This window comes from Scleropages formosus, chromosome 20 (genome assembly GCF_900964775.1).
Source record: "Scleropages formosus chromosome 20, fSclFor1.1, whole genome shotgun sequence".
NCBI lineage: Eukaryota > Metazoa > Chordata > Actinopteri > Osteoglossiformes > Osteoglossidae > Scleropages > Scleropages formosus.
The window spans coordinates 23,703,775-23,846,430 of record NC_041825.1 but is presented as its reverse complement, the minus strand read 5'-3'; the positions used below and the strand labels follow the sequence as shown (position 1 = coordinate 23,846,430).

General features: G+C 45.3%; 8 protein-coding genes across 16 annotated transcripts in view; 4 read left to right on the top strand and 4 right to left on the bottom strand.

Moving 5' to 3' along the window:
* Positions 1-1,730, top strand: part of pdgfba (platelet-derived growth factor beta polypeptide a) — an 11,339-nt gene extending 9,609 nt beyond the window's left edge. For both annotated transcript variants that reach the window (XM_018746034.2, XM_018746036.2), the window contains one exon: positions 1-1,730. This exon is cut by the window's left edge and continues 127 nt beyond it. The gene's annotated coding sequence lies outside the window, so the exon portion shown is untranslated.
* Positions 1,731-17,862: 16,132 nt separating this feature from the next.
* On the bottom strand, positions 17,863-31,978 carry LOC108930666 (cytokine receptor common subunit beta-like). The gene is made up of 14 exons (XM_029246530.1): positions 31,868-31,978; positions 29,943-30,155; positions 29,663-29,795; positions 29,302-29,471; positions 28,779-28,930; positions 28,141-28,285; positions 27,735-27,870; positions 24,581-24,738; positions 24,116-24,246; positions 23,705-23,879; positions 22,790-22,892; positions 22,621-22,690; positions 20,986-21,089; positions 17,863-20,418 (listed from the first exon to the last, which is right to left on the bottom strand). Exons 2-14 carry the CDS (start codon positions 30,046-30,048, stop codon positions 20,034-20,036), a joined length of 1,968 nt encoding a protein of 655 aa, XP_029102363.1. The 5' UTR covers positions 30,049-30,155; positions 31,868-31,978; the 3' UTR covers positions 17,863-20,033.
* Positions 31,979-42,325: 10,347 nt separating this feature from the next.
* Positions 42,326-66,765, bottom strand: ncf4 (neutrophil cytosolic factor 4). 2 transcript variants are annotated; one of them, XM_029247080.1, is made up of 11 exons: positions 66,677-66,765; positions 66,475-66,559; positions 62,357-62,441; positions 61,738-61,891; positions 56,609-56,679; positions 56,130-56,257; positions 54,802-54,850; positions 45,640-45,738; positions 44,862-45,031; positions 44,240-44,305; positions 42,326-43,125 (listed from the first exon to the last, which is right to left on the bottom strand). In XM_029247080.1, exons 2-11 carry the CDS (start codon positions 66,510-66,512, stop codon positions 42,918-42,920), a joined length of 1,068 nt encoding a protein of 355 aa, XP_029102913.1. In that variant the 5' UTR covers positions 66,513-66,559; positions 66,677-66,765; the 3' UTR covers positions 42,326-42,917. The 2 variants fall into 2 exon arrangements, with proteins under 2 accessions (XP_029102913.1, XP_029102914.1); XM_029247081.1 differs by lacking the exons at positions 66,475-66,559; positions 66,677-66,765 and adding exons at positions 63,095-63,285; positions 64,033-64,067.
* A 3,965-nt stretch (positions 66,766-70,730) lies between these two features.
* pvalb7 (parvalbumin 7) lies at positions 70,731-76,192 on the top strand. The gene is made up of 5 exons (XM_018759802.2): positions 70,731-70,813; positions 74,547-74,614; positions 74,874-75,006; positions 75,412-75,521; positions 75,661-76,192. The coding sequence occupies exons 2-5, from the start codon at positions 74,554-74,556 to the stop codon at positions 75,684-75,686; spliced, it is 330 nt and encodes a 109-aa protein (XP_018615318.1). The 5' UTR covers positions 70,731-70,813; positions 74,547-74,553; the 3' UTR covers positions 75,687-76,192.
* baiap2l2b (BAR/IMD domain containing adaptor protein 2 like 2b) lies at positions 76,014-89,529 on the bottom strand. Its single transcript, XM_018759801.2, has 15 exons — positions 89,160-89,529; positions 88,809-88,877; positions 86,788-86,863; positions 86,227-86,313; positions 84,608-84,669; positions 84,450-84,521; positions 83,743-83,832; positions 83,470-83,601; positions 82,455-82,559; positions 82,254-82,362; positions 81,251-81,458; positions 81,076-81,141; positions 80,296-80,509; positions 77,867-77,907; positions 76,014-77,748 (listed from the first exon to the last, which is right to left on the bottom strand). The coding sequence occupies exons 2-15, from the start codon at positions 88,860-88,862 to the stop codon at positions 77,673-77,675; spliced, it is 1,392 nt and encodes a 463-aa protein (XP_018615317.1). The 5' UTR covers positions 88,863-88,877; positions 89,160-89,529; the 3' UTR covers positions 76,014-77,672.
* An 11-nt stretch (positions 89,530-89,540) lies between these two features.
* pla2g6 (phospholipase A2, group VI (cytosolic, calcium-independent)) lies at positions 89,541-104,375 on the bottom strand. Of its 2 annotated transcripts, XM_018759799.2 has the most exons (18): positions 104,324-104,375; positions 103,411-103,631; positions 102,797-103,012; positions 102,420-102,600; positions 101,028-101,215; positions 100,198-100,294; positions 99,214-99,396; positions 98,472-98,580; positions 96,841-96,957; positions 95,371-95,449; positions 94,450-94,613; positions 94,114-94,264; positions 93,849-93,985; positions 93,606-93,686; positions 93,205-93,359; positions 92,653-92,820; positions 92,331-92,404; positions 89,541-90,646 (listed from the first exon to the last, which is right to left on the bottom strand). In XM_018759799.2, the coding sequence occupies exons 2-18, from the start codon at positions 103,623-103,625 to the stop codon at positions 90,502-90,504; spliced, it is 2,460 nt and encodes an 819-aa protein (XP_018615315.2). In that variant the 5' UTR covers positions 103,626-103,631; positions 104,324-104,375; the 3' UTR covers positions 89,541-90,501. The 2 variants fall into 2 exon arrangements, with proteins under 2 accessions (XP_018615315.2, XP_018615316.2); XM_018759800.2 differs by lacking the exon at positions 93,606-93,686 and having other exon boundaries at positions 89,542-90,646.
* A 1,265-nt stretch (positions 104,376-105,640) lies between these two features.
* LOC108938841 (lysine-specific demethylase 6B-like) lies at positions 105,641-127,959 on the top strand. The gene is given in 11 exon segments (XM_029247003.1): positions 105,641-105,914; positions 106,601-106,644; positions 106,846-106,911; positions 108,676-108,742; positions 108,977-109,113; positions 109,115-110,338; positions 120,483-121,239; positions 123,134-123,386; positions 124,543-124,784; positions 125,754-125,933; positions 126,333-127,959. Coding segments are annotated over 11 exon segments (3,381 nt in total). The 5' UTR covers positions 105,641-105,845; the 3' UTR covers positions 126,675-127,959.
* An 8,730-nt stretch (positions 127,960-136,689) lies between these two features.
* On the top strand, positions 136,690-142,013 carry dnal4b (dynein, axonemal, light chain 4b). 6 transcript variants are annotated; one of them, XM_018759796.2, is made up of 4 exons: positions 136,690-136,784; positions 137,385-137,465; positions 137,562-137,645; positions 139,959-142,013. In XM_018759796.2, the coding sequence occupies exons 2-4, from the start codon at positions 137,394-137,396 to the stop codon at positions 140,121-140,123; spliced, it is 321 nt and encodes a 106-aa protein (XP_018615312.1). In that variant the 5' UTR covers positions 136,690-136,784; positions 137,385-137,393; the 3' UTR covers positions 140,124-142,013. The 6 variants fall into 6 exon arrangements, with proteins under 6 accessions (XP_018615312.1, XP_018615308.1, XP_018615311.1 ...); XM_018759792.2 differs by having other exon boundaries at positions 137,382-137,465; XM_018759795.2 differs by having other exon boundaries at positions 136,690-136,823; positions 137,382-137,465.
* Positions 142,014-142,656: the final 643 nt, after the last annotated feature.

Below are 142,656 nucleotides of genomic sequence, written 5' to 3'. Positions count from 1 at the left end.
TTTCTGTTGGTGCCATTCTTGATGAGTTAAATCTTGAAAAGGCTCGTAAAATATTGGAATTCCTCAACTTACATCATCTGTCAGATGTATAACATGCTTTCTGGAGACATATGCAATGAGAGCAGCAATTTAAAGTACTAATAATGACCAAACATACAAACAAGCCTCTCCCTGGAAGTACTGGAAATTAATACAAGATGACACGTTCTGGGAAAGGAGCAGGACTACATTTCCCACAAGCCCTCGGCACAGGGTGGCTATTGAACAGTGTTCTTGGGAATAATTCAAAAGGTTGATCAGCCTCGCAGGGCTCTATTTATTCATCATAGTCAGAGACTGACTGTCTGTAGATCATCACAGCTTTTACTGATCATATCAGCACTTCAGAGGATGAAAGAGAGACACCTGTGGTTTGACCTCTCATTTCCAGTACAGAAACACATCATTGCTTGATTCTAGCACTATGTGATTAGACCAGCCTGTGATTGGTTAATTGTGGTAAATGTGTAGTGGTTACACCACTCCCCCAAGCTTCCTAAAGAGGCCTCAGCGGGATTTCATCTTGGGGAGACCACTGTCATTTAACACCGCAGAGTAATCATGCCTTCCATCTAAAAGATGCTTGGACACCACAGAAGGCTATGTGACATAAACCGAGGGTGATGAGCAGTCACGGGTGACCAGCTACACCATGCCATTGGTCCCACAAGTGGTCAGGAGCAAGTTGGACCAAAGAGTAGTTACCCAGAGGAGGGACAAAATGCAACTGGAAACGGGTTTGAAGACAACCCTAAGGAGAAGCACTGAAGAGAAACTCAGGACTTAAATATAAGATAAAAAGATCACTGTCACATTCTCACAACTGTATACTGTATAATATTGGTGCCGTAATTTATCTATATATTATATGATATATATGTATATATAAAATATAACTATCTTAATTTAAGCTAAACACTGGAATAAACCCAGGAGAGCACAAAAGGCTGCATCCTTGGTTTTGGAATTCCAAATTTTGAAATTCCAAAGCATGTTTGCACTGGTCAAGGAAATAAACAAAAGTGAACAAAAATGTATTTATTTAACAATGCTATATCTGGTCCAATTGATAAGGAAGTCGATGGTAAATAATAATGGTGGCATTGGTGGAAGTAACTTCTGATTTTAAAGTTGACGTGAACTGTCTGAAATGGGAACAATGCAACAGTTCAACTGCAAGGCATCTGTTTATTTTTTTTATGAATCCTCTGGTGAGGTGTAAAGAAATGTTCTCCTGTGAGGCCCATGTGAAGCAAGTGGCTGTAGGAAGGCTGGTTGGACAAACTGGAGAAGGAAAAGCGCAGAGAGTCCTCCCACTAGCCAGAGCAGCCGGGCCTTGTGGGAAACGTGGGCCACGTGTAGCTGACTTTGAGGCGGCCCCTGCCGATGTCATCTCAGACTTTTCGCATGCTGGTCCCCAACATGGGAAAGTCCTGGTCCTGTCGCTGGCGGGTCTGCAAGTCCCAATGCGATATGTCATACAGCCGGTAGCCGTCCCAGGAGGACCGCAGGAGTGACTCTCCATATCTGTAGCTCCATGGCTCAATGGAAAGTGACGTTGCTCTCCTACTGTGGGCACTCATTGGGTTTCCCCACCCTCTACTTGTTGGACTCTTTCTTTGCCTTTCGTTTTCTTGTTGCTCCGAACAACAGCATCTCTAAGATGGTGGGGTAGGAAACAGCGGGTCGGGGGGGGGGGGGGGTTTGCTCAACATTTACTGGTGAACCTCGGGACTCCTTAGTGGGCAGGGCAGATACAGGGGCCAAGGCGACTGAGTCATCCCAGGAGATGGGCATGTGATGGGGCCAACAGAGTGCATATTGTGCCATTGCGAGTCCCTGGACTTTGGGTGAACTTTCAGCACCCATTGTGTGTAAATGTCACAAAATATTTTCACTGCCTATTTTTTAAATTATTTAAGATAACTGTGCATATGATTTCCTCTGCAATGAATTGTTATTAATTATTGTTGTTTGGTTATAATTATTGTAATTATAATTTTTAACTGAAAAGCAAAATAATATTAATGATAAAGATGTGTTGTACATAGTCTTTATTTCTCTTCACATACACACATTCAGCTCTTAAACCAAGGTGAAATCATGATCATTTTTCAGTCATTCGTGGATTTTTTTTAGTTTTCAATTAAAATGTTTTTTTAGGATCTCGTACTTCCACATTTCCTTGTGAAACGCAATTTCAGTGTTCTCTTACAAAGACTTCAGCATCTAAATTTAGCAAGACAGCTCACAACCGAAAATATAGCTTCTGAGAAAACCAAAAATTATTAATATTTCTAAGAAGTGGAAGAACAAAGTAAGTGAGGGAGGGTCACGTACCAGAAGGGAGCCTGCTGTTGAATCCATGTAAAAAATGCTAAATCTAAATTTCCTTCACAAATGACTCATGCTGATGGGCTGTGTTTTACATTGACTCGATTAAAATGACACCTGTTTGTTTTGGTTTACATTGTGGGAGTAGTTTTGATTTCGATTAGGACTCAGCTGATGTGAATTAGCCTGGTTGAAATAGCAGTTGGTGGCCCGTAGTGGCAGCAGTAGCAGTAGCCTCTTGGTGCGAAGACTCGGAGTGCAAAGACAAGGGAATCTACCTGTGGGAGTCCACCAGTGGAAGCCACTATGTGAAGTCCGCCATCACCATCGTGTTCTGCAAGGGATCGTGCGTCAAAGATGTCAAACATCAAAGTTGTCTACGGCAACTGAACTGTGCGACGACACCACCACCACAGACTGAGACGCTCCCGCTGCTACACTAACCTTGTTTATCCTCGTTTGTCAAACCCTCCATCCTGCTTCAATTTCTCCATGGGACTTTGGAACTGCCAGTCTGCGGCTGACTTCATACCTGCCTACACCTCCCATCTCTCACTGGACCTCCTGGCCCCAACTGAAACCTGGATCACCCCAGACAACACAGCCACACCCATAGCCCTCTCTACTAGCTATTCTTTCTCTCACACCCCTCGTCCCACCGGCAGAGGTGGAGACACAAGCGTGCTCATCTCTCCCCGGTGGGAATATCCTGTTCTCCCTCTCCACCTACATAACCCATCCTCCTTTGAATTGCATTTTGTCTCTGTCACTGCCCCAGTCATTCTAGTTGTGCTTGTTCTGTACCACCCCCCAAACCCTCCTGGCCGCTTCCTGGATGACGTTGACATCTTGTTGAGCTCTCTCTCAGGGGACAGCACTCCGCTGATTCTCCTGGGTGACTTCAATCTGCATGTCGAGGACATTCATGCAACTGGCCTTTTGGTGCTCCTACAGTCCTTTGACCTCTCCCTGTCCCAGATCCCTGCTACTCACAAAGTTGGCAATTGCCTTGACCTTATCTTTTCCTGTAACTGTGGCTGTTTTGTCCTCTCTGTTACCCCGCTCCATCTCTCCGATCATTTTTTTGTCTCCTTACAACCATGCCTCACTACTAATCCCTCTCCTTCTTCTGCACCCTTTGTTACCTCCCACTGTAACTTAAAATCTCTCTCACCTTTCTGCCTTGCCTCTACCACACTGTCCGCTTTCCCTTCTGCTGCACAATTCTCGGATCTACATATCTAGTAGATGCTTTTCTCCAAAGCAACTTCCAGTGAACTCTATGTACTGTTATCAGCCCACAGACCTTATTCACCAAGGTGACTTACACTGCTTGATACACTACTTACAATGGGTAACTCATCCATACATCAGTGGAATGCACTCTCTCCATCACTCACACGCTAGGGGTAAACCTGAACAGCATGTCTTTGGAGTGTGGGAGGAAACCCATACAGACACAGGGAGAACATGCAAACTCCACATAGACTGAGCGGAGATTGAACCCACATCCCCTCACACCATCCAGGCGCTGTGAGACAGCAGTGCTACTCACTGTGTCACCGTGCTGCATTGTCTATCAACAGACACAATGCTACTAACATTCTCCTCTCTGCCTTGTCTTTCTTTCCTTACTCTCTCTGTCCACTATCTTCTAGATCACGATGCCCCAGTACCACCCCATGGCTGACTGATGCATTACATACTAACAATACCAAACTTTGGGCTGCAGAGCGACAATGGCATAAATCCAAGATTCGCACGGATCTGGATGTCTACAAACAACTCTTAGCTACTTTTCACTCTGCTGTCTCCTCATCTAAAACAACCTTCTTCCACAACAAAATACAGTCTGTAACTAAAAAAACCACACAGACTCTTTGCAACTTTCTCATCCTTACTGTGTCCTCTGCTGCCCCCTCCTCCTTCTTCTCTCACTGCTGATGACTTTGCTTTGTTTCTCAAAGACAAAGTCAAGACAACCACAGACGAGTTCTCGACATCACTCTGCCCTGTTCGAGCTGTACTTCCATGCAGAGACATTGCCTCCAAATTCAAGCCACTCTCGGAATCCAAAATCTCCGACCTGCTGATAGCATACAGTCCCACCACCTGCTTGGTACAACCTATGCCATCTTCACTCCTACAGACCATCTCCCCACAACTCTCCACTTTCACCGATAAGATCATCAACTCCTCGTTTTTCTCTGGCTGCTTCCCATCTGCCTTCAAAACTGCTCTCATTTCACCTCTGGTAAAGAAACCCTCTCTGGATTCTAACTCAGTCTAAAACTACAAGCCAGTTTCCCTCTTCTCCTTTCTGTCTAAAACTCTAGAACGAGCAGCCTGTGATCAACTTTCTGAATTCCTCACCCAAACCATCTCCTCAATGGATATCAGTCTGGATTTAAAGTTGGTCACTCACTGAGACAGTGCTACTGGCGGTGTCTGATGCTCTCCAGTCGGCCAGAGAGGCCTCTCTCTCCTCAGTCCTCATCCTCCTCGACCTGTCTAAAATGTTTGACACTGTCAATCACCAGATTATACTCTCCACTGTTAGTCAGCTTGGGATCAAAGAAACAGCACGAAGATGGTTTGAGTCCTACCTATCTGAAAAGATCCTGTCAAGTGGTCTGACAGGGCTCCTGTTCTGTTCCTCTGCCTCTCTCAACTGGTGTCCCGCAGGGCTTGGTACTGGGTCCTCTTCTCTTCTCGATGTACACCTCCTCCATCGGTCCGGTCTTAGCCTCCCATGGATTCAACTACCACTGCTATACTGATGATACCCAGCTCTTCCTCTCCTTTCCACCTGGAGCATCAGACATTTCCGCTCGCATTGCTGCCTGCCTGTCGGACATCTCTGCTTGGATGTCTGATCACCACCTCCAACTCAACCTCTCCAAAACAGAGATCCTACACCGCCCAGCTGGCCTGTCTTCCTGTTACGATCTATCGATCAAACTGGACAACTCACTCATTTTGCCTGCCTCCTTGACTAACAGTCTGGGAGTGATGATAGATTCAAGTCTATCTTTTTCTCAGCACATTGAAGCCACAACCTGGACCTGCAGATACATCCTGCATAACATCCGCAGGATCCGTCCTTACCTCACTACTGACTCCGCCCAACTACTTGTCCAGGCCATGATGATTTCCTGTCTGGACTACTGCAACTCCCTCCTGTGTGGCCTTCCCGCTACTGCCATCAAACTTCTGCAGCTGATACAGAATGCTGCTGCCCAAGTTGTGTTTGACTTGCTGAAGCATTTGCATGTATCTCCTGTACTTGTTTCTCTGGGCTAGCTTCCTATAGCTGCCCGGATGAAATTTAAGACCCTGGTGATGGCCTACAGATGCATCAATGGAACTGCTCCCAGGTATCTAGAGGACTTCATCATTTGCTACACGCCAGCCAGACTTACACTCTTCCACATCTGCCCATTTGATGGTCCCACACACGAAAAGTAAAGTATGGAGGTTCTCGATTCTGGCTCCGTTGTGGTAGAACGACCTCCCCCTCTCACTCAAAACTGCTGAATCTTTATCCACATTTAAAAAGTGTCTTAAAATTCATCTCTTCCAGACTCACTTTGCCCATGATTTCTTAAGTTCATGTAAGGTATAACTGTTCATGTCATTTACAAAGCCACTCCTGAAATGTAGCGTAGGTGTTTATATGTATCCCAAAAAAAAAACTTCTAAGAAGGTGATTAGGAATCTGTGATATTCTTGTAAAGTTTTATGCAGCTACTTGTGCGTCATGGCGTCGGACGGGAAAGAGCGACGGACTCAAGTGCGGTGCTCTCAAGGTTTTTATTAAGCCACCGGGATGAGGTAAAAGGTCAGGGGATCGGCAAGGGTCAGGCGAGGAGCAATGTCATCCAAAGGGGCTTGCAGATTCGGAGTCAGAACAGTCAGGCAAAGGATCAAGGAACCAGGGGAACGAACACAGGAGGCTTAGTACACGAAGAAGAGAAAAGGCAGTTACTCCTGGAAGAGGTTCCACAGGGAAGAGCTTCCGGCACGCCTTTTTATCCAGTGTTCCCCTGATGAGCTGCAGGTGATGTTGATGGACCAGCAGGTGTGACAGCGTGATGAACGTCAGTACATATGGTGAAGGAGACAAACTAACTGTACTTAGCAATCACACATCTGCAGCTATGTCTCTTTCTCCTAATGTAATGCACAAATTGTGTTTTCTTTGAGATGGAGAAAAGCATCTGCTCAATGAATAAATGTTAATATAATGTAACACACAAAGAGCTCTATACACACACACACATTTTCTGAACCGCTTGTCCCATACAGGGTCCCAGGGAACCGGAGCCTACCCGGCAACACAGGGCGTAAGGGGACACACCCAGGACGGGATGCCAGTCCATCACAAGGTACCCCAAGGGGGACTCGAACCCCAGACCCACTAAAGAGCAGGACCCGGTCCAACCCACTGCACCACTGCACCACCACGCCCACCAAGCGCTCTATATTCAGATGCAATTTTCAAAGCACAGCTTCTTTGACATCGCAAGCTTTTGCCTACACACATTACTCAAGTAGAGCTAACAGTGAGATTGGAAATGCAAAGGTGACCATGACAGATGACGTGATGAAAATTTGTGTGGCTGTCAGGAGATGATGAGTGACGTGAGTCTGAAAGAGGTGTTTTTGAGACTCTTCTTGAATGCTGAAACAGATTCAGCACTTCTGGGGGGACAAAGGGACTCCATTGTACCCAAAACCAAAAACCTGTGTACTTTGAAGTTTAGATGTCTCCTAAGACCAAGTGTTGGTGGAGGAGTGCAGATCCTTTGACTCTTGTAGGCCATAACCAAAGTGCTGAATTTGATATGGGCAGCAACACGAAGCTGATGGAGAGAGATGAGGAGGGGAGATACATGGGATGCACAGGCAGGTCTGACACAACTGTCATGATATTCAGTATCAGCTGGAGAGATTTGATGGCAGAGGCCGGAAGACCAGGAGAGAGTTGCAGTAGTCCAGATGGGATTTCACCATGGCCTGGACCAGGAGCTGCGCAGAGTGTGATGCGAGATAAGGGCAGATCCCACAGATGTTATGCAGGATGTATCTGCAGGACCAGGTTATGGCTTCAGTGCATTGCACAAAATTTTAAGCTATGTTTGCTGCTGTAAGTAGCAACAACAAAAAATATGTCCGTACATTAAAATAAATTTAACGTGTGCATTTGTTCATGTGTGCACATGTCTGCTTGTGTGTATGTATGTGTGTGTAGCAAGATGTGGGTGTGGGATTTTACCAGACATGTTAGCAAAGGTAGATTTCACAAACCATTAACAGAAAAACACTGGGAGGCGACGTGGATAACGTGGACGCGACCTCCCTTGCTCTTTCACACAGGACTGTGCGGGTCCCAGGGAGGTATACATGGACCAATAGGGTAAGCAGGACTTACACATGGTGCCTCATACGATGCTCAAACCACACTGAGGTCACACAGGGGTTTGGAACGGGGGGGCCGGTTCAGTCCTGGAACAGGAGGAGCTGAAGCCAAGGAAGAAGCCCGCCGTGAACTCTAGCCCACCCCTCCGCCCATATCTACAGTAGCTGCTACATTACGCCTCTGCTGTCTTATCGCTACTGCTGCATGACTCTTTTTGTTTGCGCACTGCCACCAGGTCCACCTCCGTCTCCATTGGCCAGGCTTCAGCAAACATCAGCTATTCCACAATGTACTTAGCGACCATTAGCTTGGCATTGAGGAACACAAATCTGTCACCTGAAGGTTGTTGGACTGAGTCCCATGAGGATCCCAGCTGTAATATGCCTTAGCGAGCTACTTTTGACCGTCAAGATTCTTGCATTACACAAACAGGTAAAACTGTTAGTTGCTCTAGGTAAAATAGAAGCTATACAACAAAATGATATTAAAATAGATAAAGACAATACTGAAAAGAGAGCTGAACCTGATCCTGCTTGTTAAGAATAAGGATCAGATTTTGGATGATGATCTTGTTGTTAGAGTAATAGTAATAATAATTATTATTATTATTATTTAGCTGATGTCTTTATCCAAAGCTTCTTGCAACTATTAACTCATTTGCTGTGCATAGCCTAGCAATATTTACTGCCTTAATTCAAAGTACCTAGATTGATGTTGGTACAGAGGAAGCAGGGATTCAAACCTAGGTCTTCCAATTGCAAGACATCAGCTCTTGCCCTAACCCATTGCTTGAAAATATGAAATGAGGTGCAATGGTTTGTCAGCAACAAATTCAAGGAATCTTTTTTTTTTTTTGCTTCATCTCCAGTTCTTTATATAATAGATATAAAACAATAAATGCAAGTGAAAACTGCAAGCAACAGGTAATTACAGCGCTTGCTAAGGAATTGAATAATATGAAAAATTATTTGCATTATTTACTTCATTTTGTTGGGTTTTAGGCCTCTAGAGAACACAAGAGCAATAAAACACTCTATACGGTAGTGTCAGTGTGAACTTAGCGTAAGGGTCATCGCTCGGGGCATATCCACTGTCAGCCTTTCGCACTGATGCTTAATCCAAACGTCACACTGCCTCCAAATTCAGCACGGGTTCGAGAAGACCTTCGTAATTGGAGACAGGGTCGTCAGCCTCCTCCTGCCTCTGAAAGAAGTCACACAGGACAATTATTTGTGTCTGGGTCAAGGTGGGGTCTGTCCTTTTCAGGGAGAGGGTTTGAATGTGTATGTGGATGTGCTGTGGTGGTCAAACCAGCCACATCCCCCCCTCTCCTGAGCGGTGTGGGCAGAACACACTGTAATGTCATCTATGCCATAACATTACAATACCTTGCTGGTGGAGAGTTGGTTGGTACTTCCCAGCAATAATGTTTGCAGTATTACATCATTTACATTTATTCATTTAGCTGATGCTTTTCTCCAAGTAACTTACAATGTTAAGGTTTCAATTATGTACCCATTTATACAGCTGGGTAACTTTTACTGGAGCAATTTAGGGTAAGTACCTTGCTCAAGGGTACTACAGCCAGAGGTGAGGGAAGGCTCAAGCCTGCAACCTTTGGGTCCAAAGGCAATCACTCTAGCCACTACCCAACCAGCTGTCCTCAGTAATCTTTAACACACTTCTCATTGCATAACTATGTTTAGGCTTAATCACTTTGTAACATTGCTATACCCGCATCCAGGTTCTCCTGACTGTCAACAGAGGTCCACCTGAGACATTTCTGACATGACAGCAATTTGTCATAGCATCATGGAGGGGTTGTAAGGAACGGCGAGACAAACACTGTAAGTCACTGATCATTTTGCACTCTGCGACCTATGATACCATGAAGCTTTCTCTGGAAAGCTCTGACTCATAAATCTGCTAAAAAACATATGGACAAAACTGCTCTGTGTATCCTCAGCTTACCCAGAGCTATTTACGTCTAAGTAAACCCACACTTAGTACCTCTCCTTGGTACACAACCCACCATCCACTGCTCCACCCTTTAACCAGTCCCACATAGTCTTGCTGGTATCTTCTTTCATTAACACAAGCCTCTCTCCCTGATGCTCTCAAAGGTTTTCGGATTTCATGCCTCTCACGCTCCTTGGAATGAGGGGTTAATTTTGTGCTCAGGAAGGTAAAAGGCGCCGTATTGTACAAATAGCCAAAATACTTTGCACTCCTCGGGATGCCTCGGCACTCCATAAAGAGTCTACACAGACCTTTGGGTTCATGACCACCACATCTGTAAACTCCCACTGCTCACTTATGGGGCTGTCTCTCGGGTTGAGATGTGTGTAGCTGATCACCCGGATTGATAAACCAGATTAAGTCCCGTCACCATCCACCTCCACCTCTCCCTCTCAGGATGCGTCACCGTGTCAATATTGTGCCTCTGTCTCTGGTTGTTGCCGTCTCGCTCACAGTGTCTTCCTCTGGAGTGGCGTAAGTCAAAACCTGGGCGCACCCGTTTTAGGGGAAAGGTGTTTGTTTATGGGAGAATCCTCACTTTCACCACAATGGTGTTACCAGTGGGATTCTCTGACCACCGGGGCAAAGCGGAGTTTTCAACTTGGCCTGAGCTGAGCTGTGTGGGGTATTGTGTCTCTCACTCTGCCTTTGTCTTCTTCTCTATCTGTCCCTCTGTCTCTGTTTGACCTTCACACACACAAACACACACAGACACACACAAACACAGACACACACGCACACACACACAATGGGCACCGATCTCTATCTTTCCCCGCAGCACACAGCAGCTCTTCCTGTTATTTCGTCTCAGGCTGGATTCATCTCCCAGTGCGTGTGCAAGACAGAGGGAGAGAGTCGAGGTGTGTAAGAGAACACAGAGGTGACTGAGTTCTCCACTTTTTGGTTCCCGTGAGCAGGCTCTCCTTCCTGAGGTCCTGCATGAACCGACCGTTTTGACTGCAGCACTTGGTACTCCCATTAACAGCTTTCTGGACTCCCTCCAGAATCGAAACCTCTCTCTGCACACAGCTGCTGTTTCAGTCACAGAAGCAAAGGCTCAAAACTATAATTACACACAGCATGTTAGCAAGATGCCTCGATATATTTTCACAATAGGGACGGGACATTTATAAGTCCGTTTTTCTTCCACAGTCTCAGGAGCTTTAAATGGATCAGGACACCAGAGAGAGAAGTGTGAGGTATCTGGATACCAGGGATATATTTGTATTTTTTGGAATTGTAGGTTCATCTCTTGTGAGTCTTCAAGCCAAAGTCATAGGCGTAGCAAAGAGGGTCAAGTAAGCCTAATGTGTACCGCCTACCACTTGTGCATAATTTATGAAAATTATTGATCATTTTTTTGGTTGATGTGATGGAGATGGGGTTGCTGGTTGTTTCGTAGCTGCTCTTGTAACCTTGAGAAAGGTGCTTTGCAATTGCCAGGCCACATTGTTATAAACAAGACTCAGAGACAAGAGCGGATGATGGACCCAGGTGCTGAGTTTAATGATGGAGAGCAAAATCCTAGTCGTGGGCAAAACCAGGTCAGGATCAGAGAAGTCTTTGTAGACGTGGTTGAGATCAAGGTGAGGTACGGACAGGGTCGAAGTCGTGATGATGAAACCTGGGATCTGACGAGGCCGTGGTCTTATTATAAGCAGTGTCAAGCCGGGATTGGATTCTCAAGGGTACGATAATCCATGGTTGTGGACAAACTGGGTTGAAGCTTGGCAGGAATTCTTCAGGAAACAGCAAAACAGACGAAGCAGGGGCCGACCATCTTCACAGTAGAAAAAGCACGAAACGTGGGTAAAAGGCATTTATACTCTGATGAGGTTCTGCAGCTTCTCGGCAGTGGCTCTCTCCTATTTATACTTCATCTAGACTCTGTTCAGGTGTGCATTCCTCACCTCTGCTTGACCCATGTAAACAGGTGTATTATACACTATCCACGTCGGTTTGGACAAAAGTGTCAGATAAGACGAAAAATGTGCCTTCGACCACCTAAGATGACTTTCACATTTATTCACTTCAAGATTCCCCGTCAATGAAGAAGCAGGAGTTGTTTACTGGGTTGTGTTATGAAACCAGGCGACCTGAGCAGAGTTTGCAGAAACGAAACACAGAGCCGCATCACTGATTTCCTCAGGGTTTTTGGTTTCTTCAAGACAGGGAAGTGTTGCGTGCCCCCCACCCCCTATCCCCGGTCCCTCTGTCATGAGGAGGGCCGACAAAAAGTGCAAATTGGGCATCTCTCGACTTCTCTTTCACAAAAGCTGCGCAGACGGGCAAGCAAACACGGCAAAACAAGGAAGCAGGCACGCCGTCCGCATGTGGCGGCTTTTTTGTAGAGCCTGTTTTGAAATGGGATACCGAGGTTGTGAAAGTTTTTCCGCTCTGTTTGTTTTTTTTGCCTCCCACATCTGCTCTCTTCCACCACACGCCGGACGCCCTTGCTCCTCTGTATCAAAAGCACCAGCCCCTCCTCAGATTCCAGTGCTTCACCTTGTTCACACAACCATATCAAAGGTGTTACCAAAAAACATTCGCAAAAGCGTTGCCCGTAGTCCAATCCAGAGCCTCAGACATGGTAACTAACTAATGATAAGAAAGCACTCGAATTTGCTTTGTTGGAACTCCTCCAAATACCTTTACTCTGACAGTGGTGCCTGGGCAGGAATGAAACTCTCATGTACAATACAAGTCTAAAATGTGAGTAAGCATGGGCAAGCTGGTCAACACCGGTACTAGACGAAATGAACAGTACAGCGAAGGAAAATCAGTGCATAAGTGTCCTACATCCCTGGGACCTGTGGTAGAAGAGCTGGAACGACATGATGTCTCATTTTCTCATCAAACTCAACAAACCATATATGTTGTGACAAACCAGTTTTCTGAAAGCGTACTCAAACTTCTGGCTGCTGCTGCGTCACCTAAACAAATGGATAGTCATGGTGCCCCAGCAGTAAATGTACTGCCACAGAGACTGAAGTTTGTGTCCTGCTGTCATTGTAAACCCAGACTGTCCACCTCATTGTCCGGGACTTTTTTCCTCGCTGGACAGTGAACTATGCGATTGAACCCGCTGCCATGACTGCACCCATTTATCTCCCCTTCTGAGCAGTTGGTGCCGTGAACAGAGCCTTAAAACTTGCTGGAACCAGCCCTCCAGAACCAAAGCTGAATAGTCCTGTTGTGCAGTAAAGGAGAAAGATGGGCGTCGTCTTTCCAGCCTCCAGGTCATGTTGTTATTATGATTCTGTTACTTAGCAGATGCTCCAGAAGCAGCTTGCACAGCTCATGCAGCTGTATTTTTAGACAACTGGATGCCCATTGGAGGGATGCATTTAGATTACGCGTTAACTTACGGGACAGCGGGTACTTAGAGCTTCTACCTTTTGACTGCAAGGTTCAACCCCGCTTATTGCTGTAGTGTCCTTGCGCAAGGTGCTTGTGGCCTTTGAGCAGCAAGTCCATTGAAGCTTTGTAGCTCTGTGATGGGGTGTGAACTCCTCTCTGTGGCCTTGTCCCCTCTGCTGCAGCTGCTCCGTGGTTTCGAGGGGGTTGTCCCCATGTCTCTGTAGGTTCAGTCCCACTCCGCTTCCAATTCTCACTTCTTTCTCCTACTGTAAAGGTAAAGAGCGTGGGTCCGTTTCCTGTAAACTAAACTTTTTTTTTGTTTTTTTTTTTTCCGCAAGGTGTGTGGTTGGCAGGTTTCAGTGGGAAATCACCAGAATTTATGACTGGTCCTGTTTCATGCCCTCTTCACCACCCCACACCCTGCTGTCTCTACGGGGCTAATCGCACATAGTTGTGCGCTACCTCTGCAGTCTCTAGAAACGACTAATTCGTTGGTTCTCCATCGGTCACTTCTCCCTACCGCTGCCCGGATCCCTGACAGGCACTCTGATTCAAGGCTCATTCCCAGATCTGTTAGCAAACACCGTGCTATGATCCAAAATGCTACTTCTTCTGTGACACGATAATCAGCGATTCTACAGCTAAAAGAAGAAGAAGGCCTGGAAGTGGCAGCGCATCACGAGTCCTAGAAAGAGTCGTTGCTGCTGATCTGGAAGTCGGAAACGGATCTTGAAAACATAAAGGTTCGAGTAAGGAAACCCGTACATTGCAGCAACACAAAACAGCAAATAGCGCAGCGCTAACAATAAAGAAAACAATAAGCCCTCAGCACTGGAACATGTTACGTAAATCTCCAGGTGCTCCTGTTTACCCTTATCTAACATCATTAATGTGCTTATTTACTGCAAAAAATGAGGACATGCAGTGAAAGATGTCCACCCCCCACCATTTATTGCTTACCGCGAACAATGGCATTTTTGAGAGGCCAAGTAAGAGGTCAAGAATGTGAATATTTGGGGCCAAACTGACAGCCGCAATCCAGAGCTGCTGAAGAGGAAAAACATTCGCTTAATTTACCGCCTTTCAAGGTCACACTCAGGGCTGTAAAATACCCACCGATGGTGTTTGTGAGCGCTTATGCCGCAATCGTGTATGTGTTGGCACCTCCACGCCAAACGGACCGCAGCGGCCGCACTGCGCCGCGGCATGTGACGGCGGCGAGTGTTTTCAACCAAACAGACAGGAAGTGGTACCTAGCGACGGGATGAAAACACAGGAAGTCCGAGCTGCGTGCCTCAAATTCCAGCATTGTCTTGCCGCACTGACACACGCGGGGCTGTAGACAATGAGCGACACACATGCTGACACCAACGGACAAACAGTACAAACGCACGCGCGCGCGCGCGCACACACATGCAAAATAAACACAGGGAAAATTCCAAAACAACGGCCGTGAGAGACGGCTCAGGTCAGGTTCTTTTAAGGTTTTTTGTGTCTCTCGTGGACCTGAATATACTGGGTGCTACTGATCCCGACGTGTAATTTTCACTGAGGCACGGTGAATACGTCAGGGTTCACGAAGTCGACAGCACGATGAAGTCATCAGAATCACCCCAGGTGAAACTTGTGCTTTTTGCTTATAATTAATGTGCATTTCTGTTATTACCCCTCCTGGATCTGGACAGGACCCCTGGTGGCCCACGTGGAAGGAGGATCACTCAGATTTCACATCATGGTGATGACTTTATCAGCATCGATTTTTCAACCCAGCCAAGTCTTTAATGCTCTGTTTTTCCCGAAAGCGAGAAAAGCCGCTTTCCCTCTTTCCTCTCTCTGATTCATACATATTAGTCCTCTTCCATCTCCTGCCGTTCGCTGCCCCCCCAAATCACCCTTCCCCCCGCCACCCTGTCTTCGCTTCTCCATTAAACATGAAGAGCCCTCTCAGCCCCGGGCTCTGCAGCTCTGACGTATTACCTGGCCTCGTCCCGACCCCCTCCTGCTGATGTATGCTGTTTCCCTATTAGTTGGTGGCACCTGAGCCGGCAGAAGACGATGTCGGGAAGGTGTGGGGGTGCGGCTGTTTGTTCAGAAACCCCCCCCCAATGCCTGGCCACCTTTTCCTGCCATCCTTCCACCTGCACACTATGCCTTTGTAACGGCAAACTGCGAGCTGATGGATAAATCTATAGAACCCCATTACAAGGCTGCTGACTCCATTACTGTGGTGCGCCGCTGCCCACACATTAATAATTGCAAAAGAATCACAAAATCCTACCTAAAGCATCTATACAAAGGGATGCAGCATAAGGCAGGTATTTTATGACCACTGGTTAGCGGAAAAACACAGGCAAACACATTTAAAGGTTCAAGTGAAAAGGCCAGTTATTGAGACATTATAAGTCCGTTAAAAATGACAGCTCTTTTAGCAAAGGCTGTGGACAGGTTCTGCTCAGGCTCTGCTCAGTTTCTCCCCACCACCAATAAAACTCCCTCTTTTCCCTGCAGTTTCCAGGCCCAGTGAACTAAGACAAGAGCAGGGAGTAGTGACAAGAATATGTTGCCGGGGGGCGCCGCTGAGTGTGAACCGCTTTCTTGGCTGGCCCCTGAAAAGCTCTTGGATTCCAACCCCACCTGGGGTGAACGGGAAGCTGCTGGAGGCGTTAAACATCCCCCTCTCCGAGCCTCCAGTCAACACAGCTGTTTTGTGCACTGCCAGATGTGTAGTGCGGCCAAAGGGGTGATGGGCACATCAGAACGTGCATGGACAGACAGTACAATCAAAGGAGAGGATGTGAGGGGTAAACATACATGTCGTCCTGGCAACAGTGATATATTCTTGTAGGTGGGGACTCATCGCGGACAGCGGTTCATCAAGATGTGGGTAAGTTATTCTAAGAAAAAGGTCACGCAATGAATTGGTAACAAAGCTCAAAGGAAGTGCTGCACAGAGCACATGCAAAATAATGTAAATTTAGAGCAATATATACATCTGCACTCTCCGAAAGTCTTAATCGGCTTCCAGTGTTTCACAATCAGCCCAGTTTTTTGTGGAAATTCTCAGTTCTCTCTAACACCAGTGATGTCATCCAGGCCCGTTAAAGAGTCATGTTATCATAAGAAATGCACAGTCACACTCTTGTTGTATCTGTCCAGCACTTGAAGACACTAGCCCGTTTTCTCAACACACTTCCTCTCACTCACTTTGCACACATTAGTTTCACATAATCGGATCCTCAGAAACACACACATAAATGTACTCATTTCAAAAGTACAAAAACTGTATCAGGTTCTAACAGAAGGGGGCGTGGTGGCGCAGCAGGATTTGGCTGGTTCCCGCTATGTGGCGGGTCTGGGGTTTGAGTCCTGCTTGGGGTGCCTTGCAATGGACTGGCATCCTGTCCTGAGTGTGTCCCCTGCCCCTCCAGCCTTGCACCCTGCGCTTGTGCCGCGACCGCGCTCGGGACAAGCAGTTATTGACATTGGTTGGTTGGTTGGTTTTAGCAGAACAAACTGCAAGAGAAAAAGGCATGCTTACACCTGTCGCTCCATTTATTCATTTAGCATCAAAGCATCAAATGAACTCTGTGTAGTGTTACTATCAGCTCACACACCTTATTCACCGTGGTGACTTACACTGCTAGATACACTACTTGCAATGGGTCACTCACCCATACACCAGTGGAACACACTCTGTGTCACTCACACGTTATGGGTGGACCTGAACAGCATGTCTTTGGACTGTGGGAGGAAACCAGAGGACCCAGAGGAAACCCACACAGACTGAGCAGGGATAAAACCCACAGCCTATCACACCACCCAGGCACTGTGAGAGAGCGCTGTTACTCACTGTGCTGCCGTGCTGCACTACACACACACACACACTACCTCAAAAAATCGTCTTACATGTTTCGCAATCTTGTTTGACATTTACAGTCATTTGGACAATTGTCTCCTGCAGTGCTACTGTACAGTCATTAAAGCTGTACCAGCCTCCTGCATTTGCTTTTGTTCACATTCATTCATTTAGCTCACACGTTTCTGAGCTAACTTAGTTATTTTCCCCATTATACCGTATCACTTCAGGTTCAGCGTCTTGATCAAAGGTACTACAGCAGGAGGTGGGGTTCCAACCGGGATCATTTGCAAGGCGGCAGCGCTAAGCACTGCGCCCCCTGCTGAGTGCTCAGTGCTGCACTTAAAATCATTTTAGCAGAAAAGATAACTGGAGGTGTTTTTGAACGTGCATCAGAATGCACTGCAAACGAATGACAACACATTACATTGAGAGAGAAGGACATGGCTCGTAAGTGGACCGAAGCGCAGAGCCCCCTGCTGATTTCCGTTCATGTGACGTCATTGTTCTTGTATGGGTACATTGAAATATTCCCTGAGAAACACTGCCACCGTGTGGCGAATTTGCGCAACTGCAGCGCACTTCCATAAAGTCATGACTCCTGAGCTTTTCCCAAACCTGCGCAGCGCTCAGAACAACAAGCCGAGCAACTCAGAGCTCTAGAATACTGCTCATTTCCACATCATCATCTCTGCTAAAAATTCACATGCAAACTCGATATGATTAGGAATGAGTTTAATACACCGTGAAAAAATACAGCACTGAAACACAGCAAAAAAATCCACGCATAAGCAGTCGTTAATGACGAATATTACGTTTTAGAAATGCGGAACAATCTTACGTTTTAAGAAGCCACACCCCTCTGTGTGAAGTAGCCAATCACAGCTCAGAATGGTTTTCCTTAGGCCAATCACACATCAATCTCAGTTTAGCGGCTATACAGTATTGGCTTTCTGGACTCAGCAATAAGTGGAAAAATTCTTTCAAAATTATATTCCTATATTATCCTAGTACACATCATCATATATTTGTTTGCAAGTTGTACAGCTCTCAGTAAACAGTGAAAAACTTCAGCGTTAACAGAGAGGACTAACATGAAGAAATTATTTCTGCAGTTCCATCAATCGAGTGCTCAGGTGCTTTAGGGGAAGGAAAAAACTAAAGGTGCGCTTGGCTTCTCTTCAGCTCTGATGGTCTGTGCTGGGGAACCACCAAATGCCTTGCTCTTTGCTTAGGTACCCTTCTAATGCGTTTCAGAAATACTGTGATCAGTTTTTCCCCCAACATCAATAACCTCCAGTGCAGGGTCACAGTGGTCCAGAGCCTATCCCGGAAGCATAGGCCATTAGACAGGGTGCGACCTGGATGGGATGCTATTCCATTGCAGGACAATCACTCGCACTCATTTACAACATTCAGAATTTAGTCACTATTTCACCTGAAAAACATGTGTTTGGACTGTGGGAGGAGACCCATATGAACAGGGAGAGAACATAGAAACTCCACACAGATTGGTCCACGTTTGAAACCCTACCCAAAGCCACAGCCCAAGCTGTAAGGCACCAGTGCTACCTGTCCATGTTATCTTACTGTGAGTAAATGATGGCTGGACTGCGTGATAAGACTTGTGTGTTTCTCAAAATTTTATTTAAAGTGGTTAATTACTGACTACAGTATTCCATTTTCATAGATCAGCTCAATGATCAGTTTAGTTGCCAAGCATTACATCAGGAAGGCAGCCATTCACCAAAAAAAAAAAAGACCTCTAATAAGATAACGGTAATGAGATGCTCTATTAATACAGTATAGTATATTCTTGTCTAGATTGGAATTATGTGGAATTGACCATTACGCCAAACACTACTAAGTGAAAATGTGACTTGTGAACAGAGGTTTGAATGTTAGTGTTAAGAAGCTGAAGCGTGTTTGACGTGAGCTTTTTGTTTTGGCGCTCACTTGAGAAATGGGTGAGAGCAGGTGAAAAAAAAAAAATGTAATATTAATAATAATTTAGAAACCAAGTCCAGTGTTTTGATTATAACCATAATGTTAATTTCAGTAAAGAGTGAACCGTATTAGACAGTTAATACGAACAGTTGAATGATTCCCACGCACAAAATCGTCTGCTTTCCGTGTTTGAATATATACACCGAGTTCAATTATTTGTTAAAATAACAACAGAAATATGTGTAGATTTCTCAGCTGCACCAATCACGGCATCACACTGTGGTTAGTTGATATTGCACATGAAATGCATGGATTACATTTGGGGAATATTTTTTATTTGTAGTTTCCATGTCTATGTGTGAATATTTAGCTTGGACTCCAGAATCAGGACTGATAAAAAAACAGCAACACTGAAAAAGAACTGAAAAGCACCTTATAATGGAGCCACGAGGTACTTATAGCTGGGGGAAAAAAAAAAAAAAAAAATTAGTTTGCAATACGACTCACTGAACACACAGTCAGCATAACACGCTACGACGTGTGTCCAACAGCGCACATTATTACCTGAGCATGTACAAAAGAGACATACCTGATGAATATGTGAAAACAACAATAATTCTGTGCAGTAAATACTATTGTGGTCAGTAGCACTTCTCCAAAAAGTAGTTTTGCATCGGTTCAGCAAAACTTGCGAGTTACTTGATTACTAGCTGGTCCCTCCAAAATTACATCTCGTTCCCATTTCTTCTGTAACGATCTCTTAATGCTTGTTGAGAACAGGTCCATAGATCTGAGTCTCTATGAAAGAGCAGTTTTAGCACAAGCAGAGCGGTACAGAATAGCTGCTCTTCACTGCTCCGTAATGGTGGCTGGATCGCAAGCTTCTCTGGTCCTCCTTGAATCCCAGTCATGCTGGGAGAGACATGTGTGAGTATGGACATAGTCCACAGTGCCTTGATCCTATTGCCAGTCCAGCTTCTTCATGTGCACCGCGGTGAGAGAAGGGGACCTCAACCCACCGCTGATCTGGGAAACCACAGCAGGAAAGGCACTGGATCAGAGGAGAGGGGCCTGCGTATAGGCCAAGGAGTCGGGCTCCATCAGCCTCTGCAAGGCAGCCTCCTTGGGGTCTTCCTGAAACCACCTTCCTTTGGACACCGGCGCCTCCACGTAATCCGAAACACAGGGAAGAAGCGCCGGCTGGGCCGTGGGAACATAGGAGCTGTCTTCCACATACAGCTGTCCAAGGTCCGGAGTCACCGGCAGGGGCAAGAGAGAGGGGTGGAAGTTGAACGGGATATTCTGACCCTTGCACAGTTTGTCCTGGACTCCCCCACCGTGGTCAGTGGACACCTCCCACCCCTGCTGAGCGATGCACTTGTACGTTCCAGAGTTGTCCGCGCTGGTCAACCACATTGGTTGAAAAAGGTCCTCTACCAATCTGCGAAAAGAAAAGAGCTGGTAATCGTGTCTATGTGTAAAGTTTTTCATCTCTTGCTGAATTGTCTGCACTTCGCTTTGGAGAAAAGCCTCTGCCAATTGAATAAATGTAAATGTCAGTGTTGGCATGACCACTCACACCCACTTCTACACTTGACTTTTTATTCTACCATCCATTTGCTAAATCAAAACTTTTTATAATCGCTGTTTCTGTACAATTACGGGAGGAGATAGCATAGTGCATAACATGCGTTTGCATACTGAAGGTTAATGGTTCAAATACCAGAAGTGCCTTGCTGTTGTCCCACTGAGTGAGGTACTTAACCTAAACGCTTCCAACAAAATATCCAGCTGAATAAATATGTTAAAATATAAGCCACTTAGAGATGAAATAAAAGCTCTGGTTAAGCAGCATTGGTTATGCATATTAATAACATGAACGACTCCCACTTTGCCAGCTGAGGTCTCACTGGATTCAGTGGGTATTAAAAGGCTCACACACACACACCATAGTTTCATAGCTCCCCTGCAAAGCTTGTAGGGCCCAGACCAGCAGGGAAGCACTTACTCGGGGCAGATGCGCGACTCCCGGGCTGCTTCCAGCACCTGTACGCTGCTGATGTGGGCGTGCTCCAGCCCCTTGTGTACGGCGGGCCGTTCGGCAAGGGACACCTGCAGGAAATTAGTCAATGAACACAGGGAGTCGAACCTTTCCACCCCCATGGTCTGCCTGCTGCTGATCACTTTCTTCTGCAGACTATTTTTACAGCTCCGTTTCTTCATGATAGATGGTGCTCATTAGAAGGTTATTTACTCCAATGCTTTATCATCAGCTCGTGGCGCATATCTGGGAGGCTTCTTTGAGTGCACAGCTCCCCGCTGGGGAGGCTTCACAAAACCCGTATGGGCTGAGAAACAAAGATGAAGAAAGAGCTGAAGGGAAAAGCAAGGAGTTGAAGAAAGGATAGAAAAAAGGGTAACAGCAAACAAAACCAACTCCATGGCACGAGCATCCTGTAGATCACACACGCAGATCGACTGAAGCCGCTTGTCCCGAGCACGGTCACAGCAAGCCAGAGCCTAACCCAGCAACACAGGACAGAAGGCTGGAGGGGGAGAGGACACACCCAGGATGAGATGCCAGTCCGTCACAAGGCATCCCACGCGGGACTCGAACCCCAGACCCGCCGGAGAGCAGGACCCGGCCAAGCCCACCACGCCACCATGCCCTCTACCTGTAGATCGCAATGGGTGTTTTCAACAAGAGCACTGCATTATATTACTTAGTATTTAATAAAGTACACAACATATTATAGATTACTGGTGTTAATGATATCTTCAAATTTAATTTTCAAGTTCAAAAGCTGAGAGTCCTGCTCTAGTACTCCTGAACATGATCCTAAGTTGAAGTTCCATCCATGTACTATCCATCACTACTTTCCCAGTACAGGGTCGCCATGGTCCTGAGCCTATCCTGGAAGCATAAAGCGCATTGTAGGGTACACACTGGATGTCACATCACAGGGCAATCACACACACTCATTCACTAACACATACACACAGAGAGTGCAAAGCAGAGTCACCAGTTCACCTGAAGCACTTGTCTTTTGGCTGTGTGAGGAAACCAGAGCACGTGGAGGAAACCCACATAAAGGCAAACTCAACAAACATTGAGCCAGGTTGAAGTCCATGTCTAAGCCCACAGCCTGGGAGCTATGAGGTGCCATCACTGCCCACCAGGCCACAACAATGTCCTATAAGCTGCATGTGTAGACAGCATTGGATTGGACAGTTTATAGCACGGTGGTTAGGACTGCTGCCTTTGGACCTAAAGGTTGCAAGTTTAATCCCGCCCCACTAACATTAGCTAGCTGTATAAATGGGTAAATAATTATGACCTTAACATTGTAAGTCTTTTTGGAGAAAAGCATCAACTAAATGTAAATTTTTACAGTAACATATCCCACCGTAAGCAAAACAGATTTCTGTGAAATGAAAAGGACAGTCCGTACTGAGAAAGACAGACGAAAGCGTGAGAAAAAGGGGAAGAGAGTTACCAGAAGAGAAGTAGACAAGCAAGAGGTTCTGTGGAAAAAGAGAAGAGGAAGGAATGGTGTGATGAAGAGTAGATGGAGGAAGAGTGAGGGGAGGGCAAAAAATGGGGAAGTGGAGCGTCGGTTGGAGATTGACAGAAGGAACTTGCCTTAACCAGGCCCTCGAGAACTTTGCTCTTCAGAGGAGAGGGGATGGACAGCTTCCACACTCTAAACCTCCTGAAGCGACAGTGAAACAAACACACATTGTGAGAACGCAACTGAGAAAAGTGACCTTATAATGAAACCAAGGCATCTCCGGGTTCCCACGGCCCTCACCTTCGACACATGGGCAGGGTGTAGATCAGGATGAAGAAGAGAATGGTCGTGGACATGGCGGTAATGATACACACAAAGATGGTGATGGGGAAGGACCAGGAGGCTGTGGACACAACGTACAAACATGTTTATTAATATTTAACCGAGAGTTCTAACGTGACAGAGATTCATGCGCTTCTTGACCATCTGAGAAACCAAACCATTTTGCAGGAAACACTCTTTCATTTTTACATTTCTTAATTTAGCAGACTTTTCTCCAAAGTCATGTAGACTCAGAAAAAAGAGAAGTACGTTTCACAACACGAAGAGCTTTGGAAGTAGACATGCGATTCTCAAAAGACAATCAGTTTGTCAGTTCAATTTGTTTTTATAGAGAACTCCTCTTAGAGCAATGCAGGAGTTTACAGGAGTATTACTGTAGTAACTGCCACATTACAGCAGTAGCTGCCTATAGAATGGGCAGGAAACACAGAGGTGATCAAGACAGACAGTATGATGGAAATTTATTTATTTAGACTGGAGAACAGGAGTGGATCCTAAAGAGATTTTGAGACCATTTTTGTGGTGGAAGGGATTCAGCAGCTCCGAGGGACGGGGGGAGTTGATTCCACCACATCCGAGCCAAAAGCAAGAAAGTTGGAATTTTGACTTTGGACCACTTTTTTAGAAAGGCCTGCACTGTGTCTGGCAGAGAAAACAATTCCCCAGAGTTTGCAGTTTTCACACACCACTGAGCGGGCCCATTAATAACATGACATATCAGCAGCACTCAAACAGGGAGACTGAAGTGAGTGACTGTTTTTGGGCTTTGTCTCTGTCATGAACCCCCGCAACAACTAGCAATTTACAGCTTCTTCACCTCTTTCCCAACTGCCTGATGATGTCTCAGCATAACGAAAGGGAATGAGATGTTACCTGGCTGTGTTGTCCAACGCACAGACTCCGTCCACTCAGAAGGGCTTCCGTTGAAGATGCTAGACTGTATTATGGCCCTCACCTGGGCCTCATACTGTGTGTCGGGGCAGAGGGAAGCTTTGCTGATCGTGAAGGAGTGGATGTCTTGCGAGAAATTGTACTGCTGCATGTCCTCCTGGACAGGGAGACATTGGAAAGCAGAGCATTTCAGTCGGGGGTGGGGAATTAAATGTGGCTCAGGTCTGAATGGGCATGCACATAGTGTGCCAAATTGGCTGAAAAATTTTAAAAAATTCAATCATAAAATGTACAGACACTGCAAGGGAGACAGATATACCGTTGGACAAACAGGGTAATATATTCATATATGGAATAACTGCAGTTAGAAAAGGCAGACAGACAGTCTCTCACCAGGGCGTCGGTCCTTCCATAGCGTATCTGGAAGGAAAATGGCACAGAGCCTATTGTTGGGGGGGTCCAGCTCAGCTCCCAGTCGTCCCCTTTCTCTTTCACCTTCATGCGATTGAGTGTAGGAAGGCGAACTGTGCAGTAGGAAGGAGGGGAACACAACAGTTAGTCAGGCTTCACTCGGGATGGTACGAGAAGGCAGTGCAGCAGCGAAGGAGCTGGATGTCTTGCTGGGAGGAGGAGGGAGAAACATCCAGAAGAAGAAAGACTGCCATTCTCTCTTCAGTCACCGTGTGTGTTCTCCTCACGTTCACCATTGCTTCCTCCCACAGCCCAAAAAACATGCATTTGATAGGTATTTCTTTCTGTAAACTGCCCTTAGTGTGTGAAAGTGATGGATAGAGTCCCTTACGTTGGAGCCTTCAGCTGGGAGCATGGCTTGAATTACAAAGGAGGGGAGATGCTTACCCATCTTGTGTGCAGAGAAGTTCTTCTTGTTGTATGTGGGAGTGAGCTTCACCTCGATCTGCGTGCGAGGGGTGTCCAGGTAGAACGAGCAGCTGAACTTCAGCAGTGGATCTTCAGGGTTGTCGCTGAGCTTGGTGTTACTACAGCACCGCTGAAACCTGTGGGCAGATGGGCCAGAAGAGAGATGGTCAGTGAGGAAAAGAGGAAGGGCAACAATGGAGAGGAGAAAGGTTGACTGAGACATGGTTGGGAGGTTTCAGAAAAATCCAAGATGGTGAGAAAGGGGCGCCCACCAAAACTTGCCTATGGAACATTTACATTTATTCATTTAGCAGACACTATTCTCCAAACCAATGTATATCAAAGTAAACCAAAGTGTATTTCAACAACAAATGGAGATACATACATGTGACTCTTAATTTGTCACCTAGTTCAGCACCACTGTTTTTACATTTATTCATTTAGCTGATGCTTTTCTCCAAAGCAACAAAGAACATTAAGGTTACCATTATTAAAATTATTTATTCACGCATACAGCTGAGTAATGTTACTAGAGCAATTTTAGGGTAAGTACCTTACTCAAGGGTACTAAGGTTAGAGTTGGAAACAGAACCTGCAGCCTTTGGGTCCAAGGGTAGTAGCCCTACCCACTACACTACCAGCTCCCCCCCCATATAGACGTGTCCCCAGCTGTCCCCATTTTTGCCAGCTTACATTACATGAGTGGCTTTGTATAGAATTGATTGGGAGTATTTTTAACAGATAATGTAGTGAAAGTTTAGGGAGCAGATAAGAGATCAGAGAGAAGCAGGTTCAAAAACGATGTCTTTTGACACTCTTGAATGTTGAGAAGGACACAGCAGTTCTGAGAGAGACAAGGAGCTTATTCCACCACAGTGGAGCCAAAATTCATAATCTTTGAGCTTTTCATTGTGGACCTCTTGCGCGAACCCAAAAAGAAGCTCCCTCCTGCTCCCTATCGGAGCCCCAGGCTTCACCCATCAGCAGCTTAGCAGCCACATCCAAGAAGAACATCACCCTCCCACAACCATGATATCTGCCAAGACAGGTCAACCAGCCCACCCACAAAATGTGACTGCTATAAAGAAGGATCCACATCGCCTGCAGCCAAAAGTAGACGAGAATAGACAAACACGATGTACTCGTAACGATTTTCAGAAGCCCACAGACTGTAGGCAACTTACCACATACAAGTGTACAACTAACACGACTAGAGAACGTCAATACGCCTCATTTTCTAACGCGCTGTTCAGATCGGAGAATGAGCAACGGGACCATAAGATTTCATTAGAATTGTGAATTTGATCTGAACATTCCATAAAGTATCAGTTCAGTAGTTGGACATATCATATACAGTATGCTTAGCGTACTTTCATTTAAAGACACGCTGTGGAAAACATGTTGACGGAATCCCTGCCATCATAGGTCCTACTGGGGTTAGGCTTAAATCCTTACAGGGATACGCTGAAAAGCTCTCGTCCAACACTAACATCTCTATTTTACAAAAAATAAACATTGATATGCACAACATCCATTCTCTCCAGAGTCCTTGGCAACCTTAGTAGCAATTAATAACAGATATTGTCCTTTGCACTGACTTAGACCAGTTGATCCTAATCCTCCTTTGACTGGAATCCTGGAATTCACCCCCTTGCCAAGTTCTTCAGCTATGCCCTCTCTCAACAGGACTCTTGAGCAGGTATAGTTATAATACCAGCTTTTAAGATGTATTCAGCTGTGAAATCCAAAGAACTATAATAATAATAATAATAACAATAATAATGACACAATAGGAAGACAATGGAGCAAAACAATCTCTGACCCTCAATACAACTACGCTGGCTGTCTCACACTACGTGCAAATCAACTGCGGCCGAAGGAACCGGATACAAGAACCGACTGCCAACTGTATGCGTGTTAGTAACACTTAAACTGACGCCAGTAGTAAATTCTAGTAGTTCCATATACTCAGCGCACCGCTTTTGCGCAGCCACAAATACCAGTGACAACATTTGGCAGAGGCGATAACCCCGCTGCATACCAATCCGTACTCCCACTTCTGCTTAATTATACAAATTCTCAGACCTGCTAACCCAACCCTTTAAGCAACTTCATTTACTGTGATTATATCAAGAAATAACAACACGGCAAAGGACGGAGCAAAAAGAACGAATTTGCTCAACGATACCCATCATTTGTACTGTGCAATGCTTTTTCGACAATCTCCAGCAGTGATTAGGGGACTTTAAAAACTACCTATTCTTTAAAATGTCCCATCATAATTTCATCTGTGCTTATTGTTGTATCCAAATATCAAGTGATCATCATAGAACATAACGAACCAGGGCAGCAAGTAAATATACAAATAAATACTACAACTCAACAGGGCCTTTTACAGCTTTTATATTTAAATTTGTAAACTCATATTGGATCCAACATTGCGGGAGTGGCGGGTCTCTGCTACGTACTAAAGGAACATCCAGGCAGGGACCTTCTGCGTGTTTGGACTCAGCAGCAATGTCCCGCGGGCCAGAGAGACGCATGAATGATAGACACAACAAATAGAGCTGGCAAAGAGGTGGCCGGAGGCTCTCTACCCCTGGCGGAGCAGATACACCGCACACCCATCCATCAGCGGAGCCACAATTAACAGCGGCAGAGGGTGCAGGGGAGTCATTCTTCAACATCAGTGAGAAGTGACAAACTCAGCAGAGCTCATTTAAGAAAGGGAATTAAACATCAAGCAGAAACGAAACCCTTTAAAATGTTTACCCACAGCAAGTTTTCTAGAAACCCTGTTGGAGGCCTGTCCCACGTTATCGACACAAAGAGCCGACCGCTTATTTGCGAGGATGTCTGGAGAGTCACTTAGCCAGACCTCAAAAACAAAGACATTAAGATCCCCTCGAAGGTCATAGCGTATTTATCCGGAAACTTCCGCGTGTCGATTGTTTGAGGGCCACACAATGGCTGAGCGTCCCCTATGGAAAAGGATCCGGTCTTACACCCGGGGCCTGAGGGACAGGGTTCAAGGCCGTGAGCAACCTGGATCCACGTGCCAAGTCAGAGGGGCAACGTGATGCGAGAACACAATTGCGCACGTTCTCACACACACACAGGGCGGAAGGCTTACGGTGCGTCGTGATGTGCCCCGTACGAGAGGCTGTAGGTGACAAACTGGGCCAGCTCTCGTTTCAGCCCCCAGCTGCAGCTCACTTCTGCCTCCCCATCATACACGCACTGCAGGTCCACAGGGTCAGGGAGCTCGACTGGAAAGTTGAACAAGAAACACACACAATTTACCTCCTGATGATCACACAACCTCTGCGAGTGACAGAGTGGTGGCTTTCTGGAATTTTGGAATTTTTGCAATAAGCAGAATTTGCGGGTTAAAAAAGAAAGCAGGAACAAGCAGTGCCGAAACCAAATATGCTCTTCACATGAGTTCACACAGTGTGAGAAACCCAGACGTGAGCATTACTGCGCCTCTCTGCTGTGTACACACACACACACACACACACACACACACACACACCTACCTTCCTCAGTCTGCCATGCCACTGGGGAACCCCACTCGCTCCACAGTCCTTTTCCACTACGTGCCCTCACTCTGGCCTCGTACCAACAGCCGGGGATCAACGAGTTCATCTCAATTTTGAGCTTCCTCTCAGAAATCTCCAAGACCTGAACGAAGAAGAGGAGAAGACATCAACGTTGGCACTTGCCTTTAGAGCGACTCTCTTCAACAAACTCAGCCATCTAAACCACCCAAACTCAACCAACCATCTAAATCCGTGCCATTGCTAAAAATTTCTGAAACGGATGCAATTACAGCAATTAAATGATTTACATTCGACACAGAGACCAAATGTGCTGCCCTCACTTTTCATCCAAACTATTTTTCTAACCAGCAACTGGCGTAACAGTTAGAGACGCTATACTGAAACCGAACAACCCAGGTATTGCGAGTTGGTCGAGGAAAAAAAAAAGAAAAAAAAAAACAACCAGGCTATGTAATATAGTAAATAACTGTAAGCAATTTAGAACACAAAGTCAGCAGTTAAATCAAGAAAAGTGTCGGCAAAATGAATAAAGACCGATTTAAAGTCATTCTGGCAATTAGTTACAAGAGTCCTGACTGGAATGACAATGCGGACCACCTCGACCGCAAACCTACCGTCCACTCCTGGCTGGGCTGTCTGTAGGCTACCTGGTAGTTCAGCGTCGGATACACAGACCCTTTGGGACTGTAGGAGACATTCCAGCGTAGCAGCCAGCCCCCTCCCTCGACGGCTGTCTGCGACAGGTCACGTGGGGGCCGCACCCTCACTGCGCACACATAGACAGGGCCAAACTTAACCGCAAATCATAAAACCGCTCTGTGCAAGTCTTTATGGTCAGAAGCGTAGGCTAAGCAACTAAACAATGACGTACAGCAAGGCGGGTGGGGCAGGAGGTGGTAAAGTGGTTAGAGTAGTCATCTTGCACTTGAAGGAGTCGGGTTTGAATGCCACCTCCTGCTGCAGTGCCCTTGATCAAGGTTCTTACACTGGATTGCTCCAGTAAAAATGACCCACTTGTATAAATGGGTAAATCATTGTAAGTAGCTTCTTAGTACTCTAAGTCTAAATAAATGAAGGTAAATTTAAGCACGAAGGCTGTGGAAGGACTTCTTCCACCGTCTGATCGTGGCAACTGACCGTGCTCAGACAGGGTCAGCGTTCTGGAGAAATGCGGGAAATGGGGGACCTTGAAGAAGAAAGCATCTTCGAAGCCGATGGCAAACACGGTGGTGTTGTACTGACAGTGGACGGCACGCTGGCCTCCAGACAGCGGCTCCGGGGGGCCATAAGGGACACACGGGGACTCCCTGGAGGGAGGCACAGATGAGATGAGGTCACGCTCCGGCAAACGCCCACGATTGGCCGACAGGTCAAGAACATCAACGTTTCTGCTCAATCAGTGCCATAAGTAGATCACCGTCGTATCAGAACCACGGGTATTCTAACCAGCGTCTTTTGAAAACGGTGGCTAAGGTACCCACAGCCCCCCACCACGTACGTGTTTGTCACCAGGTTCTTGTGGTGCAGGGACAGCAGAGGGTGCGAGGCTGTCTGAGCGCCCTCCCTCCAGCTGCAGCGTATGTAGGATCTGTAGTCATTGTAGCACTGTAGCGAGTCGAGCGCCGGGGAGGCTGCGCCCAAACACGTGGGGGGGGCCCGAAAAAAAAAGACACACGTTTAGTAGTTTAAACACCTCAGTCTGAAATGACACTTCTTTGGTGTTTGTGCTCTCAGATGAGGATCCTCACTGTCATCCCAGAGTGAAGGGTACCACATACCATATTGCTTGGAGCCATTGAGCACACTGCACATCTGGGGCCCTGGGGTTGAGGCCAGGGCCAGGAGGGTGGCCACTTCCATACACAGCACGAAGTTGAGCAGCATGGTAGGGTGTCGGTAACAGGGGCTGCACAGGGCTCTGAGGAGAATGAATCTGTACAGGGAACGCAGGCGGTTGAGGGTCAGTTCAAACCCCGCTGGCGGTGGGCAGCCTGCACAGAAATAGAGGGAAAACAAACTGTGCTTCATAAATCAGTTTGGAGCCCAGGAATAACTGGTGCGAGTAACAAAACACACTGCTGAGGCCAATACTCTTACATTTTTTAATTTAGCTGCGGCTTTTCTTTGACCTACAACGTTAAGATCATCGCACAGATTTACCCATTTCTATAGCTGGGTCGTTTTTACTGTATCAATTGAAAGTAAGTACCTTGACCCATGGTATTACAGCAGGAGATAGGATTTGAACCCAGGCCCTTCGAATAAAAGCAATATAATATTATAATCACTACAATCACTAAAATACCTTGTGTTGTCTTTTAAAGCGCTCGCTGTTATGGCAACCAGGCAACAGGGGGTGTAGCAGTGAAGGAAACGAACTTATAAACTGTCCACAGTTTCCGTACATGGGCAGATTTGTCTGTATGCTGTTTTGACTCAGATGTGCATAAAACCAATTTAAAAAAAAAGAAAAAACAAACATAAAATGAAGGCTTCTAGACCGAGTCCTGGCAGGAGCCTTGTTGTTGGAGACTCGAGCGAGGTATTTAACCAGGATTTCCTCAGTAAAATATCCAGCTGTATGAAAGGGTGAACCTGTACGTAGCTTTGGGTAACACCAACACACACACACACACACACACATTTTCAGAACCGCTTGTCCCATACGGGGTCACGGGGAACCGGAGCCAACCCGGTAACACAGGGCGTAAGGCCGGAGGGGGAGGGGACACACCCAGGACGGGACGCCAGTCCATCGCAAGGCACCCCAAGCGGGACTCGAACCCCAGACCCACCGGAGAGCAGGACTGTGGTCCAACCCACTGCGCCACCGCACCCCCTCGTAACACCAACAGACCATAAAAATTTATTTGAAAATTTGATCATGTGATTAAAATATAAATTAATTAAACATGTTGCCATAGATATCACTTATCTACAAATACCCCCACAGGACCGTTCCACATGAGTCCAATTATTAATAAATATTCAGTTAAGGCCTTTGTCCAAGGCAACTTCCTCAGTAGAGTTTGTAGGACAGAAAGCAACTTTACAGGGATTTACCACTTTATATAACAGGCCAGGGTGTTCTTACTGCACCAGATCAGGGTAAATACAGCAGTTTGAAGGCAACAACACTAAACGCTACGCCATCTAACAACTGTCTTGTTTTCCACTCCCATAATTATGGGAAAATACGCATGCCATGAAACTCAGAATTTGGACAAGAGAAATGTACTGTGTGTCAAAGTACTTTTTGTTATGTGTAATTCCTATTTTTCCACAAAGAGAAGTTTTTGTCTGACTTTTTAATACATGTCCTTTGTTATATGAGCTCTGACAAACCCTGAGTTGTACTCTGGAAATAGAAACACACACACACACACACACACATAGTGGCAACAATTACAGATTCACTGCTCTTTGTTTACTGCATTTGAAGAACAATCTGTCTATGTCAATGATCCAGACACGTGGGTCTAGTAAATGAAGAAAAAAAATAGCAAAAATCATGTTCATGACTGAAACAGATCATCAGCACTGAAGTATAAAAGATCCAGTAACTTATAAGCGCCGCTTTTTCCTTTTTTTCTCTGTTCAAAGTTAGTACTGTCCAAATCATGGCACGCGCACAAACGTCCGCATTGCTGTAGAAAAGACAAAAAAAAAAAAATTACATATACGTCTTTGAACGTAAACTTACCATGAGAAGAAGAGCGTGTTGAGAGCCGTCGTGCGTGAGGGAGGACTCGAACCCTGTGAATGATGGCATGGAAATAAAAGCGAAAGGAAACGGATTGGGGTGGGGGCTTTCCTCTGGTGGGGGGTTGGAGGGGGGGGGGGGCTCTCAAATCTCAGCTGGGCCGTTCAAAACTATTATGCGCTGCAGAAATTGTAATAATTGTATTTGATTTAATAAATACCCATAAAGGACACATGATATATACATGAATATTAATCATGTATAAACAGCCTAATGCAAACATGAGTTCTATGTTAAATTACTTAATATTAATATACAAATATATTCGTTTAAGTAAACCTAAGTGTGGGTCTAGACCTCAGGCAGAAAAAAAGAATTTGGAAATATAAAGCACGGCAGCGTTCTGTGCGTGTGCGTGTGCGTGTGCGTGTGCGTGTGCCCGCCTCGCTCAGCCTTGCGCCCAATGATTCCGGGATAGGCTCCGCATCACAGCGACTCTGATCAGAACAAACGGCTAGAGAACGAGTTAGTGAGACAAAGACAAGTTTTCTTAGAAAAGACATTAAAAATACAAAAACTTCAGTTCAGGTTGAGGTGTTGACCTCAAAAGGAAACAAATGAACACAAGGAACTGAAATGAGTAGCGCTACAGCAAGTTATGCGGAGCATAAACTACACCGACCAGCTGTGCAGTAGCGCGGATTCATCTCGTGAGATCAGTCTGACTAATTAACTAATGAACGGCTTGGCCCCACCCACCTACGCAACTTCCGGTAGACAGGACTGCTACTTCCGTTGCGTGCGTCTGTTACGAAATGTTCGCACCAAAATTACACAACAAATCTGTCCTTCTGTAAATAATTTAGTATTGTGGCGCGCGGCATCGTGGGTTTGGATGGGGCGAAGAAAGACACAGAGGCAGCGTTCATTTCGAACACCGACACCAGGGAAATAATGCTCTCGGTCCGAGGACCTTGTTTTTCTCCAGACCCTACGCCTCATACTTTATTCAATACCATAAGAACAAAAATCAAACAGTACATTATTTCACATCACAAACACAAAATAACATCCAAACATTCCATCAAGACATTTCTCATCATAAACATTACAGAGCTTAACTTTACTAATACAAAGAGTGATCAGCATCAGAGTCTAAAAACAAATCCAAGTATCAACTATGACACAAAGAACCTGGGAGTTTGAAACCCTTGCCCAGTGAAATTGGTTTAGGATAAAATTCAAGATGTGTTGTACATACTTTTCTAAATAAAATTTATAATAACTTTAAAAAAAAAAAAAAATACACACATTTCAGCATTCATACACACCCACCCAGCCTTCCTATCCTATTTAAGACCCCGAGCCTTAGCTTCCAACATAGTTACAAACACGGTCACCCCATCGTTTCCCCCAGAAGTGCCCCTAGTGGTTACACACCCACAGTTCACATTTTACCCACAATGCAACTATTTACACTGAACAGGTTTCCCACCTAAACACGGTAATGGGGGGTCATTACAGTATTGATTTACATCGCTACTATAGTATTGTAACGACCGGCGTTATTGGGAGTTTGAGCGGGAAAATGGTTTTACAGTCACACGCCGCTTAATGACGGACCGCATATATGACAGTGGTCCCATATGATTATAATAGAGCTGAAAAATTCTTCTCAAACTAGTGACATAGATAGTAACCATAGTAACGTCGTAGCGCAACGTGTTACTCACGTTTTGTGGTGGTGCTGGTGTAAACAAACCTACTGTGCTGCCAGTCGTATAAGAGTATATCACGTTTATCTATTGTGTACAGTATATAATACTTGATACTGATAATAAACAGCTATGTAGTGGCCTGTGTATTTACTATATTGTAAATTTTAGAGTGTACTCTTTCTAAATGTTCTACAAAAAGTTTACTGTAAAACGGTATGCTGTGTTACGCCCGCAGCAGCGTCATAAATTTCATGTTAATTGCGTCTCTTGGCAGGGGGGCGCGGTGGTGCAGTGGGTTGGACCGGGTCCTGTGGGTCTGGGGTTCGAGTCCCGCTTGGGGTGCCTTGCAACAGACTGGCGTCCTGTCCTGGGTGTGTCCCCTCTCCCTCAGGCCTTAACCCCTGTGTTGCCGGGTAGGCTCCGGTTCCCCGTGACCCCATGTGGGACAAGCGGTTCGGAAAATGTGTGTGTGTGTGTGTGTGTGTGTGTGTGTGTGTGCGTCTCTTGGCTTCATCAAGGCTGTACCATCTAGGTTGATACATATTGTAAATAGTTGGATTGTGGGTAAAATGGAATTGTGTTCAACCGTTGTGGGAACTCATGGGGAATGCAAAGAGGTGTTGGCTAATAAAAGGTAGGAGATCTTAGGGGGTGCAAAGTGGCTGAGGAAGTTGTTTTTAATTTGCTGTGGCTTACAGTGTATGGCAACACTCTAGAAACAGGGTAGGGGACCGTCATAGAGTCTTTGTATTAGTTGGTCTTATTGAGTTTGTTTTATTTTAAATTGTTTGCATAACAGTTTTTAGGATATATTTATTGAATAAAGATTTTAATTGTTAGAAATGATAAATGGAGAAATTTATTCCTGTGAGTAAGGCAGTGTGTGGAGTCGGACACCCTTGGGTGGGTTGGTGATCCATTCTGATCAGTAAGAACAAAAAAACATAACCCTTTTTTAAGTGTTTTAAAGGTTCTGCCATATGGTCTTTATATTAGTTGATCTTACTGATTTAATCACTTTTTAAATTTTATTATTGGCATGGCAGCTTTAGGATTAATTTATTTATTGAATAAAGATTTTAATTACTGGAAATAATGAATGGAAAATTTATTCCTGTTGAGTTAGTGTGTAGAGCCAGACACCTTTGGGTTGGGCTGGTGAACCATTCTGAGCCGTGGGGGGGATTAGTGTAGGTTAGCTTACTGTGAGGGTATTGATTAATTTTTTGATCGTGTATCTGTATTATTCACCTGTTTTACAAAATTCTCAATAGGGGAGACGTGAAAAGGATAACACCAAAGAATGGTAGGTAAGAAGTATGGCAACACCCTAGGAACAGGCCAGGGGACTGCCCCTCTTGAGCATGGAGTTACTGGGTAAGTTCCTTTTTAGTTATTTTTGGTTTTCAGCCTTGCCTCTTTGCCCCATCCAAACCCAGTGCGCAGCGCTAAAGTATGTATAATAAACTAAGTTTCTTCGACTCCTCCCGAGTGCTGTCTGCCCTCAGGGAGTAAGTGCACGCGGACTGTTAAACCTGCTGACAGGGACCTTGCAAATGCCACATTGATTATGACTCATTAATATGTTTTTCTTATCGTTTCCCGTTAACGGCTCATCGTTCCGTCTGCTCTTTTTACTGTGATTTCCTCCTTTTCACTCTGAAAAACACATGGTTTCCAAATCAGTTTCAACACGACAGCGATGCTATACAAAAAAGTTTCCTGTGAGAAGAACCAAAAGAATTCATCACCTATTAGGGTTTACATGGCTCAACCACTAAAGAGAAAAAGTGAAGTTGATGACATTTTTATTCATGAGAAACACTTGCAAATTCTGTGTTCTGGTTTTGAATTTTCTCAATATAAATACTAAGTAATATTAAAACATTAAGTAAAATGATTAATTACTTAATGTGGTGTAAAAGTAAAGCTATTTTATTTAAATGTTTGGTTTGAAAGAATTTCCAGTCACAAACAGATAACTTACATTCTAGGCTTCTGGCGGCGCTATAATTTTAGGCTGATGGACATCTGAAACTCAAACACATATCATTTTAGACAAAAGTCAGATATCTATTCTACTGATGATCCCCAAATTAATATCCTTTCAAATTGTTAAATCTAGAGACAAACCAGAGAATCTGATTTAATAAATCTTTGGCCTGGTTTCACTTCTGCATGAAGCAGTAGCTCAGTATGGGCATCAGAGACTCTATACATTAAAAGGTAAAATTTAACCACAATGTGGTACTGGGATTTCACAGAGATTTGAAAACATACAGTTCATAATGAGTGCTTGTGCATTTACTTGAAGCAAAGTTCACTTGACTCCTCCGCCTTGGATCAACAAGCTGTATCCCTCACTCGTACCCTGGAAAGAGCTGACGGCTCGTACTGGCAGCATGAGAGGAAGAGCTCCACAATGCCAGGAAATGCGTTTAAAAGCCACGTGCTCCGTGGCCTGGTTGGGGGAGTCCTCACTGCTGCTCTTCTGCACTTCTCACTTGCACTTCAGTAGCCTTGTGGAAATGGATGCAAATTACAGGGGTGCACCTGCTTCACTGAATTAATCTTTCTGGGGTCTACGCAATATGAGTGATGGACACATTATTAACCACTATTATTGGTGAAAGCCACTGCCAGTGGTGGTGTAGTTAAGGCTGCAAGACAGCATTTTTACTATAAAGACCCCTGCTACTGCACTAATGTCAGGTACATATCCTGAACTACTTCAGTAAAATATCCAGCTGTTAAAGGATTAAAAAAAGAAAACTAAGAAAAATTTATTTAAAATAGTGCTATGATAGTAAAAATGTAAATAAAATGAAATAAGTAGTCAAATATTTTTTTTTCCCTTCTAGCACAATGATGCCTCTTGTTTGTTAGTATCATGTTGCGACATTTTAACTTTTCTGAACAGTCTTATTTTTTTGTTAACCCCTGAGTAATTATATGTAGCAACGCTTATGATGCAAACCCATAAACCCTTCATACGTCAAATGGATGTGCTGGATTTTTTTTCAAACCTTTTTTCACTTTCTTTTCATTTGCCCTAGTAGATATGCTTCACTTTTATGATCCAGTGGAAAAGTGTGCGTTCAGCTCCATCACAAAACAAACAATGTATCTGAATATGTGGCACAATCGGATCTTCTGTTTCACATTTACATGTATTAGTTTCACAGATGCTTTTCTCCAAAGCAAAGTACATCTCATAGAAAATACAATGTGTACATCACATTAGGAGCACACCACCACAACAGAACCGAGAACCTCTGTGCTTTGCTTTTCATTCGTGGGGCCACCAAGCAGGCAGATGTGGAAGAGCGCAGCAGTCTGGTTGGGTTGTACCGGATGATCAAGTCTTGTAGATAGCGGGGAGCAATTCTATTGATGCATTTGTAGGCTGTCACCAGGGTCTTGAATTTGATCCGGGCAGCTATGGGAAGCCAGTGCAGAGAAATGAGTAGAGGAGATACATGGGACAAGTGGTTGCGCAGAGTGAGTTGTGAGGTAAGGACGGATCCTGCAGATATTATGCAACATGCACCTGCAGGTCCGAGTTGTGGCTTCAGTGTGCTGAGACTTGAGTCAATCGTCAGACTCTTAGCTGAGGAGGGAGGCAAGACAAGTGAGTTGTCCAGTTTGATCAAGAGATTGTGACAGGAAGACAGGCCACCTGGGAGGTGTAGGATCTCTGTTCTGGAAAGGTTGAATTGTAGGTGGTGATCAGACATCCATGCAGAGATGTCTGACAGGCAGGCAGCAATGCACATGGAAATTTCTGATGCTCCTGGTGGAAAGGAGAGGAAAAGCTAGGTGTCATCAGCATAGGTCTCCCTGAAGTCTCTCAAGATTGACACAAACATTTATTCAACATGTTTCTACAAAGCAGCTTCCAATGTTACAAGGTACTACAAGCTTGTAATTATTTATCCCTTTATACAGCTGGGTGATTTTACTGGAGCTATTTAAGGTAAGTACCTTGCTCAAGGATACTACAGCTAAAGGCAGGGACCAAACCCACAACCTTTGGCTCCAAAGGCAGTAGTTCTAACCATTATGCTACCAGCTGTCCTTGGGAAGCCCTGTGCCAAACTGTCCAGCATGGCACAGCCTCATTCACAAAGGCTGCCAAACCACTGAGGCGAGGCAAACTGCAGAGGTTCAAAGAAAGCTTGAGCTGCAGAAGTCCAGACCTTCCGGCACATCATCGACAGTGTCATTGCACATATCTGCCCAACATGTGACAGGACATTCCATGCCCGAATTGAGCTACTCAGTCATCTTCAAATGCACAGAGCCCAGTTACCCAATCAATAGAGACGTCAAGGTCTTCATCGACAACAATGGGCGAACAACAACAGGTAACAGGTGACGCTATCATGACTGGTATGAAAGGAGCATCAATGAAAGGTTAGGTCATTTACAAGCAGGGATGGCTTACATGTATTTATTTAGCAGACACTATTCTCCAAAGTGACTTCCAATGAACTCTATGTAGTGTTATAATTTGAGTCATGGCACTTTGTGCTGAACCACATGAGCAAATAATTGAACAGTTTAGAACCAACATTTATCAACTTAGGCTTGCAAGGAATTCAGGGATTTCACCATCTGTGGTCCATAATATAATTAAAAGATTCAGAGAATCTTGGGAAATTGGTGTGTGTAAAGGGCAAGGCTGCAATCCAGTACTGAATGCCTATGATCTTCGAGCTCTCAGACGGCACTGCATAAAAAAAAAACCGACATTCATCTGTAATGAACGTAACCACATGGGCTCCAGGGGTACTTTGGAAAATCATTGTCGGTAATGACAGTTTGCCGCAGCCTCTCTCAGTTAAAGCTGTACGACACAAAATGGAAGCCATACATCAGCAACGTCCAGAAACGGTGTCCACTGTTTTTTCACTAAAGCTCATCTGAGATGGACTGACAAAGTGGAAATGTGTGCTGTGGTCGGAAGAGTCCAGCTTTCAACTTTTTTTTGGAGAAAATGGATATCGTGTTCTCCGGGCCAAAGGGGGAAAGGATCATCCCGATTGTCACCAAAGCCAAGTTCAGAAGCCAGCCTCTGTCATGGTATGGGGGTGTGTTAGTGCCCATGGAATGGGAAACTTGCACATCTGTGAAGGCAACATTAACGCTGAAGAGTACATACGCATTTTGGCCGGGAGAGGCATGGGGGATCTTTTCTTTCCCTCCGAAGGGCAAGGGCAGGAGTCGTCGTCAGGTTGATCCGAGGTGGTTGTTGAAGTGCAAAGCGGTCGGTCCAAAGCCGGAGAAGTGAGGAACTGGGGCGAGGAGTCGGAGGCACTGGTGAGGAAACCATATTGAGAGCGAGGAGTCGGGCAAGATGAGAATGCAATAAGTGAGCCCAGCGGGGAAGGTTGTCTCATGGAGATTCCACAACCTGGGAGCGGTGGTGTAGCTTCCTTTATTTTGGCCCTTGCAAACGCCCCAGGTGCGTTTGGCTGGGGTGCGGCCGGGGCCGTGATAATATGCTGCCATGTAGACGACATCTTTGTCAGGCATGTCCTTGCTCATTTCAGCAGGATAATGCCAACTCTTATTCAGCACGTATTACAACAGCGTGGCTTTGCATTTGGAGAGTACGGGTACAAGACTGGTCTGCCTGCAGGCTGGATCTGTGTCCCACTGAGAACTTGTAGTGCATTATGAAGCGCTAAATATGCCAACAGAAACACAGCTGAAGTTCTATATCAATCAGGAATGGAAAAAAAATCCCACTTTCAACATTACAACAATGACTGTCTTCAGTTCCCAAATGATTATTTAATGTTATCAAAATGAAAGGTGATATAATACAGTGGTAAACACACTCCTGTCCCAACTTTTTCTGAACGTGTTGCAGGCATCAAAATCGGAATTAGCTCATATAGACAAATTTATCTTAAGTTTTGAGGTAAAGCATTAAATATCATGTCTTTGTACTGTTTTCTGTTAGATATGGGTAAAAGAGAATTTAAAAATCACTGCTTTCTGTTTTTATTTGCAGTTTAAGCTTCAAGTTTATTGTCATAGGTACAAGTACCGTGTACAAATATCATGAAATTCTTTTCTTGAATGCTTCTCCACAGACTATGGACAAAGACGAAGACAATAGAAATACTGCATAAAAAAAGCAATGACAGTGAGTAATGCAAATAGCAATAACAATAAATAATGGTAACAGCAACAACAATACCAGTAGACAGCCAGAGAACTCAGAACATGAGAATGCTTAAAGTGACTATGTGATCTACCAATGTGCTTGGGTGGAGCAGTCAAACTCTAGTTACTAAAGGTGGCACACTGGTGATTGTTGTATTCTCTTACAGCTCTGGGGTAAAAGCTGTTCCTGTACCTAGCAGTGGGGGCTCAAATAAACCTGAGCCGCTTTGCAGACGGCAGAGAAGAGAAAAGTGCCCATGTGGGGTGACTATGGTCTCTCATGATGCACTTCGTCTTTCTGAGGCAGCGTGTGGTGTAGGTGTCCTGGACTGCTGGTAGCTGTGTGCCGATGATTCCCTGAGCTGTTTTGGCCACCCTCTATAGTAGGGTTTTCTTGTCCTGTATGGAGCAGCTGCCACCCCAGGATGTAATACACCCTGTGAGGATGGACTCCACAGCACACCTGTAGAAAGTGGTGAGGACTGTAGTGGACATCCTGGCTTTTTTCCTCACCTGAGGAAGTGGAGGCGTTGATGTGCCTTTTTGATGGTTGACGCTGTGTGCTCAGTCCATGTGAGTTTGGCCGTGAGGGTGACCCCTAAACTGCAGTGGGTCCAGAGCGTCTGGGATGGTGTCCTTAATATATGGTGTCCCAGCTTTGTTGGAAATGGGGTTGTATGTTTCAACTCAAAACTAGACTTTATTATGAGGTTATATCGTTCCTAATCCGGCTGTTTTAACATTTAGCGGTTTTTTCATATTTTCCCAGGAGTGCTGGTGCATCACCTTTGCTTCTGGGTTTAAATCCCACTCAGTCTGTGTGGAGTTGAAATGTTCTCTGCATGTTCATCTGGGTTTCCTCCCGCAGTCCATGAAGACATGTATGGAGGAAGGCGATGGTTAAGCCCTTCCACACCCTTCCTTACACCAAAAACGATAAAGGTGATGGACGTGAGTCAGACTGGACTTGATGGCTCTTATTCTCACAGCCAAAGAAAGTTCCAGGCTATAGGTGCCAGTTTAGATGGGGGGGAGCCCTTAAAAACTGTAAGTCCAGTAACCTTTCTGCTCTTTGCTGTAACTAGTAGCTGGTTAATAAACAACGAACCCTGGAGTCCCTCATCTGAAACGTAATCGAGAACTGCCCATTCTGCCCATGTGTGCGCGAAAGATGTTTGTCATACGTCTGGAATTGTTTGCTGAACTCATGGTGTCGAGGTCATTGTTCCGCCTTACCATAACCTCTTATGATGTCCTTCCGGAAGGTTCCACTAGTCATGCACAACATATTGCCGCTGGTGATTTAGAGTAGAGAGAAGGTCCTAGGCTTATGTCCTTGACATAACCCCTGTTGATTTTCACTTTAATCTTCTCCAGCACCCCCATGAGAACTCACACACACACACACACTCACAGTTATAAGCTAAATACAAGCAGTGTGTCTTCCCACCAGCTCATCTTAGTCAGACTGGTAAGTCCCCATATTCAACTGAAAAAATCCCCCAAGCGAACACCTTTTTTGCACCAGCGAAGCCACCTGCGCCCATCAATAGATCCCACCACTCTGTTTCTGCTTCACACCTTACACACAGTAACCAAGAAAACAGCTCCGGGATCCAGTGGGACCACATATCTCTGATGCTCAAGATGATATGGAACAGCTGGTAGCGTAGCGGTGAGTCAGACTGGACTTGGTGGCTCTTACTCTCACAGCAAAAGAAAGTTCCAGGCTATAGGTGCCAGTTTAGATGGGGGGGAACCCTTAAAAACTGTAAGTCCAGTAACCTTTCTGCTCTTTGCTGTAACTAGTACCTGGTTAATAAACAACGAACCCTGGAGTCCCTCATCTGAAAAAACCTAGCTGCCTTTGGACCCAAACATTGGAGGCGTCAATTCCACCACCAACTGCAGTATCCTTGAGCAAGGTACTGATCCTGTAATTCCTCCAGTATAAATACCCTGCTGTATAAATGGGTGAATAACTGTAGGAAGCTTAACATTGTAAGTTGCTCTGGAGAAAAGCATCAGCTAAAGTGTAAAAACATGTACCCCACCTCCTGCAGTCGTGCCCTTGAGCAAAGTACATACCCTGAATTGCACCAGTAAAAAAAAAAAAAAAAAAAACCTAGCTGTTTAGATCATTAAATCATGGAAAGTCTCTTTGGAGAAAAGTGTCAGCTAAATAAATGTAAATGTATTCCACCAGCTGTACGAAGTTCTCACAGCAAACTGGTGTCCACTAAAACAGAAACTGGGACACGGGGTGTTTTAAGGTGGGGTGCAATTGATGCAGCAGACTGATGATAATTTGGGGGGAAAAAAAAAGCACTTTTTCACAAAGGGGTAAATGGGCAAATAAATAAATGCAGATAGATAGTGTTGGGGGTCCTGGGTTGATTAATTTTTTAAAGTGTTTTTTCATAGTATCCGACCTTTTTCCTTGTCTGAATATTTCTTTGTTGTTGGTAGTGAATGATTTTTGTAAATATAGGAAGGAAGTCAGATTAAAGGTCAGTGTGACTTCACACTTGATCACCTTCCAGGACAGACACACCTTGGTGTTTCATTGTGTTTTTAATTATGTATTATGATTTTAGCCTCACAATTTTCCATAGCCAGAAACATTTGTTTTTTTTTTTTTTTTTTTTACTCCAGAGCATTTTGGTAACATTACATGACAAACAGCACTGACTGTGAATCAGTGACTATTATAACCCCTATTCCTCCATATATACACACATACAAAAAATAGACAAACAATTTTGCAGATTTTCATGTTAAATATAGCATTTTCTGAAATGTTTTAATATAACATGTATAAAACTTGAGCCATAGTCAAGAGGGGTTGTAATTCTACATGTTCATGTTCCTCTAACATGCTGTTCTGTTTGCTTTATTTAACACTCTTGATCAACCATGTTTAAAACCGAAAACTTCTGCAAATGAAGCAGCTTCAGCAACTGCATCCGTGGCATCACGGGTAGATTCTCAGCCCTCATGCAACGGCATCTCGTCTCACTTTATCTCAGGTTCTGTCATACACATTTGCACACGCACCCAGGGCAGCTTGGACATTGTAATGTAATGTAAACATAAGAACACGAACGCACACAACACACATGCAGAACTTTGCGCGCGCACCCCCTGCCAGATTCTCAGGGCTCTGTGTTGTACACAGAGAGGTCAGAGGCCAGGGTGATGTGTAGCTCCCAGGGATACTGGTTCACAGGCCTCTTGATCTCTGATCCTTGGCACCTGCCCTCCATCACCATCAGCTTCACGTCCTCGTCATCCAAAATCCGCACCAGGTCGCCTTCTGAGTCCCGGTAGTTCAGTGCAATGTCTTCGAGTTGGAACACTTCCCTAAAGGGGTGACATGCTATCTTATTGGCCTCATGAGATTAACCCTCCCCCCCATGCTACCTTATCCTCTCACAATCAATGCTCTCAGAACGATGCTTGGCATGACATTCAGGAAGATAAACCACAAAAGATGAACAACTACAGATTTGCTTCTTCGGAATGGATTATAAAGGCATTTAAAATTATTTTAAAAATTATGAATTCCTCTAAATTCCTTAAACAAGAAACTTAAATTCTGCTTTGATGAAGTTAGACTACAGTGCATGACTTTCTTCCGGTAGAGAAGTTAACATGGCCATAACGAATTATCTTTTTAGAACTTCGTAGATACCTGACCACTGCTGCCAAACATCATAAGTCCTTCCTCTCATCTTATATGTGTGTATGTATGTATTTGCAGTTTATCAGTATTCTGTTTCTTTCTACAGGTTACAGTGATTTACTGTTAATTTTTTTAAAAAAATCCTCTAGAGTAGAGAAAAATTGTCTGGGTTTGAGAGTACATGGTTCAAATGGGGGTCATGTCGCTGGCTGATGGGTGAGAAATTCAGCAGAGTTTGAATGAGCTGACATTGCTCCCCTGGGGTAGGAAGTGTTACAACTGGCCAGGGTTTGCACGGTAGCTGCTACACACACAACGCTCATCATCAGGCACCCTGGACCAACTTATGACTCCACCAATCAGCACTTAGATCTCCCCCGTGACACCATGTGATTGGCTGCATGAATAAAAGCGTGCACTGGAAGGAGGTGGATTGGAGGAGCAGGTCAGCTGCCCTCAGCCTCGTGCCAACCATGGGCGTGTTTCCCACGGCCAAGTCCGACATAAAACAGTGCAAAGAAAAAAGAACTCTCGAGGATTCTATTTAAAAATTTGGAAGATTCCAGAGGGTTATATAAATTCTTATTTAGCACCATGAATAAACACACAAGTATTTTAAAAAGAATCTTAAGGGTTGGACATTGGTCCTATCAGTCAGTCCAATTTCTTTGTTCATTTCAAATACACACACACACACACACACTTTCTGAACCGCTTGGGAGGGTGAAGCGCACTGGTGCATTTTGGGTTCGAGTTCCGTCCTTCCTTCCTTACTGCCGTGCACTGCCTTACCTCATGCGTGTGAGGAGGTCTTTATAGGACGGCTGGGCAGAGAGGTCCTCCTCGACACACAAATCCCTGCGGGCAACAGAGATGTCACAGATGTCCACGTGACCTGTCCTTTTCTTATGGCAGAGTTAAATTTCTTTAGGGTCAGAGGTTGTACATCATGCAATATTTTGTAAGTTATAAAGACAACATGACCATGACTGTCACAGCCAGTACTGGAATGTTAAGTGGTGTCTGGACCAGGCACATCCCCCATTTACTTACAAGGAGCTACCATGAAATATTTTATTTATTAAGATTGCTTTGCTCCAAAGCAACTTACAATATTAAGCTATTTACAGAGTTTATGTGCGAGGGTAATTTTTACCTTGCTCATGGGCGCAACAGCAGGAGGTGGGTTTCGGACTTGGGCCCTTGTTGGTTAAAGGCCAAAGCGCTAACCGCTACACTACCAGCAGTCCTATTACAAGATGTTATGGAAATGATGTGCAGTCTTAAAATTTTGGACTAATTCTTAAAACTTCATGATCTTCCCATGTTTCTTTACTTAGTCACTGAAAGCTCAAGGTGATGAAACACATTGGGCATCCTTGCAGTAGACATCCATAGGCCACCCCTTCCTCACCTGGTCTCCACACTGCCGCCCTGGTGTAGGTAGCAGCGCAGGCAGCTGTAGGAACCCGCTGGTGGTCCCTTCGTACCTTCACCCTCTCCCTCAGAATCACTGTCAGGCAGGGGCTTGATGATCTTCACAAAGGACACGGGGAAAATGCCTGTTCGGTCCCTCACTGTACCCTGAGGGGTGGTGATGATGGTAGTGTAAGGAGATTTAACCACACAAAGTGATCATCAGAAGTTGGTTGTGGTCCAATCTACCTGAAGAGCAGGCAGTAAGAGTCAACTTGAGCTGTGAGTTTACTGCAGATGAAAGTAAAACAATGGGAGTTGAGCCGCATGCAGCCTCTCAGACACACACACACACGTGCGCAAACCAGGGAGCAAAAAATAACACACACTGGCTCAGTCACATTCATGCAATTACACAGAATTCACAGTGCAGTCTAGAAATAAATAAAAACATCTTGTAATCTGAAGCCAAATTGTTTTATTTGCAGAAGTTATTGATATGAAGCTATAAACTCACACAGAAAATCACATATGAAAAACTGCATGCAATATTGTGTCCAGATAAGTTTCCCCTCCTCTTCATCCCTTGTGCCCTGTTCCTCTCTAACACCCTCCTTTTCTTCTCCAGCCTCCGTTTCCATCCCTCCTCCTTCCACCCCTGCGTCCTGCCATCTCTCCTCCTCAGCATCGCTGCATCCCACGTGGCACCCCCCCCACCCCATCCTCCCCCCATCCCCCCTCCCTCCCTCTCGCTTTAACTCTCCCCTTCAGCTCACCTCCAGCCAGTCAGCGTTGACTCTCCGGAGCAGGAAGATCACCTCGCCGGCCCGCAGGCTCAGCTCCAACTGCCCGCTCCCGCTGAAGTCGAACATCGCCTGTGACGGCACAAACACAAACAGGCGCACACCGGCGTGAGCACAGGTGAGCTGCTTGCTGATTCCACGGAGCGCACACTCGTGTCTGTGTGTGGTAGGAAAAGTAAAGTGGGAAAGAGAGGAGCTGGAGCAAGAGCTCGGCAGAAACCTGTGAGGGGGAAAGTAGTTCTAAGAGAGCTGGAGGTGAAAGAGGTGGTATATAAGGTCTACTGTTACGTGGGATGCTGCAGGTGCGCAGGATTCTGCAGGTATATGGGATGCTGAAGACACATGGGATGCTGCATGTACATAGGATGCTGCAGGTGCAGGGGATGCTGAAGGGACACAAAAAAGTGCCGGTACATGGGGTGCTGCAGGCACACTGGATACTGCAGGTGCACGGGATGCTGCAGGGACATGGGATGGTGTAGGGACACAGGATGCTGCTCATAGACGGGATACTGCTGATGCACGGAATGCTGCAGACAGTGTAAGTGCCTGAGAGAAGAGGAGGCGAGGAGAGAGACATATAGGACCGCACACTAACACGGATGGAAAGCGCTGAGATTTTGGAGCTCCTTGGAAGGGCACTGTAGCTCCCCCTTGCTGCTGGGGTTCAGTCGGCAGCGAAAGGAGGAGCAAGCGCACTGAGGCAGAGCGGTGGGTCTTGTGCGTGTGAGCGAACGGGTAGAGCAGCGAGACAAAGTCCGGCCGCGAGCAGCATGCGACTGTGCTTGGAGGCGGGTTTGAGAGGACACGACTCGTGCGTGGGACATCGGGGGCGTGCAAAGCGCAGGCTGGAAATACTCAAAGGCAGAGAAGCTCCGAAAGAGCGGAGCAATGTCACGCACACACAGAACCGGGACGGGGGATGTGCAGAGTTTGAAGTGGGGGAGTTGATATACGCTTTCTTGGCCAAAACCACACTTCACGGTCTGATTTGGGATGCTTTCACTAAAATAAAGAAGCGCGTTGGGTCTCAACTTCCCGTAGAAGTTGCTGGATGTGGGAAGACCTTGGTGACCCTAATGATCAGGGAGCATGAAGAATAATGGAATGCTGCGGAAGCCTTGCAGGAGCTGGGGGTGGGGTGGGGGGTGGGGGGGGGGTGAAAGAAAGAGAGAGAGAGAGGAGGTGAGGTTACAAAACTGCAGGAGGAGAAGAGCCCACTGAAAGTGATACCGTTGAATTTGCAAACTGGTTACCATAAAATGCGGTTATCACAGTTCTTTTTGACTACAGTCTAACCATCCAGCTTGGTCTTGCTGCAGTAGGACTGTGATTCCACTTAGGATGACCCTGGGTGTTTAGAGACCTCAGGCAGCAATGAGCAGGATGCAGGGGGTTCTAATCCTCCAGAGTAATGGAGGGCAGGGGTTATAGTGTGTGTGGTGTGGGTGTGTGTGTGTGTGTGTGTGTGAGGCTGCTGGAGAATGCTGGAGCAGGGATCGGGTCCATTCTGATGGTGAATGTGTTATGATGGCTGCTGTGCACTGGATGGGGCCAGACTGGTCATCCAGGCTCATGGATATGCAGGGAGCCACTCAGTGTAACAAAGCTAACTTTCGCTTTCCTTCAAAACCCACATTAGTCCTGCACATGGTTCAGCCCCAAGCCAGTATGAACCCACCACCAGCATTTCCACTCATGCAGGGATGGAGTAATGAGGTCTTGGGCAGACAGGGACTATCAGCTGGATCCCCAGAGCATCAGGACTGTGGGTGTTAGAAGGCCCAGACCCTGCTGAAGTTCATTACATACCAGTGGGGGCACTACAGAGCCAAGGCCTCACCCAGTGCCCACCGTTACCTCCGGGCACCTGGCCCACTCCTCTAGTGGAAGTGTATACAGAGGGCAGTAAGGAACATAATGGACAGAACTCCCACTTTATACTCTATGGACCTAGGTTCAAAACTCACCTCCTGCTGTAATACCCTTGAGAACAGTCCTTACCCTGAAATGATAACAGTAAAAATGACCTAACTGTATAATTGGGTAAAACACTGTAATCTGTTTTGGGAAAAGCATCAGCTGAATAAATAAATAAAAGTATATTCATGCTGGTAAGCCCCTGCCTGTATGACAAATAATGTATGATTTTGAGTTTATGGCGGGGGGGGGTGGTGGTCCCTTTACAATAATATACAATAAAAGATTCTTTATGTGGGATGGTGTAGGTGAGATGGTGTTAGATGGTATCAACTAATTATGTGTTGGCAGATGTAATGTGTGTGTGTGCGTGTGTGCATGTGGGCAGCTCTTAACGCGGAACTGCAGAGAGCATCCCTACAAGCTTAACCGCTTTTGCAAAAGAGATAAGAGCCTGGGCACCAAAAGACAAACCTGCAGCACACAGAAGCAACTCTGGAAACTCAGTCCAAGGTCAACAGTCAAAATGTGAGGACTCAATGCTCCTTGAGATCAAACACATGATGCATTTCACAGATCTTGCAGCTGCCTTCCTGTCTTATTGCATGGAGGCATCAAAAGAGCCACACAACCGTGCTAGTAAACTCTGCTTGCAGCCATTCCATTAATGAGAGAGGTGAGTAAGAGCCTATTAGTGAAACAACGGCTCCAGCTGATACCATTAGCAGAGCTCTCGCTGACCCTTCTAATGTGCCTTAATTAAAACACAGATCCTGCTTATGATAAAAGATCGAAGTACATGTATTATTTGCTGATGGGAGGCAGAGAAGAAACTCAAACATAGCTGTCAGCAAACATCGATTGACAGGGGTAATTTAAACTCTGTGTCAACTCATTGCTGCACCGAATCGGTGGCACTGATCATCTGACCAACCAGTGGCAACTTGGGCTGTGCACAGTGTCATTGTTGAGTCAGAAATGACGTAGCACCCTGAGGTCAAAGAGTGGGGGTGTACCGTCACCTCCAAGTCAACAAAGTCAACTTGTCTTGAGCGTGCCCAACGTTCCTTTTGGTTGGACGGATGATTGATGTGACCCATTCATTTTTAGGCAGCTTGCACTGACTGAGGTACTTGAGTTGGCACCTTACAAAGGGTAACCCAGACCCATGATTCAAACAAGTGCTTATGGTCAGCGGTCTAAGAGTTCATCAAGTTTTGGGTTGACATTCCTGATCTTGCAAGACCTGAATTGGCTCTGGTTTTGATTCTACACAAAGCCTTAAGACCCTAACTAGGTCACTTTCAACACTAAATTAGAGTAGATGATAATGAATTTCAGACTCTCAGTGTTTCATCATTTTGCAGACCAAGAATATCTCCAGGAACAGGGCTACCAAGTTCAGACCCCATACAGCATAGTATGGTTTCTTATAAGTGCAGCATCAAGTACATCCTTGACTGAATGGGAGCAAGGACCCATTTATCATTTTTAAAAAGTCACTGATTTATTAGAAGCACAAAACATAAAAATGTATTAGGTCATCACACTCCTATCATTCGGGAGTCTCTGCTTACTACATTGTGGTAGCGTACTCTATGGGGTTTGATAACCATAATGAAATACCTATGCTGCTATGCAGTCATTCTTATTCTAAGGCCTTTGAAAGTTCAGTCATAAAACCACACACACATACACACAAAAGCAAAAAGAATGTGATTGTGTGACCAAGAGAAATATTAACACTTCCCATGCCTGCTTTTTTCCTAATCTGGGTAAGAGCAAAAAAAGACATTTAGATTAAAATAAAAAGTTCACACATCTATTACAGGGTCCAGGTCAGGTATTTTAAGCCGGGGCCAGATGTCACAAGGGTTGATCTAAATATGGATCGGCTCAAGATCATGGAAAACCCACAAGAGTCAGCAGCCCAATTAAAGATTGTTTACACACAGAAGGTCAGATGGAATGCAGGAGAAGATGGGTTGAACTTTTTCTTTGGTTGAAGGTGTCTTACAGAAAGGGTGAGAGCGACCCATTTCAGAGACCCAGCTTCAGATTCTGAAAATTGCTCAAATGTGGACATGTACACATAAACACATGCCTTGTATTGCTGTCATTGTAACAGTAGCCCAGCAGCCACTTGTCTAAAGTAAATTACACTCAGAAAAGCACACTTAAGGAGGCGAGGTGCTAGCAGGGCTGGATCGATGCACTGACCAATTCAGTCTATCAGAGACATCATGCCAGTTTATGCGACGGGCTCTGCGGGCCATGGAAAAATCGATAGAAATCCGGTGAGGAACAGTTACACTCGGCGGACGTCCTCTCGAATTCGAGTGATCTGGTACCTCAACGCAGTGCCCCCGGTGGCGCTCTAACTGCATTACAGAGAACGGGGGCCCTGGGGAACTGAGTGAGGAGTGGAGGAGGAGGGTGCTGCAATACATTAGCAGCTCTCTAACACAACTCACACACACACACACACACACACACACACACACACACACACACACACACACACATTTTCAGAACCGCTTATCCCATACGGGGTCACGGGGAACCGGAGCCTACCCGGCAACACAGGGCGTAAGGCCAGAGGGGGAGGGGACACACCCAGAACGGGACGCCAGTCCATCGCAAGGCACCCGAAGTGGGACTTGAACCCCAGACCTACCAGACAGCAGGACTGTGGTCCAACCCACTGCGCCACCGCACCCCCCTCTAACACAACTCACTCCTTCTAATGATGTCAACTCCTGCAGTCCATTCAAGGCTGGGTAGAAATATGAGTATTATATTAGTATGTTATAAATCAAATCTCGTCACTGCCACCTAGTAGTTTCTTGACAGAAGATACTAATGCCGAACTAATTACCCTGCTGTATAAATTGCCACATCACTGTAAATGTAATGTTTTAAGTTGCCCTGGAGGTAATGAAATAATAATTGTTATTAACAATAGTAGTTTCCCTTTTGGGTGTGGTGGCGCAGTGGGTTGGACTGGGTCCTGCTCTCCATTGGGTCTGGGGTTCAAGTTCCACTTGGGGTGCCTTGAGATGGACTGGCGTCCTGTCCTGGGTGTGTCCCCTCCCCCCTCCAGCCTTAGGCCCTGTGTTGCCGGGTTCGGCTCTGGCTCCCCGCGACCCCGTATGGGACAAGCGGTTCAGACAGTGTGTGTGTGTGTGTGTGTTTCCCTTTCGATGTGGTGATTCGAGCTAGACTTCCATGCTCCATTGCACTTTCGGCACTTTGGTGAAATTGGAATATCAAGAGAAGCAGCATTTCTCCATCTTTTCAAAGCATCATGTCACCATCACTTAAGTTCAGCTCCCTGCATCTAGTTTTTATATAATGTCCTCGTCAACGCAGCTGCTGCAGAGCACTTAACGTCTGAAACAGCACAACTAGACGCAACTGTGTTGAGATACAAAACGGCATCACACAACTTTCACAGCTATCCCCCATCCAAAAATCTGAAATAAAACGAAAATATTTTCTCTGTATTGTTAGTTACTAGTTAAATTAGTTTCTCTGTATTGCTTTCTTTGTATGTGCATGCATCTCTATATATATATATATATCAAAAGTCTCAAAGTTTTGCCCTTCTGTTCATTTCTTTGAGTGTATTTGACTGCAAGCCCAGTTTCTCTGCCACCAGAACACCTACAAAGTCTTTGCTATTCATCGTCTTGTTACCACAGATTTACACATTGACGCGAAACAGACACATGAAACACAAAAGACAGATGGCACATGTTGTTATGCTGAACAGGGCTGCGCAGATTTTTTTTCCTTGACCCGCTGAAGAATGTTTTTCCTTTGGTCCGGGCATTTTATGTAAGTGATATTTGCTTGGACAACATCACTGTAATCATCACAGGCATAAGTATGTGGGAATAAGACAGAGTAAACTGGGTCCAGCAACCGAAATAATGTATGGAGGTGCTGAGTGTGTCTCCCTACAGCTGCTTTGCATGTGTGCATATAGGTGTGTGTGTGTGTGTGTGTGTGTGTGTGTGTGTGTGTGTGCCAGTTTGTCTCAACATTTGCGTGCAGAGGAGGAAGTGGACTGAGCACCGAGGATAAGAATTTGCAGGCGCTGTGCATGCAAGTGGTTGTTTCTGCTTGGCAAAATTTTTTTCATCCTAATCGCTTCAAACAGCTTACTTTTTTTTTTTTTTTTTTCTCCTTTTCACACTTTTACCTACTTATAGAACTGAGTATTTAGTGAACCAGTTCTTTGCGGTCTATGAGCAACGTATGACTGTTGGTGGTGGGTGTGCATGCGCGTGTGTGCGTATACATACATTTACAGTATGGGCGCGCACACACGAACACAATTGTGTAACGTTGCAGGGACCTTTTAGCGGAGATACTGCTTCTTCTGCTGCAAGGTCATGGGATTAAGGTTTCTGCCTGCTGCAGGGTCCACTGTGCAAAGGTATGGGACCCGTGTGCACTACTGATGAGGTGCTGCGCACCGGATGGAGTTCAGCTCCATTAACCCCACCCTCCACACATCCCCAGCAACCCGCTGAGGATGCTGAAGGGTACTACAGCTGGGATTCAAACCTGCAACCTTTGGATCTAAAGGAAGCAGCTCTTATCACTACACCGTCAGCTGTACTAGAGACCATAGAGTAATCCAGCGTATTCTCACGGGTGCGATATATCCTGAAACAGCACTGTCATCCACCATATGGAGCTGGAAGCCTTTTAACAGTATTTTCCCCACCCTGGTCCCTGCGGACCCCTGCCTATGCGGGTTTTTGTTATAATTAACTGGCCTCGACTGAGCTATTTACTGAATGAAGTTTCGCGATTTAAATCACGTGACATGACAGAGCTCTCAATGGAGAAAAAAACGACAGGGAAATCGTTTCCGCCGGCGTGCTAACAGTCTGTCATCGCAGAGGTGGCTCACCATCTGCTGAGTGTGTTTACTCTGGATTACTTTCAAGTTGCACCTGTGTGTAAAAGGTGTCACTATCTAAAGTAGCTGTGCTATAAATCAGGCAAAGCTCAAAAGGAACTGAATTCTTATCTAATGCGTTTAACAGGACCAACGTTAAAATAATGTATTACATATGTTCAGGCCAAATGCCTCACACACATTGCCTGAAACCACTTGTCCTAAGCAGGATCACAGCAAACCAGAGCATAACACAGGGCACAAGGCCAGAATGCTAATCCATCACAGGGCACCCCAAGCAGGACTTGAACTCCAGACCCACCAGCAAGCAGGACTGGCTCAAACCCACTGCACCACCACATCCTCCCCAGGCCAAATGTCACATTAGCTATTTAGACATTGATTTCAATATGCTTCTCTGTAAACTGACTTACAGTTATTTACCCATTTATCCAGCAGGGTAATTTTACTGGAGCAATTTAGGGTAAGTACCTCGCTTAAGGGTACTACAGCTGGAAGTGGGATTTGAACCTGTGACCTTTCAGGTTCAAAGACAGCAGCTCTAACTACTATGCTACAAGCTGTCCTAAAAAATTGCATCATGTTTGTTTCCTGAATTATCAACTCCAGAAATTTGATCCGGCCATCCATCATTATAATGTTAAGGTATTTTGTTGGGCCGCAGTGCCGATTGCACAACGGAGTTAAATCCAAAAGTGCCGAATATGCTGACAGCAGAGAACCTAAACTCGTTTTCGTTTCAAGGATTTTGAATGGCCAATAACTAGAGCTTTAAAACACCATCACTCCCCCTCTCCTGCAAGGACAGCCCTGGAATATAAATTGTCTTTTTCTTTCTTTTTCACATACCCAGAGCTGTGGGTGTGACACAAATGGGGAATAGGAGAGACACTGTCCCAGGGAGGGAGCAGGTTGCTACCAGATACTGAGAAAAAGTCTGTCAGGCATCAGCAGAGATGGGGGAGTGGGAGTGACAAAGGAAAAGTGAGATAGAGAGGACAATGGGACAAAACAAGAGAGAGACGATACAAAACAGAGAGACAAAGGAACAATTAGGCAGAAGACACCAAAAGGAAGAGGGAATGTCAAAGGACGAATAAGGTAGAGAGGACAGGGAGACAAAATAAGGGAGAAGAAGACTGAGACAGAGAGGAAATGGAGACAAAACAAAGACAAGACAAAGGCAGAAAGGACAGAAAGAGGAAGAAGGCATGTCAAAGAAAGAGCGAGACAGACAGAAAGACAAGGAACACAGTAACAGAGGGAGAAAAAGTAAGAGAGCGACAGATGGGCAGAAGGAAGGAGAAAATGGAAAGTGTTATAGTGCTGTGCACACAGACAGAACTAGAAACGACAAAAAGTGAAACGGTAAAGTAGGGGACATGAAGACTGGAAGTTCGATGAATTCAGCAGGCTGAGAGAGACAGAGGCCGCGATAAGGGAGGAAGTCAAAGAGGGTGGATCGATCGGGAAGAACAGTGAACTCTAAAGAATCGGAAGGACAAAGAGGATCAGTCCAAATGAGCCAAAACTGAATAGGGCAGGTACCTTGTCAATGCCATTCCCCCCATACCCAGAGGTCTTTGCTCCTGGCCCTAGAGGGCCAAGGTGTGTGCAGGATTTTCCTGTTTTCCTGAAACTAATTTAACTAGATCCCTTAGCAGCAAGGTCATAATTGATAGCCGAGAACTGGAAAACTTCTGGAGACAGCAGGACTGGGAGTAAAAATCTCTTTACTCACTCCTTCTGTCCACCAGGAGTCCCCCGTCAGTGAGACCCTGGTGTTCATCGGTGTCCAACTGTCAGTAGACTATATCATCACGTGACACCAGCAGCACTGGACCAAAACACTTCCGCTAGCTGCAAACCCTTGCATTGTTGCAAGTAATGTTTAGCGTGCAACCTTCAGTCAACTCGACACCCCTGAGCGAGCAGTACCTTTAACTACCGGGTTGGAAAAATGGAAGAACGTGATCAACTGCTGAGCTGATATGGCCCGTGAGAAGTACAGCATCGCACCGGCAGGCAGATGCACACATTTATATAAGGCAATAGTGCACAAAGCACACACATGCTTTTGCAACGCCGTGGATGCTGGTCTCGAAAATAAAACGTAGGAGTGAACGCCTGCACAATGTCTGAGGCCCTTAAATGCGTTTAGCGGAGGGAAAAAAAAACAAAAATGTTTCAACCACTGTGGGCTTAGGAGGTCAGATGCAGACAACTACAGCTGAATGTTTTTTTGGCTCAGCATTTATGTTACAAAGAGATGTTTTTACCTCTGCTCTGGGGGTTGACAGCAGATCAGGTTTAGGTTTCTCAGCTTTTCTGTTGATAGAGGGGGGAAAAAACGGGGAGATCCAGGTAAACAAGCCGGCCGTACGACATTTAACTGCATAACACCTTAGAGAGAGTAGAAACAATGCAGTTCAAGACGATACTGAAGGTACTTCACAAAACTTAATAGTACTTATCATGCATAAGGTGGTAAAATTTAACTAAGTATATAAATGGATAAATAAGTGTAAAGGGCTTAGTGTAGTACATCTAGTACTGTAAGGTGCTGTGAAGAAAAGTCAGCTAAAGGAATAAGTAATTTATTTAAAAGAACAAATGTGTTCGGGTCTCGGTTGCAGTCTGGGCTCCAAAGGATAGGATGGTGAAAAGGCCTAAACAACCAACTACGGTAAATTCGTTACTCATTCATAGAATCGCAAAGTCGGTAGCCTATGGTTGTTAAAAATCCTTTGCGGTGTGTTGTGGAATTGTACAATCTTCTGTGAAAGCTGTCAAGTACTTTATTTTTATTACTGTGAGTTGATGGCACATACAGAACTGAAAATGAAGTGATATAGTTGTTCAATATTCTTTGTGCAAAATCTGGGTGTGTAAAACATGGGCAATTCCTTCTATTCATTATTTATCTCTTTATTCTAGTATTAAATCAATTTATTTATTTATTTATTTTCCTTGTTTCTCACATTGTTGCGTATCTACCCTTAATGTACTAGGTCAGGGTAGAGCTGCTGGGATACAAAACCCGTTTCAGAGAAATCCGACGATAAACTTCATATCATATCATATTGCATTATAATTAGATCAATGTCCAAAATGCTAAAACAGCTGCTAACCTGCAATATAATGTAAATGCCAAGTGCAATTTCCAAAATAAATGCACTTATGACCATTTCTAATTTTCAGAATGGAAGAAAATTTTATTTTGAAAGGCCTGGCAAAAGTAAAAATGAAAAAGCATTACGTTTCAACAGGCCCTTTGATATATATATAATTTTTTTAATGCATTTGACAGTTTTTTGGGTTTGTGTTACATCGTTTGGGTTTGTATACTGTAATGTTATCTTTATTCGTTAGAGGTTTTGTAATTAATAAATGTCTATAATTTGGCACATTTCATTCTGTGCTGTAAATTCTGTGGGCCTGTTGTAGTGTACCTATCCCACATCTACCATGAAGTATGAGTACATCTCACACTGCTCTCCATCATATCTTTCTACACCCAGTCTGTATTAGCAGCAGAACAGCGTTATTGTCATCGATCATCTTTGGTGAGCACCACGTGTGTTGAGATGTCGCAAGGGAGACTTACACTCTGCGGGTGGGGGGGCGGAGCCGACGGAGGGTGCGAGGGACCTGCTGGCTGTCCAGCTCACTCTGGTAGAAGAACATCTGGAGCTCCTCCTCCATTAGAAGCCATGTGGGTAGGGACAGCAGTTTCTGAGAGAGGTGGATGGAGATATGAGGAACCACTCATACAAACTGACCTCAGTGTATGGCAACACACAATGCATTAGGGGAAATTCAAACCCAGCCTGCTAATGCATCACCTTCCCAGACTCTCATATTAATGTTTGTACATAGCATGATGGTGTCCATCATCACTGATACGTGACAAAGTTGTGAAGGACAGGAGTAACAAGGCAATTGGGAAATCACAAAGAAAAGAGAAGTGAATGACAGAAAGAGGATCAAACGATGCAAATGCAAACGAGGCAAGATTGGGAAACAGTGACACAAGACAGTAACACATGGTAAACTGGAAACTCCTCAATAACTGTTTCCTCCTACTTTCACGTAATTGTTGAGCTCCGGTATCCTGCTTTCTGCAATTTCCTGCTTGTTCCCCATATACACTTTTTCTGCAGAAAAAACACATCAACATATTAGAAAGATTTGCTTTACGTACACATGTTAGTTATTAATTAGTTAGCAATATTAATTACGTATCTGTTGAGCCCTGACGTGGACAATCCCACCCCATAAACAATGCGGGGTGTTATTTATTCATTTAGCTGAGCCTTTTCTCCAAAGCAGCATCCACCGTGAGGTTTTTTAAACATAGTTCCAGAAGATGGCTTATCCATTCATAAAGGTGGTTCATATTTACTGTAGCAGTCAAGAGGCGAGATTCAAACCCAGGTCCTATGAGTATAAGGTAGCAACTCGAACCACTATGCTGTTGTGCCCCAGCACTCAGGTGGCTAATTGAGGGGTTTTTTTTTTGGATAAAGAATAAAATTACTTGGTCTGTGCAGGTGTATACGATTCACTCGCTTGGCCGTGTTCCAGACAGCAGCTCACGCTCACATTTTTTGTCCGATAAAAATGACCTTATTTATCGAGCGCTGGAACAATGAGAACGTCGCAGAGCCTCACTGCCTACAGAAGGACCAGCAGGTACCCTTATCTAACAGCTCAAACAGCTTTCAGTGTGTACATTGTGTTTATATAAGAGACATTTACTCAAGCAGTTCTCATGAAGTGCAACAGAAGCCCTGCTCACCAGAGAGAACCTACAGCCCTTGGGTCACTTTCAGTTCCTTAACCGTTATAGTGCCTGCTGCCCAGAATAGGCAGGCAAGTACAACAGCCACAGGAAGAACCTATATATAAGCACTAACAAAACTGCATACTTCATAGTTTTCATAGAAAGCATAAAGACATCCATTCTTTTAAGATACATATGACTCATACATATGATAAGCAGTGGGTAGTATTGTGGTTAGAGCTGTTAGCGTTTGACTCAAAGGTCACAGATTCAAATTGGAGCTGTGGTTTTCTTGAGCAATGTACTGACCCTAAATTGCTCCATTAAAAATGACCCAACTGTATAAATGGGTAAATAGTTGGAAGTAGCTTCGCTTTGTAAGTTGCTTCGGAGAAAAGTGTCGCCTACATGAATAAGTCGAATGATTCTGCTGAACCGATTCTTGGTTCTTTATTAAATTAAATTTAGTCTGAGCAACTCCAGGAGAGGTTTCTTTTGCTTCGCATGTGAGGAAATCCTCAATTTCGGTGAAGTTGCTTAAATCTACAGGCGGTCCCCAAATAACGAACAGATTCCGTGTCTTCAGTCTGTCTTTAAGTGGGATTTGTATGTAAGTCGAAACAGTTAGGTATGGTGCGCATCTCACATCAGTTTGTCAAATGTTTGTCTTAGTATATCGTATATCGTGTACCTTTCTGTGCGTAAAAAATGTTAAAGAAATGCTTCCAGATACACTAAAACATATTTAATATAACAATACAGTAATAATAACACAATGTAATTTTCTATGTAATTAATAATAATAATAAGAAGAAGAATAATAATGTAACTACAGTATTTTTAATAGAGAGAGACATATAAAGAGATAATAAATGTTACTTATATCACGATGAAGAGAAGATAATAGGGTAATAGGGTGGGGGCTGGACCCAAGTGCAGGATCGTTTTTTCACAATCAAAGGACTAGACGTGTTCTTATGGTCGGGGACCGGCGAATGGTCGGTTGATCGGCGAACTAACAGAAGCGAGAATTCGAAATCGTGGTCAAGGGACAAAGCGGGCAGGGGAATGATGAGGGACAGGACTTGGAAAAGCGAAGTGAGGTAGGTTTGAGAACTCAGAGCGGACAGTTGTCTCGAGCGAGATTCCGCAACTGGGAAGAAGTGTCTTTTATAGCCGAGTGCTCTCTCTCGGAGAGGAGAGAGAAAGAGAGTTTGTGTGTGTGTGTGTGTGTGTGTGCATTTAATGTTTGCTTTTCCAATCTTCGTTGGCATTTCACCTTTCGCTTTATTATTTCCACTTCAGTTTCAATCATGATCATTTTCAATTCCTTGGACGCATCACCACCACTTGCATCACATTTACACTTTGGTACCACGGTTAGGAGGGAAAAAACAAAAAATCTAAAGCCAAATACAGTAACACACGAGTCGCCGTTAACAGCAAAGTGGTCCGACCGAAGAGAACGAAGTCTGTTCTACCTCGGGCTCACGTGCCCCACCCACGAGCCACCGACGAACCACAGTAGATGGCAATGTTTTGATGCGTGTCGCAAAGCAGCACCATTTGCTATTACGAATCATTGTATGCAACCTGAATTTTTAATATAATAGGCTTTATGGGGTGGAGTGGTTTGTAACTATGGGTTTTACGTAAGTCGGATGTTCGTAACCCGGGGACTGCCTGTACTTTTCTTCCTGTAAATATATAGTGCGGTGATAATGGCAAGAGTAGAATGGAGAATTAATATTATACCAAATGTGGGGGTGCGGTGGCGCAGTGGGTTGGCCCACAGTCCTCGTCTCTGGTGGGTCTGGGGTTCGAGTCCTGCTTGGGGTGCCTTGTGATGGACTGGCGTCCCGTCCTGGGTGTGTTCCCTCCCCCTCCGGCCTTACGCCCTGTGTTACCGGGTAGGCTCCGGTTCCCCGTGACCCCGTATGGGACAAGCGGTTCTGAAAATGTGCGTGTGTGTATTATACCAAATGTCCCTTGTTGATTTGTTGTGAGGTCTGACCTCTGATGGTCCATTTGTCCACTTCTAATTCAGACAACAGGTAAACATGTCATTACAGCTTCAAAGTGACCGCAGCAGCACGGCACTGGCATCCACAAGGGAGCGGTGTGAGTTGAGTGTAGTCATTCTTGGAATGAAGAAGGGGGACTGCATTCGCAAACTGGATGAATAAATATAATTTACATAATATATGGACACATCTCAGCTAAATGCTTTGTACTGCCTGTGTCGAGAAACATGCATTTATAGCTTTTGGAACATGTGGGAGTTTGTGACAGTAACTGCTGGACATACAGACAATAGAAACGAAACCAGTAATATAAATCAAAGACAGGGGCAGGGTATTGGTTCTAATGATGATGCAAGAAAAGAGAAAATGACTAAGCTAGTTATAAAAAGTTTAAATATATCTACACACACTGAGACCAATGGGAGATAAGAGAAATAACCAGTCACATGTTCCAAAAACTGTACATATGTATTTCTTGAAAAAGCACGCATACACACTGAGGAAGGCACGTAGCCGAAACACACACACACACACACACACACACGTTGTCTGAAATTACTTGTCCTAAGCAGCGTCGCAGCGAGTCGGAGCCTAACCCGGCAGCACAGGGCGTAAGGCTGGAGAGGAAGGGACACACCTTGGACGGAATGCCAGTCCATCGCAATGCACCCCAAGTGGGACTCGATCCCAGGACCCACCGGAGAATGTAGCCAAAATGCATCTGTGTATTGTATTATCCATTTCACAGCCCTTATCCAAAATACCTGTTTCAGCATGGTAAAAAAATAATAATGGGGCCTTTTTTAAACCCTGTGCTCTGTGAGGTAGCTCACTGCCCTGACACATACCAGACAAAATCGGCAACGAGAAAGTTTCCTACACGTCGGACGAGTTCAACTGCACACCTAGGGAACAGGTGACAGGTGTGTGGGACCAAAGGACCAAGCTAGGAAGTGCAGGGATGTCCCGTGAAAAGACACAGCAGGTGATAAAGGAGGGTAACGGAACAACTATGAAACTACCACTTCTGTAAGTCTGTGTGTGAGTGTATGTGTGTGAGAGAGAGAGAACAGATGTTCACTGTTTTAGGTTTGGACAGGATTGCACCTGCAAGGCCAGCCTACAGGTGTCAGCGCTCGGAGCAACAGACATTCCTTTCGCCTGCGGCAGATCCAGGTGCAAACAAGAAGACAGGGAGAGAACAAGGGGGCACATGAGTGAGTCCCTTTCTGCTGATGAGTAAACCAAAACCAGGGATTTCTCAGAAAAGGGTTCACTGTGCGTGGGACAGCTTGGTGCACATGTGCCTACCACTCCCAAACAGTACATCTGTCAGTTGCCATTCCCATCATTCCTCATCACCTGTTCATAACCTCAGACTGACAAACAAAGCTGAGGTTTCTTTCCTCTAAATTGACTTTTGATGAGTTACCCATTTACACAGCAGGGTCATTTTTTAACTCTGTGAATGCAGGGTATGTACGTTGGTGAAGGCTACTACAACATTAGGTGGGATTTGAACCTGCAATCTTGCAGCTCGAGGCGCTACATCACATGCTGCCCTGTACGGTCACTTAAAGGGCTGCTTTTAAAACACACACAACATCAACCCACTTCCGTAGATCTATGACAAAGAATCAGCATTTACGTTGGTAAAGAACTGAATACATACCTCAGCAGTAACAACAGACAGATTACGTAAGACTGTAAATCAGGGGATCTTAACTTTTTTAGGTATGTTGAAAACTATGGAGCCCTCATAAAATGTCCATAAATACAATCAAAGAAAACATTATGCTCATCTTATTCCTCTGAAACTTGATTACCTTCACAAAGAATTATGTCATACATAATAAAAGCAGGGTAACATTTGTATTTTATTTTTAATTTTTTTTTTATTTTTAATGGACTCCAGGTTAAGTCCTTTGGGTAAACATCCCATGCCCTTTTTTTTCCTGTATTGTTAGACAATAAAAGCTTTTGTGTCTTTGTCATTACTGTCATGGTTCGTGTTTATGCTAAAGCATGATGTCATGTGTCACCCACTCCACAGCATCTGATAAATAACATAATGATTACTACATACAGGGCGGTGGCCAGCAAGGACCTGAGTTAGCGCTGCACAACTCCCATGGCCACCTTCATCTCCGCAGTCAGCAATTTGTAAGGGAAAATACTCATCATTGTACACCTATTCATCACCAATAACCACTTGCTCAATACAGGGTAGTGCTGGTCCAGAGCCTATCCAAGAAATGCTGGTCCATTACAGGGCACCTAAATATTCAGTTATTAGTTAGCAGGTTTTTTTTACAACTTTATCAGTATGGTATAAAAATCAGGCTTTAGCTATATTCACGGGGCTTGGGATCCACACACACACACATACAGAAAGTGGCACTTACTGGGCAAGAAGGGCAAGGAACAGCTATAAGGGCCACTCGGAGACATTGTGGAGAGCTTGAGCTCCAGGTTTTGGTGGAGGTTGAAGAATTCCCTGTACCTGCGGTATATCAGGTATTTGCTCCCTCCCTTCGTTTTCACCTCGATCACAAAGCGCTGCGGAAAGGGGAAAGGCCTGTGCTCATGGGTTCGTACCATGTATTCGCGCCATGTTTGCATTCCTCATACAAATACCTTGCTCGTCTTCTTCGCATTTCCCTTTCAGTCATATAACTGGCTACCTTGTATAGTTACATACATGTCTATCATGTCATCATGTCACATGACAGCACCGCATGGGAACAGCGAAAGTGGGATTGCTGGAATTACTCCATAGTTCACCCTAATAGGTGCATTTTGCAGTGATCAAAACATGCATTACTTTTCTTATTTAATGTCCTCAAGTAACATTAGAAATCTGTAGCTTTAAACCTCAGGTTACTATGACTATGAGTAAAATACTGACAAACTCCAGTTATAAATCGCGTAGGATCACGAAGTGTCCGAGCAGCGTTCCCACAGGCAGACGCTAAGTATCCGTTCTCGGGAGCGAACGCAGGTTCAGGGTTTGCCGTGTCTCACATAGAAGATCATGAATCCCCTCCTCTCCTCAATGTCGGCTATGGTGGCACTTATGGGGATGTTGTCGGGCAGCTGGTCGAAATCACTGAGGGGAAAAGACACACACAGCCCGGATTAATACTGTTGCTGACTACTCTGATTCCCATGTGTATTTACTACAGTGCAGTCAGAGTTTCAACTGTGGTGGCAAGGCACCTGGATTGCCAGATTGGGGAACCTTCAGAAAGCAAAATGGGGATTTTTATAGCAGGGTTTCAGACAGTAAACCACACAGGGGAAATGTGTAATAATAATCACCAAATGGGGATTTACACCTTGAGTAATACAGACCCCACAACCTACCGGTGCAGTGAAATCGGACAACAGAGATTTTTAACTGTCACATGCAAGGATTGGTTTGAATAAATTTCACTTGCATTTAAAGACGCCGTCTAAAAGAGCATTCAAAGCAACATATTTCACATGATAATGATATTTTCCATTTAACTCTCAAGATCACACAAATAAACACAAATACTTTCAGTAAATTTATTTAAAACACTCTTAATCGCCTGAACCGCATTAGAACTCTGGTTAGAATGAGAGCGACAATGAAAACCGCCAAACAGAGAACAGTTCCAGAGGTTGCACACGGTGGAATGTCAATGCTTATAGTCAGGCTTTTGTCGCGCGCGCGCGCGCGCGCGCAGCGGCTGAAGCGCGCGGACGCGGAGGCGCGCGCACGAGTGCAGCGCTCACCTCTCGTCGCGGAGCTGGCGAGGTTGAGACATGGTGAAGGAGCGGCTGGGTCCGCGAAAAGTGTCGAACGCGACTGAAGAAGATGAGATGCTGGAGTTGCGATGCAGTTCGCAGCGAGCTCTGTGCTTATTGCAGTTGCAGGAAGCGCCAGTTCCTCTTTCGCACCTCCACACACGGACACTCCCCCCAGTCTGCAAAAAAAAAAAAAAAAAAAAAAAAAAAAAAAACGGCCGTTAGTGCAGCGCGTCTGGCTGTTGTACCTGCGAGCATTGCGTTTTACTTTTAGCTGGGATTTCTTTCGACTACATGCCATTAAAATCCATATTTGACCCAAGGAGATCATTTTAAACTACTTCAGCTTCGCTTTCGTTTTTTACTCCATCATGTGTTACTCCGTGTCACATGTGTTTGAGGTTTCGCAGCGGGGTTGGCCTGTGCCTGCTCTCTGTGGGTCGAATCCCACTTGGGGTGCCTTGCGATGGACTGGCGTTCCGTCCTGGGTGTGTCCCCTCCAGCCAAGCGGCTTCAGTCGGTGTATGTGACGTGTATATAGACATATAGTACACACACACACACATTTTCAGAACCGCTTGTCCCATACGGGGTCACGGGGAACCGGAGCCTACCCGGTAACACAGGGCGTAAGGCCGGAGGGGGAGGGGACACACCCAGGACGGGACGCCAGTCCGTCGCAAGGCACCCCAAGCGGGACCCGAACCCCAGACCCACCGGATAGCAGGACTGTGGTCCAACCCACTGCGCCACCGCACCCCCCGCAGACATATAGTATATATGACGAATATTGAAATCACCCATAAAACACAATAAAAACTGATTAACAAACGTATATGTGTGCGTATACATATAAGAGGCTGAAGACCTGTCGTCCAGCTAATATTTCTCATATTAATGCTGCCCTAAGCGCAATAAGAACATACACTATTGCTGGATCGCCGTGCATCATGAAACGGGAGGCGCTTTGCCGCTGCACCGCGATGTGCTGCCACCAGATGTCGCTGCGCCGCGCCCAGTAAGAGCTCTGTTGGCGGGAAAGAGGCAGCGAAAGCCGTACGGAAATTTCCCATGAAAAGGCCCCATTTCACCTTGTCGGTGCAATGAGGTAATTTGGACTTCGTATGAAATACTCCAGGGGTTAGAGCAGATCCTGCAGTGGTGCTCCAAGACGGTGCTGTGTGTGTAGTGACTACGGCTATTGTTTTCAAACGCTTCTTTCTTTGCCCGTCACAGTGACTGAAAGCCTCCTCCAAAACAAGGTTCGATTATTGCCATATGATAACCAAACTTGCAGTTGCAGGTTCCGAACCCTAGATGTCCCTTGGTGACACACCTTCACGCAAGGTATGTTAGTTTATAATTTGATTGATCTCTTTAATTAAAGAAACATTGACATTGACCCAGGTAGGGAATAATTTTATCCAAAGCAACACACAATGTTACGCTGCCTACTCTGATTTGCCTATTTATACAGCTGACATTTTTTTCCTGGAGCAATTCAGGGTAAGCATCTTGATCAAGACTACTGCAGTAAGGATTCACACCCAGGTCTTTCGACTGCAAGGCAACAGTTCCAGTTGCTACTAGCCCTGACCTACCTATGCTAATTTGGACCATTTGTATTGCTGGTGGTCCTACTGGAGCTCTTCAGTACATGCATTTTGATCAAGGACACTACAGCAGTGGTGGGAGTACGGTGTGAATTGGTTCAGGTTACAACTCAAATTTCATAAAACCACTATGTAATTCTGCTTGGGTGGGGCAGTGGGTAGTGCTGACACATCACAGCACCTGGGCTCTTCGGTTATGGGTTTGAATCTAGTTCTGGCCGTGTGGAGTCTGCATGTTCTCCCCGTGTTTGTGTGGATTTCCTCCGACAGTCCAAGGGTGTGTTTCAGGTGAATTGGCAACAATAAATTGCCCATAGCGTGTGCCCATATGGCTACCCTGCAATAGACTCGCACCCTGTCCAGGGTGTACCCCTCCTAGCCAAGTTTCTAGTGATTCCACTTTTCCACAACCCCTGTGACCCTGAGAAGGATAAGTGATTAATGAAAGTGAATGTAATTCAGTTTGGACAAACGGTCAGCCGTGTGAAAAATATTATACTATAAAGACAATACATTAAACAATGAGGGGTTGACTTTGTGCTGCGCATAGCTATTGTGACACAGATGCATCGGCAGATACATTTAACTCCAAGGTCACACCAGTTGGTGTTTACAGGCATGCATGTTGGTCAGTGTATACGATATATGAGTGTGAGTGTCACTTCTCAAGCGAGGAATAGCAAGAACGCCTTATTTATGGTATGGGGCCAAGGAGAATGGCAGGGCTCTCAACCCTCTTCCTCACACACGCCACACCTCATGCCATAGACTACCACATACCACACCTCACATGGGTACAGTTGGGATGATTACAATACTGACACTGGCTTCCCTTGGCAAGTAAAGAGAGACCTTCCAAAACATGAAGTATTTTTTTCATATGTGGACAGATATCAGACCCTTGTTGTCTCAGCTGGCAAAGCACAAAGCAGAATTGTTCCAGTGCTCCTCGTGGGAAGTAAAGTGAGCAATGATGGTAAAGTAAGTGTTTGTTTGAATGCCTGAAATATGTTATTGTGGATTTTTGTTTTTTCAAGCACATCATGCCCACTGTATTAATAGCAGTGTTTGATGCAACCCTACCCTAATCTCAAGGCCATTAGCCTGGGGTTCCCCATGGTATCATTGCCTCTCCCTGTATCTCACACATAAGCACATTGACCAGCTGTAAAACCTGGGGTTCTACAACTCTAGCCACCTCCAAGACACCTGTCATAGGGCTTAATACCCTCCACCATCTGCAGTTGTTACTAATACCGGATTATCAAAACACTTTTTCTTATGTATGCTGTTGCTTATGCATGTCGATATCTGCCAGTCAACAGGTCTCTCCTTTGCCCTTCCGTGATGCTTTGCAGGGTGCCTGAGGTCTCTGTATATGTTATCATTCTCTGGGCAGATGTCAATATTGTGGAGGATCTTTCTCCACCTCTATTTCTGTCTCTCTGTTTTGCCGATCTTCCTCCTTCCTCTACTCCGTCTCACCTTCTCTCTTGCCACCACTCCAAGAGAAACTGCTGAGGTGGAGAAATATAATAGCTGAAGTGGGGAGGGGCAGAGAAGCATGATGCTCTCTTGTCTTTGGGGAGTGTAATGCCAGCAACAGCCTCTGGGGGGCAACGAACAACATCAGCATCCCGTAAATAGAGGCACATTAAGTCAATGGTGATGTCCACGCCTCAGCACCTCCTGGTTAGTGGTCGGGTTTCTCTTCGCATCGGCATGGATCCATTGCAGGCTCCCCATGCCACCCACCTCTGAACGTCCCTGCAGGTCTGGGTGGGTCTCCACATGGGTCCAAGACGCCTCTTGAAGAGCCTAAATATAACTTTCCTCCACCCTAAGGGAGAAACATGAGAGAGTGTTGAGACATGAGGAAGAAAGTCAACCAGAGGACAGCAGAGAGGTCAACGCAGGACAAGTAGAGGGAGGGAGGGAGACACCTCAACGTCTTTACCTGCTGCCCCGCAAACGGTGTTTTGTGGCTTTCTCCGGGCTCAGGATCTGGCATCTCCCTTTACTCCATCCCCTTTTCTCCTAGTACTTAAAAACTGCTGGCTTTAATGAGACCCAGGGGACGCTGAACCTATATTTGCTTAGCTCATGAGGTTTATCAGATTACCTGCCCTTTTCCCATTTCCCATCTCCAGCCCCCCTCCTCTATCCACCTTTTCTGTCTTTCTTCAGTGCCAACACTGAGGCTGCCAGGACACCTTCAGGCCAAGTCCAGACTTGAAAGTGCAGCCATGTGGTCTCAGAATCAATGTATCTTTGACCCAGAGGAGGATAAAAGTCAGGAAGGACTGGTTTTCAGGTTCCCCTTGCTCATGTAAAGCTCAGCAGAGGTGTCTGCCCTACACAACTCTTGGCTATGGATACTGAAACAAGAGCTACAGGGAGCCCCTACCCTGTGGTATCCCCAGTATCGGAAAGGCAACTCTCACAATGTATACGTGGTGACATACAGGGGAATCCTATCAATGGAGAGTGAACATATACCCCACCTGGAAAAAACATATGCACACACCTGTACTCGTTCAACTGATAATTGCTCGATAAAAGTCCGGTTTGTAAGAAGTTCATGATCAAGTATCAGCGAACAAACACATTCAGAATCAAACATGGATTCCATCTGTGCTCCTACTGAGATTTGTTAATTATCTTTGATTAAGAGTATATTTTTTTAAGGAGTGCAGATACAAAGATACATATTTATAAGGTGTGGTCAAAAAAACAGAAGCCGTATACGAAAAAGGAATTTTATTTTGAAATAACTAAATCACAATTACCAGTGCAGCTTCAAAAGTGAGTCATCTGAGGCTTATTGCCAATTAGCAGCTACCTGTAAAAGAGGTCTGACAATTAGAAAACAGTCGCAAAAACTGCTAAATTATTTCATGTGTCAAAGGGAAAAGTCTGAAAAATAATGACAGCACACGCCAAACATGGACAATCTGCGTCAGCAAAGAGGAACAGTGGTCATAAGTGAAAGTTCATAGAAAATTCAATCCCACAAAAGCACAGCCTCAAAAATTACGAAATTAATCAGTACTTCTGTGACCCAGTCACTCCAAAAATTGTGTGCCAAAGGATACCTTGAACCCACGATGTCTGTTGCCATTGTTAAATATGGTGGGGGATCCGTAATGGAATGGGCAAGTGTTACGGCTGATGATTGGTCTACCTATGCTGTATAACAGCCTACAAACATGAAGTCATTCTACAGAACCAGGTGCACCCTATAGTGCAAACACTATTCTGTCATGTCATTTGCATATTCCAGGATGAAAATGCTCCCATGAACTCCAGAATGAGGTCAAACTCCATCGATGACCTCCCAAACCACCGGATCCAAACATTACTGAACTTACCGTATATGGGAAATTCTACAGCACAGACTGCGGATTAAATTTCCACCTCCTTTATTTGTCAAAAGAACTGGAGGCGTTTCTTTCGGTAGAATGGCATCAGATTTTTTTAAAACCTCTTTAAGACCCTTTCCAGTTGCCGCAAGTGGGAATGTCCAGTTAATGAGCGAGAGATCAGTTCTGACAACTGTTGTCATTAGGTCTTTGTTAGATGGACAGATGAAAGCAAATGCATCATACCCTAACAGACCTAACACACCACACTAGAATAGGGTTGGCTAGGTGTGGCAATGCTCCCTGGTGTGTCATGTTCACTTGTGTAACATGTTCGTTGGTGTGACATCTAAATTGCAACAATGACATTTTGTCATCAAAACTGCAAACCATCAAATGTAAAATACAGATGGTGGTTTGAAAGAAGTTGTATATTTTTTCTTAAACTACATCTGTTGTATGAATGGCATTTTTTTAATTTAGCATGCCAGAAGAATTAAGCCTAGGTGAGAAGCTCCTCTTCAACACAGGTTCTGAAGTGAGCTGTTGGCAGTTGGGTCAAGGTACTGATTTAGTGTGATCCCCCTGCCTCCTGCAGTCTGAGGCTTGGACATTCTCTGGCATGATGCCCTGCCCTCCCCTTGCCCCAAGCCTGTGCCTCTCAAACCCACTCCCTGAGCCCCGAGAGATCTGCAAGCGACACCAGGCACGCACTGTAATGAATTTGGCTGAAAGCCTCAGCGGCCACCAGTGTAGGAGATGGCTGATAAATTTAGTCTGAGGATGAGAAGCCCAAAGAGCAAGGAAGAGAAGAAGGGCAGTGAGGCCATAAAAGGAGGCGGGGCTATGTGGTAGGAAGAGGAGCAGGAGCAAGGAATAATAATTGGACAAGGAGGTGGGTGGGGATATATGTGGGACGGACTCCTGAAGAAATATCTGGACATGACAGAATCCTGCACCAGGGAAAAGGAGACTGAGGTATTATGGTAATATGATGGTTACTCCTAGGGCAATGAGTACAGAATGAAGAGGCAAAGAGAGGATAACTAGAAAAAGTGATGATTGGCTGGGGAGGGAATGATAGGGCAGATGGGCAGCCAGTAGGGTTGTGTTCACAAAGGCTTTCAAAATGCTTTCAGAAGGGATACTTTCCTAATGTTCCTGAGCAGGTACTCAACCTGACCTGTCGCACTGAATATGAACAGCTGCACAAATAGGTAAAATTATAAGATGGTTTAGGTACATGCATCACTGAAGTATCACAGAATAAATGTGAATTAAGTGGAGTGGAGAGTCAAAGGTTTGGAATGTCAACACGAATGGAATTTGAATATTTCTAAAAATGATGCAGCTAGTAGCGTAGTGGTGAGAATGGCGGAAATTGGGGGTTTGCAGGTTTGAATCCCTACTCCAGCTAAAGTGCCCTTCAACAAGGTACTTATCAGTGGTTTGCATGCAAAGTTTCTGAATTTAAATTTAAGACCTAATCTCAGTTTACCTTGAAATATCCTTTACATGTACTCATCTGTGCCTTGTAGTGTTCTTTACACTCAGGTCAACTTTGTATGTCCTCATTACCACTTTTATTTGCCTAAATAGCTGGGATGTGTAGATCTATCTATCTATCTATCTATGACGGGATTTACACTGGTCAATTACATACTTAAATTATTTTTAAGTAGAACGTTACCCTGGAAGGAGGTGGCAGCATGCCAGCATTGGTCTGTCTGACTTACATACTAATTTACATAACTGCGCCCCTTAGACTTTCAGTCGCTCTGGTTTAATGTCAACCTAGATTTTTTGTTTTCCTCTCCTCCTTTGCCGGTTGGCCATTTCATCAAGAAATCGTCACGAGTATTGCTGCTAACCATATTTCATACTTTCATTGACATATTTATGAAGTGCTCTGTATTTTCAGGATAGATATAACAAAGAACTGTGTTGCAACCGGATTTAAGTCATCCCAACATTACTATTCCTGAAGTGTTTTAAGACATGATTCAGTTATAACTGTCACTAGACTGCAGGATGCTGCAAAACATATGGATTTGTGTGTTTGTTCAGCAATGGGTTATAGTTTGTCTGTAGACGTCTGTCTTTGCTTTAGCATATCTGAGTTGAACACCAGAATGAGTTTTGCATTATGTTCAATTAACAGCAGAAGGCATTAATTAAACTGTACATTTTTGATAGTATAAACACCTTTTTCTGTGTGTGAAGGAATACAGAGCCACGAGATGTGAAGGTCCAGGGTAGGGACAGAACTCGACCGCAGGATTTGGGTTGCGGGAAGCAGTGCAATCAGCTATGCAGGTAATAGCTGCCAGGAGCACGAAAGAAAGGGAACATACGAAACGGACTGGTGCTGAGGTGGGGGCTGGGGGCCGTGGAGCCACAACACAAAGCCCAGGTAAGAGGAGACCTGGGAACCAGAGATGAGAAAGAAGACCTGACAAAGAACAGGAGGGAGGGTGGAAGTGAGAGAGAGAAGAGAGGGAAGAGATTATTAATAGACGTTGATTCGTTAGTGTGGCGGAGAAAGTGATACGGTGCGCGGTCGCATAGCATCTCGACAACGTGAACTGGCTTCCCATTTTTTGTCCTAAAATAGAGCCAGGAGGGAGTGTATAAAAGAGGAGTGGCAGAGGCCCTCCCACTCACCTCGTCCTCGGCCAGCTACCTGACCTCCCTCTCCAGCCCCTCTCTCCAGCGTGTCCCCCAGAGCGCAGGTAAGGTCCCCCATGGAAATGAGCTGAGCAGCCTGCTCCCCGAACCCTGCACGTCTCTCCACATGTGGTGGTGGAGTTCTCAGGGCTCGTTGTGGTGAAAGCTGATGGTGATGGTGGAAAGCCACCCAAAAAGGCACCTGGCTGAAGCAGGGCAACATGACAGTGAGGGACACAGTCGCCTGAAGGTACTAATTAGCATTATAAGAATAGCTCAGATCTTCAACCATGCATTTGGGAAAGAAAAGCATGGATGTGTTAATTTGTAGCTACTCTGCAGTTATGAGTGAAGACCAAGATGTGAGCTTTTCTGTTTTGTAAATGTCTTTTGCAAAAAACCGTAGCGTGTTGTCTGTTTTATGGATATGCTAAATATTTTGGAAGATTTAATAGAAAATTTGATTGATTGGATGATTTAAGGGAGTGCATTATGAGCAGAACCTTTCAGTTTGAAGATACTGGCTATTTAAATGTTCACACAATGTTCATAATATCCACCCATCCATCCATCCATCCATCCATCCATCCATCCATCCATCTTCTTACCCTGTTGTCCTACTAGGGTTGCGATGGCAATAGGGGTATAATATACTGGTGAAATTTTTATTTATAAGTCCCTTTCAGATTTTCTGTCAAAACTAGAAACTGCTTGTGTTTTGGTTGTTAGTTTCTTAGAATTTGATCTCACTTCGGTGACTTATTGAAATAGCTCTGTAAAGAAACCTTTACAGTTTGACTTAGTTTTATTGTACTTGAAGGGTTATTCCATTATTTAACTTTCCTTTACTGTCTTAAACTATTGTGTTTTGTGGAATCTTCTTTGCTTTAAACTGTGTAGTTAGTTTAAACTTATTGGAAAGGTATTCTTACGTGGAAAGAATTTGCCAGGTTCTGTGAGATTTATTTTTTATATTGCCTCTAAGATGGTTTTTTTTTTTTTTGTATAGCTTTCGAGGCACTTTGTTTTTGTGAATGAAATGGTACTTTGGGTAAATTAAAAGGTGCCCCTGAAAAAACTATACCCATGTTTTAAAAAAAAAAAAAAAAGATAGTTTTGATCAGTCTGAACTGATTTTCAGAAGGAAATACAACAGTAGAATCTTATTCTTTGTTACATTTATTCATTGTGCTGATGCTTTTCTCCAAAGCGACTTATAATGTTAAGGTTACAGTTATCACAAGCTTTCAACTATTTACCCATTTGTATAGGGTTATTTTACTAGAGCAATTTAGGGTAAGTACCTTTACTCAAGAGTACTACACCCAGAGGTGGGAATCAAACCTGCAACCTTTGGGTCTAAAAAGGCAATAGCGCCAACCACTACAGTACCAGCTGTCCAATTGTTGCAATTCTTCTGCTGACGAATACTGTATTGAAATGTATGGGACACTGGAATGTTTTCAGGCTTTCTGTGTCACAGCCAACAGTCCACCATAAAATATAGTCCCCTGTGCTTTGTGTCAACACGTTATCTGACACCACAATCAATATATCATTATATGCTTGGTGGGGTAACCTAACCCCAGCTAGTAGCTATGGCTGAAGTTTCTTGGCGTATCATGATTCCCAATTTGATTAAAAGCTATTGATTGCTTCATCGCACATTTTAGCATACCCTAAAGTAAATTTTTTAAACGCCTTTTAGTGGCTCTGCTGTTCTTCAGTTGGTGCTTCATTGACCATCTGCATTGACGTGTTTGGGTTGACCATAAGAAAGGGGTAGATTCCACCAATGCTCCCAGTCCCCTGCATAGAAATGCCAGGAACCAGACAGTGAGCTGTAACCGATAGCATAGCTACTCCCATGCCCACTTTCTCTGCCAAACCATAACACGGCCAAATTAATTTTTTCCAAAAAGGTTTTGACCTCCTTCTGAACGTGGCAGTAACTAGTAAGGTATTCTTATTCACACTAAGCTTCAGCACCCATTTGAAGTATAATCCTTGAAAATTAAACCCTGATTGCTTTTGGTGGGGGTGAGGAAGGAGTGAGAATTAGTCATAGGAGTTTAGGGACTCCCTGAAGATGGGAGAGGAGGGGGGTATGAAAACCAGCACCCAGAGGTTCAAGACAAATGTCATGCAAGGGTATCACTTCTGCTGCGGTGCTCTGCTTGACATACAGTTTTTATCAGGCACACAACACACTGTCCCCCTTTTTTCCTCCACACTGCAGGAATGAGAAGATCCCAGATGGCTAATTTTTACAAGCAGGTTTATAACAGCCATGTATAATTCCAGGTGTTTATGAGGTAGGAGGTAACTAGGGCTACAAAAATCCATCTATCCATGCAATTTCAATAACATCTTGTCCTGACCAGGATTGTGGTGATCTGGAGCCTACCCCAGAAGCAGTGGGTGCAAGGCTGAGGGAGAATACCCTGGGCTGGATGCCAGTCCATTGCAGGGTACCCACACATAGTCAATCACCCATTCACACACTACAGGCAATTTAGTGTCACCAATGCACCTTAACTGCCTGTCTTTGGACTGTGGTAGGAAACCGGAGCACCCAGAGAAAACTCATGCAGACACAGGGAGAACACACAACTTCCACACAGACTAAGTGAGTTTCAAACCCATGTTCTTTTACACCACACAAGCGCTGAGAGGCAGAAGAACTACTTGCTGCACCATGACATGCTACATAAATCTGCAAAGCTAAACAACTATCCATCCAATGACCATTTGGATGGTCATTGGGTTGCAGTGATCCAGAGCCTATCCTGGAAGCATGGGGCACTGCAGGGAGCTACCCCCTGGACAGGATGCCAATCTATTACAGTGTAGTCACTCATAAGGGAGAACATGCAAACTCCACATAGAGTTTGGCTTAAAATCAAGCACTACATAGGTGCCAACAGTGCTACTTGAAAGGGCACCATTGCACACTACAAAAAGCTGCAAAGATAATAATAATAATAATAATAATAATAATAATAATAATAACAGCAGGACCTGAGTATGATCCCCTGTTGTCTTTTTGCATTTGTGTGTCTGTGTATTACATTGCTGTGTTGTATATTTTGGTAGATGCTTGTACGTAGTTTATGAAGCATTTTAAGTTGCATTGGACAAGGGTGTAAACTAAATACAAATTATTATTATCATTACAGCTGGCAGCTTGGGAATAGGGTCAGTAACGTGTCTCCAGTGAATGGGGATACCAAGGCACCAGATATGTTAATAAATGAACAGGTGGAGGGATGAGAGCTCCCAACAAGCTGTCAAAGCACCACAAAGCCCTGTCTGTCTGTCTGTCAGCCTGTGATCCAGGAAAGCCCAAGCTCCCTCCAAACCCCAAGCCTGCGACCACTCTATCCTACACACCTGTTGTGACCCTTGTCAGAAGCTTGCCAGAAAGGCTAGGGGAGAGGTCTGGTACCCGTCTCTAAAGAAGGGATCGGTTCAGTGTCTTTTGTGAACGTGGCCAAGACATAGACATCATCTGACTGTCAAACTGAAATCTAAAAATGGAGAGAGGGAGAGAGAGCAGTTCATTTTGAACCCAATGTAGGAGACATAAGCCTCAAGTGTCAGCTATGACTTAAAGGAGTATTTCATGTGCAAAACAAAATGACAAACCTACTTTAAGTGGCTGAAGTGGCAATGCACCCAAATACAGAACTGGAAATGCTCTTCATTTTATCAATTCTAATTACACTCCACTATCAAAATACTCTGTTGGCCATTTTGCATGGTAATTCTTTGACCGTCCTGCACTCTGTCTTCCAGCTGCAAGATGGCCATGAAAGACCTCCTGAAAGCTGATGACATCAAGAAAGCTCTTGATGCATTCAAAGGTAATAAGGAGATGGTTCCCTTTCCTTTCACATTCATCATCTGCAAGTAAGGGGCTGACCAATGGGAAGCTGCTTCTGTAGTGATTAAGGACACGGATTTATGATCATAAGCTTATCAGTTCACTCCATGTGGGGTCTTACCTATTTTTCTTTAATAAGATATATTAAATATGCCACTAATTACGATGTTACTTTGAAGATGCACATTACCCACAGTTCTGCCCCTTTTTACGAATTGCATTGGCTACAATCCCGGTAGGTGCAGACTCCTTTGACTATAAGAAGTTCTTCAACATGGTGGGCCTGAAGGCAAAGTCAGCTGAAGATGTGAAAAAGGCTTTCAAAATCCTGGATGTGGACAACAGTGGATTCATTGAGGAGGATGAGCTGAAGTGAGTGAGCAGCATCAGCACATTGTCTCTGTAAGCTCACACACACATAATTACACACAGAAGAGCAGCCTAGTTTGCCCTTCCCAGAAACCTTATTTCTTTCTGAAACAATTTAGGCAGTTCATTTCAGAAGAAGTATTGCAGCATCAAAGCTGACTGTTTCTGAGAGCTTCTATTCATCTCTTAACTGTCCTTTATTAACAGCTGGGGTAAGACAATAAAGCAAGGACAAAAAAAGAATAATGTTAAGTTGCAGGGTTACAAAATATTGACCAAAGTATACTCAGAGCAGGCAGTACATTTCTTGACTTTCCTGTGCGTTGTTCACCAACACCTGGATGCTTCAGAGACTGTGGTTCTCACCAATCTGTGGTACCATTCATGAACCTTCTATCCTCTGCACAGACATGTCTTGAAAGGGTTTTCCTCAGAAGGCAGGGAGCTCACCGATAAAGAAACCAAGGCACTCCTGACAGCAGGTGACAAGGATGGAGATGGCAAGATTGGCATGGACGGTAAGAGTCATCCCACCCGTAAAAGGTCATTTCAAAGTGTCAAGACTAGTCGTTGAGTTGCAGAAGAACTTTGTTCCACTCCTGTGCTAACATGCAGTAGCCCTTCCACCTTTCAAACTCCTCTCTTCTGTGTTTTCAGAGTTTGCAGCCTTGGTGCATGAATAGACGGCCCACCTCCTGCCTTGGCCAACTTGCGCTCCGCCCTCTCCCTGTCCTTTCCTCCCCATCCCAGAACACTGCCCACCTCATGACCCCCATCCCGCACCCCCCTGGCTCAAACGTCCACTGAAGCTTGACTCTTTCCACTCCAGCATATTGGACTGGAAGCAACACAGCAGTGGGGGAGGATGGTTGAGTAGGGGCACTCACAAACTCAGTAACCCTATTTTTTTTCCATTTTTTTTAATAAAGAATAAATTGTATATGTTTCTGTTGTTTTGAAATATCAAACTATTTCATATTAAGGACATGTAGATATGTAAACAACTTCCATCTCTTCTGTTTTGTTCAACCTTCTGCCTCTCTCCGTCACTTGCACACTCCTCCTCACCTTTCCTCCCCCAGTCCTTCTTCTGGTTATGAGTGGCGACATACTCAGAAAGAATCATTTGAGGTCAAGCCGTGAAGAGAGAAAAGAAAAAAATTAAAAATAAAACCATGCCTTGACTATATGCAGTCATACTGGTTTACTTTATTGCATTGCTTCTGCTAGACAGTGGTTTGAGACTTTCAACACTTCAATGTGCAAAGAGCTACATCGTCTGCTTAATGTTTTGGTGTTTAACTGACACTTTTAATCTAATTGAATTTACAGTTTTATTATTATTACTATTACTATTCAGCTGATGCCTTTGGGGAAGGCAACTTGCAATGTTATGAAGATGTACTAAGCTACTGATAATTATTCGCCCATTTGTGGAGCTGCGTTGTTTTACTGTAATTTCTCAGCGTAAGTATTTTGCTCAAGAGAACAACAACAGAGATTCAAACCAAAGACCTTTAATTGGAAGTTAACAATTCTAACCAATATGCTACCTGGTCTCCTTACAGCTTCACCATTTATACAGCTGGATGTTTTACTGAAAGAATTTGATTTACTAGAGCATGGAATTTAACAGGCAGCATCAGGTTATAGGTCCATGTTCATAATTTCTGTGCTACCTGTACTCCAGTCCTTCCGTTTGAAGGTGATGAGTTAACATCATTACTGGTCTTCTGTAGAGAAACAACATGCATAGTCATTCCTAAACCCAAATCCATTGCAGAGCAGTGGTCTCCAGCTGGAGTCAAAGAAATTCATAAAATCAGTCACCTGAAAAATACATTCACTGCACTGAAGGCCCTGTTAGCAGCACTATGAATCAACGGCGCTTGAGGGAGGTGAGACGTGTCAACGCCTCTTCAAGGGCCAGTGCTAAGACTTTGCATGAAACCCAACACGGCAACGTGTGTCCGCCACAGCCTCCAAGATGGACATGCAACATGACTTGAAAGCATTACAGGGCAGATGACACACACACCTCAGCATGTCACCTTGTATATAACACCCTGGGAAAGGAAGCACGTCACACAGCGGTTAAGGAAGTGAACATGTTACCAGGAGGCTGTAGATTCAAATCCCCAGAGGCGCCTTGCTACTGCACCTAAGAGTGAAGCACCTTTGCCTTTTTTGCTTTAATTAAATATTTAAGAGGAATACGTAAGTGGGTAAAATAATTTTAAAACCAATAAAATGCAGTTTAAACAAATAAAGTTATACAGTATGTTGTATGACATGACAATTATATTCCAGATAATCTCAATAAAATAGCAATGAACACAAAATATTTATATAATGTTTGTATTTAGATAAGAAACCCCTGCAATATCCATCCATATCCACAATTATCTTAACAAATTCTAATGTATGTTTATATAACTCTGAGTATGTTCCTGTCTATGTTAAGAAGCCATATCAAAGTTCAGTGGAAAAAGTATTTTGTTCATATTGGAATATTGGAACTTCTTACCTCATGGCATAAGAAGTGTTATGAGGTTTAACTATGTAAGTGCATAGCCTCCACTTCACACAGAATAAAACACACATCTCCACTATTAACGGGGCATTGATGACTGACATGTACACGCACTTTTGTCACACTGTGTTGTGCATTAGTGAATCCTTGGGGCTGATCTGTCATTAGTTGTCGTGGGTCGGAGCTTCACTGTGGCAAAAGGATTGGTTCCCCTGCAAAGTGGTGAACAACAAAACTGAAAAACAGGTAGCTTGTCTGACATTCAGTCAGCTAATAATGAGCAAAAAGAATGTCCCCCTCAACTCCCTTCTCAGGGCCCTCTCCTCTTACCTGGGGAACAGCTCTGGCCGTAATGTTTGCTCAGTGGTTTTCTGAAAGAAAGGGAAATAGAGTGCATGTCAACTGCGTATCCCTACAATCCACCATCTGATCTCTATCAACTCATCCTTTATGTCTCCTCAATCCACTAAGAAAGAGCATGGCTAGTCCTGATCTACCCTCTGCCTGCAGGGACCATTTAGCAATGAAATCGTATTAAATTTATCTTTAATTAACAGTATCTTTCTGCTGATTCAGCTTTATTTTTCAATTGCTTCTTGTTAGCCACACTTAACTTTGCCTTTCCTTTAAAAGCCACCAAAGCCAAAAATACTGGACACAAGTATTTGCTCTGTGAATAAATTTCAATGTAGTGTCAGATTTTCCACACAGAAAGACACAATACTCAAAACCACTATAATTGTAACATCTTCCGGTCCCATGCACTTGCCACTAGGGGGATCTCCCTCTCAATCACTGAAGGTAAAACACCTGTCACTTGGAATGTCACCATTTCACTCATTGTAAAGCCTTGTGACACAATCCAATGCCAAGTCACCACGTTTCTTGGCAATCTTGTTGTCATCAAGGGGTCCACAAAGAGCTCATTGTTTACATTACCGCTGTTCATGTCTTAAATATAAACCTTAAGTTGGATCCACATATCTAATTTTTCCTGTGCTATTATGGAAGTCTTTGCCATCTCATGGATCCAGCAGAGCTTGATGCAATCAAAACATACCAAATTAAAACATATTTTTGCCACCAATATAACAGTCACAAAATTGGTCTCCAGTGTCTTTTCAATGCTGTAGAGGAATTACAGTGCAGAGTTCAGGAAAGTAAAGCTCTGCCACTAGACTCATTCTTGGATTCAGCATCACTTCAACAAATCCCAGCAAAGTCCCATTCGGGTATGTCTTGCCCAAAGCCATGGGGGTTACTGCAGTTCAATGTGCCTCTGTCTTGAGCCTTCATGCAAGAATTTCAGACCTTTGGGTATCAAGATTGTAGAGTTTATGAATTCCTGTGCATCATGATGTAGGCCTCTGTCACTCAGAAGAGATAATCTTCTTGATCACCAAGTCACTTGGTTCTCCAGTGGTATTGAGCTATCCTTAGCTCATTGTGCATGATCTCAGTTTCCTGTAGAGTAAGGTTGACTTACTCTCCTGGGTCCACATCATGTAGAAGGTCTTGGCAGACTCTTCCTCATCATGTTGCTTCCATTACAAGTTTTGGTACCAGAATTCCAGGTAAGGTATCTCAGCAATGTCAGAGCTTGGTAAAAGAATTTGGTAAGGCAAAACTGGCTGTCGTTCCCCCACACTGTCCATCAGATTGCATCATAGATCTGCTGCCAGGCAGTACTCCTCCATGGGGCAGGATTTACATGTTGTCCATACCTGACACCAAGGCTTTGAAGGAGAATATAACTGAGGCCTTAGTGCTTGTATTTATTCAACCATCTACTTTGCCTGCTGCTGCAGGTTTTTTCTTTGTTCAAAAGATTGATGGGGGTCTATGACCCTGTATGGATTATCTTCTCCCTTTGATCCAAGCAGCTTCATAGCATGTCATGAGAATTATGATTTTTAACAAATTAAAACTGACGCACTTATAACCTCATTAGCATAAGGGAGGGTGATTCTGTATTCTGCATTCTGTAGCGCAGTGGGATATTATGAATATCTTGTAATGCCTTTTGGTTTTACAAATGCACCTTTCTCAAGTCTTTGTAAATGAAATGCTGCGATATCCCCAGTTACTGGGTAATCATCTGCATCAGCAATGTTCTGACCTACGCTAGGTGAAGAGGAACATATTCATAATGTCTGATGGATTCTGAGCCATTTTGAGTTGCTAGAGAACTGTTTACACATGAACACAGAAAGTGTAGATTCCATCAATCTACAGTGATTTTTTTAGTTTATATCATTATAAAGAATCTAGATGAAAGAAGTATTAAATTGGTCACAGCCCCACTCTGTAAAATATATACACTGCTTTACTTTCGTCTGTTAATTGTTGCTGGTAGTTTTATCTCTGTTGCAGCATCTTTAACAGCCTCAATGCGTGCCTCTCAAAAGAGGTTCAGTTGGTATTCCAAGGAGCTCAGGGCTTCATAAAAATTGTTTCACCATTGTGCCGATCTTGATACCCTGATTTGTCATTACCTTTTGAGGTGTTGTTGAATGCCTTGGATTAAGTGTGGAAGCTGTTCTTACCCAGAAGTAAAGGTCACGACAGAAACTCTACCCATAGATCTTTTTTTCTAAGTTGTCACCCGTGTAACTTCTGGCCGTGAAACTCGCCTAAGAATTAAAGCAGCACTGGACAGAGGTAGCCATCAATCCTTTTATGGTTTATATGAAGAAGAGTCTTGAACCTGATATATATATGCCAGCAAGGACACAGTCCAATGAGTTTACATTACCTACCTTGCTGTCAGAAGGCTCCCCTCTCCTGTCTGATGTGGGTGTTGTCAGATGCAGATTGGCTGCACTCGCATTCAGGGGTGGAGCACGGGGTGGGATCCCATTACAATTTCGACCTTCCATCTGGTCAGCTGTGTCCCTTTGGTCCTTTTGGTCCAGCAGGTTGTTCAAACTGTGACTTCTTAGAGCAGGACTGCCATGGGGTCGAAGGTCATAACTGCAACGGCAGTATTACATTTACATTACATTTATTCATTTAGCAGACGCTTTTCTCCAAAGCGACATACATCTCATAGAAAACACAATTTGTGCATTACCTTTGGAGATGGAGACATAACAGCAGATGTGTGATTCTTAAGTACAGTTAGTTTGTTTCCTTCCCCATATGCTCCGGTATTCATCACACCATTATTTGCATAAAACTTTACCAGAATATCACCGATTCCTAATCACCTTCCTAGTAGTTTTTTTTTGAGATACACCTATACATAAATATTAACAGTATAAAGCTCTGATAAACATTTCTGTATATCTAGAATGCCTCATTTCAAACAAATTTATAATTTTCTTTGACAACTATTCAGAGGAAAGGTCATGCAAAAAAGAAAAGGAAACACTGAACTATCTGTATTGGTTCTCTTTCGTGTTGACTCAAATTCTATATTTGTACATTACACAAGAAAACAGCAAAGAAAAAAATTACATTTCTCAGCTACATATGAGCATGTAATTATTCCACACTTTCACTGATACACTACATGTGTTGTTCAAAGGGTGACTTACCTGGATCCAAATATTTTGGGCGTGTCCTCTAGAGGGGTGACATAGGCAGCAGGAAACCAGCCCTGACTGTTACAGAGAAACAGTGGTCAGGGAAATCCTTTTCACCAAACTCTACAGAGTAACACACACTCACATACAACCCAACATACACACGCACTCTGTGTTGGTCTCTCACCGGAAGTTACTGTCTGACCTCCCATACAGCCAACCGTTTCGGGGTTCCTGGACCAGCACAGTGATTAGGTCTCCCTGGGCAAAGGGCAGCAGAGTGGGGTTGGAGGAGGGAAGGTGAGGTGCCAGTGCTTTCATCTGTCTACCCACACCCATCCCCAGTGTCTCCCCTACAGAGCTGGAACGGGCGCGGATGGGCTGAGGGGAAGGGGCTGTGGGACATGAAGAAAGGGATGCAGAGGAGAAGGAAACAGTACAATGACTACAGTCGCTAAACAAAAACGTAAACGTTTAAAAATTAGACTTTACAATAAATTCTGCTGTGAAGTTCAGCAGTCTTTGTAGCACCGGGGCCCAACACTGTAATTACGTGGCCTCAGTAAAAAAGCAGACGCTCTCCCAGCGCATCTGTTATTAATCTAAAGTGCGGCTCTCTTCATACCAGGTTAATGGCCCTGCTGTAAAATGAGACACTTATTTTAAAATGAGACTATACGTGTTAGTTATAGATTTAAGGTAAGAAGAAGTCATTTTACGCTGATGTAGAATCGGTGCAATATATTTACTACACACCATGGCCCTGCCTTAGGATAAACAGTTATCAATAATGAAGGAGTATTTTAATACAGTTGTATCCTGCTTCTGATACTGGGTAATTCTGACCAGCCAAAGGTCTGTAAATTTTTTTTTTATTTTATAATAAAAGTGGGGGGGGCGTGGTGGTGCAGTGGGTTGGACCGGGTCCTGCTCTCCGGTGAGTCTGGGGTTTAAGTCCCGCTTGGGGTGTCTTGCAACGGACTGGCGTCCCGTCCTGGATGTGTCCCCTCCCCCTCCAGCCTTGAACCCTGTATTGCCGGGTTAGCCTCTGGCTCCCCGCGACCCCGTATGGGACAAGCGGTTCAGACAATAATAAAAGTGGCAAAACATTAGAATTATTGAAAAACATGACAAATTCTGTTGTAAGATAAGTTATAAAACCTTAAGAAAGAGCACTATGATCTTCCCACCTCTGGAGGGCACTCTGCCAAGTGCTTGCTCCTCCTGGCCAGTCCAGATCCGTTCTTTGTCTTCCTCTCTGACTCCAGTGTGCAGAAATGAATTCACAGAGCTTCGACTCTACAGGGAGACGAGATCCTCACAATTAAACAGAGAGCAGGTCCATATTATGAGATTCCCATCCACGGAGCACGGTCCGTCTTGGACCTTACCGCTGTGTCCTGGTCCAACAGGGATGGGGTTCGAGGCCTGGACACTCGAGTTTCATTAACCAGCTCCTTCCAGCCCTCAGCCTTCAGCTGGAGCCCAACCCCTGTCTGAGAGGGAGAATGCTGCCTTTTATTCTACCATCAGGTCCAGGAACAATGTGATCACATCTCATAAATGGATGAGTTGGGTCCCAGTACGTGATACACATTGCCTCTCCCATTTTCATTCATTAGAGCGAGAGTAGGGAACTACAGGTGTGATGTACATTGGCAGGGACAGTACAAGCTGCAGTGAACGCTCTTTCGTGTCCATTGTCTCAAACATGAGAGATAGTTGGGCATCCAGTCAGATGCTTGGATGCAACAGAGAGAACAACTACAGTCAGTGTTCTGGTACATGGCTGATTAACAGAAAATTACCAGATAGAAAATCATCTAATTTGCTAACTGGGACAATTTTTTATCTAGTTGGGTGATGTCTTTTATGCACTAAAATTCATTTTCATGGCTAGGACAAAACGAAAGCCCATAATGTTTCAGCTACACAGCTACTCTGAGCCTGAGAGGTGTCAACTACTCCCCATCCCTCCTACACGCACATACACATCCACAACGCCAATAACATCAGAGACCACAGACTACCTTGAGCACACAATCTACCTCTGCAGGACTTTGCACATGTACAACGTCCATGTTTACATTGCGCACCGCACACTTTATATACGTCTATAACTTTGTTTCTTGTATTTTTGCACTAATAGTAATTTTTGTAAAGTTGTGATTTACGCCTTGTGTTTTTTCTTTCCTTGCGTTTTCACTTCGTTATGTCCTTACAATTTATGTCATAGGCTGCTGAGAGGATTCACAGAGTAAGAATTTCATTGTATGGTGTAACGAACTGTTTACTGTACACATGACAATAAATTCCTGGATCTTGATTCTGTCCAGGTCTTATATAGAATGAGTACAGCAGGACACTTCTCTGTGTGTGTGTGTGTGTGTGTGTGTGTGTGTATACCTTGTTGATGAGATATAGTAAGGACTGGGTGAGGCCACAGTGTTTCTCAGCCAGAAAGCGATACCTCCTCTCCTCTTCTTTCAAGGCTTCATGGTGACTCTGTCTGAGGAATTGCATGTAGTCACTGCTCTCCTGCAGGATCACACACACACACACACACACACACCCACACACACACAATGTTTTTTTTACAAGAAGCCAAGACAATTTAATGTCATGGTGGCTCCACACAGAAACTCTTCCCACATTGAATGCCCACCCACACTGCCTCACCAGTGAGTTTCTGTAGGTTCCTCTCCTCAACTGCAGCTGTAAAGCTGCTGCCTGGTTCCTCACTTCTATCTCATAGCGTTCCATGCTGCCCTGGAGGACACACAGCCATTTGTAGGTATTGCAGTACATTACATTACACTGTTCATTACATCATTGCAGCACGACATCAGATGTGCACTGCTTTGCATGGTTACAATATACTACGTGTGTTCTTATACAGTATGTGTTAGGCACATAAAGTGCAAGGGTCCCAGCTGCTATGCCAATAATAAAGAGATGGTAAACTACTCATATAGACAAAAGTATGGTAAAACTGTGATTTAGGCCCAAAGTGTCTGCAAAGCACCTATATAAACTAACGCACACAAACACAGACATAAAGCCATGAAGCACCCTGCACCCCTCACATGCCTCTTTCTTCACACTGCATAACTCCCACAGTGGGACACTCCACCATGTGGATCAGTTTACGTTTGCACCCCTTCCAGGGCCACATGGTGCCCACTGATGAGTGACATCTCTCGGCACCGACAGCAGGGTACACAGGATACCTCTGGGCCAACGCATGGGTGTGGTGGTGCTCAGGGGCAGGACGGGCAGTGCATTAGGTCACTGACAATGGGTCACTTCTTCAAGGCTTCTCTGTGTGCACATTTACCCTGGTCATTTCAACACATTGAAATTAAGAGAGGAGCAAAGCTACCCACTGAGATGTAGTCCCCATCCAGCCTGACATTGTTGTCCATCTCCTGCAGCACCTCAGCATGGAACCACTGGAACTGGAAGTAAAAAAGGCAGCACAGAAAGCTGTTAAACAAGGATGGGGTGAAACTAATGAGAATAACAATAATAAATCAGAACTTACAACTCCATCCAGTTCAGCAATGAGTCTCCTTTGGCTTTCAGATATCTGCATCAGGACATCTCCTGAGATGAAAACAGAGAGACTTCTCCGGATAGGGACATGAACTTGTAACCAGCAGGGGGCCAGTTCGAGTCCCAGGTTGGACCCTTGGTGCGAGCAAAGAATATAACCTGAATGACTTCTGTAAGACTACATCTATATAAATAGGTATAACTGCAGGTGATTTTGGATAAAAGTGAGAGCAACGCAACAAAGGCAATTTTGTCAAACATACAATACCAGTGAAAAGTGTGAGTTCACCTGGACAAGACCTGTATGGGACAAACTGGACAGATGAGTTAAAACAAAGCAACACACCAGTATCCTGGGACCTGCTGCAGAAGAGCTGGGTGCTTCATTTCCTTATCAAACTTGGTAACCAAATACCTTCGGGGAAAAAAAGCTTTCCAGCAGCGCCTCTTTTGAACATTTGACTCGTGCTGCACATTCATGGAGCCATTAAGCCCATTTTGTTTTCATGACACCCATAATAAACAGTCCAGTGTCACACTTCTACTGTTTCACCTGAATGACTATGCAGCTTCAAGATATGATCAAAACAGATATAGAAAAAAAAAACAGCAATTAGCACACCAGGGTGGCCCTGTGGGTAAAGAAATGATCGGAGCAAGGCTGAGTACCGCTCTCCATCCATTATTCAGAGGCCTGGTGGAGTCCAGCCACCTGATACCTGTCATGGTACCCTGAGCACCTGCAGCGTCATGCCAACTCACACCTGGTTGCCGTGACCGGGCTGCACCCGTGTGCCACACCAGTTTTGCTATTCATTATTGCAAAAGGGATACTGTTACTTGTAGATGGATGCACAAACACATACACCCCAACATATACAACACTCATAGCAGACAGCCATTGGGAAGCCATTAAAAACAAAGATATTCCTTGTTTCTTAACTGAATTTATGAGCTGGGGATCAGAATGTATTCAAGAATAATGAAAAGAAAAGGTGTCTGTTGCCTGTGCTTGGTCAAGCCAAGAGGAGGGCGAGCCTGATTTTGCCTTAAACTTTACTCTGCCATCACTGCTGTGAAGCACGGCGGTCTTTGTAGCACCGGGGCCCAACACTATACTGTATTTACGTGGCTTCGGTAAGAGAGCCGACACTCTCCCAGGGCATCTGTCAGTAATCTAAGGTGCGGCTCTCCTCATACCAGGTTAATGGCCTTGCTGTAAGTAATAACAGACGCTGTCTTCAGTTTCCCATCCTTTGCTGTCGCGATGCATGTCAGAGGTGTCTCCGTCACAGTTCCATCTATCGTTGTAACACCTTGAGCATGTGAAACACACAAGCTGGACGGAGGACTTTTGGAGAACCGGGGACCAAAAGGCACAGTTACGCCAACTCCCTCCCGAGATTTGAACTCATAACCATCTGGCTCCGGGTCTGTTGCAGAGCTTTGTGAACAGGCTTTTGCTGGAACCTTTTTTGATTACTGGTGGTCATTGTTTCCTAACAAATAATATCATGTATCGCTGTCATTTCATTAGTGGTATGTAATATAATCCGTTGGCATTGTCGTGCGTATGGGGTGGGAGGGTTGGGGTCAGCTGGCACTCACCCAGAGAGCGCGAGGTCATGGTGTGAAGAGCCTGCTCTCCCATCTTGGCCACAGCCCTGAAGTATGCCTCACCAGTTACGGCCAAGGCTGCAAAACACACACATAGCCATCCATGGGCACACACACATCACAGGAGAATGACACATGCAGAGAAGAGTTAGAATTTCTGAACCAACTGCATTTTTGTGGTACATTTGAACCACTGTGCTTGTGCTCAAGAGTCGCGTTCCACCGGGCTGGATTCGTCATTGTTACCAGTCTACGGATTCAAGGAGGTCCGAGGCGATCACATTTCCAAATACGCTGAAACGAAGCCCACTTCTGATATTTATTTGATCAATTAATAAATGACAAAATGGAGCAAAATGGTTGAATGCTTTTCAGCGAGTTACTTTAGGTGTTTGAAATTGTCACTGGGTCCTATTTAAAGCTGCTGCAGACATAAGCAAAGCATATTAAGCCAAGAAATAAAGCCAAATGCACTCTGTGGAAGTATCGCACACGGACCATGTTAAACACGTGAGAACAGACACGCAAGCGCACGCGCAGACATCCGCAAACCTTTGAACGCCTGGACGTAGCTGTTTCCCAAGGACACCAGCTTCTGCAGGCCGGGGTTAAAATGTTCCATCAGATTCTGTAAGGATTAGGAAGAAAGCTCCAGACTTCAGCAGGACTTTGTGTTTGCACCTCTGAGCAAAGCACTCCACCCGAACTGCTTCGTAACCAGTTTATTATAATACATTTTTACACGCTGACACTTTAATCCAAAGCAATTGCTCAATGATACATTTACATTTATTCATTTAGCAGACGCTTTTGTCCGAAGCGACGTACATCTCAGCAAAAGTACAATTTATGCATTGCATTAAGAGAAGGAGACATAGCTGCAGACATGAAAGTCTCAAACAAACCTAGTTCATTACCTACCACTTGCTGCACCGATCTTCATCGTTCAAGTAGGTGCATAAAACACAGGACAAACAAATCCCGATACCCTCCCACCAATTTTTTTTTTTTTTATATTATAAGATACACAAATAAGCAAGTACAATGCCAGAATAGTGGCTGAATAAAGGTTGTATCTGGGGATGCTTATGGAGTTACGATGGGTGAACAGTTACACCGTAAATGAGCTGGAGAGATCTTGGGCAAAGTGGATCTGGAAAAGGTGGGTTTTCAGACCCTTCTTGAAAACAGGCAGAGTTTCTGCAGTTCTGGGTGACAAGGGAAGGTCATTCCACCACAACGGACCCAGAACCGAGAACCTCAGAGCTTTGCCTTTCGTGCGCGGAACCACCAAGCGAGCAAAAGTAGATGACGACAGTGCAGCATGAGGGTCTCAAACCGCCATCCCTCATCTTGCAACTACATCTCTTTGCTTACCAGGTTACTTGTTACATATTAAAGTCTACGCAATAAAAATTCCTTTCGGCAACGGCATCTGGTGAAGACAAGTCATACAGAACAAGGAGTAACTGATTTAATTTTCAATCCGACAAAACGTCCCAGTCAGCAGTAACAATAAGCAGTAATGAAGGTCCAAATGGATATAAAATCCAATGAGGATAGATGAAGCAACGCTGAGTGGTAGCATGAAAATAATCTATGACGGCGATACAGAAATTGTGTAGAATCTGCAAAACAAAAGCGCTGTGCTTTAAAATACTTCATTATTATTCGACATACAGATAGTGCTCAAAAGTAAGTAGTATCTGCAGGTTTTCAAATTGCAGAAGATTCCCAGGAGTTACGTTTATTATTTTATTATAGAGATCAAAGACCAGTTTTATCCGTCCAAACAATCCAGCACAGATTGTTACTCTGGTAATTTTACTGCGGCTCAAACAGAGGTTCAAAACACTTTGTCATTTCTACATTTCTTAACCATGTCTCCCCACCGTCCCCGACTTTAGACCCTTTTTCCGTGCTGTTGATGGTGGACAGCACGGCTGCTCCTCTCAACCATAATGCTAACCCTGCCGGGCCGAGACTTTTCACGCCATCAAACGGAGATCAAAAAGTTACAGCAAAAAGCACCAAATCAGAAATCAGCAGCATCTCTTTCTGGCAACCTTACAATTTGCTGAACAGAAATACAGTATAACTCGTATGGGATGGTCACATATCTGTGAAAATTACAGCACAAGGTACCTGCTCATTCTTGGGTTTCTGCAATTCATAAACCACATGGTGGGAGCTGAAGTGTTCCATGTGGATGCTAATTTCCATCTCAAACATTACTCTACCCGCTACAAACAAATGACGGCATAGGAGGTGTGTGTTCTCTGCTAATGACAATGCTGCAGAAACTTACAGCACATCCCGACTTGTGGCGAGGCTACAAAGCATATGATTGATTTTCACACAAGCGTGACTTATGAGACAGCTCACAGTAGTGATGCCACCTATCAGTGCAAGCGGTCAGTGATTATGCTATCATTGCAAAAAAAAAAATGATGAACCAATTTGTCAATACACACCAATTAGTAATTAGTCTCGCTACACAAATATAAGGACCAACAGGAAGGAGATATGACAAAATGCCCCACACAATCTGCCATTGGCATGCAGTAACTTACCATGTACAACCTTAATGTGGATCTGTGAAGCTGATCACTGCTGGATCCTGACATGGTGAAGCTCGCCTGCTACCAAACCATTGAATGAAAAAGCATTCTATGAGGCTTTGTGCTCACAGGATGCACACACCACACACAGGTAATGCCACTGGAAACAACTATGGATGACAAGTTACTATAGATAATACCCATGGATACTATTAACAATTTTCATGGATACTGCGTATGAGAAGTATCAGTAACACTGATAACTATGAAAAATATCTAAGGATAATTCCTGTGGTAACAATGAATAATACCCATGAAAAATACCTATGCATAATGGCTAATAACTCACTGATGTGTGAATACCTGCGGCTGCCACTGCAATCACCCCGAGAATGACGTTCCTCTGTTTCTACCCCTGTAGCGCCACGAAGATCTGATAGCGCTGCCTCTGGGCAATAAGCCTTTTTTATTGCCGGGTGTCATCGGGACAGGAAAAAGAGAGAGGCCATTGATACTGCACTCGCTCGTAAATTATTGAAAGGTGCTATAAAAAGAAAAGAGCCTGTTCCATGTGAAGGTGTGCCAACTTAAACCTCTGAATATGTAAGCAACAAAATCCTTATGTTCACCCCAATATCTTATGCAAGCTGTTTATTTTAATGAATTTATGTTTTTAAATGCAATATATTAACACATAATACACATTTCTAATTACAATTTCATATCTTGCACTAAAATATGAAATGTGCAAAACTGAATACCAAAAATCCTGTTATTTTTTCTTTATACCAGTAGTGACTTCCACTGTTAATGGCATGGTTTAATTTATCATCTTGCTTTGCAGCACATTTCTCTGCCAATCCAATGATCACCATACACTGAACAAAAATGACACAGGAACATGACATACATAGTTACATATATAGATATTTATATTGCATTTATATTACTCACTTCCTTTCAGCAACAGGGTAAAACAATAAATCGGTGCATAATATATATAATACATATCATGGTATAGAACGTAACAAAGTAGTTATATTTGGGTTAGACCAAGAAACACATCTATCTGCCACACCCATTTGAGTCAGTTTTTTTTTGCATTTTTAAATCAACCTGATCAGATTGAGAATTTTATCTTATAGTTAGGTTTCCTACTATGAAATGGTATGAAAGTTTAATGACCACAGAAATATTAGTCATAAAGAGCAGGAACTTGTACAATACGATTACTTAAAGTTTTTGAATTTTGTTCAGCCATCAGAACAAGAACAATAGTGTGTAAATTGTGTTCTTCTCTACAATTCTGACCAACGAAAAGTAATCATCAGTAGCCCCGGAGGACACAGCCTGAACTTCACAGCCTCCTTCAGTGGTACACTTGTAAACAAACTGTCAGATCTCAGAGTATGTGTAATACAGCTGCTCCTGTCAACCATAAAGTGCAAAGGGTATCGTTTTCTAATATATATCTTATAAAAAAAAGTTTTCCACTAGTTGCACATATTTGCTGCAATTTCTTTGCATATTTCCTTCTACTTGTGTCAAGATGACTTGTTCCTTTGCCCCTGACGCGTGTTGAGGTTATGTTCTCCTGCATCTCCTTGCACCCATGTTGCAGTGTTTTCTCGTGCCTCCATTGCTCATTGCCCTTCATGTCAAGTTGAGTTTTCCTATATTTTCATGCTGTGTCTTCTTGCAGCTCTCAGCCCTGTAGCAGTTGCTGAGCCAGGGCCTGGATGTGCTCCCTGCGCTCGTACAGGTACATCTGCGTCTCCCACAGCATGTCCACCAGCTTTGCATCGTTCACCTCATCTAGCATCACCTCTGAGGAAAGCTGGGGGCTCAGTCTTACAGGGGGAGGTGGAAAGGAGAACAAAAAGTAATAGGAGAGAAGAAAGAATAAGAGGAGAGACAAAGATCAGCCAAGAAACAGAGGCGAAAGCTGCACTTCTTCAGTATTAAAACTATATTTAAAGAGCAGCGTCCCTTTTCCTTATTCTTTCGAAAACCCTTGAACATGTTGCTTAAAAACCTTTATTCTGTACTCCTCACCTAGAAGGATCTCCTCAATATGTATCAGTCTAGAGTCAAGATCAGTCATTCCACTGAGACTACCCTCCTTGCAGTATCAGAAGCTCCCTGGCTGTTAGTGCTGCTACCCTCTTCTCCATTCTCATTCTTCTTGACCCTTCTGCTGCATCTGACATGGTCAACCACCACATGGTACTTCCTGCACTAGAAGAGCTTGGAATCAAAGGATCGCCACTGAAATGTCCAATCTTTCATACTGGCAGAAATTTTGGGTGGTTCAGTGTGATTCCCTGTCAATCCACAGGAGTTCTGCTGGGCCTGGTGTTGAGCCATATTCTTTTCCATCTACTACATCTTTTGGCTCAGTCATTGCCTCTCACAGTTTCTACAACCACTGCTATGCAGGGGGGGGGGGGGGGGGGGGGGACACAGCTCTACCTCTCTTTGCCCCCAACCAACACAGATACATCATCTTGCTTTTCAGCATGTCTCTCTGGTCATCTAGAAGGATGTCAATCACCATCTACAACTCCACCTTCCTTGGACCTAGACCCTCCATCTCCCAGCAGGTCCATTCACCTGTCATGAATTCTCTAGCACAGCAGAGAACTCACCCACTGCAGTAGCTTCAACAATCAAGAATTTGAGAGTAATAACCACCTCAAGCCTTTGCTTCTTCTAGCACAGTGAAGCTGTAAGCTGAAACTGCAGATACTTTCTGTATAACATCCACAGCATCTGCACACATCTCAAAAGACACTTTTCACAACGGGTCCAGGTCATGGTCATACCTGGACTACTACAACTCCCTCTTCTCTGATCTTATGGCTTCTACCATCAACCCTTTACAACTGATTGAAAATGTCGCAGTAGAAGTTGTGTTTGACCAACCATGCATTTCCATGTGTCTCCCACCTCTTTCATTCTCTATTGGCATCTCGTAGTTGCCAGTATAAAGTTTAAGACTGGCTTTTGCCTACAATTTTATGAAAGTATCAAACCTTGATACCTAGAGGACCTGATCACACCCCGCACCCCAGCAAAAGCACTGCTCTCCCTCCATCTCTGACCACTTGTTTGTGCCACTCATGAAACAACAAAAATGAAAGGCAAATCAGTTCTCAGTTCTGACCCTGGTGTGGTGGAACAAACTCCCTTTATCCCTCAGAACAGCTACATTCCTTCAAGCGTTGAAGAAATGTCTCAGAACTAATTTCTTTTGGACCAACATCTCTCTCCATCTCCTGACAGTGACAAAACCTTCAAATATCTACATCCTTATTGGAATCTCACTTCTACAGACAGCTGCTGTAATAATGTACTAACAAACACAAACATGTTGAGCTTTAATAATCATGTTATTGCATCTAAAACACTATGTGCAGTGAAATTCACTACCCTTTACTCTGGGTTGTACATTGATTTGGAGAAAAGCATCTGCTAAGTTAATAAATGTAAAACTAAAGCAAAATGTATTTTTGACAGTGAACCAAAACATACCTATGGTAACTGACGTCCACCATTTCACACCAGGCCCTGGATCGGTCAACCACACAGCCGTCAGAATCGGTACACTGAAAAAACACCTGGTGTTACCGACTTTTCCCGTCTCCATTTATTCAAAGCTGTACATGGTAGCATTTTACCTCATTTAATTCCACCTGTTCATGCAGGTGATAAATGTGCTGAAATATTTCAGGTTACCCCCTGAAATGTCCTACAGCTGGGTCCCCCCCTGCAGCTTCAGCTGCTGACTTTGTCTCTAATGACTACTCTCCCCCGATGTCCAATCAGAGTCACCTCTCTCAGGAGAAATACTCACACAGTCTATTAGCATCTTTCCCAGCTCCTTGGCCCCAACAATGGTTTTGGCAATTTCCAGAGGGTTAGACGGGCGGAAGACATCCACCGAGTTCACCGCTACCTGTGGGGGCTTCCCAGTCCCTAGGGAAACCACCACACCAAGCTTCTGGACTTCTGCTCCCCTGCCCTGAAAGAAAACCAGGACACGGATTAAGGTCCGAATTGGATGGCTCAGTCCACAGGCTCTAGCAGAGAGCTACAAAAGGGTATGGCAGTGTGCAAAATTAAGAAAAGAAAAGAAAAAGTTTTTTTTTTTTTTTTTTTTCTTCAACGGGAGAAATCCACAGTACCCAGAGTAAACCCATGCAAACATGGGGAAAACATCCAAACTCCACACAGACTGAGCCGGGGTCCAACCTGTGACCTCTTGCACTACACAGGCGCTGGGAGACAATAGCACTACTTGCTGTGCCACCCAGTGCCCAATGTGCCGTTGTATCCATCAATACTATATGTATGAAAGTTAAAGGAAAGTGTAGTGTAAAATACATTTTATGTAGTAACTGCACACCTGAGCCCTCAGAGACTTGTTATAGTAGTGGATCTCTGTCATAGTGTCCAGTGTCGGGTTGTTGGCCAGCAGCCCTCCATCCAAGAAGCGTCCCATTGGCCGGAAGTAGGTAGGGGCAGCACCACTGGAGCGGGCAGCACGCCACACACACTGGTCTGGAACATGACATGTAGGAAGTTAGAAGTGTTAGGCAGAAAAGCATGATAAGGTGTACTATTTAGAGTGGGAGATAGAGGACGACAAAGTAAAACGAGGTAGATGTCTTGTCTTTGTTAAAGTAGGATGAAGAAGAAGTATTGTTTTGTGAGGTGACAGAAGACATGTGCCATTCACCAGTCTTCTGTTATTTTGCTCTCATACAGTGATTCCAAGAGAATATCATCTTGCACACAGACACACACCTTTGTCATCTACCATCCTACTGTTTTTTGAAGGGGGAGGCCCGGAATAGCCCACTATCAACACGTCCTCGTCCTCCCACCCTGAAACAACAACACTGAGGCAGAAGCTCGCAGGCCCATACAACACCTGCACACAGTCTTACAATCATTTAGACCTGTCTATCTAAAGCTCAGCCTGTGAGTGAAAAGCCACACCCCCTGCTGGAGAAGACAAGAGTTGCTGCATGTGGTGGTTACTGTTACCCTGTGGGATGGTGAGAGGCGTGAAAGTGGCAGTGGAAGCATACGGAGGATCCCGGGTTTGCAGAGGAGGATCATAGTTTCGGAAGAGATGCAGCTCCCCTGGGTGTCGATCAGCAAGGACACTGGTCACAATTACTCTAAGAAAGGCAGAGAAAAAGAGATATGAGTCTAGAAGTGATGTAGATCTGCAGGGTCAGACCCAGACTCAAGGCCACCAAAGTCAAAAACGATGGACAAATGGCACCACTATGATGGACAGTGGTACCTGGGGTGTCGGACATCTGTCATCTTGGTGTTCTCCCCAAACTCCTTCTTTAGGAAGTCCTCCAAGGGAGCGGATTCATAGGGTCGTGACCCTCGAAACACTTTGTCCTTCATTCGGAAGTAAAGACAGCGCAGGTATTCCATGGACTTTCCTTCATTAGAGAGATAAAGACAGTTCTATTGTCATGTAGAAGATACAGTGTGAGCAGGCAGGAAAATGGTGAGTGACAAAATTGGTGTTGTGATAACTGCTACTACAAAACCCTTAACAATCAAGAGTTCCAACAAGAAAAGCTTGATAACATTTAAAAAAAAAAAATTTTAATTATGTACTGACCATGCACTATAGCCAAGGCAAGTATGCCTCCAGTGCTGGTGCCAGAGATCCAGTCAAAGAGCTCTCTTATGGGCCGCCCAGCCTCCTTCTCCAGGGCTATCAGCATCTGGATCAGAACCAGGCCTTTAATTCCTCCCCCATCCAGACACAGCAGTCGGTCCACCCTGAAAAGTGTGAGAGACTTGTTCATACAGAAGCTGAGCAAGATGTCCACCATCTACACACCCTGGCCTTTAGTGCCTGTAATGGAACACGGATCAGGGTGTCTTGATCAATCACCAGATCTTATTGGCAAAGCTTGGCCTGAGCCTTTGTGTGCACTCACAACAATTTACCCTGCCCTGACATCTCTATTCTACACAATACTGGTTTACAGTCAGTCAATGGTCATTCAGCTGTAAATAACTCCACATTTATTCTTAGTTTGCTAAAGAAGGAGAAAATCAGTGTAGTGAAAGTATATGTTGTCTCAGTAAATGTATTATATTTGGGGATGTGAAATATCTAATTAAAATTTGCACCCATCGAATGCAGGTTTAAACTTATAAATCTGTACAGATGTGAATGCAGATGTTTTAAGATGAAAAATAACTTTTACTAATCCACATGCACATATCAAAAGAACTTTAAATAAAATAAAGCTCATAATGAACTCCGTTGATTTGTCTACGCCCCAAATTCACATCCGAATTCATAGCTGAAAAAGCATTGATAAAATTCGATGGATTTCGGATCTGCCAAAAACGTTCAAATCAATTTTCAATTCATTACTCATATTACACATTACCAGGAGAGCTGGTATGAGGGCTCTTGTAAAACACAACACTGACGTCCAGACTGGAACAATAATAAAACGTAGAATAAAAAACTACGATCTGTCGGCAAGGATCAGGCAAACACACACAAAACTGTCACACTTACCTCCTGATCCCATCTACTTCAGTTTGGCCTTGAGCTATGGCCCCAAATGCAGCAGCAACATGCACCATATCCTCAAACCCTGTCAGAGAGCACAGTCACAGAACAAACCCATGGAAGTCATCTAAGGATATTTTGGAGCAGCCAAGGGCAAAAATCGTTATCACGAACTAGACCAAGAGCCACACCTGTAAAAATCATACTATGTCATACTGAATTTTAAATGTCTAAATGGATAAATTATTTATTTTACTGTGTTTGATTTAGGTGTGGTGTGTGTTCAAGTATGTATCGGTGCATTATCGTGTGGTGCAATAGAAATTATAGCATTTATGGTAGTTATAGTATATACTAAATTTTACAAATGTTCTTGTGGCCGGCACTATGCAAAACGGCAAGCTGCATGCAGCCCTCGGGCTACACATCAGCCACCCCTGCTTTAGAGCATGTTTATTCCAAAGTAATACTGTAGTTACACTGTAGTTATGCAGTTGGAACTAAGCTACTGAAAGTTGGAAATTAAAAATGTACTGGTACATACAGTTACAAAATGTTCAATGAAATGAGTAGAGTGGTTGGAACTATATACATGAAACAAGTCCATTTCTTAGGGTTAGGACTGCACGTTCTCTTTATGAGCAAAAAGTTTATAGCCCAAACCAATAATTTGAACAACACCATGCAGTTCTGCTTGGCTGTGAGGAATTTATACCAAGAGAACATGCAACCGCCCCCAGGAGCACTTCTCACATTCCAATATTTTCCCACGTTTATGCAGAACAGCCAAAAAGATGTTCTAAACAATCAGACCAGCAGTGAACCAAATTCAAGGAAGGACCATCCAAGTCCAATTTCACACTTTAAGCAAGAGTAATCATATGAAAGAGTGGATTCACCTGTCTATGCGATTACTGGAAAGACAAGAGTACCAGAGGAAAGTGGGACTACACATGGTAAGATGGTCAATACCTGTACGGGATGAACTGGACTGAAATGGTGAGTGTCCTACATCTCTAGGAAGTGCCACAGAACAGCTGAGAAGACATGGCACCTCATTTCCTGATCAAACTTGCTAACTGAATTCCTTGTGAAAAGAAACTATTTGCCAGCAACATGTCTTTGCACATTTCACTGGTGATGTACCGAAGAGAAGTCCAGGTCTGCATTTGGTTCCCCATTTGGTTTATACAGTTAAACGGAGGGAAGGATTCAGAAATATGCAGGAAGGGACAGTTTCTTCTGAGATATCAGGGGGCAGCGAACACAAAACCACCCCTCCGACATCCAGAGGACGAAGGGGAGCGCGATGCAGAAAACACAGCAGAAAGCAGGAACCGGCCCAGTGACAGACTAAGTAAATGACTTTAAACGTGGAAAGATGAAAGGTCACTTAGTGAGAAAAGGAAGAGATTGCAGGTGAGGAAGGAGGCTGGTACCCAGGAAAAGCAGAACAGAGTGGGATGGAGGTGTTACCTATGCCTGGAGGCGGAGCTCTCTTGGTGATCAGGGGAGGGATGTTTGGGGAGGGGGGGGTGCACCGCTGCGCCCCTACACTACACAGCATGTTGAGCAGAACCTTTCTGTTGGAGCCTTCAAACACAAGCCATGTGGTTAGAGACATGCGCTCACAATGTGCGCTGTGAGGCAGAGCCCACAAAAACAAATATTAACAGATGCAGGCAGAGAGCCCAAAAGAAAACAAAAAAAAAAAAAAAAAACCCCAAACTGACAGACATGCTCTCCCGTGTAAAAAATACAGTTGGACCATGGTGGGATAAGCTCACTGTAATGGGCAGGCGAATTACAGGTCGTTTTGAAGGTGTACATTCATTGAGTGGATACATTCAGTTTTGTTTGGTTTACCCACCCCTGACAACATCAGAGTGACTGCTGATCTAATGAAACAAACATCCTACCACATTACAGAAGGGCTTGAATCCCCACTCTTGCTGCAGTACCCATAATTGAAGTACTGTACTTACCCAGAAATGATACAGTAAAAATTACCCAGCTGTATTACATTTATTCATTTATCTGATGCTCTCTCCAAAGCAAATTACGTTATTCTACTTACAATAATTTACCCATTTATAGAGCTAGGTATTTTTTACTAAAGCAATTAGAGTAAGTACTTTGCTCAAGAATATTACAGCTGGAGGTGAGATTCAAACCTGCAAGTTTTTGGTCAAAAGGCAGAAGCTCGACCTACTACTCTACCAGCGGCCCCTATATGTATAAATGGGCAAATCATTTTCATTAGTTCAGTGTACATACCTAGCACCGTAAAATGATTCAGAGGCAAGTCTCAATTTAATGAATACCTAAAAATACTAAATGAATACCTAATAATAATTACAACCTACTAAACAGGAGACAGTTAAAGGATTTAAATTCTTTCAATTAACTAAATTGCATGTTTCATTAAAAATCAAGCACCGCACTGAATTTAGTTATGAAATTAGCTGCGGTTCATTTCAAACCAACCACAGCATCCCAATTCACCGATTTATCAACAGTCGTGAGCAAAGTACTACAGTTTGCCTAAAAGACAAAAGGGCCAAAGAAATAAACGCATTTGTGAAACAAAGGCCCTTCAACTCAGGAAAGCAAGGTAAAAACAAGTGTGCAGGAGGGGACTGTGACTGAAAACACAAACAGATCAAGCTACCACCATGCTAATGGCCAAACAAAAAAAAAAAAAAAAAACACATCTCATAACCTTTTTCACAAACAAAGATTTCTAAAATTTTCATAGCATCGTGCAGTTAGTAACATGTTTGATATTTATAATTTGTATAAATATTTGCTCATGCCCAAAAATCTTCTTGCACAACTCAAAGATATTACAACACGTGCATAAGAATGAGCACAAATTAGCCACCTGATAGTTCATTGCTCTTATTTCATTCATTGTTTTTCCCCCAAGACAAAAGCATTTTGTGTTTACTTTATGAAACCATTTAAGGTCCTGATTTGGCCTTATGGACACTGTCATGCTCACAGTGACCTGAAGTGTGAAACGGCTCATAACAACAGGTACTATTTACTCAAAAACAGAGAACTGTGTGTGTTGGGACAGCAAAGGGCCTTGTTCGGAGATTTACCTTTGCTGGTTCGAGCAGCAATGAGCCCCGGAGTCTCCCCCAGATCATTAGGAATCTCTACCTCAGCCCCAAACACAATGAGAGCCTTGATCAGCTCTATGTGGTCCATCTGCAGGGGAGGGGAGTCAGAAGAGAAAGACGAGGAATGGATGAGGTGATACTGCAAAGTTTAGACATTCAGGATTCAGCATGTAGCTTCCTATGATTTTTATACCAGCAGATCTCAAACCAGTTAACAACCATGATTGACAGAAAAAAGGTTACATGCTTATTTCGTTAGACTTTTCTCCAAACCAACTTCTAATGAACTCTATTCAGTGTTACTATCAGCCTACACACCTTACTCACCAAAGTGACTTACACTGGTAGTGCTGTACACTACTTACAATGGGTCACTCATCCATACATCAGTGGATCCATACATCATAGTGTCACTCACACACTAAGGGGGAACATGAACAGCATGTCTTTGGGGAGTGAGAGGAAATCGGAGCACCCTGAGAAACCCATGCAGATATGGGAAGAACATGGAAATTCTACACAGACTGAGTGGGGACTGAACCCAGGCCCTTCTGCACCACCCAAGCACTATGAGACAGCAGCACTACTTGCTGAGGCACTTGCTGCCCGTTGGACACCCCTGTTTTAAACTATATGATAAATATAGCTCTGTGTGTTACTGTGTGTGTAACATGGCTGGATGTGTGACTCGTCTGTTTTGCGGCACCGTTGAGCACTTTACCTTCATGGCGAGATGCAGGGCAGTGTTTCCACCCTCGCCCCGGAGGTTGGGGTCAGCACCATGGGTGAGCAGCACCATTGCCGCCTCGAAACGGCCCTTCTTGGTCAGTATGTGCAGCGGGCTCTCCCCAGTCTTGCTAAGGTAGTTCACAGAGGAGCCCAGCTCCAGCAGCATGCGACTCATCTAGCGAGGGATGATGAGAGACAAACAAGACTGAGGGACAAACGGAGACTATTACCCAATTCATTTTCATACATAATATAGGTCAACCTCATGTATGTACAGTTATTCATTCAGCACCAAAGCATCATATAACCATTAACTCGTAGTTATGTGATGCTAACCTCCCAGCAACTGCTCACTCATTTATACAGCCAAACAATGTAACACACACACACACACACACACACACACACACACACACACACACACACACACACAAGGGGCAGTTTAGAGTTACCAGTCAATCTAAAACACATTTTGTGGAACTGTGAGAAGAAACCAGAGCACCAAGAGGAAATTAATGGGAACATGGAGAGAATATGCAAACTCCACACAGACTGAAACGGATTTGAACCCACATCTAAACCCACTTCCAAGGAGAAGTGAGGCACCAGTGCTATCCACTATAGCATTCTACTTTACTGATACTTCCACAAGCCATGAAGTTGTTAAGTACGTAGTTTATATATATCTCAAGAAAAAAAAAAATACGAGGAAGATGATCAGGAATCGTCGATATTCTGATAAAGTTTTATGCAGATACTCATGTGATGAACATTGGTTCAAATGGTGAAAGAAACTGAAGGAGAAAAAAAAAAAATCTTTATTTTACATCTTTCACTGCTATCATAGACCAACTTTTTGTGGAGAGAACAACAGAAATCTGATTAAATGGGTGTACAGCGATCAGGGCTTATCTGTCAAGTATATCCCACAATGCACTAGTCACTTTACTCACAAGTTTGGTTAAGTGTTGCTCACCTCACTGCTCCTGGCCCAGTGCAGGGGGGTCCCTCCGTATTTGACGTCCTCCACGTGCAACTGGGAGGGATCTGTAGTCAGAATAGTCTCTGCACAGCTGGGACGGGGTACAGAAGGGATACCAAAGGTCAAATTACCAAGACTTACTAGAAAAGAATGTGTCTATCCTGATGTTTCAGTATAAGTCAAGACTTTCACAACCTCAGAGTGTACCCAGCTCAATGGCAGCATAGACAATGTGTGAATTGTGCCATGAATGTTTCATTGCTGTCGGTGCACAGCACAAGACTCCTTGTGCCACATGACACAGAGAGGGTAGAAGAAGTGGGGGACAGTAATATGCTTCCTTTGTCCCACCTCTGATACCAAGCAATGGAAGTCATTGAACTGGTTTAATCTCTTGTGTTTTAGTATAACTACATCTCATAAATGTTGATTTTGTTTTGTATTCTTGTTTTCATTTTTTTTTTTTTTTATTATTTTTGTCAGCATATCGGACATGACTCTGCTGTTATCTGTCACATCAAGGTGTCGGTAAATTTCCCCGCAGGGATTAATAAATTATCTCACATGACTGAAAGCTTTAATAATTGCAAAAATGAAAACAACAAACACAGGAGTTTGCATATATGAAAGAATACAGTAATCTGACACTGGAGGCAGTTTTCTGTGAAGTTCAGGGGGAAAAAAAAAAATACAAGTCCAGGCCTTTTCAAGTGAAGTAACTGTCAGAATATTATGGGTTTACAAAGTAAGAAGGCAATAAAGAGTAATTTGTGATCTCGAGGTCAAATAAGGTAATGTGCTCATGGCAGAGGCAGGTAACTCACCTCTTCTCATTGTGCTTCATGGCAATGTGAATGGGGTAGCCCATGCTTCCCATGACATCACACCTGGCCCCACCTGCCAGCAGCGCCTTCAGAGCCTCCGCCCTCCCCAGGCGACAGGCCACATGCAACGGAGTCTCCCCAGCATTGTTCTGCTCATTCACCCCGGGGCAGGCCCTGGAGCAGAGCACCTGTACAACAGGTACAGTTCAGGGTCATGGGAAATGTTATCAGCTTTTTGGTTTGACTAGATAACACAGTAGTGAAGGACATGGGACTTGTGATCAAACGTTGCAAGATACTGTCGAAGTTGGGGGGCTGCTGTTGCACCTTCATTAAGGTATATAAGATGACCTGCTCTACTAAAAATGCCTGGCTGTTTAAACTGACAAATTTTTGGGATATGCAAGTCACTATACATCTGAAAATGAATATTTAAACAAAAAAAAAAAAAAAAAAAATTGTGCATGTGTGAATGAATAAGCATGTGTGCTTCATGCCTTGTGTTTCCAGTATATGTGCCAGGCCACAGCGACTAACTTGGAAACAGTTAATAGAAATGGAAAAGGAAATCATTTCAACTAGAAGATAAAATCATAATTGCATGCAATCTTAAATACAGTCCCATGACAGTATAAAAATGAAGAGGCGCTCACTGTACAGAAAGTGTCGCCAAGGGGAGGAACAAAATACCGTTTCAGCCAGCTAATCAACATAATTCCAAGATCAAACCTTTTGTTAATGACAGTCTAGTTTATCTAGTTTGGAGCATTTCGCACTGAGCTCTTGTATTAATTGGTCTTGACTGGGTGTGCTCTCTGCTGTACAAACACGCAACACCCTAAATTGATCCTTACGTTTACATTTGTGCATCTGGCAAATACTTTCCTCTGAAGCAAAGTACTTGTCTAAGCAAAAATGCATTCAACAACAACGTTCACAAGTTTCCTAACAGTTTTTCAAATAACGACAAACTGTTACTCAAGTCACTGCCTAGAGATATGAAGGTCACATAAGTAATAGTAGTAATTCAAAATTTTTAGTTTTAATATAAATATACTGTATGTAAGATATACTTTAGATGCAAAAGCACTAAGGGAGCCCACCGGTGAACATCTGTTTCAGAATGTAGACAGAGTAAAGATCACACTTCACGCAGCTCATGAGAATCTATATCTGTGAACCACACACTCACACATGCTGCTGCCACTGCCTTTGCAAAGGCCCTGCTTTCAAGAAGAGAAACATCCCTCTAAACACACCTGTTCCTAAACAGAAACAGTGTCCAGAACTAAAAGGTGCTCAGAGGACCCCACCAGGGTCGCACAGGCAACACCACATTTGTACATGTGGTTGAGGGTTTGGAGGGCAGCCAGCCATGTGTGTTCCCCGCACCTGGATGACGGCGACAGAGTCCTGCTTGGCTGCACGGTGCATGGGAGTCTCCCCTTGATGATCTTTGATGCTGGTGCTGGCCTGACAATCCTCCAGCAGCTCACGGACGGAGCTCACGTCCCCGCGCTCGCAGGCGAGGTGGAGCGGTGTCTGGCCAGACGCATCCCTGCAATTGATCTGGCTGCGTGAAACGAGGGGAAAAGAAGAAACAAAGCAAGCTGTTTTCAAGAGGAAACAAATGAAAGAAAATTAACATTTCAAACCTTCTGTTGTTCCTTCCTCACAACATCTCACTTTTTCACATTCCATCGCTTTTTCAGTGAGGCCAGTAACTCCAGCACTCCACTCCTCACTCACTCAATCAATCAGTGTCTCACCTAACAACATAGTTATGCTTCAGGCAGTATCTCAAGCCGGTCTCCACAGCAATGTGAGCTGAGCTCCAGTCCGGGTGATTCCGCAGACAGTCTGAGATTGTCTGGACAGTTTCCACTTTGAGAGGCCAGCCAGCCGTTTCATAAAAGGGGCGGAGCTTGAAGGCATACTGAGGGTACCAGTTTAAAGCATCTTCTTCTGAGGCCACCTGGAACAACCTAAAAAGTGCCATGGAATCAGACACACAAGGCTGGTAACATCTAGAATAAATTACAGGATAACGTGTAAAAGAGAAAGTGATAGGGCAGGGAATGAGGAGAACAATCACACATGAAAAACAAAAGAAAACCAGTTTGGAAAGAAAAGGAAAACTGGAGATCCTATCATTCTCTCTCCATGAGACATAACATAACATAACCCACGATACAAGTTATTCCACATTTATAAACTTCATCATGAATAAAACAGAGTAGAACAATTAAAGACATTACATGGACCTGTTAACTGCTAAAAGTACAGTGTTAAAAAGTATGTCTTTATGGTAGCTTTGAGGACAAAAGCAGAAGCAAACAAATTCAAACCATGAAGATCTCAAACCCCAGCGATGACCACAAACCTCAGGGCCACACCAGGAGTTTCCGGGCAAAGGAGCAGGCAGTCCCAGGACTGACTGGGGGTGTTCCTGTACAGAACCATCCTGCCCTCCTCCTTCAGTTGCACATGTCCCCCGCCAGAGTATTCCGACAGCAGCACCTCCTTCACCCGGTACGGATTGGAGAAGAGGTTGGAGACGGAGGCGATGGTGCCCACCAGCCGGCCCAGGAACTGCATCGCAAACTGGATGATCGAAACAAGACACGGTTACATTCCAAACTCTACGGAAATTGTTTTCAGACTGGGGAAAAGATGCCTAAAAAGAAGAAAGACATGCTTCTGAGAGACACAAATGCTCATTCATTCATTCATTCAAAAAAAAGCTTTATGATGAAGAATGACAAACTAAGGACCGCTTTCTTATACACTCTTGTGTCTATCCTCTTCTGCTCATTGTTCTTGTTCACTCTGAAAATCAACTCACTGCTCCTTCAAAAAATTAGGGGGGAAAATGGACTTTGACAAACACTTTTCTTGTCAGTTTGGAACTTAGTGGCAGATAACAAGAAACGGACTGTGGACTCACTGCTGTCAGTTGCTGTCGATTCCCACTCTCTCTCCTCTTACCACCACTTCGAAACACACAGAGAAACCCTTAATGGCAGCATTTTCCCTGTGGAAATGTGTACAACCACCTCTCCTCTGTGTGTGATGAAATTTCATCTGCACCATCAGCCCTCTCTGCCTCTGCTCTGGTCTAACCGAAACTAACGCGGCTAAAAAAAGCTCTATTCCTCACAATAAGCACTCATACACTTAAACCGCATCACTCCTCAAAAAATAACTTCATGCTACGCATTAATCTTCAGCCACCAAAGCTTTATATTAAAGATATTACAATTAATCGCCTTAGTAAACGGCTCGTTCATACTCACCGCCTGACTCTTCGTTTCGCAGGACTGACACCGCTCCGATCTTTGACAGCCAGCGAAGATCAACCAAACAGTTTGAGTCTTACTGACGGGGTTTTCCACCAATAAAAAAGCTGTATGTTAAAACGAAGGTGCGAATTCCCACCAATAACAGAAAGATAACGCCCAAAGGGATGGTTTAAACGAAACAGTTACGTAGGAATGATGCTGAATTGGTATTGGCTCCTTCTTTGTTGTGTTTCTACAGCAGTGTTCGGTTCGGTTCGGGTTCGTTCTTAACAAAATAAACATCGAAAGCTTGACTCACACGTCAGTTTTTCTATTGAACTTGGTCGTTTTGTGACATAGTCACAAGTGTTATACAAATTAACAGCCATAAATTTAAAGGCTCCGTCCGTGCGCATGGAACACAGTTGCATTACGTTTATTTAGCTGAAGTTTTATTATCCAAAGCGACTTACAATGATTTCCCAATTTATACAGGTGTATATTTTGTACAGTATCAATTAAGGGTACGTAACTGGCTTAGCGGTACTACAGCGGGAGGTCCTTCGATGGTAAAGTGGCAACTCTTAACTACTACGCCACCTGCTGCCCTCTTTCCAAAGGTTGTTCCTTTGATTCACCTCCTGCTGTGCCTCCCTTAATGGTCTTGGCCCTGAATTGATAATGAAAATACACAAATTCCCCCATTCATTCAAACCGTAAATGTGTCAAATACTGTAAAACACTGTACAAACGCATCACCAAATGTCATGAAGGAATTAGGAAATAGCTGTCTGTTTTTCTCTGTCTTTCCCTGAAAACTTATCTCGAGCTGTAACACAGCAGCATCGGTTAAACATGATATCATGCATTAATTTCTTGGTGTACTCGTTGTATTTGCATATAATTCCATTTAGTTCACAATGTTGTGGTGTTAGTAACGTGTCATTTCGCTGATGTGTGAGTTGCATTTATTTATTCGGAGATAATACTGACGCATTATGGTTGACTTACTGATTTACTTTCACCTTTTCACGGTTTATTTACTGTTGTTTCTTTTGTTCCTGTGTGTGTTGATGTACTGATGTTTTACAGTTTCACACTGTTGATACTGTGTTTTTTTCTGTTTAGCTCTTAATGTTTTTTTTCTGTTTCTTTGAGCCACTGGCGTTTCGTTGTGCCGTTGATTTGCTTAGGTTTTTTTTCCTGTTATAAGACGTTTTAGTAACAGAAAAAGATGTTCTACGAGCAAGGCGCATGCGCGCGCCTCGCGAGTCTGCCAACACGTTGCCGTGGCAACCACAGAGGGGCGGGTAGGAGGCGGGTGAGGCTCCGAACACGTGACCGCGCTGTTTCCCGTCCCGTTCTGTCCCTTTCTGCAATCCTCTCTCTCTCTCTCTCTCTCTCTCTCTCTCTCTCTCTCTCTCTCTCTCTCTCTCTCGCTGCCGCAGCCGCCGCCACTCCCGCTGTCAGTGCGCCGGGCCGCCGCTTTCCGCCCCTCTCGCCCGCCTGCTGCTGTAGAGCGCCGCTGCGCACCATCATGGAGCTCTCTGCGGTGGGCGAGCGCGTCTTCGCCGCGGAGGCCATCATCAAACGGCGCGTCCGCAAGGTGATCGGCTGGGGCGGAACGGGGGCGGGGAGCTCTTCGGGTCAGAGCTGAGGCCTACAGTACAACATAGCAGCTGGGGAGCCTGTCGTATCGAGAGACCTGTCGGGAACGCGCTGAAACCCTGTATTCTTACTGGGCGGACGTGCGACGGTGCGATGTGTCTCTGAGTGTGTATTTGGAGCGCATCTAGTGTGTATCTGTTCTTGGGTATCCATCGTGTATTTCTTATGCATGCTCCTGGATCCATCTAGTGTATCTGTTGGCTGTCCTGGGTGCATGATCTAGTGTGTATCTGCAGAGTGTATTGCTGTGCATGCAGCAAGGTGCATCTAGAGTGTGTCCGGTGTGTTCTGCTGTGGGGTGCGTCTAGTGTGTATCTTGGGTGTCTCGCGTGCATCTAGTGCGTATCTGCTGTGTGTGGGGGGGGTGCATGCAGGGTGCATCTAGAGTGTCCGGTGTGTTCTGTGGGGTGTCTCACGTGCGTCTAGTGTGTATCGGGATGTGGACTGAGAGGACGATCAAACACTTGTGCTGGAATACAATAGTGAGCTCACCCACCCTTACAAGCAGCGGTGTGTCTTTACAGACTGTACTGTCAAGTTGCACTGCCTGGGGGAGTTCACTGGGGGGCGGGGTGTTTAACGTAACACATCTGTTGCCTGACTGAAGCCCATGTGATCCTGCAGGGCCGCATCGAGTACCTGGTCAAGTGGAAAGGATGGGCCCTCAAGTAAGTGTGCTGTACTTCATCTTCCTACTGCACGATTTCAAGCGAGTTCTTTCTTTCGTTTGGTCATTGTTTAAAATGTATATTGGACTTCAGTCCTCTTCCTCATTTGCATAAAGTTGCATCACTTGCATACTTTTTCTTTTGAAATTTAAATATGTGACATGCAGGCATCGTCCACTTCACCACAAACTTTTGTCCCAGATACAGCACGTGGGAACCAGAAGAAAACATTTTGGATGGTCGCCTTATAGCAGGGTTCGAACAGAAGTAAGTCCACATATATACACTGTCTCTGCAACCTCTGAGCACAACTGACACACAAGGACCTTTCCCCCAAGTCTCAAAATAGGTAAAAGATTATGGATCATCTGGATATATCTACAACAAATGTCTGTTTGTGGCACACTGGGTTGGACTGAGTCCTGCTCTCCGGTGGGTCTGGGGTTCAAGTCCCACTGGAGGTGCCTTCTGACGGGCCGGCATCCCATCCTGGGTGTGTCCCCTCCCCCTCCAGCCTTACCCCCTGTGTTGCCGGGTTAGGCTTTGGCTCCCCGCGACCCTGTATGGGGCAAGTGGTTCAGATGATGTGAGTTTGGCAATGCTAGTGCATGTTATTGGTTTAATGTGTTTTCCGTAAAACACCCCCTTGTTGTAATTCATAGCACCGTTTATGGATTTATCATCTTTATGATACCTTTTTTTTTTTTTAAACTCAGTTTACGAGTTCAAAATGACCGTTTTATTCCTCGTGTAGAAGTTCTCCACCTTGCAGAATTTTTTTTTTTTTTTTTTTTTTTAAAAAAATGTTACGTGACAGTTTCTAAGGTGTGGTATGCGAATGCGTTCTCTTATTACCATTTAAAAGTTTTAGCGTTAATTTATTTTTAGCTTGAGGTTTGTCTGTTGTCTCGTTGCTTTTTCACTCTCGCCGTGTTTCCTCCTGCTCTCTCGTGCTCTTTTGAAGTCAATTCTCTTCTGTGCAGATGGATTCGGGGCCTGTTTTTGTGCAAAGATGAATTGTCACATCAAAGCAAGCCACTCTGCTCAATTTTTCAAAACAAAGCGGTTTTATGTCTCTGTTTTTCCATCAGCTCGGGTAAGCTGGTGGGGGAACAATGACGTGATAATACCATATAATCTACAGCCATTTTCTGGAATTCATATTTTGTGTTGTGTTGGAGATGTGATGCGAACACATCGTACTGTGGTGCATCTGTACCATAAGGTCACAGCTCGGTCGGTGACTGGTGCATTGACACAGTTTGTAAAACCAAAACCATATAATCTGACATGCGGTCATTTAGCTGACGCTTTTCTGCGAAGCGACTTAAAATTATTTATTTAAAGAACTGGGTCATTTTACTGGAGCAATTTAGGTAAGTACCGATGGGATTCAAACATGTGACATTTTGGTCCAAAGGCAGGAGCTCTAACCATTACACTACCAGCTGCCTCCTATACCACATACACACACGTACACACAGACCTTGTCTCAAATGGGGTCACGATCAACCGGAGCCTAACACAGGGCGCAAGGCTGGAGGGGGGGACACCCAGGATGGGACGCCAGTCCACTGCAAGGCACCCCAAGCGGGACTCGAACCCCAGACCCACCGGAGAGCAGGACCCAGTCAAACCTGCTGCGCCACCACAAACCCCTCTATTCCGTCTCAGGATAGGGTAACAAGCATGTGCTTACTGTAAGTAATAATCAATGTTTATGAAACATACTTAAATTACTTATTAAAAATTACAGTAAGAAAGATCAAAAAAATAAATACCAGCATACACTGTACACTTGTGTAAAATATCAGTGTCTGGATGCTGAAGGCGTATCCTTGCAGCCGGCGGCACAGTGGTTAGAGCTGCTGCTTTGTGGTCGAAGGACCCAAGTTGACGTGCCCTTGGTCAAGATACTTACCCAGATTTGGCAGAGTAAACGTTACTGTAAAATCCCCGTAATGATCGTCACAATGAAAAGCTCAGTCACGCCAATTGAGAGAATAACCTTCCGTTCTCCTTGTTTTTCAGGGAGAGAGAGAGGGAATTGTACGGGCCGAAGAAAAGAGGACCTAAACCTAAAAACTTTGTTCTTAAGGTGCACTTTTTTACTAACTTCAGACCTGGTTTGTGCTGCTTCTTTATGTGGGAACCTGAGTAAAGTGGTTGGGGGTGTTGAAAATCGCAGGGTTATTTATGTGTTTGTGATCCATCTGCTTCTTATTTCTAAATTAATAACTTTGACAAATGTTATTTCCAGCTTTTTATAAAAGGTAATATTTTCGTTCCTCTGTTTTCTCTCTAAACCATCTCTCTCTGAACTGCACCCCAGGCCCGAGCGCAAGCTGCTGAGATCCGTCCCCCCCCAAGGCTCTCGGACCCGGGCCTGCGCCACCATGCTGTCAACGCCTCCAGACCCTCCACCTCATCAGGGCTCTCTTCATCGTCATCTATGTCTTCCTCTTCGGCCCCCCCCGGCTCCCACTCCTAAACTGCACTCTGGCGCAGCCTCTCATAAGCTGAAGAAAGACATCCGTCGCTGCCATCGGATGTCCCGCCGCCCCTTGCCCCGCCCCGATCCGCTAGCTCCGCCCACAAGCTGCTCCTCCTCCTCCCGCCCTCCCGTGTCTCCCTTCTCAGAGACCGTTCGTATCCTGAACCGCAAGGTCAAGCCCCGTGAGGTGAAGCGGGGCCGCATCATACTCAATCTGAAGGTCATTGATAAGTCAGGGAAGGCCAGCAGCCCTGCGGCACTTCATCACCCCCCATCCCAAAGGGGGCGCCCTCCTATCCCGTCGCGCAATCGCATCATTGGCAAGAAGTTCAGTGACGGGGCCTACAGGGGCCTTCAGCCCCCACTGAAGTTGCCGGGCTTCCCGATGTACGGGAAGCCGTTCGGTCTTCAGCAGGTCGGCCCGGTTCCAGGCCAGCCTCCCCTGGGAATGAGGTCCGGTACTGGGAGAAGTGGGAGCGGTACCCCAGCACACACTGTGTCAATACCCCCCCGTCTCAGTGTGGCCTCGGAGGGTCCTGGCGGGGTGGCTGCGCTGCCCGTGTCCCAGTACCAGCCACCCCTTTCGCCCTCCAGCTCGAGCGGTCCGGACAGCACCCCTGCATCCCCGACACAGATTCAGCTACCGCCCCTGCCGGCGCCGGCCTCCGTCTCTCCCCCCAGACTGAGTCCCCAAGGGCTGCCTGGGCCGGAGGAGGCGCCGGGCCTCCAGTCGAACCCCAGCCCTGTCGCCTTTCTTCCCTCCTGCCCCTCCCCGTCCTCGTCGCCGTCGACATCTGAGGACGAAGAGGCCATCCTGGATCAGACCACAGCACGTGCGACCAAGCGGAAGTCCAGGGGTCGGCCCGTCCGTCGGCGGCGCCGAAACAAGGCAGCCGCTACCACCCCCGTAGCCGGCAGCTCTGTGTCTCCAGGGGCAAGAGAACCATACCCCAACAGCAGCCCCCCTCTTCTCTCCCCCGAGGCCCCGCGGGGTGCCGGGGAGGGGGATCCCAACTGGCGGCCCGAAATGGCGCCGTGCCACGCTAACGTGGTTGTGACGGACGTGACCACAAACCTCCTCACCGTCACCATTAAGGAGTTCTGCCTCCCGCCAGATCTGGACATGTCCAGTCCTGCTTCTCCCACCTCTCCCTCCTCTCCGCCTGCAGCTCCTTCTTCTCCCATCCCTCCGGTCTCCCAGCTGAAACCATAACCTCACTAGAAGAATTTCCGTCCTTGACCCTTCAGCCATCCTGACGCAGCCCTCGGGACGCAGGACTATTGAACTGAAGCACTGTATTTAATTCCAGATAATTAATATTAAAGTATGAGTGTGTACGCAGGGAACCTGCACGCAGGGCCCGGTGCGTTTCGGCTGTGCCATGTGCTCACCTGCAGGGGGACGTTGCGTCTGCCACAGTTACGGGCATATAGTGTGGATTCACACACACACACACACACACACACACACACACACTGAACACACCTTCCATCTGAGTCACTGTTGTAATAAAGTGCTTTAAGAGGTGAGATAAAACATTGACTTCCGGGACCAGGGTTGTCAAGCTCTCCTCTGGCTTCTTTCTCCAACATGAAGGTGACCCCCACACACACGCACACACGCAAGCAGGCATGTACAACTTTATCTTTGCAAGTGTGTTCTCTATGTAAACCCAGAGAAACCATTTGTAGTGCAAGTGTCTCTTTCCCCGCGGGATTTCCAACTGATGCTCCTTTGCACACACCCCATACTGCATCGAGTGTGTATTATTTCTGTTGTTCTCGCAAAAAAGACTTCACTCATACTATGAACTGTTCACCCCCCCCCTCGATCACACTGTGTTTCTATCGCTGTGTATTTTCAATAGCCCAGTTTGACGAAGCGGTTGGACGCTTTGTGTTTGGGTGGTACGGAGTGTGTGCACCTACCTGTGTGTGTGACCACTTTGTTGTCCTCACTAGATGCCTCGGTTTGCATGCCGTGCTTTGGTTTCTGCACCGCCCTCTGGTCCTCTTGTCCTTGCCACCTCTGGGCCTCGCTCTCGTGATTGGTTGATCTCTCCTTCTCTGGTCATGTTTTCGTTCCGCGAGTGTAACGGAAATGTGTGTGCGTCTGTGCCACCCTTCTGTATGTAATGTTCAATGAAGTGCAAAGAGATGGAGTTGTTTGCTGGTCATTTCTGGAGCACCCTTGTGTGTGTGTGTGTGTGTGTGTGTGTGTGTGTGTGTGTGTGTGTGTGTGTGTGTGTGGATACACATGCAGAAAGACTACCATAATGAGCCTGTCTCATGTTTATACTGTTTTTTTTTGTGGCTTGACCAGCGACTTGACCCACGAGTTTGTTAGATCTTTAGCCCGAGTTCGTGTTGTCCTGTGTGTTGGTATTTGAAAGTGGCACTGAGTCCTTACATTGACGCTTCATGTGTCTCAACCCATGTGCCTGTATAATCCCTGGAGGTTGGATATCGAGGTTATGGAACAGTTACTCATCCATCATCAATAACCAGTCTAATTCAGGGTCATGGAGGTCCAGAGTCTATCCTGGAAACATACGGTGTGAGGCAGAGGTAAGGTACACCCCAGACAGGACAGTCCATCACAAAGCCATCACACACTCATCCATCCATTTCTGTCCCGCTTGTCCTAAAAGGGTTGCAGTGGCAGCAGGGAGAACAGAGAGGCCCAGCTGCCCCTGTCTCCTGCAACTTCCTCCAGCTCAGCCTGGGGGATCCCCAGCCGTTCCCGGGTCAACTGTGAGATATAATCCCTCCAACGGGTCCTGCGCCGACCTCAGGACCTCGTCCCAGTTGGCCGTGCCTGGTATACCTCCAAAGGGAGCCGTCCAGGGGGCATCCTCATCAGATGCCCGAACCACCTCAACTGGCTCCTCTCAATGTGAAGGAGTAACGGCTCTACTCTGAGCTCCTCCCGGATGTCCGAACTCCTCACCCTGTCACGGAGGGTGAGTCCCAGCACCCTGCGGAGAAAGCTCCTTTCGGCCGCTTGTATCCGCGATCTTATTCTTTCGGTCATCACCCAGAGTTGATGACCATAGGTGAGGGTAGGGACGTAGATCGAGCGGTAAATGGAGCGCTTCGCCTTATGGCTCAGCTCCCCCTTCACCACTACAGACCGGTACAGCAACCGCATTACTGCTGCCGCTGCTCCCAGTCTGCAGCCGATCTCACGCTCCCTTCTTCCCTCACTCATGAACAAGACCCCAAGATACTAGAACTCCTCCACCTGGGGCAAATTCTCTCCCTTTACCTGGAGGGGGCATGCCATCCTTTTCCGTGAGAGAACCATGGACTCAGACTTCGAGGTGCTGATCCTCATCCCAGCCGCTTCACACTCGGCTGCAAACCGTTCCAGTGCGTGCTGGAGGCAGCCATGTGACGGTGCCAAAAGGACATCATCATCTGCAAAAAGCAGATACGTCACCTTTCGACTCCCACACAGAATGCCCTCCTGACCTCGACTGCGCCTTGATATCCTGTCCATGAAAACCACAAACAGGAGTGGAGACAAGGCACAACCTTGGCGGAGTCCAACACCCACACTGAACAGGCCTGACTTAAGGCCGAGTATGCAGACACAGCTTTCGCTCCGTATGTACAAGGACCGAATGGTCCGCAATAGTGGCCCCAGTACCCCATACTCCCGAAGCACCTCCCACAGAATTTCCTGGGGAACACGGTCATAGGCCTTCTCCAAGTCCACAAAACACATGTAGAGTGGATTAGCAAACTCCCATGCCTCTTCAATGATCTGTGAGAGGGTAAAAAGCTGGTCCGCTGTTCCACGGCCAGGGCGGAATCCGCATTGTTCCTCTTCAATCTGAGGTTCAACTATCAGCCGGAGCCTCCTCTCCAGCACCCCGGCATAGACTTTCCCAGGGAGGCTGAGAAGTGTGATGCCCCGATAGTTGGCACACGCTCTCCGGTCCCCTTTCTTAAAGATTGGAACCACCACCCCAGTTTGCCAATCCAAGGACACTGTCCCCGAGGTCCATGCAACATTGCAGAGACGTGTCAACCATGACAGCCCTGCAACATCCAAGGCCTTAAGCATTTCCGGGCGGATCTCATCCACCCACAGTGCTTTGCCACTGTGGAGCTTACCAACTACCTCAGTGACTTCCACCAGGGAAATGGACTCTGCAGCCCGAAAGCCTCTGGCCCTGACTCCTGTAAGGGAGGCATATCACTCGGCTTTAAGAGTTCTTCAAAGTGCTCCTTTCACCTCCCGAAATTGTCCTCATCAGAGGTCAGAGTTTCTCCACTCCTGCTAAGCACAGCCTGAGCGAAACTCCTCCGACCCCTTCTGAGCTGCCGGATGGTTCTCCAGAACCTCTTTGAACGACCGATAGTCGTTTTCCATGGCCTTTCCAAACTTCTCCTATGCCCGGGCTTTTGCTTCTGCAACCGCAGCCACTGCTGCCTTTTTCGCCTGTCGGTACCTGTCTGCTGAGTCAGGAGTCCCCAGAGCCAACCAGGCCCTAAAGGCTTCCTTCTTCAGCTTGATGGCTTCCCTCACCACCAGTGTCCACCAGCGGGTTCTCGGGTTGCTGCCCTGGCTGGCACCAACAAGCTTTTGGCCACAGCTGTGCCTGGCTGCTTCCACAATGGAGGTTTTAAACAGGGTCCATTCAGACTCCATGTCCCCTACCTCCTCCGGGACATGGGAGAAGCTCTCCCGGAGGTGTGAGTTAAAATCATTCCGGACAAGGTCCTCCGACAGTCGTTCCCAGCACACCCTCATTAACCATCTGGGCCTACCAGCTCTGTCCATCAGTTTTCCCCGCCATCTGATCCAACTCACCACCAGATGGTGATCAGTTGATAGCTCAGCACCTCTCTTCACCCGAGTGTCCAGAACATGTGGCCTCAAGTCAGAAGAAACGACTACAAAGTCGATCGTTGACCTTTGGCCCAAGGAGCTCTGGTACCAAGTACACTTATGAGCATCCTTGTGTTCGAACATGGTGTTTGTTATGGACAAACCATGACTAGCACAGAAGTCCAATAACATTTCACCATTCGGGTTCAGATCGGGCAGGCCGTTCTTCCCAATCACCCCCCGCTAGATTTCCCAGTCATTGCCAACGTGAGCGTTGAAGTCCCCCAGCAGGACAATGGAGTCCGTAGGTGGGACCCTGTCCAGAACCTCTCCCACCTTCTCCAAGAAGGCCGAATACTCTGAACTGCTGTTTGGGGCATAAGCACACACAACAGTCAAAGTTTTCCTTTCTGCGACTCTAAGTCGCATTGAGGTGACCCTCTCGTCCACCGGGACAAACTCCAACTGTATGGCAGCCAGCTGGGGGCTTGTGAGTATCCCCACACCCGCCCGGCGCCTCTCACCTCGTGCAACTCCTGAGTAGGAGAGGGACCACCCCTTATCGAGGAGTTTGGTTCCAGAGCCAACACTGTGAGTGGAGGTGAGCCCAACTATATCTAGTTGGTTTTTCTCAACCTCCCGCACCAGTTCCGGCTCCTTACCCCTAAGTGAGGTGACATTCCACATACCAAGAGCCAGTTTTCGTTGCGAGGGGCCGTGACGCCATGGGCCACCCCGCCGCCAGGTATACACAGCACCGGAACCCCAGTGCTGGACCTTGCAGGAGGTGGGCCCACACGGCCCCCCCACAATGCCTTTTCAGGTTGAGCCCGGCCGGGCTACGTGGCCTGCCCGGCCACCAGGCGCTCGCCTAGGAACACTACCCCCAGGCCTGGCTCCAGGGGTAGGTCCCGGTGATCCTATTCCGGGCAGGGTAAAGGTTTTCCTGTTTCCCTTTTTCATGGAGGTTTTGGATCGTGTTAGTCTGGATCTTCACTCCAGACCTGTTCGCCTTGGGAGACCCTACCAGGAGCATAATGCTCCCGACGATATAGCTCTGGAGATCCCTAGATCATGCAAGCCCCTCCGCCACACCAAGGCCCCGATCCAGGAAGGGCACACTCATTCACTCACAGATAAACACACAAAGAGTAATTTAGAGTTCCCAAGATACCTGAAACATGTTTGCACTGTGGGAGGAAACAAGAGCACCTGGAGGAAGCACGAACAAGGGAAGAATGCGCAAACTCCCCATAGATTCGGCTGAGTTTGAATCCACGTCCGACCTCTCAGAAAAGTAGCTGTTGGGTACTGGTGCTGCCAGCTGAATCGCTGCGATGCCCTAAAACACTTATTTGGGAAATGATCCATTATTAACAGAAATTCTTTTTTTAAAAAAAAATCTCATTATTATTGATCAAAGTTTGTGGTGTTGTGTAAATGTTGAACCCAAGGTGGTTTTGTCTAATGGATGTGAACACCATTTATACCCAAGCCACAGGACTATGGTACAGGAGAGGATGGTCAGTTAAAGCAAAAATAAAGACATCTTTTAAGACAAAAGCCCACTTTTTAAAATTATATTTGGGAATATAGCCCAGAATGATTACCTTGTGTAGGGGGTGCGGTGGCGCAGTGGGCTGGACCGGGTCCTGCTCTCCAGTGGGTCTGGGGTTTGAGTCCCACTTGGGGTGCCTTGCGACAGACTGGCGTCCCATCCTAGGTGTTTCCCCCCCTTCCAGCCTCTTGCCCTGTGCTGCTGGGCTAGGCTCCGGCTTCCTGCAACCCCGTATGGGACAAGCGGTTAAGACAATGTGTGATTACCTTGAAAAAAAGACGTTTGCTCTTCTGAGTGGACCCCTTTTATTGAAAAGACACTGAGAAGAGTGAAAGGCGGTTCCTTTCATCTCAATATCAGGAGAAAGCCGGAGGTTCAGCTGAGGATGAACCCGAGTCTCCTGCTCAACATCTGCGCTCAACGAGGATGGTTTCCTGTAAAGTCCACGACGAACTGTGGAGACACATCCACTAACGTCTTATGGCCATTCGTGGGTCTAGGTGTGCTTTTATATATATGTTGTGTATGCGTGTTTGTATGTATGTATGTATCTATATATACAGTACTGTGCAAAATTCTTAGGCACTTACATGTTTCACAAAAATGTTTGACAGTTATTTAACGTCTTCTGCATTAGTATCAATGGGAAAGAGCATATTTTTGGTTTCTAAGCATTCCTTTTGCAAAAAGTTACAGTATTACAGTAAGTGTTTTGTATGTTGTTAAAGACAGTACACACACAGTCTGAAACCACTTATCCCAAGTCGGGTTGCAACAAACTGGAGCCTTTCTCAGTAACACAGGGCGTAAGGCTGGAGGGAGAGGGGACACACCCAGGATGGGATGCCAGTCCATGGCAGGGCACCCCAAGGGGGACTCGAACCCCCGACCTGCCAGACAGCGGAACCCGACCAAGCCCACTGTGCAAAGCAGTTGTTGATGATGGATGGTTGGTAAACTTTTGCACAGTACTGTATTCATATAAAGGGTGCACAGTGGCGCAGCAGGCTTGACCTGTGTGGGGTGCCTTGTGACAGACTAGTGTCCCATCCAGGGTGTGTCCCCTCCTCCTCCAGCCTTGCACCCTGTGTTGCCGGGTTAGGCTCCAGTTCACCACGACCCCCCAACGAGTGGTTTCGGACAGTGTGTGTGTGTGTATTCACATATGTGTATTATATACAGTACTGTGCAAAAGTTTTAGGCATTTGGGGAAAAAATCTGTAAAGTGAGAATGAGACAGCTGTGTCCAGCAGCAGTGCTCCAGGTTACATCCCAGACTATTTGAACCCCCCCCCACCCCACCCCTGCTGCTCTGGTTCTGACAGTACAGCTGAGCCCTGCAGGATCCATCTATGTAGGTTAATGCAGTACAGCTGGACTTTGCAGAAAAGGATGCATTAGAAAGACTGGATGGCCATTGTCCTTCTATAAAAGAGACTGTGCAGTAAAGGCACCACGGTAAAACGCTCTACGCTCCAACTCCAGCAGCTTCCTGTTGCCACCAGGTACTGTAGTAATTTAATCGAGGGTTAGGCTACATTTACTTGTGTTTGGGGCATGTTTTCAAACTGATATGTCATATCCTAGTGTTTCTACTTAAAGCCTTTAAATGAACTCACCTCCAACTGTATTCATATCCCTGATCCTGGTGAACTGCGTCTGCTTGGAGCACCACGGGAAAATTGTGCCCCACCTTCATAACTGATCATTTAATAATTTACATCTATAATTATTCTTTATCTGACAGCTTTGATCAACATGACTTTGCGTGTAAGACAAGCAACTTTACACTGATTAACCAATTTATCCAACAGGGTAACAGTTTTCACTGTGCTATTTGGGAGGTTCCATGACACATTGCTTCAGATTATGATTTTCCTCAACACCGCCATGTGAAATAGTCTTGCTGCCAAAGAAAAGTTTTAAAAAGCTGTTGTTCAGTGAGTGTGTCAGTCAGTCATCATTCTGCCAGTTCACTGCTGCTTGTAGTTCCTGATTCCACCACCAGGTGGCAAAGTAGCAAAACATTACATGTAGACTTTATTAAATCCAGTTAAGCTGTTCTACACACACATACATTCTTATTAGCGAAAGAGCATTCACAGGAAAAGGCACACAGACATACTAATTATTATTATTATTATTATTATTAGTTGTACATATGTTTATTGTGATATGCAATTTGTATGAGAATATCATACTGCAGTAAATATATCTACACCTGTGAGTTCAGCCCAGCTCGTACTTTTATTTCACTCCTTTTGGGTGGAGGCCATACCTGTTCTAATAATGTTTTTTTTTCTGCTGTTTTATTGAGCACATATTGTAGTCCTCCCCTCGTATTCATAGCTCTTCGTGTAATCGGATCAAATTGTTTTGCGCAGGAATTGACAGAGAGCTGTCATCTCACCTCAAAGTCATAAGCGATATATCATATAAGCGGTCAAGGTGATGGACTGCTAATCGATTGTGTTCTGCGCAGCATGGGTTCGAATCCCATTCTTGTGGTGGGTTGTTACTTCTACGGACGCAAGCTCATTTTGCTTAGCATTTCAGTGGAAGTGTATAACTGCTCAGGAACAACATGCCTGTATGTATGAATGATAATGGGAATGGGTAGTGCTGCTGCTTTTGGACCCAAAGGTCGCCGCTTTGAATCTCATCTCCAGCTGTTGTACCCTTGAGCAAGGTACTTACTCTAAATTGCTCCAGTAAAATTACCCAGCCGTATAAATGGGTAAATAATTGTAAGGTTCTCTGGAGAAAAAGTATCATGTAAATTATCAAGCGCGGTAATACATAATATTACAAGTATAGGACCCATGTTGACTGTCAGTTAAATCACTGCTGCTGTAGGGCAATATATTAGCTCTGTGGAATTAACTTGGAGCCCGTCTCTAATGTCCGTCTGTAATCTATGGTAAATTTACAGCTATTTATTCGTGTTCAGTCCCTTTTGGCCCAGTCGGGGTCCGCAGAGCAACGGCTGGCTCAGCCTCGGTGCGTCGGAGATCTGTGGGAGGTTTCGTTTTCATCTTTGCGTTTTGAACCTTCCACTGCTTTCCCACCTCTGCTTCACGGTTGGGAGCCCCTGGGAGACATCGTCCTGCTGCTCAGGAGCCTGGTGTGGGCCGCTGTCTCCCTCCTCCCGCCTCGACAGGCAGCTCTATGGGAGGACCATCCGATATCTGGATATGTGTGTGTGTGTCTCTGTGTGTGCACTCATGCAGAAAGCTAGCTGAACACTTTTAACATATAAAACACTGGGTTTATATACTATGCAGCATACAGTGATTTACCCTGATATACAGCAGGGCTGTTTTTACTGGATCAGGGCAGGTACCTTGATCAAGGGTACTACAGCAGGAGGTGGGATCAGACCCAAGTGAGGTCTCTGGGTTCAGACTGATAATGTGTGACAGCTGAGCCTTCAGTTACTCTTCCTTCAGATCAGGGTGGTTGAGGCATCTTGTTAGAACATCTCAGAATGTCTACAGGCATGTTCCTCTGGGCAGAGGACTCGGGGCACAAGCAGGACGCACTGGAAACACCGTGTCTCAGGGATAGCGGAGGAACACCTGGGAGTCGCCCAAATGGAGTTTTAGGCTGTTGCTGCAGAAAGGAAAGTGCAATGTGTGTTGCTTGGTCTGGTCTCACCACAACCTGCTGTAGGATTGTCAGCAACCTGAACAGGGGGGTGGGTGGATGGATGGATGGATGGATACTGTAATGTTTCTGTATACAGCAATGGTTTTCATTCCCACAGCGTAGCATTCTCTTGGGAGGATTTTTTTTTTTTTTTACACAATGAAGCCTCAATTCAAAGATGCTGTGTTTTCACAGGCTAGTTTTCAGTGTTGAGAAGAAACACAAGTTACCAATCTCTCATTGGTAGCACGGTGAGTTCGGCTCCATCCCATAAAACATTCATTGGGCCGAGTCTGGAGGAGAACCTACAGCAGAGTCTCTGGCCACCTCAGATCTGCATTATCCGGAGTCCGTTACTATGAGTCCGAGCGCGGTGTTAGAGACCACACGTACATTTTGCATTGGTGGCACGTACCCCGCCAGAGTGTTGTGCATCATGATGTCGAACCCTCACCTTGCTCTGTGTCGCTGCGACATTTTCCCTGTTAACTCAAATACATATATAGTGCATTTTCCCTTGGAATGAGATATCACCTAACACACCTTTGCCCCTCCTTCTCTTTCTCTCTCTTTCCCCTCTCTTTTTCCCCTCTCTTTTCCCTTTCTTTTGCTCTCTAGCTCTCTTTTCCCTCTCCCCATTCCCTTTCATCCCTTTCTCTCTCGCTTTCTTTTCCCTCTCTCTCCCTCTCTCTTCCCTTTCTCACCCCATCTCCCTCTCTCTCCACTCTCTTCCCTCCCTCTCTCCTTCCCTTTCTCCCCCCCCCTCTCCTCTTTCTCTCTCCCTCTCTTTTCAATCCCCCCAGCTCTGTCCCGCTCTCTCTCTCTCTCTCTCTCTCTCCACCACCCGCTCCCTCTCTTTCAGTTCCCCGCCCCGCCCCCTCCCCCCCCGGTCTCTAAGGTAACTACGGAGCAGCCTGGCAACGCGCAGAGAGAAGATGCCCCGCCGAGCAGCAGGAGAGAAGCGACGCCTGTATTTCCGGTAAACGATGGACGCGCGGAGTGAGAGAACCCTCTAAAGACCGAGATCGCCCAAGTCTGGTAATATCATGATCACCTTGGAGTCGCGATATCACTTAATACTTTGGTGAAAAAAAAAAAGGAAAAAAGGAAACGGGACATTTTGATTTGTCTTTCTGTACGAGAGACTGCTCAGGCGTCGCACGTAACCGACTGTCATTTGCACGGCGTTCTTGGTCCACACCCCGAGCTCCGCCTGAACCCGTGCTCTTCAGCGCCCGCCCTCCGCTCCGGGCTTTTACCTCATCGGGACTCGGCTCCTGCTCCTTTACATGACACGCGCCCCGCTTCTCTCCTGCTCCGACCCGTCCATCCGCCACCCTGAAGTTCGTAGCCGTGCTGCTGGCCGCCGGGATGCTGGCCTTCCTCGGCGCGCTCATCTGCATCATCGCCAGCGTGTACCCGAGCTCCACGGCCGCCGCGCCCCCCCCGCCGCCCACCGACAACCAGTCGGCGCCGCCGGACGCGCTCCGCCAGCCCTGGTCTCCCGGCGGCGTGGCGCGCGCGGGACCGCTGGGCGCTCTCCACGGTCCTGAATCCCCCGACGCGGCGGGCGGCTTGGGCGCCGGGTTCGACGAAGCCCCCACCCTCAACGAGCTGAGCAGCTCCGGCGGGGCGAGCGCGGGCGCGGCGCAGCAGTTCGCCTTCAGCCGCCTGATCTGCACGCCCGTGCCCGCCGGGGACTGCAAGCAGAAGAAGCTGCAGGCGGACGAGCCCTCCGAGTACGCGGACGAGGACTGGGGCTTCTACCTGTCCACGGCCGAGCAGCTCCGGCAGACCATCCGGCAGCAGAAGGAGCAGATCCTCGCGGACCAGCGCACCATCCGCGAGCTCACGGGGAAGCTGTCCGAGTGCGAGAGCGGCCTGGAGGAGCGCGCCTTGCACGAGCGCAGCCTCGGACCCTGGGCCGGCAGCCGCAGGCTCATGGCCGGCGACGACGTGCGGTCATCGGCCACGGAGCAGCTGCAGACGGCGCGGGCCGTGGAGGAGCTGGAAAGGGCCATCCTGCAGCTCAAAGACCGCATCGAGAAGCTGGAGGTGAGCGGTGTGTGTGTGTGTGTGTGTGTGTGTGTGTGTGTCTCGTAATGATGACAGCGACACGAGGAGGGGTGGGGGGGGGGGGGGTCACCTGCAGTTCACCAAACAGCTGCGCGCTTCCATTCTCCTGCTGTCAGACATCTCCATTCCATAATTTATATGATGAGAGTGGTGCACAATCGTAAATGTGCACCGCTCTCATACAGTGTGAGCTTGCTACACCACCAGCCCCTGCTTTTTCCATAGCTGGATGCTGCACCACGGTATTACTCTCCATCTCAGATTTCAGGGCTGGAGAAGACAGCAAAGAGCAAAGAAATCCTATCCAACTGTTTCCCCAGAGTACAGGAAATAAGGGCTCGGAAAACTGTGCCCGACGTTACAGTTTGTCATAAAAACTACAGTCAGAATTGTTGCTCGGGCAGATCACTGATGTATGATCCAGCTATTATCATATTCACAACAAGGGAGACACAAAGCGCCAGCGCAATGTGATTATCCCCTTTTAGTCAGCTATCCATTATTATTATTATTATTATTATTATTACATTTTAGTTTGTTATAATCAATATTGATCACATTGTATTCATCATTCCCCATGTAGAAAAATGTAAGATGATACATTGCAACATGAGTATTCCGTTATGAAACCATCAGAAAATGACAGTCAGAATAAACAGTGTCCTATTTTTATTCAGAGGGTTTATAATGACTTGATGGGGATGCGAACTCACGTCAGGAGGTGGTCGTGGGGGGAGTTTAATTGCCCGTTCGATCGATTAGAACCACCCTCCGCACACACCCGGGGAGGTGACGATGCACCCTGCAAGCTGACTGCCTCCCAATGTGCCTAACTGTCTGCGGGGGGAGGTCGCACGTGCGAACGGGGAGAAAGCGGGCAAAATAAATACTTCATTCCGGCCACGATTTCTGGGAATCAAATGAGCATTAATCGGGGTTCGGGAGTCTTGTACTCCGACTTTTGATTTACGAGGACAGAGCCTAGTTTGCGCGCCTGTAGCCCATAGCAGTGGTCTGCAGGGTATTGTCAGTCAGTGTCTCTGTGTGTGTGTGTGTGTGTGTGTGTGTGTGTGTGTGTGTGTGGGGTTCTGTGTTTGTTCCCCCTTTCAGCGAGTCTCAGTGCTAGATGGTGTGCACCATTCCTCTGCATTCCTACTTAGGTAAATCTTGGGTAAATTACTTGGGTAAATCACTCTAAGTCACTTTGGAGAAAGGCATCAGTTAAATGAGTAAATGTAAATGTGGGGTGGGGTGGGGTGGGGTGGGGCAGTGGGTTGGACCACTGTCCTGCTTTCCGGTGGGTCTGGGGTTCGAATCCTGCTTGGGGTGCCTTGTGACGGACTGGCATCACGTCCTGGGTGTGTCCCCTCCCCCTCCAGCCTTACGCCCTGTATTACCGGGTTGGCTCCGGTTCCCCGTGACCCCGTATGGGACAAGCGGTTCTGAAAATGTGTGTGTGTGTGTGTAAATGTATTGTATATTACTAAATTCTTTATTGGTAGCGATGCACTGCTAAGCGAATTCATACATGAGCTTAACATCTTGACTTGATTTACATCTTCTTTTTTGTCTTATTCTGTTTGCTAAAGGGCGGTGCAGTGGCCCAGCGGGTTTGGCCCACTCCTGCTCTCTGGTGGGTCTGGGGTTCGAGCCCTGCTGGGGGTGCCCTGTGATGGACTGGCGTCCCATCCTCGGTGTGTCCCCTGCCCCTGCGTTTCCGGGCTAGGCCCTGGCTTGCCGCACCCCCGCTCGAGACGAGCAGCTTCAGCAAATGTCTGTGTGTGTGTGTTTGCTAAGGTGTTACTGTGCTTATGTTACGAAAAAATGTGAGTTTTTTGACGACATTATTTGCCTCTATGTCTTTCTCTCACAGTCAGAGTTAGGCCCCTTGACCCACAACCACACCATTATGGGAGCCAAGGCCCCGGCTGGATTGTCCAACTACCCCGGGGGTGCGTTTGACTCCGTGCGGTGGCGGGTGGAGGACCTCGAGGACGAGTTAGAGCGCAAGATGAAGATGCTGGAGAAAGAGAGAGCAGCCTTGCGGAAGGAAACGCACGACCATCGGCAAGAGATCGACCAAGGCCTCAACTCCTTGCACCACCGCATCGTGGAGCTGGAGCAAAGTGAGGGCCCCAGGGGAGAGGCGGGAGGGCCATGGGAGGGCCGTGGGAGGGACGCTTACAGAATGGGAACCGAGATAGACGCGGAGGATGGAAGCATGTGGGAGCAATGCATGTAGGGAAGAAGGACATCAGAGAGAAGCCAAGATGTTACACAACAAATGGTGCTGAGTTTTGCCATGGAGACGTGTGGTATCTCAACTGCCAGACTCTGATAACGATACAGGGGATCCGTGCACAAGATGAAGGAATAGCAGAGTGAAGATCACCCTCATCCCATCCTCTCCACGATCAGTGAACAAGTCTCAGTGCCTGACAGCCCTCTACATTTACACTAGCATTTATTCATTCAGCAGACACGCTTCTCCAGTGTGACCTGCAGTGTAGGGTAAATAAAAGTGCATCTCACCAACAGACCGCGAGCTTTAGAGGGAGACACACGATTATTAAAACACAGTTTGTTTGCCTGATGCCCCTGTTTTTTGCAAGTGGACATTACAAGTGCAATACAAAGGTGACCATGACCAATGACACAACGCAAATTTATGTGGCCGTCATGCGATCATAAGAGAGCTTGTCCTACATTAGATGTGTTTTGGGATCCTTCTTGGATGTTGGAAGGGATTCAGCAGCTCTGAGTGATAAAGGGAACTCATTCCACCACATTGGGGCCAAAGCCAAGAACTGACAGACCCCTTGTGGGACCAACAACTGAGCTGGAAAGGTGTAGTGCATTCTCTGAGGTGTAGGGAGCCACCACCTCCTGTTCGTGTTGGAGTACAGATCCTCTAGCAACAACTCCGTCACGCAACCTCACTGCATATATTTGCTTCAAACTCAAATAAAATAGAGGGCATCTTGTGTTCTGCTGCTGTAACATAATATTTTCCCTTGTGGGATCAATAAAGTATATCTATCTATCTATCTATCTATCTATCTATCTATAGCTCATTATTAGTCCCCCCTTTCCAACATGTTATGTGATGTATTTTTAAAAGACAAAGCAAACAGCACCTATTCCGCTCGTGGATTTGAACCTGCAACCTTTAGGTCCCTAGCCAAGTTCCTCAAAGAGGGCTAGGCTCGGCGCCTTGTCACTGCAGTGCTATAACTTTGATTCTCTCCGCCCCTCCCCCACTCCCTCCTCTCTCCATTACAGGTCTCTCGGAATACAACTACCCCGAAGGCTACAAGCTCTCCTTCCCGGTGCGCACCAACTACATGTACGGGCTGGTGCGGCAGCCCATTCCGGAGATGTACGCCTTCACGGCCTGCCTGTGGCTGAGGGCCACCGAGGGGGGCATTGGGACGCCGTTCTCCTACTCTGTGGTGGGACAACCCAACGAGCTGGTGCTGCTGCAGGGGGTGCACAACCCCGTGGAGCTGCTGATCAACGACAAGGTTCGCACATTCTCCTCTGTTCATAAAAAAAAGCGGCGACTCGGCTGCAAATGGCATCCGGAGACGGCAGGCGTTTGGTCGTAAAGCGTTAAATAATCCCAAGTGCCATCTTTTCCTGAAGATCCTTTTGCAGTTCTGCAATATATGCGACATAAGTATACTCACGGAATATTTTTAGAAAATTTATGTTGCACTTTGGAACAATTGTCACGCGCTACTGCAGTGCAGGTGTCTCCTGTGTTTGGGACACACTTTCCTTAGCAGTGTAAGACCTGATGCCTTAAGGTTTCACGCAGTGATTGAAAGTGTGCCATATACATTATTGATTGCTCCTATTTTTCCTTGTCTTGCTCTATCATCCTGCCATTTTCAGAAATTGGCAAAACAGAGAACCGAATGCAGTTTCATTTATTTCTGCAGCTGCTGCCAGCCGCTTGCCTATATGTGCATGTGTTTGCGTAAAAGAGATACTGCTGTTGCTCTGCTCACGAGCCATGTTTGCTTAACAACACGAATGAGCGGCATGCATTGGGCTTTACCTCTATTCCAGTTTTTGTTACCTTATTTTCCCTACATGTTCCAGGCAATCACAGCTTCGGTGTCATTGCAGCACGTCTCTACCCCATTTCTGAATTTCTCCAATTTGCTTGTCGTTGAAAGGTTCCTGTAGGGACAGCTGGTAGTGTAGTGGCTGCAGTTGCTGCCTTTGGAACCAAAGGTCGCAGGTTTGATTCCCAAATCTGGCTGAAGTTGAGCAAGTAGTTATCTACCCTTAATTGCTGCAGTAAAAGTTACCTTGGTCTGTAAATGGGTAAATAGTTGTAAGCAGCTTAACATTGTAAGTCACTGAGGAGAAAAGCTTCAGCTAAGTGAATAAATGTAAATGTATGTGGAGAGTTGTACATGTAAGTGCCTCTGTGGGTAAAGTGATTTACCATGCATACCTGTGCTTCTTCCTCCCACCTGCAGGTGGCGCAGTTGCCACTGTCCCTCCCACAGGGCAAATGGCAGCACATCTGTGTGAGCTGGAGCCTGAGAGATGGTGTTTGGCAGGCCTACCAGGGTGGCAAGCTGAAGGGGGAGGGTGAGGGTCTGGCTGCCTGGCACCCTATCCGGCCCGGTGGGGTACTGGTTCTGGGACAGGAGCAGGTGATTGCCGAGGTCGCCACGGTAACACGGTCTCACTTTGGTTGCCTTTGGCAAAGAGTCCTTCATCAATGCAAAGAGAGGAGTCAGTATTCTTACTCTTGAACAGTGTGTGAATTCTGTGTGTGTTTGAGAATGTGTGGCACCAGAAGAGTTAATAACCTTCTAGCACAATTGGGGGTGAAATAAGGGAAACCATTTAGCTGGACTCAGTTGGTCAGTCTGAGTCAACTAATACTGCTTTCATGACTCCCTCCACTCGGACCCCAATCTGGTAGCTCTCCACACGCCGTACGCATCAGCCGCTGTTGTTACACCAAATCCCATTCTTTATTTCCTCTCACCTTCCATCACCTTTTCTTGCTGTGTCCCTCACCTGCATCCTTGTTGCTGTCCTACAAGGATACCCTGGGCGGACGCTTCGATGCCTCGCAGGCCCTGGTGGGGGAGCTGTCCCAGTTCAACCTGTGGGACCGGGTGCTGACGCCCACCGAGATCACCCGCCTGGCCGACTGCAGCGAGGTCACGTTGGGCAACGTGGTGCCCTGGACCGACCGGGATGTCGACGTGTTCGGGGGGGGCCGCCAAGGAACCCCTGGAACCCTGTGTCCAGCGCATCGGCAGCCAGCAGTGAGGAAGGGTGATGGGATCGGGCGTGAAAAGGCACTGTTTCGAGAGCAGGGGGCACAGCTTTGGGGACATTCTTTCACTTTGACACCTGCGCCTAGAGTGCACACGCGGTGATGGGGAAGAGACACACACACACACACACACACACACACACACACACACACACTCACAACGGCCACACTGTGACAGGAGAGATTGGCGATCTGCACTGTGTTCCATGCCATTCGCTCTGTCGGGGGGAGGGGGGTTCTAAGTTCTCACCCTCCCCCCCCTAGCCATTACAGAGCTTTGCCTTTCAGTCACACAGTTTTCATCCCACTTTAAAAGCTGATTTTTTTTTTCGAGATTTGCTCCGTTTCACGTTACCTTGATGCCCTCAAACAAGAGCAGGTCATCGATCTGCAGGGTCCGTGAATGCGATCTTCGCCATCAGGCCATACGGCGGCAGATAAATGCCGCATTGTGCACTTAGCCCTCCCTTGCACCAGATCCAACCCCCACGATGACCTCTTATGAACCATCCGAGGATATTCCCTGCGATAACCAACACTGAAGCAGCACCAGGAGGACACTGGAGTCAACGACTCACATCTTCATTATTAGTGTATCAAGAAGTAACCTCCCCAACTGCAGTAATATGCAGACTATGAAAAAAAAATAAGATTACAGAATTCAACCGTGAACGGCATGTACCACTGCTTCCCAAAGTAGATCAATGCTCCCGAGACCCATCAAAAAGGTTTTTGGATATATTTCCAAGAGTTCTAGGAAGCTATCCAAGCCCCGGTTGTCCAGGTCTCGGGAGGGTACAGCGCCAAAGCCCTGGGAGTCTCCCCTTGTGAAACACAAAGCGGTTTGAGTTCGGTCTCATCGTGGTTGAACAGGCTTCTGAACGGTACAGAAGAATGGTGGATGAATGTACGGTGTCTACACCGGTACTACACCACCGTGACCGAAATAGAGCAGAAAGCCCGAACGTGGCTGACAGCTCGCGACCAGCGCATGATCCTCGTTATAGCGAACGTCCGGCAGCCCGCACATCCAGCCATTCGAACCCTCATTCATTTTTGCTGACTAATTTGCACAAAAAAATGACGTTCACGGAATTGTATGGGACACAAACAAATATGCTGTGTTTTGGGTGCTCCCCAAATCTGCGAGGAGTCGTATCCGCCCTCCCTCTCCAGGAACGAACGTGGATGCAAAGTGCCTGCCTGGACAGACGTGCCCAAAAATGTATAAGAGAAAGAAGGAGAAAATGACTCGTAAACTCTCTACTTTTGCTATCTGTTTAAAGGTTGCTCTATTGTGATGTTGGTATTGTGCTTGTTTGTATCCGTACCTCTATGGTTTCTCTATGGAGTCGTGAAGTTACACCAGTGGAAAAAAAAAAAAAAAAGATATGATGATGTCATACTTACTGGCTGATGATATTAACTGTTTTATTTTTGATCGCAAAATTGTTTTGCATTTCCACCTCATGTTTTCTATATGCTCCAACTCACCTGTCCGTGTCACCTGCCCGACGTGTGTTGGCTTTGCCTATCGAATAAGGAACTTTTAAAATTATTTCGTTCTTTTTCTACTTTTTACATGCCTTTCCCTGTAGGTTTTGTACGGGTTTGTCTGTACCCTCTCCCTTTTTTGTGGTTCGAGACCATATATTGTTATAAAGCAAAATGGCCACAAATAAAAATGGACTCCCACAGAGCACGCGGCGCTGTCTTGTTCATTAAAGACCTGAGCTTTCCCTCGCGGGCAAGTTTCACAGATCTCTTCGCGAGCGGTGACCCTCTTAAGTGGTGGAGATGGAGAAGGGGCCAGAGGCACGGCGGTACATTTGGCGTCAGAGCGGAAGGCGGGGGGGGGAGGGGGATGCGGGAGCGTGCTTGGATCTCGGCGAGAAAGGCGATGCACGACCGGCGACAAAGTGGGGGCCTGCCAGCACGCGCCACCATGATTCATGCTGAGCCCGCAGGCTGCCTCCTCCCTAATGGAGACAGAGCCAAGGCAGGCGAACGGGTCTGAGCGGAATCAGAGGAATCAGTCGGACGTGGGGTGGACGTGGACGTGGACGTGGAGAGGTAAAACTGACACGCAGAAAATGACAGGTGCGCCACGGTGGGAGAGAGAGGGACAGACAGAGAGAGAGCAAGATCAAGGCTAGGTATTTAGGCAAACGCGTTATAAAGATTACACAGATTACTTGTGACCGTGACAGACTGACTTGTCATCTTTACTTACTGACCGCACCGTGACACACATGCACAGTCCTGCGGCCGCACTTGGGATGTGGGATGGGATGTGATTTATTCTCCTAGTGAGGAGGCAGTGAGAGAGGAAGAATAAAGGCTACCAGCTTTCACCTGCAGTGCCAGAAGAAGCGCGAGTGCAGTTTTTGTTCACAAGGCATTCGGTTCAGCTCGAGCGGGAAATGAGACACCGTGTCCTCCCAACTCTTCTGCGGCAGGTCCCAGAGATGTAGGACGCTCGTGTGTTGCTTTGCTCCACTCCGCTGTCCAGTTTGTCCCATACAGGTGTTGACCAGGTGGACTCAATTTTTATTGGTACTGCAAATACAACATGGTAATCGGTGCGCAGCTTTCCATATTATAACGAATCCAATATGTATTACTGCAAAAATCTGCATTCTAATTTACGCACTGCATTTACCACACTACACTAAAAGCCTTTCCATCATGAGGTTAGTACAGGCCTATATGAAAGCTGTATTTATTATATTTTCAGGATTGCATTATAATTAACAATGTCTGGCAGCCAGTGGAACAGTGATTGGGATCATCACCTTGTAAGCCCATAGACTGCAGGTTCAAGGCTATGGTGCAGAAGAGTGCTTGGGGTGTCATCTCGCGGTCTGAAGGTTCTCTGTATAAATGGGTGGATGGCTGTTCATTTGCTCATCTAACACTGTAAGTACAATGGACAAAGGTGACCATTAAAGAAAAGTCCCAGTCAGTGGCCCTAATGTTGTACCCTAATGTTCTAGAAGGGACCTGATCTGATTTTCTTCAGTGAAAACACTTCAGTTTATGAAAAGGATGTTACACGAGATGCTGAGAAAGTCACTTCAGGTTAAGATGTGCATTAAGGGACAAAAAAATAATCACAGCAGCACTGTATTTTTCTCCACATGGAGCTCGTTGCTCCCGACTCTCATCAACTGTGTTTTCACAGCCTGGCGATGACAGTAAAGAGGCCCATCAAAGCCTCCTCCTCTCCTCCCGCAAGGACATGACGTTCCAAACATGCTGTGATTTCCCATCCTCCGCTTCCTCCTCTCTCTACGCTCACACTCTCCCCCTGCCCACCCGCCTTTTCATTCTTTCTTCCTTGGAACTGTTATCACATTAACTCGCCCCTTACATCACTGTGTCAGAGTTGCTCCCTTCCTCACTCACGTTTCTTTTCGGCCTCTACATAGACTACAAAGCACTTCAACGTACAATATTAATAACCCAGCATGGCATCCTCCTCCTTTCCTGGTGCATAATTTATTTGTCTTAATTACCCATCACTCAGCTGCGGTGTTTGCTGTCTATTTCTGGCCCCATTTGCACTGTCTTTTAAAAGGAAAATGGGTGATTTACCCTGTAGTCCTATTGCAGGGTAGAAGATGCCAGTCCTCCCTCCCTCCAGGTGCCCCTCTCACCTGCCACCTCCTGCCTCTCCTGACACACCCAACCCCATACTGCCCTTTCCTGCAAAGGTCAAACTGGTCAATGACGGTGGCATGTGCACAAGGAATTCTGGAAACTGTTTGCTCAGTGCACTCATCCATGTCTATTATAGATTACAGGACCTCTTATTTCACCATATAGCTGATACTTTTATCCAAAGTGACTTTTTTTTGCCATATCTTTTAGTGGGATTACTGAGTAATTTTGGTCTAAGTGCTCTAGCTTTCTCAGATTTATTACCACAAAGCCCATCCTAGGGATTTCAGCTGGAAACTTCAAACTGTGTTCTAAATATGCTACCTGAAATGACATCAACAGTACACTTTGCAAATAAATCACCATGTTTTGTGTTTACTAGCGCTGTTGGACCTGATAGATGTGCTGCACTGCAATAAAAAAGTGCTTTCCCAGACTTCTCTCTCCAGAGCCTGTTGTTAGTTGGACTGCTGCTGTCACCGTGGCAGGGGATGGCCAGTTTATTGGTGTCAGCAGTGGGATGGAGCTGAAGGTTAGGCTTAGGATCGCTAGCACCTTGATTAGATAATCTACTGAAAAATGACAGGCGGAAGGACAGTAAGAGCACGAAGACAGTGCAGAAACTCTCAGACTTGACCCCCACTCAGGCCGCCACGACTCTCTGCCATCTAACAAGTGCATTGAGGGCATGGGGGCTGATGGGTGGGAATGAAATGAGCACCTCGCACAGCCTCTCTTTTTCTCACTGAGAAGATAAGAGTGGATTAAGGCTAAGCTTTCCACACAATCCAATAACAAAAATTAGTGCCCCCCACCCTCCCCAGCCCTGACTGTTCTTGCTCTGTTTGGCACGCTTCTGTTTCTTGACTCTTATCCCGCTGTGAATTCCCCACATGCCATCCCAGGCATTTGCTAGGGCTGGGGACTCTACTTGTGTGCTGAAAAGATGACAAACAATTTGCAATTCCAGCCCATAGTTTTTGTGCGCCATTTTTCTGTGCTGTCAAAACATCCTCTGCTTCGCTAACTAACTGCTGTATCGCCTCCATCTCTCTGTCTCACCATGTTCCTCCCTTCCTTTTCCAGATTTTAGCAGACGTTATGGACACTCCTTTTAAATTCAATATTACTTTTACTCTCTTACACAGGACTCGCTAGATACTGTAGTGGTTAGAGCTGTGGCCTTCCAGTTGAAACAGCTGGCTTTGAATCCCACATCCTGCTGTAGTAGCCTTGAGCAAGGAACTCACCCTGAACTGACATAGTAAAAATTACCAAGCTGTGTAAATGGGCATTAATTTATTAGCAGCTTACTATAGAAACCCAATATGGTAGGCTACTTTAGATAGAAGTATCAGCAAAGTAAATGAATAATACATTAATTCACTTTAGACCTCTGGTTGTTATGACTTTCTAAAAATACAGTTCATAGTATGCTCTCATTTTTATTATAATTGCTAGTTAATTCAGATAATGTGCATATTTACATTTTCCAAAGCAGTCTCAATGAGCAGCCAGTTAACCACAGTCATCTTCTTGTTTCGCCTGCATCGAACCCCCCCACTCAAGTGGATGGTAGTGGATTGAGGAGAGCTTATGCACACAATCCTCTCTCAATAATGAACTTAGTGGTAAGGCGATGAAGCAGCTCGCCGTCTCATTGTGAGATGAAGGCGACCGCTGCCATGCTGGGGCAGGCACAGTCACTGCGACCTGGAATGTCTTGCAGAGATATCAATCCATGCAAGCAGTCAGTCACCAGAGCCACATGTCCAGGATGTCAGTTCCAGTGCCCAGTGCAGGTCATCACCCCAGGTCAACCAAGGATCTTTACTCTGGAGATTTTTTCAACATGGAAGATGAGAACTGCAGTCTGTCAGAACCAGTTCTCGCACAATGCGATTGAATGTGGTCAAGATCTCTCACCGATCCATCGGAAATCATACTAAAAATCAAACTTAGTCACGCATACATTTGAATGGTCACTCACAGACACCAAGTGCAATGGGAAATTTATAAGCACCAAATGAGATTAATGAAATAATTTGGACCATGCTGCTTTAAAAAAAAACATGCTTACTGTATTTCCTACTTTACCGGCACATCAGTCCAAAAAAATATGATTACCCCTCCCCTTGCCCTCTTTGTGTCCATCTCTCTAGGAATTAATAATCCTGAGTAATCCACAACAAAAGGGATACCACAATCGAAATCCACACACACTTCGCTTTAAACAATGTGTCATTTTAAAACAAAATGGAACTCATGGGACCTTGTCTTCAAAATATCAGCGTGCAGAATGAAAAGGCATTTTTATGAAAAGGCGTATTTGCTGACAGCATCGCGCACAAACAGGAGCGATGTCGGAAGAACGGCACACTCGTACATTTCATCTGCTAACAAGGGGACTGGTGCTGTGGAGAACCAAAAGGGAAGGTGGCCAAGCCTTTGTGATAACTGCGATCCTTCATAAATTCCTCTAAAATGTCTAAGCAATTTGTGCGAGACAGTGTGTCAGCCCACACATTGTCGCGCGCATGAATATCTGGGGCATAGCGGTAAACATTTTGGGACAAAAAAAAAAAAAAACAAGCAGATGTGGAGGTATCCTAATATAGGTCATGGGACTGAGAGAACTCAAGAGGGTTAGGGTTATTAAAAGAGTGTGTGCAGGGGTAGTGTTTACAGAAACAAATCACCAGTTATACAGTGAGCTGAAGCGTGTAAGTGAATATCTTTATTAATGATGGAATTTGCAGTTGTAAAGCCTCACTCACTCTCTACTATCAGCATGTTAACTCCGTACATATCAGGACAAAATGAATCATTATCGGCTCATCACCGGTGCATTAAAGGCAAAGCTGGAGTGCAGCCATTCCATGGCAGACTGTTACAAATAATCATTACTGCAGTAGAGCAGATCATTAAGGGAACTGCAGTGTTATTTATAAAAACATAAGTTGGATTATAACCACATTTAATAGCTGTACAATTCAATGTTGAGTAAAGACCGATTTTGAAACCCACACACAAACAGTGTCCGAAACCGCTTATCCCAAGAGGGGTCGCGGCGAACCGGAACCGAACCCGGCGACACAGGGCGCAAGGCTGGAGGAGGGGAGGGGACACACCCAGAACAGGGATTTTGAAACCCATTTATTTCGAAAGTTCCTGCATTTCAGGAGCATAAATCCTGATTCCTCAGACTTTCAGAAATAATGGCATTTGTACACCATGCATTTAAAAGACAATTTAATTTTCTGTGGAATGGCCCACTCTGTATGGTGAATGGCGTCCCGTCCTGGGTGTGTCCCCTCCCCCTCTGGCCTTACGCCCTGTGTTGCCGGGTAGGCTCCGGTTCCCCGTGACCCCGTAAGGGACAAGCGGTTCTGAAAATGTGTGTGTGTGTGTGTGTGGCCTACTCTGTGAATACCTAAAATCTGCACAGCAGCTGTCACAGAAATCACTCAAAAATTATGTTATTTATGGTAATTCCAGGTAGCTAAATTTGCTTAAAAGGAATCTGCAGGTGATCTTTTATCTCTCCCAAACCCAATCCTACCACATGCAGAATTAATTCCCCTCTTTCATTTAAGACACAAATACGGAATTATACCAACCAACCAATTTTGATAACTGCTTATCCCGTGCGGGGTTATAGCAAGCCAAAGCCTATCCTGGAGACAGAGGGCACCAGGCAGAAGGGGTGGGGGGGACACACCCTGGACAGGACACCAGTCCATCACAGGGACATAACTAGGTATGCAGGGACACAGCCGAGCAAAGGTACTGGAGCAATTGCAGGATAAGCACCTTGCTCAAGGGCACCACAGCCGGAGGCATCGAACCGGCAACCTTTGGAGCCAAAGGCAGCTGCTCCAACCATAACGCCACCAGCCACCTTTAATATGGAGCTGTATTGCAGTGAAAAATTAAATAAAGAATTCTGGGTCTGTACATGCCTGTAGTATCATTTCAAATAATAATCATTTCATTAATTACAAGTATGGAATCCCTTAAATGTACTGAAATATTATGACTGTAGGAAATATTGGCTTCATCACACTTTGAACCTGTACAGCAAGTGTACACGTATATTAAAATGTTGAAAAAACTGGGTTATGTAAAATAGTGTGGTTGGAAGACAGACATAACAAACAGCAGATTACAGCAGCACTTGGTTTTATTGTTTTTTTTTTTTTTAATTGTATATTGAGAGGGGGGCGCGGTGGCGCAGTGGGTTGGACCGCAGTCCTGCTCTCCGGTGGGTCTGGGGTTCGAATCCCGCTGGGGGTGCCTTGCGACGGACTGGCGTCCCGTCCTGGGTGTGTCCCCTCCCCCTCCGGCCTTACGCCCTGTGTTGCCGGGTTAGGCTCCGGTTCCCCGTGACCCTGTATAGGACAAGCGGTTCTGAAAATGTGTGTGTGTGTGTGTGTGTGTGTGTGTGTATATTGAGTGGGGACGTGATGGTGCAGCGGACTTTGCTGAAGCCTGCTCTCTGGTGAGTCTGGGGTTCAAGTCCTGCATGGGGTACCTTGTGACAGAGTGGCATCCCATGCTGGGTGTTCCCCCCAGCCTTGCACCCTGTGTTGCCAGGTTAGGCTCTGGTTCACTGCAATGCTGCTTGGGAGGTGTGTGTGTGTGTGTGTGTGTGTGTGTGTGTGTGTGTGTGTGTGTTCATATTGGGTATAAGTAATCTGAGCTTTTAGGCAAGCATAGAGAACTAGTAAAGTGAATAAAACAGAGTTTGTCATGTGGAATCCCCTGTATCATAAGACCCAACATGCCAAAATTAGTGGTGACACTTGGACAAGTCTAGTTCTAATCATAGGTATCATTGCTGGCCCTGAGGATCATCACATTCAACAGAACTGGGACACCCGCTTCCTGTCCAAGTGGTTCTCCAGGGCTAAAGAAGATTCAGGGACAAGGCTCTGAATGTCACCAGACCCAGGGGTTCATGGCCATAGCCATTCATTTCAAAAGAACACATTCAGCATCTTACATGACAAAAACTCCCTAAAAAACCTATTGAACTGATAGAGAATGCTGCTGCACGAGTTGTATTTGACCTGCAGAAATGCTCCCATGCATCCCTCCTCCTCATCGCACTCCATCGGCTACTTATAGCTGCCCAGATCAAATTCAAGACACTAGTTACGGCTAGAAAACCATCAACAGATCTGCTCCCCTGTTATCTACAAGACCTGACCGCTTGCTACACCCCAACCAGGCTGCTACGCTCCTCCACTTCTACCTGCTTGGTGGTCCCATGCACAAAATGAAAAGCACAAAGACTTACTGTTCTGGCACCGATGTGGTGAAAAGACCTTCCCCTCTCACTCAGAACTGCTGAATCTTTCTATACATTTAAGAAGAGTCTCAAAACTCACCTCTTTCCAACTCACGTCTTCCACGGTCTTGTAAGTGCCTGATAAATGTGGAAGCGTCTATGTTCAATCATTTTTAATAATTTATTTAATAATGGAAAAGCCTTTATCCACCTCTCATGGATTCACTTCTCCCTTGATTTCCTATGTCTTCAATAAATGTGTGTGTTTGTCATCTCTTTAATAATTTTTAATAACAATTTATTTAATAATCCAAAGCCAATATGCAGTCAGTCATACAACGAACACTGGTTTGTATGGTAGTATTTGACAATTTGACTGTGCTAAAGAGTCACGTGCCTGCATTCAAATGTCTCCTGTCTCCTGTTTTCTGTATTGTTCTCTGAGATGTATGTCACTTTGGAGAAAAGCGTCTGAAAAATAAATAAATGTAAATGTAAACTGCCAACACAACCTTGCCATCTACTTGCTACATCACCACCCGCTGACACACTGGCATCTAAAGACCACTGAACACTGAAGGTGTTGGGATAAAGGCATTCGGGCTGGAATGTGTTCACTGTCTAGACATCTTTCCACTCGTACATGTCACTACTTCAAACCACTTGGAATGCTGGAGCAGAAAATAAAGATTTGTCACCTTTTTGTGGATCAAAGCATTACTCTTAAGAATTAAGACTTTCTAAAGAACTCCTGTTTCTTCTCACACTTCCAAGTCATTTTCAAGTGAAATGGTGACTGTAAATTGTCTTTAATGTCATTTGTATTTGCTCTGTGGACTAGCACCTAGTCCAGGGTGAATACATGGATGAATGGCTATTTCATAATGCATAATTTAATAGCATTAGTACCAGCATACACTCGCTTCAATTAAAAGAAAGAAAATAAATAAAAAATAATCAAAGGTTGTAAGTATTTTCCATTAAGCACCAGTGCTAAATGAATGCACCATTTGGTTCTTATTCATTCCCAATACAGTTGAGGTTTACAAACTAACAGCATTCAGGCGTTTGTGATAGGCAGCTAAAAGGTCCATCGTCGGTTTTACATATCCAGGATCTCCAGACCAATAGGAATGTACGTTTTTATAGTGGGCGGGGTTTTTTCCGCGAGAGGGAAGCGAAACTGGTCGCTATGGCCGCAATGTCTCCTTAACAACCAAAGCGAAGGAAACAAACTTCTTTCGCGGCACCACATCGGTACACGGCTCTGCGGCTTTTTGTCACGATAAATATGAAGTAAAGGTGTTCGCTTAACTTATAACGTAAGAATTTTTTAAAACGCGGTGAATGATAGTCAATATTTATCTTACTTGTCTTAGCCAGTGAGCCTGGTTTTGATGAAGAAAAATAAAAACAGATTAAAAATCCAGATCTAGTTGGGTATCCTAGTTGGGTAACGTGGCATAATTACTTATGAAATATTCCAATAACGGCGCAATGCATGTTTGATACCTGCGTACCTTTCATTCTGTGTAGGAATGGTTAGCTTCGCAGTTAGCCACTGCTAGCAAACTTTTAATTACTCGATCTGTACCTCGATAACTAGTTTCTCGTGAACGCTAACTTGCTACATCATTGAGTAAACTGCTGTTTTGCCACGATAGTTGTTAAAAAGCCCCCAGGCATCTTTAGCTCTTGACTCTTATGTTGATGCGATGAAGTGGCCGGGCTGCCCGGCTCTAAGGGCTTCCCAGTCGTGTTGTTGTCTCGTGGGCTAAATTGTTGCTTATCGGTTCCCGTCCGTGGTCCTCGAAGTGTTTAAAGTGTTATTTCTGACTTTTTCTGCGGGTGTAGCAGGAGCGGGGCATGGCGGAGACGGCCGAGACCAAGAAAGAGGAGGCTGACTACAAGAGAGTGCACAACTTCCCTCTCATCCGGGTCAGTCCTGGGGCCTTGGGGTGAATATTCACTCTCACTTTGGGAGGTCCGGCTGAGTGTTCACTCTCTCTCTCTCTGTGTGTGTGTACTCCCCAGAACACGGACATGCCAGACGAGATGAGGGTGGAAACCATGGAGCTGTGCGTCACCGCCTGCGAAAAGTTCGCCACCAACAATGAGGTGCATGCCCCGTAGGGATGGGTTAAATGTAGGGCTGCGATGCTTTGGTTCTGCACATTACTTAATTTTAAATTAGCACCTGGTTTAAGATGAATTTTAACCATCCCCAAGATCTTCGAGGCACAATACCCCACACACACACACACGGGCTGAAGTTGCTTATCCCAAGCGGGGTCACGGCGAATCGGAGCCTAACCCGGCAACACGGATGCGCAAGGCTGGAGGGGGAGGGGCTGCACTCCGGACGGGACGCCAGTCCATAGCAAGGCACCCCAAGCGGGACTTGAACCCCAGACCCGCCAGAGAGCAGGACCCAACCAAGTCCGCTGCAGTAAAAAGCTACATTAATAAATTGCGGTGGCATGACGACAACAGCAAAGTTTTCAGGGAGCTGTAAATAATAGCAGTAGAACTCAGTGAAGTTGTACACTATTGGGGGGCATGTTAGGCTCTTTGCATCATTGTTACCCCTCTCGTTTCTTTTTGTGCATTTACTGAAAAGGGATTCTAAATCTGCCGTTAGTCAAACTTCTGAATTTGACAGTCATTTGCATGTATTGATTTGGCTGCGGCTTTTCTTTAAAATGGTGTAAAATGGAGTAAAAACAAAAGAGCTTCACCAGCAGACAAAGTGCTGCAGACAGGAAACGCGACTGTTGAAGCGCCACTTGTTTGTTTAATCTTGGTGATCCACATTTCTCTAGTAGCTGCCTATAGAACACCAGAGTTCCATACACCCACAAGTGCTGTACAGTATTGTACACTATTTCTTAATTATCAGCCTCTACGTCCTGGATAATGTTCATCTCCAAAACATGGTACCTGCTGTCGGTGGGTCTGCATGTCACTTTAACTGTTTTAATTAATTGTTCTATTAATTGTTCACCGTTAAGTTTAATTCCATGCATTAAGGTGCTGTTAAATATGAATGGTGGTGTCTTTCTATAAAACCAAATGTAGGGAAGGGTAAATGATAGAGTCGAAGGCTGGCGACCATTCTTGTGGTTTCTCGCAGTACAGCAGAGTACGGACTGGGAGGAAACCCACATGAACACAGTGACAACATGCACACTCCATACAGAACGAGCCAGATCCAAACCCACATCCAAGATCACACCCCAGGAGCTGTGAGGCCTCAGCACTAATTGCTGTGCCTTTATGCCATTTAAAGTCAAATGCATAATTGCCTTGTTTGCTTGTTTGTGAGACAGCTGGTAGCATAGTGGTTAGAGCTGCTGCTTTTGAACCCAAAAAGTCACAGGTTTAAATGTCACCTCTAGCTGTAGTACCCTTGAGGAAGGTACTTACCCTAAATTGCTCCAGAAAAATTACCCAGCTGTTTAAATGGGTAAATAATTGTGGGTAACTTAACACTGTAAGTTGCTTTGGAGAAAAGCATTAGCTAAATAAATAAATGTAAAGATCCCGTAAGCAGGTGGTTTAGTGTATAAAATGCTTGTGTATTTTTTTAAAGGGACTGATCTAAAATTTTTCTACCCATCAGTCATGTAGAGTACTGCTTGAATGTAGGTCATTCTTGAATAAATGAAATTTTAAAATAAATTATTATTTAAAATATTAAAATAAACTTAAAAAATAAAATAAGAATGAATAAATGATTGATTTACACACCTGATTCTTCTTACCCACTTGGTGTAACCAGTACAACTGGGGCTTCGCTTATTTTTGCACCTGCCCTACTTGCGTGTTTGTACTACACACAATTTCCTGTAAAGCAACATATGGAATAGGTCGTTACACATTTACATTTATTCATTTAGCAGATGCTTTGCTCTAAAGCGACGTACATCTCGAAGAAATACAGTTTGTGCATTGCATTAACAGAAAGAGAGACATAGTTGCAGACATGTGATTCTTAAGTAAACCTAGTTTGTTTCTTTCCACTTTATGCACCGATGTTCATTGCACGAGTAGGTGCATAAAACTCAGGATAGACTATTCCTACAAATTTTTTATTTTTAACGGTACCCAAACATTTACGTACAAGTAGCGTAATTAACGAACAATTTACAATTACGAACAATACGAGCCTATTATGTGAGATGAGAAAGACTGATTCTCATTATGTAACGATTTCTGTGGTAAAACTAAGTGACACAAGGGGTACATATACTTTAAATAGTTCTGAATGACCTTTTTTTGCGTTTCCACTACAAAGTAGTCGGTCTGCATTCGGTTTCCATCTCCGGCTCCTAAGCTGACCTGTAGAGTGACGTGAGAAGCGGCAGCAGACACTGCCAGGTTCTTGCCATCATGCTCCATCTCATCACCACACTGTTTCATCTCCCTCAGAGTGCAGCGAAGATGATCAAGGAGTCGATGGATAAGAAGTTCGGCAGCTCGTGGCACGTGGTGATCGGGGAGAGTTTTGGCTTTGAGATCACGCACGAGGTCAAGAACCTTCTGTACATGTTCTTCGGCGGCAGTCTGGCTGTGTGTGTTTGGAAATGCTCCTAGCACATGGCCACTTGCTGTTTTTGTGTCCTTACATTTACATTAATTAATTTAGCAGACGCTTTTCTCCAAAGCGACGTACATCTCAGTGTACTTCAATGTACTTACTCATTCAAGTGTGTATGTTGCAATTCTCCTTGTAGGCAGCAGTGTCTTGCTGCTTTCATGTTATCCTTCAAGTTGGGTATTCATACGTGTGCGTGTTGGAGGGCTTCCGATACACAAACTCTTTGACTTTCACTCACTGTTACACCTTCATGTCCTCCTCCAGGCATTGTTTTCACTGGTGTATGTGTGTGAGTATTGGAAGATGTGTAAGGTTTTGGCTGTGGGAGAACATTCCTTGAGTCAAATCTCATGTAACACGTTCCTGATTTCCCAGAGGGACCATCTGATTTCTCAACACTCTGTTCTTTTGGCTGTACGTTTGTCCATTTTCCCATATTTTTTTGATCCCACGTTCCCCTCACTTTTCCCATTATTTTCTGGTGATAAGAGGTTTCTTGTCAAGAGTTTACCTGGATATCTATCAAGAAAAACTCACATTCCCTCTGCCATTTTCTTCCAAGCTCTTCTTTTAGCCTCACAATGTCTGGACCACAGAACACTAACTGCTCTCCCAGTCGCCCACCTTGTGACATCTTTAATCTTTTTTTATTACCCTCGCATAAGAACTTTGTAATTTTACCTGTGTAAATACTTCAGTGCAATTGTAAAGATTTGAAACTGATTTTTGTAAAACTATTCACTGTTGAATATTGACCTGGTTACAATGACAGCAATGCATTACTTTTATTGTACACATCCCAAGGGCTCCGTTATCGTTGATAATCGGAAGAAATATTTCTGCAGTGTTGGCCAAATTTAAAATCTGAAACAATCTTTTCATCAGATGTTTTATTGTTGGTATTTGTATTATTGATATTATAGTTAATATGATGTTACAATACTATCAAAGTTATTTTACATTTTTTCTAAGTGTTAATAATCTGTGAAATGCTGTGGAGGATGAGGAGTACTACATAAAAATGACTGAACAATATATGAGGGCAGAGCCATGGGGTGAGTCTAAATGTTTGGTTAATGACCAACAAAAGTCTCACTTAGATCTAGTACTTTGCAGAAGCAGAAATATGTGAATACTAGAAGAGGAAAAAAATAAAATGCAAAAAAAGGAATAAATTAACTTTTAATTGGCCCATTGAAAGTTATCGGTTTTTGCATTAATGTCTTATTTTAGTAAGACTGCGATTGTGCTGATGACTTGGCGCTTCTCTCGCATACCCATGAGGACATCCGAGAGAAGACTGACCGAGTTGAATGGGTAGCCAGAAGCGTTGGTCTCAGAATCCATCCTACCAAGTTCAAATTGATGAAATTGAAGACCACCAGTAGAAATAAGGCAACTGTCAACATGATAGAATTGGATGAAGTAAAGGACTTCAAGTGTCTTGGCAGCTACATCTCAGTTGATAGAAATTTCTGTCTTAATATTGCTAACTGGATTGCCCTTCCAGTGCAAGGTTTCAGCAGACTTAACATCTGGAAGTCATCTGTGCTGCATGCCAGAACCAAGTTGAAAATCTATAAATCGAATGTGTGCTCAGTTCTGCTATGCGCTACAGAAACTTGGAGGACAAACAAGAAGATTGACAGCAGGCTCAGAGATTTGGAAGGTTGATGCCTCTGACGAATCCTTAGATTCCGCTGGGAACAACATGTAAGTAACAGAAATAAGTAAACGGAACATCATCACGGACAAAACGAAACAGGGATGTTGGACGTGGCTGGGCCACGTACTGCACATGAATGTGACCGGACACCTATACCTAGCACTGAGGTGGGCACCACCCAGCAAGCGAAAGAGAGGTAGACCCCTGGGCACCTGGAGGACGATCGAAGAAGAGATAAAGAAGGTGGACAAGACCTGGAGCGAAATCAGCCTGCTAGCCCAGCATCGCAGAGGCTGGCAGAAATTGTTAGCGCCTTATGCTCCACCTGGAGCGTAAAGGATTAATCTAAAAAATTTTTTTTTAGCGATTGACCCTTTTTTTTTAATTGTTTGTTAGTTTTTCATTTTTTCTTTTTGTTGAATGATAATTGGTTACTCGTTTGCCTTTTTTGTGGCACTCCTTGTCCTCTACGAAAGGCAGTATATGTGAACCAATCGATTGCATAATAAAATCCACTGTAACAGGATGTGAATTGTTTTTTTTTTTTTTTTTGTGTAGCTCTAAAGGTTTTTGTTTTTAGAATTAATCTGCATTACTTCGGTGAGGCATTTCAGTTTTACATTTATTCATTTAGCAAATGCTTTTCTTCAAAGGGACGTACATCTCAGAAAATACAATGTGTACCTTACATTAGGAGAAAGTGACATAGTTGCAGACGTGACTAAGTACAGTTAATTTTTCTTTCCACCATATGCACAAATGTTCATCACATGAGTAGCTGCATAAAACTCAGACTATCGACAATTCCTGATCACACTGTTATTATTTTTATTTTTTGAGATACACAAACATTTACGTACATT

Coding starts and splice junctions, on each gene's coding strand:
- LOC108930666 (XM_029246530.1), bottom strand. CDS start 30,048: ATGCTGCTCAACTTCGTGCTGTGTATGGAAGTGGCCACCCTCCTGGCC. Junction 29,796..29,942: donor CAATGGCTCCAAGCAATATG/GTATGTGGTACC, acceptor GTTTGGGCGCAG/CCTCCCCGGCGCTCGACTCG. Junction 20,419..20,985: donor GAGTCGCGCATCTGCCCCGA/GTAAGTGCTTCC, acceptor TTCTTTTCGCAG/ATTGGTAGAGGACCTTTTTC.
- ncf4 (XM_029247080.1), bottom strand. CDS start 66,512: ATGTGGAGACCCACCCAGACCTGCAGGGACGTTCAGAG. Junction 45,032..45,639: donor TCAACGCTGACTGGCTGGAG/GTGAGCTGAAGG, acceptor ACCACCCCTCAG/GGTACAGTGAGGGACCGAAC. Junction 44,306..44,861: donor GGCGGCAGTGTGGAGACCAG/GTGAGGAAGGGG, acceptor TGTTGCCCGCAG/GGATTTGTGTGTCGAGGAGG.
- pvalb7 (XM_018759802.2), top strand. CDS start 74,554: ATGGCCATGAAAGACCTCCTGAAAGCTGATGACATCAAGAAAGCTCTT. Junction 74,615..74,873: donor AGCTCTTGATGCATTCAAAG/GTAATAAGGAGA, acceptor CAATCCCGGTAG/GTGCAGACTCCTTTGACTAT. Junction 75,007..75,411: donor ATTGAGGAGGATGAGCTGAA/GTGAGTGAGCAG, acceptor TCCTCTGCACAG/ACATGTCTTGAAAGGGTTTT.
- baiap2l2b (XM_018759801.2), bottom strand. CDS start 88,862: ATGTCAGGATCCAGCAGTGATCAGCTTCACAGATCCACATTAAGGTTG. Junction 84,670..86,226: donor CATGACCTCGCGCTCTCTGG/GTGAGTGCCAGC, acceptor TTTTCATCTCAG/GAGATGTCCTGATGCAGATA. Junction 84,522..84,607: donor TTGCTGAACTGGATGGAGTT/GTAAGTTCTGAT, acceptor TTTTACTTCCAG/TTCCAGTGGTTCCATGCTGA.
- pla2g6 (XM_018759799.2), bottom strand. CDS start 103,625: ATGCAGTTCCTGGGCCGGCTGGTGGGCACCATCGCCTCCGTCTCCAAC. Junction 103,013..103,410: donor ACTCCTGGTGTGGCCCTGAG/GTTTGTGGTCAT, acceptor GGCACTTTTTAG/GTTGTTCCAGGTGGCCTCAG. Junction 93,360..93,605: donor TAGGATGGTAGATGACAAAG/GTGTGTGTCTGT, acceptor GTCATGTTCCAG/ACCAGTGTGTGTGGCGTGCT.
- dnal4b (XM_018759796.2), top strand. CDS start 137,394: ATGGCGGAGACGGCCGAGACCAAGAAAGAGGAGGCTGACTACAAGAGA. Junction 137,466..137,561: donor ACAACTTCCCTCTCATCCGG/GTCAGTCCTGGG, acceptor TGTACTCCCCAG/AACACGGACATGCCAGACGA. Junction 137,646..139,958: donor AGTTCGCCACCAACAATGAG/GTGCATGCCCCG, acceptor CATCTCCCTCAG/AGTGCAGCGAAGATGATCAA.